Source organism: Oryza brachyantha, chromosome 1 (genome assembly GCF_000231095.2).
Source record: "Oryza brachyantha chromosome 1, ObraRS2, whole genome shotgun sequence".
Taxonomy (NCBI): Eukaryota; Viridiplantae; Streptophyta; class Magnoliopsida; order Poales; family Poaceae; genus Oryza; species Oryza brachyantha.
The window spans coordinates 329277-470049 of record NC_023163.2 but is presented as its reverse complement, the minus strand read 5'-3'; the positions used below and the strand labels follow the sequence as shown (position 1 = coordinate 470049).

Here is a 140773-nt window from a genome sequence, read left to right as displayed (position 1 = left end):
GTTGGCTAAAGAATGACGTAACAGAAATGGTCCATTCCTTCTACAATACTGCTTCCTTACCCGAAGGATGAATGCTACAAACATTGTCCTCATCCCCAAGAAAAATAATCCGACTCATCCCACTGATTTCCGTCCGATCAGCCTCTGCAATGTTTCTTTCAAAATCCTGGCCAAATCCCTAGCCAATCAGATAAAAGATCATCTTCCCAGTATCATCAATCCAAATCAACAAGCTTTTATCAAAGGCAGGAAACCCTCTACAAATCTGATCTTGGCCCAAGAAATCATCCATTCTTTCACTCTCAAATCTTTCACCACAGATGCTTTTCTTCTCAAACTCGATCTTCCCAAAGCCTTCGACAGATTAGAATGGAACTTTATTTCTCTGGCCCTTCACAGTAAAGGTTTTGATAACCATTTCATCCAGTTGGTTCGAGCTTGTATCCAATCAGCTTCCTTCTCGGTGACAATCAATGGCACTACTGGTCACTTCATGGCGCAACGAGGTATTCGACAAGGATGCCCACTCTCCCCTTACTTGTTTGTTTTGGCTCTAAATGTTTTAGCAGATAACTTGCAAGAACAGGCCAATCTCGGCAACATCAAAGGTGTCACCTTAGGTACTAATGGCCCTCCAATTCACTCCCTTTTTTATGATGATGATCTGATTATTACAGGTCAGGCTAACTCGCAGGAGGCTTCTGTTATCCACTCCACTCTTCAGAATTTTTTCAACCTTTCAGGACAAACACCAAACCGGGGAAAGTCTTCCATTGTGTTTGCTTCTTGCACCTCTCCCGCCAGCATTGCGCTGGTTAAACAACTTTTCCCAGTTTCTGACTTCTCTTCGAGCACCACTTATCTTGGACATCCTCTGCTAATATCTACCTCCTCTAAGAATTCAGCTTACTTCTTCCTCCTTGACAAATTCAAAAGTAAGCTTTCCTCTCTCCGAGCAAACAAAATCTCCCATGCTGGCAGACTTGCCCTCATGAAATCTATTTTTGCTTCCATTCCAATCTACCACGTGTCCCATATTCTCTTGTCAAAAAAACTTATTCGGAAACTAAGGCCTTGTTTAGTTTCTAAATTTTTTTTTCAAAAATATCATATCGATTTTTTGGATATCTAAATAAAGCATTAAACATAGATAAATCAAAAAACTAATTGCACAGTTATAGAAGAAATGTTGAGACGAATCTTTTGAGGCTAATTAGTCCATGATTAGCTATAAGTGCTACAGTAACCAACATGTGCTAATGATGGATTAATTAAGCTCAAAAGATTCGTCTCGCGGTTTCCAGACTAGCCGTAAAATTCGTTTTTTCATTTGTGTCCGAAAACCCTTCCGACATTCGGTTAAACATTTGACGTGACACTTCTCCTAAAAATTTTCTTAATCTAAACACCCCCTAACTGCCATCATTCGCAAATTCTGGTGGAAGGGTGCTCTGAACGAAAATGACTCGGATGGCATCTGTTTTCGTTCCAGGCAAGGTATTTGCAGGCCTATTAATGAAGGTGGTCTTGGCATCCGCGACCTCCAGGCGGTCAACAAAAGCTTGCTCATCCAAACTGCCTGGAATTTTCTCTCCAGCCCTAATACCATCCTTGCCAAATCTCTTAGAGCCAAGTACCACCCCCACTCTTCTTTTTGGAACTATCCGACCTATTACCCTAAATCAGCCTTCTGGTCCTCTATCTTGAAAATAAAACCTTTCCTGCTTTCTTCATGCTGCTGGCAACTGGCCAAAGGAGATATCTCTATTTGGAATCAGCCCTGGGTTTCATTGTGGCAGAATATTCATAATCACCTCCAATCTGCTGCTTTAAACATGCACCTACCTTCCAAGGTAGCAGAATTATGGACTACCAACAAAAAGTGGAACATTGCCTATATCTCTGAAATTTTTGACAGTCAAGCGGTCCAACACATCCTCCAGACTCAAATTGTTCCTCACAATCTCCCAGACAAACTTTGCTGGAAGCACACTGCATCGGGCGATTGCTCCACCAAGAGCGCTTACAAAGAGGTCATGCTTCATTTTCATCCGAACATTACCTAGGTATCTTCCCATCTCCTCACACTCCTGAAAGTAGTCTGGAAAGATAAAACCATCCCTCCCAAGGTAAAGACTTTCTTCTGGCGCCTCATGTCTAAATCCTTAGCCACTCGTTTCGCGACTCACTCCCGGATTACCAATTTCCCTCCTCAGTGTTGCAGGTGTGGTCAGATAGAGAATGAAATGCACATCTTCTTTCTATGTCCTTTTGCTCGTTTGGTTTGGTTGCTCTCTCCCTTCCACTTAAATATCACATGCCTCCTACAAGGTAATGAATTAACTGATGCAATTTACCTCCTGAATGCCAAACTCAAAAACAATCATTGCATGCAACAAATTGTTATTCTCCTATGGCACATCTGGAAAGCTCGCAATAACAATTGTTTCAACTCGAAGGATGGAGACCCTCTTCAAACCTGCATCCAGGCCCAAGCGATGGCAAGCAACTATGAAAAAATCATCTCTCCAGAAGATGATGATCAACAGGTTATTCCGATGCATCTGTCTATGACTGCCTCCCCTCTCCCTCTGCCTGCAGGAGTCTCTTATTTCGTGGATACCTCCTGGAAAGACCATGTCACAGGACTAGGAGTCTTCATTTATAATAGTCTCAATCATCAGGCTCTCTTTGTGCAAGCTTCTTCCAGAAGATACTCCTCACCCTTGCAGGCGGAGCTTGGAGCGATCATTCTAGCTTACAAATTATGCTCTCTTCAGAACATCTGCAGCCCTTTATTTCTCACAGATAACAGAAGCATTGCTCGTGCCATTGAAGGAAATGACTACACACAACACCCCGTACACTGGTCCCTCCTTCCGCTCTGGTATCAACTCAGAATGATGATAACAGAATCGCAAATCCAAGTTCGATGGATCCAAAGACACTACAATGTAGTAGCAAATGACTTGGCAAACAAAGGCTGTTCTTCATCAAACTTACAAGACCACTCTTTTATTTGTCAAAACGAACATCATGTATCTGCCTTCCCTACTTGCCCACTCCTGGGCTTGTTTCCTTACTCCTTGCTGGATGTGAACCTTTCTCATGTGCTATGTATTTAACTTCAATAAAGCATGAGATGACTTCAAAAAAAACATCTACTCAGTAAATTGGTTAAAAGATAAGTAAGAGATAGCTGAATTGCCTGCAGATTTTTACAAAGGGTAGTAAATTCAGCTGCATTCAGTTTGTGATGCTAGGGTAGAACAGATTCAGTTTGTTGTTTGGTCCAAACTCGTAGGATTGCTTCTATATCTACACTAATAGCACGTACAAATATGTTTATTAGCTGACTCTCTCAATCGGTAAGCAAATTTGGTGACGTAAAGGAAAGAGATGAAAGGAGAGAGAGAAACTGTTGTCATGCACTCTTAGCATTTATTAAAGGAAACTTTCTTGTATGAGAGTAGATAAAAAGGAAACTAGCGTAATAAAAAATATTTTATTGCATTAATGAATAAACCAACCTGACTCTACCGTTGTACGTATCATTATAAACTATATTCCTGTTAACGTAGATCAGTCGATAATAGGCTCTACCTTTGAACATGCCTGCCTCACCTGTTGCTGTCTTTATCAACATTTTCCTTGCTTTGCAAAGTGGTCATCAGCTGTATTCTAGGAAAGGAGTTGATGCAGCGTTCTGCACCTCGTGAAGTCACTCTGTCCTAACCGTTCGATTTTTTGTTTTCAGAAGCAACTTGTCTGAATTCAGTATGTATAAAATTTCAGAAAAAAAGCAGGTTGTCTGAATTCAGTAGTATATGTTTAACCTCCCTATAACCAATGGGCATTACCCCTGTCAAAATTGGCAAAGTGATAAACCAGGTTACTAGATTAATCCAACCACATACAGATATAATGCAGTACTAGTCGTTCGTTTGCAGAAATAGTACTGCTACTCAACAACTAGCTTTACATGGAAATTATAACCATAATATTTTCACTTTTTCTTATAATTATAAGAAAAATTTATATTTTCAATCTTAAATTTAGAGTTAATTTTAAATTTTTTTTCATTATAGTTTATTTTTCAGCCATTGCTTTTAAATCAATAAGAACATGTGTATAAAAGTTTTATTTATAAATTATTTTTATTTATAAATACACCATTTGAATTTATTTTTTAAAAAAAAACAGAAGACGGCAGCCATAAACTTCATTTGTCAGAGGATGACAAACAACAAAAAAAAAAGGCAGGTAAAATAAATACTGCATAGTCAATGCATACTACTATACGTATCGTACAATACCATTCTTGGTAGAGATTTACTTCAGTCCGGTAGGATCGAAACATAGTTAAACAGACCTATCAGAGGGAGCTGAATGGTACGTAGAACCAAAACTCAAAAATCTTTTAGCGGAAATAAAAAATTACCTCTGATCACGTTACTCTTGATATTACCTCTGGTTACGTCACTCCTATGCCGCCGATCTAGTTACGCCGCTTCTGAGATTATCTCTGGTTACGTCGCTCTTATGCCGTCGATCAGATCGTTGAGATCCAGAATAATATCGTAGATAAAAACAGAATATGTAGATTAAATGATCTGAACTTTATTTCATCAACTGGTATTTATAAAACGCATCAATAACGTTCCTCTCAAAATTATCGAAATAGAATCAACAAATATTCTCACCAAGGACATACCGCTCTGTACCTATTTATAGTAAAATAATTATCTCTCAATCTATCTCAAACACTAATTAATCAAATATCTATTGGATTCCGCGCACGTAGGCCGAAACCCAATCCGTTGCACTGCCGTTGCGCCGTACGGCAACCAAATCCATCAATACCCGTATGGCATGCTGCACACGTACTCAAGCAGTACTTACAAATCCATGCGTATGCTTCCTTCGCCGCAACCACGTACGAACGTACACCACACGTGGACAGTAGTCCGAACGTACACGAGTCCAAGTCCAACCGATCAAACCCCCACAGCCACGTGACACGTGCAGCCTCCAAACCGAAGCAACGTACTCCTTGCTACAGTGCACGGCTGCATATTTATTTTCCTTTTTATCCTCTAATTTTAATCCGATTTACTCCACGATTTTTCTGGCGCTTACATACGCAACATGTGAAGGTCGTTACGATACCATCTCCTGTTCTTCTACTATGTGTCACATTGTATTCAACATCGTCATCCGGTATACTCGATCCCAGGACCTCAGCTTCTCCCTGAGCCTAGTCACGATCACACTGCCATTGACCAATATTGATTTCTAAGGATCACAACTCTAGTCCAACCATGTCACATGGCATTCCGATCATCCAAACTTCGGTTCCTCCCTGAATCTAGTCATGGTCCTCGCCATTGACCACAGTTAACCTTAAGTCACCTGCACACATAGAGACAAACCAACCATTTTCGAGCACAAATATCACAACGTGACTCACATAAGTTACACACTTCGACACTAACATAACAACCATTTTCAAACCAAAGTCTATCAAACTACAAGCTAATTGTTCATCATAAAATATAGATCATGACTATGATCTTACAAGTCCAACAAAAAGTAATAAGAAGTACCTCGAGGTACCGGTACCTAACGGTATCAAACCGTTTTTGATCGTTGGATCTAACAGTACACATCCTACTCAGATCCTACTCTGCTAGATCACAGGATGAGAAACGATTTGGTAACTCCAGATACTTTTTATTAGACCAGAACAAATCTCTTCTTGGTATTCAGGTAGGCCTAGTTCTTGGTGAATCAAGGGCAAGAAATGAAATCAAATCATAGCAGCTGGGAGAAGATGATTATGTCGACAGTATGGTAAGTATAAGTACTACAGTAGGCTGGATCAATAAATGCCGCATCTGATATAGTGGCATGTAGAGATTCAGGCAGTGGTTGCAACATCCATTCATGAAGGATCCGATCGCACTTGCACGTCGCCCCTGTTGCATCGAATGGCATCTCGTTTCACGCTTCCCTTTCCTTGATCTCTGAATCAGACTTGTGTTAGGGGGGGGGGGGGGGGGGGGGGGAATGCATGAATAATCATGGCTTGGTCACTCATCAAATCATGGAGCGAAAACACACACATTTAGGGCCGAGGGCCATGCCTGAAATATGGATGCTGGCTGGTTTGTTGGGCAAAAGGCAACAAGCGTTAGGTACGTGAGAGGAGGAGAAAGAAACAAAAGTTCAGAGTTCAGACATGGTGTTCATGAGGTGGACATGTGCTCAGATATAACGACTAAGATCATCTCAACAGATAGTCTAAATTAGACTCTAAATAACTATTTGATCACTTTTTATTTTATTTGCTTACTCGAATTTGTTTTTTACTCTAACAGTTTCTCCATCCATCCTCTCTACTGACAGTTGAGCCCTAAATATCATCTTCTTCTCTTTCTTTTTCTTTTTCTTTCTCTCTGTCTCTTTCTCTTTGCTTTTCTTCCTTCGAGTGGCAGGCGGCGGCTGAGGCAGGCGTCGCTGGCAGCACGGCGCTGGAGCGGCTTGGGATGGCGACGACGACCGCCACGGCTGCTCGGGAGCGGCGGTTTAGCGCGACGACCTTCGGCAGCAACCTCGACGACCTCCCGTAGCACTTATGACTAATGATGGACTAATTAGGCTCAAAAGATTTGTCTCCCGATTTCTCTAACTATACAATTAGTTTTTTATTTTATTTATATTTAATGATCTATTTAGGTGTCTAAAGATTCGATATGATGTTTTGGGAAAAAATTAGAAACTAAACGAGCCCTAAGAGCCTGTAATTTCACGAGAAGCAACGCTGAGACCGCGTTCGGCACCAGGAGGAAAAAGGGTTAGTTGTCCTGCGAGAAAAACTTAATAATAAATTAGTATATATTTAATTAATTTTTTGAAAAAAATACATGATTAATTAATTATTAACTATAAAAATAAAATAGATTAATATGATTTTTTAAACCAACTTTACTATAGAAAATTTTTAAAAAATTATACCGTGCAGCAATTCAGAAAGCGTGCGTACGAAAAACAAATGGGATATAGATAACTTATACATGGCTACCGATCGGGGCCTGAGTCTATATATCTTTTTTTGGCAGCGAGCTGCAGCTAGCTAGCATAGCTAACCTGATTTGGGGGATTAGCGGCTGACTAATTAATTAAAATTTATGGATGAGTGGAGAATTATAAATCAGAATGGAAGACAATTTATAGTTTTATACTACTAGCATGGTTCAGACAAGAAGGTTATTAGAGTGCCATGCAGTGGTACTGGACTGTCGACAGAGGCAGAAACAACAGCAGTAATGGTACAGAGAGAGCTATAGGATGTTGATTGCTTGTCATTTTATGAAAAAAAAACAAATAATATATGTATAAGCTAAAAGTAATTTGTCTATAAAACTTATATATATACATATGTATATATAATCTTAGCGATCTAAAAGCTAGGACTGAAAAATAAACTACGATAAAAAAACCTTAAAATCAACTTCAAATTTAATGTTGAAAATTAAAATTTTGGTTTATAAACATAAGCATAAGTGAAAAGATGAGGTGATAGCAAGTGGCGAGTGGGGCCAGTTGTCAGTGAGTGTATCATTGAATTTTTTGAATTTTGAATTTTATTTATTAAATAATTTACAAATTTAATTTTGTAATTAAAAAAATCACAAAACTAACACTCCTGTCGTCCTTAGGAGGGCGAAAAGGTGACGTGGCAAAAGACCACTCAATCGTGAGGAACAGCCGAAAACAACTGACACGACGATTTTTGCATTTAGGCCCTTGCTCGTGCCGCCCGAGAATTTTGCGATTGAACCGATAATTTTTCGATTGAATTGTGATTTAATACATATATGTATAATGTATGTAATTGTTAATCATAAGTACTACCTTGGTTCAATGGTCATTATTCTATTCTTCTATCTAGGAGGCCGAAGGTCAAATCCCCATAGGAAGAAAAATATGCCCTTGAGTGGATTAGACCTTCGGTCTTCTATGTCTTCTATCAGTTACCGCTGAGCCAAGTAGTACTATTGGTTAAACAGTTTCATACATTATACATATATACATTAAAGCATGGTTATATCGTAAAATTTTCAGACGGCAAATTTTGTATTTAGGCCCTTACCGCCCTTATAGAGAATGGTAAAGGCCTAAATACAAAATTGGCCATGTCGTTATTTCCTGACGTTCTTCGCGATCGAGCCCTACTAGAGAACGGCAGGAGGTTAGTTTTGTTATTTTTAAAATACAAAATTAAATTTATAAATTATTTAATAAATAAAATTCAAAATTCAAAAAATTCGTGCACCATTTGCGTCGAAATGGCGCCTAACCCTGCCTAAATTCACTAGTGGAAACTGGGCTATGTATCATACTACAAACAACCTGACGACCAAGATGCAGCATCTAGTTTTAGCGAGATGAATTGGGCTTTTCTGTCACTGCCAATTATCTAGGTCGGCCATTAGATAGGAGCAGAGAGATTCCCAATTATCAAGTTCAGAGCTGCACACTAAATATGGCATCCCGTAGAATCATATACGATATGATAATGAATAAATCCACGATGATCATACATGCAGGTTAACGTTCAGTTTAATTGCTCGGCCGAAAGTGATTAGACATGATAAATACCAGAAATTGATCGATCACTCAGTCATCCGTGTACTTTTGCTCTCTACCAAAAACAGAAAAAACATATCCGACAAACTCAAACATTAAGACTTAAAACAAATCTCAGTGTCTTTTTAGTATGCCCTACTTACCTCTAGATGAAATAGTAGGGCCTAATTATCCTTGGATCTGTTAGATAGCACGAGAGGCAAAATACATAGGTTGCGCCGGACCCAGGGCTTGGTGTCCATGTAGTAGTATTAGTTACTCGAACTTCAAGAACAGTCACCAAGAAAATGCATGCCAAGTCACAGATATGATATAAATCCACGATGATCAGACACACGGATGGTTACCAGTCAGTTTAACTGCTACGTTGATAGTGATTAAAATATGGTCTGATAGTGCCTACAAGAGGTCTGATGGTTAACGTAAAACACTTTTAACCTTACATCTCACAGGGATGGATGTAAGCAAAACAAAGCGACATGTTAGGCGCACCGCGCACATGATAAATAGCAAAAATATATTACGTAGCATTCATTAGTACTCCATCTGCTTGCGCTTCCCCTTGGCTCTCGCTCCTACCTTGCCCGTTTCGTCTTCAGCTCTCTACCAAAACAAAAATAAAGATGACTGTCAAACATTATGATTTAAATCTGATCCCAGCGTTGTCTATATATGCCCCAAAGCTTGAATTATACTACTTTTTTTGAACACTTAACATGAGGGAAACTGTGCAGTCAGCAGTACTTCAAGGCATGTTGCTAATGAGGTTAGTAGCCATGCATGGCATCAATGTAGTTACAGGTGAAGGCACAAAGGTTGTTACTGTTTCAAGCATCAGTTGAGAGCACTGTTAGCTTTCATCTTGCACTTCAGCATGCTGCATCTTTTAGAATCAACTTAGGCTTGTATCAATAATGCATTCCGTAATTGATTTCAAAACCTCTATATTCATTAGTTAGCAAGTTCACTCAGTGTTGTATTGGATAAATGAAAAAGACTCTGAAAAGAATCACTCAAGCTTAGGCTCTGCATAAATTTGTGCATTTGCATAGCGTGCATACTACCAAATAACCAAACAAACATAGCTCATACCAATTCTCAATTTTAAAATTACTACTGTCAAAGTTCAACGTGAGCAGCGTAATTTTCATTTGTTAAGACAAGAGAAGGAGCTTATATTGCATAAGTGAAACCAACTATAGAGAAATTATCTCCCAAAGAAAACATAACACCAACCATAAATATGAACTATACACTCGGAAATTAATTTCCAAACCCCTACATTCATTCATCCCTTAATTAAGCAATTCACTCAGGTTTGTATTCGAGAAGTGAAACTTAGCATACACTCAAAATAATTCTCTAGCAAATAAAGCATTCCACAAACATGGATATCTTAAGCTTGTCCCAGATAGGAATAGGTTGAAAGCATAATAGCACGTGGCTAAAAGTAAGAAAAAGGTCAATTAAAATAAGTATTGCGCCAAAAGTAAGCCACAAATGCAAATGCTAGAATTGATAAGAGTATTGTACTTGTTTGCCTATATAGCAATAAAAAGCTACTAAAGCTAAGCTGCTTTTTTTTTCAAATTCAGTTCAAATTTGTGCCTATGCTTAGTGCATACTCTACCAAATCATCGAACAAACTTAGGCTGATACATTACCAATTCTTAATTTGAAAATTAGTACAAGCAAAGTTTAACCTGAGCCTTGTAATTAATGCTCATTGGTTAGACAAGAGAAGGAAGCCTTTTATATTGGACAAATAAGTGAAAGCATCTATGAAAACATTTTCTCCACCAATGAAAACATAACATGAGCGATGAGGCTGGCACACATACGACACACATAGCTCTGTTAAATACATCAATATAAATGTCTGACAAAGTTAAGAAGCCGATTTTTTTAGTTGTACGGGAGGAAACTAACTTGATGTGACAAATTAACAAGTGTCCAGGTGTGAATTAAGCCTGAAACGAAGGGTACCACAGTGAAACAGTTGAGGTGAAGCTAGAAGTAGTAGCAAGTACCTTGTGGTCCGATAAGTATGCAGTGAAGTCAGTAGCAAAGAAATTGGGTGTTGTCCAGCTTAAACTGGCAGGTTCAGATAACTTTGTGGAGGACAGGACCTTATTTTGATTGATGTCGAAGCGGATCATATAATTGGCTTTGGGCACCAGATGCCCCCTACGAACAACGTTCCCGAAATCATCAATTTGTGCAGGCACACGCTCGATATCATTCAGAACGGCATACATGACCCCATCTTCGGTGATGCTGAGGACAGGGGAGACCGGAATGACATGTGGCAACCCCATTTGGTTGAAGCTCTCACTTGCCCAGATGTCTGCAATAGATAATGCCCTTGTATCCTCCTCCCACTCCTTGAAATCTGGGGACAGTGCCCATGTCTTGAGCATCGCCTCAGCTGGGGTACGAAAATCTCTACCACAGCCGAACAAGGCGACGAACTTGATGACACCAGAGACGCAGACGATGGAACGGTGGACCGATGGCATCTTCTGATGCCGGAGCTTGTGATGGACATCGCTGCAGCACCCAGCAGGCAACGGGATGAAGCCTAACTTGGGCCCTTCCGGTGCCAGGAGGTCGTCGCAGAACAAGATGCCCTGTAGGAGATCAACCCAGCAGATGCGGCCGCTGTCCAAGGAGAAGGTTCTGTCGATCTGGAACATTTGGTTCGGACCACACAGATGTGCGGGGAGAGGGAGCTGAGGAATCGACGACCTGATCCACTCACCGCCGCCGGCAGCCGATGACCACGTGAAGATGGTGGCCTCGGGGAGTCCACGCCCCACGAGCTCCGGCCCAGGGGAAGTGACGATATCGGCGAGGATGTAATCATCATCACCGGCGGCGGAGCGCGGGTCGGTGACAAGGACAGCGCTGTTGCCGAGGTACACCAGCGTGGGGTCGCTGCGTGAATCGGGCAGCTGGGGGATGACGGTGAGGGCGTCGCCATTGTTGGGCTTGGAGGCGTCGTAGAGGAGGTAGCAGCCGTGCAGATTGCAGCAGCCCGGCCGGTAGAAGTCGGCGTAGATGACGACGATGCCCTTGTGGGTGCCGGAGACGTCGCCCCGGTCGACGGATCCCATCTGCAGCGCGTGCGCGGGCGTCGGCGACCTCATCTGCAGGTAGCTCACCTCAGGAGGTTCGGCGAGGAACGTGATGGGTTCCATGGCCTCCATTGCCTCTCGGGGACTCAGTGCCCGCGCTTTGCTCCATCCAATGGGCATGCCGGCGGTATCTCTGCTCGTGCCATCGTCTAGCGTGTCTCCCACGAAGAACACTATGCGATTCATCAACACGCAGGGAGGTGTAGGGTTTGCCATGGCTGCTAGGGTTTGGTCGAGGAAGAAGGAGAAGATTTGGGGGATTCCTTGTTGTCTATAGATCTGGGGGGAGGATAGGCCGCGAGGGACACGGACGGAGATCTGAGTTGGTCGGATTCGCTGGACGGTGGATGTGCTGCTTGCAAACAAACCCACGAAAAAGGAAAAAAGGTCTTCCTGGACCAGGTGCAGCGTGAACCCTTATTATTCTTCTCGGTACATTAGGCATGGCATAGACCGGACCCCCGCTTCGACTGGCCGGCCCGCCTCCCTCGAACGCACCGGTGGTTCCGTTGACTTTTGTTCTTAAATTTTTGCTTCCGTTGAATTTCTGTTTTGTTATTTCGTTCAACTAACTTTGTCTATGCATTATAATTGTTTTAAACACTTTGGATAATAAATACTACCTTCATTTCATAATGTAAGATGTTTGACTTTTTTGTTAGAATGTTTAACCATTCGTATTATTTAAAAATTTAGTACAAATATAAAAAATGACAATTTGTGCTTAAAGTTCATTTGATAATAATGTAAGTCACAATCAAAATAGATGATATTTCTATAATTTTTTAAATAAGACAAATAATAAAATATTACAACCAAAAAAGTCAAATACCTTATATTATAAAAACGAAGGGAGTATTCACTACATTTTAGTTGATAATGTTAAACAGATAGATACTGGTAGATTGAACTACACGAGTCTACGCTAGTTTCCAGAACTACTTCACCATCTCTCCATATATGAAAGGACACATTATATCCTAGAAATTTAACAAAATACCACTCTTATAGAGTGGCTTTAACAAAATACCACTGTACGAGTAGCTTTAACAAAATACCACTATTTACCGAGCTCTTATAAAAATATTACTCTCCATCTCTGATCGATAACAAAATGTCACTCTTAGGTATTTCAAGGCTATTCTTCTTTTTCTGGTATCAAAAAATACACGAAAAGTCTAAATTACCCCTCTCCTTTTCTGAATAGATCGTGGTGGCTCTCTGAACACAGATCGAAGTCCTCCCCACACCGAGCCCCCAACGCCGAGCCATCGCCGCCGCCGCCTTCTCCCGCCGGTGACGCCGCTTTCCCCGGCCTCCACGCCCACCTGGCCTCTGCGCCCGACCAGCGCGCCCCGCCGACTCCACCAGACCGTCGCCACGCCCTCCTCCAGACGCCGCCCCCTCCTCCGGCGTGTGCGCCAGCCCCGGGCGCCGCCCCCCTCTCAGTCGCTGGCTCGTGCCCCTGCAGCAGCCGCCCCGTCCCCCCCCCCCCCCCTGCAGCAGCCGCCGCCCCGCCCCGGCCTCCCCCGGCGTCGGCAGCGAGCTGGGCGCCGCGGCCAGCTCGCCGTAGCCACTTTTAGTATTATTATGTGATGATGCATGGTTGAGATTGATTTTTGTTGGTTATTAGTGTTGGGAGATATGATTTATTATGTGATGATGAATGGTTGATTTTGATTTTTGATGGTTATTGTTGTTGGGAGATATATCGCGTGATGTATTTGTTAACTGAGATGAAGTTGATATGTATTATATGATGATGAATGCCTGCGATTTTGTTTAAATGTTTGCAAATCAGTTCAATGCATGCTGCTGCCTGAGATTTAATTTTTTGTTGGGTGCTGCTGTCCTGGACAGACCGGACAGAGGAGGGGCCTTGTTTTCCTGTGCGTTGGTTTTAAATTGAGCAGGGGCATTTCGGTCCTTTCGCAAATTATTTTGGATGAAAAAAATTAGAATACCCTTCATATACCTAAGAGTGACATTTTATTAACAATATGAGATGGAGAGTGGTATTTTTATAAAAGCTCGATAGATAGTGGCATTTTGTAAAAGTCACTCATGTGGAGTTGCATTTTGTTAAATTTCTCCATCATATCTACCTGCAAGAATAGATTGTCCATCAGGCTCCCACAAAGGTCACCATAGAATCCAAGTATCGAGTGACTTAGCAACACTCACATAGTTTATTATCCTAGGACCAGTATTTTTCTTCGGTTTTCATATCATCATCTTATCCGTCGATGCAGATAATATATCCATCGGCTGATGTGCTTTCTTACCGGTAAGTACTATAGCAGGTTACCATTCTACGTAAAAATACCAGTCCAACAAGAAGTTATTGTTAACAACTTCAAAGATAACATATAAACATTTCCAAGCAAAAACAAATGCAATTAATTCTAGTCCAAGGATACTACATTGAAAGTCACGAATTGAATAGTCGAACCATCTATGCTTCCGCCGTCTGGTAGTCCCTATAACATACGTCTATAATATTAACTGCGCTCAATAAGGACGTGTTTGGTTTGGTGGACCGCTCCAACATTGCATCGAGTCAGCAAATATCACTGTGTTTGGTTTGTTGCACTGGCACGTGAGCCAGGCTGAGCAGGTGCAAAAACGTCCTCTGGGCCAGGCCGAGCAGATATGCAAGACATGAGCATCGCTGCCTAGCCAAGCTGAATCGATGCAACGCGACTGCACCCACGTGCCCCCTCGCTACAGCCGCACGTGCAAAGGAGGAGAGAACATTTCCTCGCCCCATCTCCTCATTTCACTCCTAGGAGAAAACTCTAAGTTTTGGGGGACTCCTTCTGTGTGCCGTCGTGGGAGGTCGGAGCTCGTCGCCGGCGCCACATGCAAAAATTATCTACCTGGATGTTCTGGTTTGCCACATGCAAACCACAATATTATTGACTATTTGTGAAAACTGAACTTTACATGTTTACTATGTATTATGATGGTTCCTTCCGCTCAATCTCAGTTCCAAGATTTACATGACATTTTCCTTGGAGAATCTATTGCTAAGTTCTATATGAAATACATGTCTTTTATAAAATAAATTAATTTTATTATTACTCCCTTTGTCCCAAAACAAATCAATTTTTCAGTTTCTAGATACAATGTTTGAGTCTTCGTCTTATTCAAACAATTTATGATTAATATTTTTGTTTTTATTATATGATAAAATATGAACAATATTTTATATGTGACTATTTTTTTAATTTTTTTGAAAAAAATTCAAATAAGACGGATGATCACCTACTTGGCACGGAAACCGAAAAGTTGTTTTTTCATGGACGGAGGGAGTATTTACTAATGTAATTTTCTATCTCATGTTACAAAGTACTCAACCAGATTATTGTTGCAACCAAAAGCCATGGATGTTGCTAAAGCAATTATTCTAACAAAGCTCATGTTACTTGCTACCTGAAGATCTACCCCAGCCATGTTTGTTTTTGCTCCAGCCAAAATTAGGAGGCTTTACCGGTTTTTCACAGAGAGATTTACCGGATGTTATATATGTAGCATATAGCTTTTGAGTTTAGTTTCACAAAGTCTAAACTTGGGCTTGCATTGCCTAAGAAGTTGGACTGGCAATATTCTGATATTAGTATTTGAACGTGGCCTTGCATTACGTGACATCCTTTGTAAAGTACTGTTGGACGGTTTGATTTAAGGGCAAAAGTTGTTTCACCAATGATTTGGCAAGTTCAGTAGTGTTGAGGTAGTATTTGGATTGAGACTAATTTTTGGCATGCCTCTATCAAATCTGGCACAAGCCAATTCTACCAAGTGAAGATAGATAAAATAATTTGAGAAAATTCATTTCGGCCTTAAACCAGATACAATCTAACCTTACCAAAAATTAGCACGACAAAAGTGGCCATTGCCAAAAAATTGAAAAGGCCCTACTTTGGCATTGAACCAAACCAACCCGTTTAGAACATGAACATGCATATTTTTCTTGTCAATTACTTGTTATGTACCGAGTAATAATTTCTGACATCCTTTAAAAATGTGGATTTTTTTTTTGGTTTTGGTGTTGTTTTCTTGTCAAATGTATATACTCTTTCAGTACAAATTTCTTGAGAGAAAATATAGCCAGTCACTGCTATGTGCTCTATTTTCTTTCAAAAAACTATTGTGCCTTCCTTCTGTATCATTGACAATTTCTATTTTTTTATGCGCACGGGGCCTCAAACCTGCTACTCATATATTGTATTTAGTGTCTTAACTTGGCGTTGCAATATGTGTGAGCCATAGATTTTTGTCCAAATATTTTCCAGATTAGTGTTTTTGTGCGACATACATTGTTGTCTGAATATTTACCAGATTAGTGTTTTAACATTTCCTTATATTGTTGTCTGATCATTTGGTATATTAGTTTGTTGACTTGTCCTTTGTGATGTAACTGAATATATGGTCTGAACTTGGACACGCATCTAAATGGTATTTAATGTTTTGATTTCATTTTAGCTAATTCTTATGAATTATTACATCTCAAGTACTGAAAGTTAACAAATTCACCATGTAAAGACCAACATATGCAAGGTTTATGAGTCTAATTTTTGACCTTGGCTGCTTGGCCCTAGCCATGTGTGCAGAAAACATATTGTCGTTCAAAATCAGTAGTTGATCTTTACAAGTACATACTATAAAATATTAGATTAATGTCTGAACATGAACTTTGGAATGTACTCCAATCTAAGTCCATCCCCACTATTTACTTTCAACATGAATTTAAAGTAATAGCGTATTGCCCATGAGTTACGACCGGATGTTAATTAAAGGAAATCATCCTTAACCCGTTATTACTATATGATATTTTCATTGATGCATATATTGGTTATTGACTCATGTCTTCATTGATCTCACGATCCCTTTTTCTTTCTACTCAAAGTAACATTTAATAGGGATGATTGACACGTGGGCTCACAATCATTTTTCCTTTCAACAAATAAGCACTGTTATTTTTTCGTTTCTGTTTCTGCTTATATGCCAAGATTTAAAATTTTAACCTTAAAATTAGAGTTATTCTCCAGCCTGACTTTTAGACCACTAAGAACATGTATAAAAGTTTTATTTATAAATTATTATTGCGAACGTAACGAGAGAGAGAAGAGCGATGGCTCAGCACACACACAAACAGTGCGGGCCGAATTCAATTAAATAGCACCGGCTAGAATAACTGGGAAAGAAATACAAAGTGAGGAGGTGATTGAGGGACTTACTATACATGCCCTACTCACCAAGTATAGATGATACAATGCCAAGTATAGACATAAGTACTATCTTTGACACCCCCCACAGTCACAGCGGGAGGTTCGCGAACGCAGAGACTGGATCTAAAATCCTCGAAGAGTTGGATCGGGAGCCCTTTCATCATGATATCGGTGAATTGGTGGGATGACAGAACGTGAAGAACATGAATTTGTCCAAGCGCGACCTTTTCACGGACGAAGTGGATGTCGATCTCAATGTGCTTCGTGCGCTTGTGTTGTACCGGGTTGGCAGACAAGTATGCGGTGCTGACGTTGTTGTAGAAAACCACCGTGGCAAAGGAGAGGGGTGTGTAGCTCCCCAAGAAGTTGGTGGAGCCAACATGTTTCGGCGACGGCATGAGCAACAACACGGTGTTGACGCTGAAAATTACAATCAACGTGTCACACACGAAGGCCTGGGAGTAAATCTATGACCACTCCAGTGCAGGACCTAATTCTTAGATTCGTTGGGCATGTCAGTCAGTTTGATCATGTAATTGACAAGATATAACATAATAAAACAGTTAAACCCAAACCGCTATCAGCTGAATAGCCGATTCCGCTTCAGCACCCTAGCCGATGCGCTAAAGAATCGACTTTACAGGAATTTCATGGAGATATGTGATAATACGCTTTATCGGCTGAATTAGAAGTAGGATACTTGCCAAATAGCCTAGCCGATTGATTAATCTTAAAAGATCGAACTTAATCAAGACAGTCTTAAGATTAATCAGCCGATCGGACCGATCTAGTGCTTATCGCACAGATAGCCAGCAGTCGATAGGGAACTAATCATGGAATTAAAGTTAAACTAGATTGTTATGCTAATTACTAACATAAAACAACAATAAATAACCAAATACATAACCACGCTAGACCTAGAAGATCAGACTCAACCAAGAGAGTTCAGATCTAAACATGAACATGCATAAGATCAAAATAACATTGCATAACATAAGTAATCAGATATCAAACTAGCGTAATTCAACAATCTATACATTAATCTCAGTCGATCGGATAAGTTTCTATAGACAAATCGAACCAAACATACATAGATCGGACCAAACCAAGACAATATGTAGTTAAGCACGATATTACTATATAAAACATGAAGATCAACGAATTTAATGCATAAACCGATGAGTTACTTGAGATAATGTCGGCTAGAACTCCGGCGATAAGCCCTCACAAGCATCCGATCTAATCTAGCAACATGAATTCAACTAACCAGATTGATCGGACCTACCCGAGACAGAACCTAGTCAATTAAATTCATGTCGATTGATTGAAACAAAGAACTCGTGAGGACGATCGAAGACCTGTTATTACTTCATCCCGAGGACGGAATAATGCAATAACAGGCTTCAGGTAAACCATCGACTAGTTAGGTAGGAGATCGAACTCAATCGAGACAGTCCTGTTCTAGCCGATCGACGGGTTTGACGAAGACGAACTACATTGCAAAGGTGACAAACCTTGCGCTGAGAGCTCGCTCTGTCGAAAAGGATAGCGATGCGCCAAAGTTGATTGAATGATTGTTGTTGATTACAGGGTACGGGACCATCTATTTATATCCCGAAATCTATCTAAGCTAATCGGATAAGGATCTGTATTAGTAACTACTTTTTATTACATTCGGACTCTAACTAGATATAAAATCCTAAACAGACTCTAAGATAAAAACAATCCTAATATACACGGACTGAGATAACAACCGAATCCCATCTTTTAAGCTTTGGACTCAATCGGACTCTAATTCTTGTCCGATTTGGATTCCATCGGCTAACTCCGAGTCATATTCAACCTTTTCTCTTCAGCCGATTGACCCTTTCTTATCCGATTCGGTCTCTTTTCGCACATTATCCTTCAACGACTATTTGCCAAAATCTGACGTTAACACACGGTACTTCGCCTCGGCGCTGGAGCGGGAGACGGTGGCCTAGCGCTTGGAGGACCAAGAAATCAAGTTGTCGCCGAAGAAGACACAGTAGCCAGAGGTGGATTGTCGGGAGTCGGGGCAGCCGGCCCAGTCGGTGTGAGTGTACGCTGTGAGCGAAGAGGAGGAAGAGGCCTGAATGAACAAGCCGTGGTGTAGCTAACTCTTGACGTAGCGGAGAGTGCGCTTGATCAGGGCCATGTGAACATCCCGAGGGGCGTGGATATGAAGGCACACCTGCTAAACAGCGTAGGCGAGGTCTGGCCGGGTAAGAGTAAGGTACTATAGTGCCCCAGCGAGGTTGCGATACTCTGTTGCCTCGGTGTCGCGAAGAGGAACACCGTCGGTGGAGGAGAGCTTAGACTTGGTGTCAACAGGGGTAGGCGTGGGATGGCACTCGGCCATGCCAGCCCATTGTAGGAGGTCAACGGCATACTGCCATTGAGAGATATGAAGGCCAGCCATGGTAAGCGTGACAAAGATGCCGAGGAAGTAGTGAAGGGTGCCAAGGTCCGTCATGGCGAACTCATCATGAAGGTGTGCCGAGAGTTGTTGGAGGAGGCCGTCAAGTTGATGTCGTCAAAGAAGAGAAGAAGGTAGGCGACATTATCCCCGTGATGATAGACGAACAATGAAGTGTCGGAGACAGATGCGGTGAAGCCGATGGAGCGGCAATAGGTGGCGAAGCGATGATACCACGCACGGGGTGCTTGCTTGAGGTCATAGAGAGACTTGTGTAGGTGGCAGAAAAAAAAAGGTGTTGAGAATCGACAAAGCAAGGCGGTTGCTGACAGTAGACCGTCTCATCAAGGTTGCCGTGGAGAAAGGCGTTCTTGACGTCAAGTTGGTGAATGGGCCAAGACTTGCCGGCGGTGATGCTGAGGACGAGACGGATGGTGGCTAGCTTGACGACGGGACTAAAAGTCTCGTCGTAGTCGATGTTGGGCTGTTGGGAATAGCCGCGAATGACCCAACGAGCTTTGTGACGAGCGAGGGAGCCATCCGCATGGAACCTGTGCTTGTAGACCCACTTGCCGAAGACAACGTTGGCTCCAGGGGGACGTGCCACGAGAGACCATGTTTTGTTGTGGACGAGAGCTTCATATTCGTCGTGCATGGCTTGGAGCCACTATGGGTCTTGAAGGGTCATGCGGTACGTTTTTGGAATTGGCAACGCGACTGGTGAAGATGAAGCAGAGAGGTTCAACCGGTTGATCGGCTTGACGATGCCAGCCTTGGCGTGTGTCGTCATCTGGTGTGGACCAGGCGCCGGTCGAGCAGTCGGGTGCAGTCCTGGCACCGGGCGAGTGCTAGGGGGTGACGATGTAGGGGACGAGCCACACCCTAGCACCGGCTTGGGCAACGTGGGTCGCGAGCAAGAAAACGAGAAGGGAGCTAGACCAAGGAGTCCATCGGGGTCGTGTGTGGCGTGAACGTCGGGCGCAGGGTAAGGGCGTCGAGGCTGCGCGTGGCATGCACGTTCGCGTTAGGGCCATGTGTGGCGTGCGCGTCCAGTTCGCCCGAGGCTAGGGTGACGGGGTCCCTGTGGTGATCGAGGGGGGCCACACGTGGCACTGGCGACGGGCGCGGCCGGGCCACGTGTGGCCTGCGCAGGAGGTGAAGCCAGGGCCAGCTCAAAGTCGTCACTCATGAAGTCTAGCGTAGAGGATGGTACTGCTGTTGTATCTGTAGAAAAGGGGTAGATGGTTTCGTCGAAAACAACATGCCAAGAAGTAATAACCCGGTTAGTAGTACGATCAAGACACCAATAGCCTTTTTGGGATGAGGGATAACCAAGGAAGACACAAGCCGCAGACTGAGGTGCAAGCTTATGTGGATCAGTGGCAGAGAGGTTAGGATAGCATAAACAAGCAAAAACACGGAGGTTGGACAGGTCGGCTGTGGAGCCAAATAGCTTTTCAAAAGGTGTGAGGAAGCCGATAGGTTGTGAGGGCCGGCGGTTGAGGAGGTATGTGGCGGTAGAGAGAGCCTTGGCCCAATAGGGAGGGGGCATGGAGGCTTGTAGAAGGAGGCAACGAATGACATCATTTGTGGTGTGAATGGAGCGTTCGGCTTTTCCATTTTGTTGGGAGGTGTAAGGACAAGACGAGCGGAGAAGGATACCATGTGTGTTAAAAAGATCGAGAACAACAAAGTTGATGAACTCGTGGCCGTTGTCGGTTTGGAAGCATTCGAGGGGAAGTTGGAATTGTGTATGGACGTATGGAATGAAGGTCTGAAAAATAGAGAAGACATCAGATTTATTTCGGAGAGGAAAAGTCCAAAACTAATGAGAGTAGTCGTCAACAATAATTAGGTAGTAACGAAAGCCAGAATTACTCAAAATAGGAGAAGTCCATAAATTAATCACAGTGTAACAACTGAAAAGGAATAGTGGAGACACTATGAGAACGAGTAAAAGGAAGCCTGACAAGTTTGCCTAAGCGACATGCATGACAACTAGAGCTAGAAGCATCACTAGGAATAATGGAATGTCTTGGAGATGGAGGATGGCGTCCCGATCGGGGTGACCCAAACGACGATGCCACACGGTGGAAGGTGATGTGACCGACAAAAAAGCGTGTGGGCGGGTGGAGAAGTCGATGGCGGGGATGGTGTAGAGGTCTTCAGAGCTATTGTAGCGTAGAATCATAGTCCCCGAACGTAGATACTTGATGGAGAAACCAGAAGAGTCAAACGTAATGGAACAAAAATTGTCACATGTAAATTGACGAACAGAAATAAGATTTTATATAAGAGAAGGAACAAGGAGGACATTATTAATGGCATAGGAGGCGGAGGGGGTTTAGAGAGAAGTATTGCCAATGCGTGAAACCGGGATCGATGAACCGTTACCGGCGGTTACCGAGACCGGCAAAGCGAGAGGCTAAGATGTGAGGAGTATACCATCGGAGGAGGCCATGTGAGAGGTGGCGCCGGTATCCATGACCCAACCGCCGGTGGACTGTCCTTGCATGTGTAGATTGTTCAACGTGGCGACGAGGCTGGCATGGTCCCAAGCTGGCTGGGTGGGCGCCTCTGAACCAGCAAACAGAAGGTGGTGTAGCCATCTGGGCGTGGAGGGCGTGCTGGGCCGGGAGATCAGGCCGAGGCCCAAGAAGGCCTGGACCACCAGCGGGTCGCCAGGAGGCGGACCATGGTTGCGGCCCAGCCCACGGAGCCATCATCACCCATGGGTCGGGAGGAGGTGTCGTAGAAGTCTGCTTCTGGGCCCCCGAGTTGTTGCCGCCGCCGCTATTCTTCCCCTTGCCTTTGCCTTTTCCCTTGCCCTTGTTGCTGGTGGAGGTGCCCTGGCCGGCCGAGGAAGAGATGAAGAGGGTAGTGTTGGTGTCAAAGGCGACGTTGGTGGCCGGGCGACGCATCTCTGTTGAGCTAATTATCAAGTCCCATCGCAACTGCTCTATCTATTTTAGCTCGTGGCTCCCGTACATGGAGTTCATGGCGATTGTATCGCTCTGATGCATGCATGCAAGTTCATGCGGGAGCACGTCGTATTTGCTGGTTTCTGTTAGGGAGCGTATTAGGGAGTGCGTGCGCACGTCAAGTTTCCGGCCATGGGATGGCACGGTCTTCTCGGGGGGCATGACGAAGTGCCGGGTTAATAGGATCGCATGGAAACAGTTTGATCGTGGGATGGCACGATTCTGTAGTGGGCTATAGAAGTGTGCTGTGTTTTCCTTTAAAGGGTTTAAGCAATCAACCAAGAAAAGCTGTCAAGTTTCAGCAGCACAAAACTTGCTCTCGCGCATAGGAATTTCGTCGGAGTTTGCTAACAATCTCTGCCAGGAGGAGCGCCGAGCGAGCGTTGGCGAAGGAAGGGAATGACACTTGGAGAGGCAGCAAATCAGCTTGAGTGGCGAAGCGTGGGCTGAGGCCGCGTATGAGGTTGAGGACGAGAGTACGGTCGGTGATCGGCTCCCCAAGGTCGCGGAGTGAGTCGGCAAGGCCCTTGAGACGTCGGCAGTAGTCGGTGACAGTCATGTCGCCTTGCTGGAGACTCCGGAACTCCGTTTCTTGGTAGATGATGCGTGTCTTGCGGTTGTCGCGGAAGACTCCCTCGGCAGCCACCGAGAGTTCGCGAGCGGAGTGCGACGGCTCCATGACGATATCCAGGACGTCGGTGGAGATGGAGCAGTACAGCGCGGTGAGGACGGCGAAGTCTTCTTGTGCCCAGGTGCCGACGGCGTCGACCGGGGGTGAGGGCTCGAGGATGTGGCCGAGGAGGCCGAACTTGCCGATGAAAGCGACCAAGAATGTTCTCCACCTGGTGTAGTTGGAGCTTTTCATGTCGAGGACGACCGGCACGTGCGTCTTAACGCTTGGGACGCTGAGGGCGCTGGCCGTCGTGGGAGAGAGAACTGGGGGCACAACTGCGTCGTGCACAGGAGGCGGTGAAGGCATGCCGGCGACGAGCACCATGGCGCCTGGTGGGGGTGCGACCACCACGGTGGAGGAAGGAGATGACGAAGTGCCGGTGCCGTCGGATGGAAGTGCCGTCGAAGACGATGTCGTGATGAGGGCAGCATGTGCTTGGACGAGGGCGACGAGAAGAGCGTCGTTAGCGTCGCCCTCGCCGGCAGCTGCCACGGCGTGGGCAGCAGCCAGCGCCGTGACGAGATTGACAGTAGCATCTTGGACAGAGAGGGGAGTAGCAGAAGAAGCGTCGTCGCCATTGGTGGTGGGCTGAGGAGTAGTCATGGATGCAGCGGAAGAAAGAGAAAAAAAAAAGGCAGAATCAGACCTGCTCTGATACCATGCGAACGTAACGAGAGAAAAGAGAGGTGGCTCAGCACACACACAAACAGTGTGAGCCAAATTCAATTAAATAGCACCGGCTAGAATAACCGGGAAAGAAATACAAACGGCTTTCGCGGGGGACAATTGACTTTAAATTCTCCTCTCTTTTTTCATGGGCACGTTTCCCAAACTATTAAACGGTGTATTTTTTGTTAAAAAAGTTTATAGTAAAATTATTTTAAAAATTCATATTAATCTATTTTTCAAATTTACAATAGCTAATACTTAATTAATCATATACTAATGGTTGTTCTTATTTTGTGTGCGCTGATTAGCGTACCTTGAACTTTCACTTGCGAACGAGCCCAAAGTGAGGAAGTGATTGAGGGACTTACTATACATGCCCTACTCACCAAGTATAGATGATACAATGCCAAGTATAGATGATACGTACTATCTTGACAATTATGTCATTTGGCAAATAATCACCCCTAAGAATAGTTACACTAGCAAACTATAAGCCACCTATAAATATATTTTAAAGAGATAAGAAAAGAGAGAGGAAAGAATTAAGCTATAAATTTGTAGTCAGCTACAGCACGGACTCCAATACATAATGTGTGAATGATATATGAGATATTATAGTATATGTTTTGTAGGTAGCTATTGTATAAATTGATTATTAGATTAGTTATAGATGAATTGGAGCTACTAGTTAGCTATGCTATTGAACTTGCTCTAAGAAGTTGGTGATGGAGTGAGTGACAAATTCATCACCCACCATCACCACGAATTTTAAAATAGTATATATACACCGGAAAATATGTTTGCACATGCATTGTTACTAATATAACAATATAACAAAAGAACGGAGCCTCGTTGCTTACGGGATGTGCAACGTGCACCGGATCACGGAGCATGTATTCATTTTTCCTAGATGGACGATGAATGATAGAAATATTATCTATTATAATAGCTATTTAATGGTAAAATCAATAAAAATAAATACTATAATATTAAAATTCTATTTCTAAAAGATAAAATAATATATATATATATATAAACACATTTGTCAGTTCAGAGAAAACGTCCTTATAAATACCGATGAAAAATGTACACGGGCGAAGGAACACAGCCCAATACGTGCGAACGCGATCGCTCTTCACGTCGGCCGAGGCAGCAAGCGCGGGCTCCGTGGGCGACTCCGGCAGCCGCGCCGCGCGTATCCAGGAGTTACGTACGCAAATCACCGTGACACGTACGACCCTACAGCAGCAGCAGGAACAGCTAGCGAGGGCAGCACTCATGGTCAGCGGCGGATCTGACCAGTGAAATTAGGGGGTCTAAATAAGCCATACAGAGTTTTAGCCTCACTCTTCTATTGACCTTTACCATGAAATTTTATAAGGGTTTTCGTAGGGGCTCTAATAGCTTTAACGGGGTAGCGGGGGCTCGATCCTTCGCCGCCCCCATATTAAATCCGCCCCTACTCATGGTCATCTATTGTAGCTAGGGATGACAATCGTGCTAAAAGTAAACAGTTTTTTTTAAAGGACAAAGCAAACAGTTTTATCGTATCCATTGATTCCATTCCAACGTTAGAACATCTCAACAGCTTATGTAAATTTGATCATTCATATCTTCATTTGGATGATCATCTAAAATATTTTCATCTTTCATATCCATTTGTACTTTAGCAGATCATCTATATATGACATCCTTCATACCTATTTGGAGGATTGGAGAGAAAACATCTAAATATAGAGTTTCTCTCTCCTAATATGGATGACATCCAAAAATAGATGATGAAATAGATGTTTTGCTGGAGTTCAGCTTTTACTCTTCATCCTCTATTTCTAGAATAGAGGATGGGATGGACGTGCTGTTGGGGATGCTCTTACAACCATTTCTACGATGTTTCTAGAGATTAAGGCCTCTTTGATTCAAAGGAAATTTATAGAAATTTTAGAGTATTTTATTCCTATAAGAACTTTTCTTACAAAGCCCCTTGAATCAAAGGAATGAACCTTATGAAATCCTATGAAATTCCTATGGAATGTCTCTTCCCATACAAGTTTTGGAGGAAATTTAACAAGAGGTAGAACCTCATGAAAAAATCCTATCAGTAATTATCTCTTCTCAAATTCCTATGTTTTTTCTGTGGTCCAATCAAACGGTCATTCCTACATTTTTCATGTGTTTTACAATCCCTTGTTTTACATTTACACTCCTGTCAGAATCCTATGTTTTTCATATTCCTCCGTTTTCATTCCTAAGGGCCCTAAACTTAACAAGAAAATATTACGATGTTCATGAAAAAAACGAGAAATTGATGCGTATGAACGAAGGTGAGGGTAAAATAAAAATAATTTTGAATGGTTGATAGATCATAGAAGGTATAAGTACTAGTAGACTGGGGCGAAGCTGCATGTATGAAAGAGGTTCTTGAAAAACTTTAGCTAGAGTTTATCAATTTTCACCATATATTCATTCATCCTATCTAAATTTAGGCACTCGTAGCATTGAAAAAGAAATCAATGGTGTCCCCTCTATTTTGTTCTAGCTCCACTCCTGCTAGTAGAGTAATGTGAATAGTTCCACATGAATACTTATATTTTGGTACAATATTTACCTTCCATAAATGATTACATTTTAGGCTTCAAAATGTTGCTACCTAGAATAAAATTTAATATATTTTAAGACTATGAATCTGGATATACTCCAGTGTAGATTCGTAGCTCTATATAAGTCAAATATTATAAAGGTAGCAATATTTTAGGACATAGGATTAGACATTACATTAGCTAGTACAATATGTGTCCAAACGGGCCACAAAGGCTAGCATAGTCCGAGGCAGGGGTGGAAAAAAAACTCAGGGTTGTGAGCTCGGCTCAGGCTTGGCTTGAGCTCGTGAAGCTCGACTTGGCTCAAAAACTAAAGAAGCCAGCCCAAGCCACCTCCATAGCTCCTTTGCAAATCAAGCCGAGCCCGAGCTGGCTCGCAAGCCGCTCGGTAGGATTATCGAGCTGTGAAAAAACCGACCTAACCCATTAACAAGTTGTTTGGCTCATGAGATATAGAGAAACACTAATATATTATGCGCTCACACAACAGAAACTCCCCTCACCTTCCTGGCTTCTCATGTGGCCACTCCGTTGTCACACCGAGACCGAGATGACGAGCAAACTAGGCAGTGAGAGGATTTGCTAGCCATCGCGGCACTACCTCCCACCCCTGTGCGGCTGCGCCTGCTCCGGCCTTCCTCCCCAGTGCCACTCGATCTTGATGTCCCCACGCCGCCGACATCTCTAACCAAGCTGGCTCGAGCTGGCTCAAGTTTTGAAACAAGCCAAGCTGAGCTACCTTTTGCTCGTTTTGTTTACCAAGCCAAGCCAAACCAAGCATGTCCTTGACCTAGCTTTCACGAGCCGAGCCAAGCTCGACTCAGCTTGGCTCGTTTCCACCCCAGTCCAAGGCACGACCGTCACAGGACGCTAGGGCATGGCACGGTTACACATGACATCTGTAGTGGGCCATGCCATGTCGGCACACGTGCCAAAGCCACGACTAGGGTTGTCAACGAGCTGAGCTCGACACAAGCTTGAGCCGAGCTCGAATCGAGCTTAGCAAACCTTCGAGCTCTTAGGCAGGCTCGGCTCGAGCTCGGTTTGAGTATATGATATAGTTATTTTGATGATTTTTTGATAAAAGCAATAATTTAAAGTCAATCATATTAGATAAATTGTAAATAAGATTTAAAATTAATATAATACCAATACAAGTTAATTTATTATTTAAGTATATAATAAATTATTCTTAATCTACTATTTCATCAAGTAAGAAATAAAAATAACATATATAGGTAAGCTCGTGAGAAATCGAGCTCGGCTCGAGAAAGCTGCTTCAGACCAGGCTCAGGCTTGGCTTGTTAGGAGCTTGAGCCGAACTGAATCTGAAACGAGCCGAGCTCTAGCAGCTCACGAACTTTGAGCTTTTTTTACAGCCCTAGCCACGACCCACTAAGGAGACAGGTCGGCTCTGGCACTGACAAAGGCTCGTGGACTATTAAGCCCACCAGTATAAATATCCAATATAATTCAAAATATGTGTAAAAAACAAAAATAATGTAAACAAGGTAAAACAGAATAGAGCAAACTGGTTGAAAAAGGTATAACAGAAAAATATGTGAAAAATATTAATAAAGTATGGAGAAATAGAAAAAAATATGAGAAAACAGGTGGAATGAGGCACGACCTAGACTAAATGAGACGTGTTGTGCTTGGGCGATATACAGTGCGATCGTCCCAGTCTACCAAGACCTCATTTTTATTTTTATTTATTTGTTATAAAATTATTTTGTTTTTAAGTAATTATTGTATTAATGTTTGCTAAAGTGAAAAATAAATGCATTGGAATTTGATAAAGTTAAGGAATGAATTCATTAGGTTTTGAAAAAAAAAAGCGACGTTTATTCTAGTCTTTATGTCATTGCATTGATTCGTATGAAGTATGCTAAAGTAAAGTCCTTTTGAAAAGGAAGGATACCACTTTCTTCATTCCAAAACATAGGAACATAGTACTCTGTGCGTATATACACACACAGTATTGTATACAATACACACTTGTACTATCAATGCAGATATGTCTCGTGTTTAAATACAGACTAGATTTCTATATTTTGGATGGAGGGAGTAGCATAGTTTGTCTTTAGTTTTCCTTTCATCAGTGGATGCCACGTTTTGAGTCCCCGTTTAGTTCGTGAAAAAAATAGGTGTCACGTCGGATGCCGTATGTCGGAAGCGGTTTCCGAATATAAATGAAAAATAAAATTTCACAACTTGCCTGAAAACCGCGAAATGAATCTTTTGAGCTTAATTAATCTTTCATTAGCATATGTGGATTACTGTAACACTTATGACTAATTATGGATTAATTATGATCAAAAGATTCGTCTCACAATCACTCTCTAACTGTATAATTAGTTTTTTTATTTATATTTAATACTCCATTTAGATGTCTAAAGATTTAATGCGATGTGTTTGAAAAAAAATTAAAAATTAAACGGTCCCTGAGTTGAACTTTTGGTATAAACATAAAACAATATCCTAATATGTCAGACTATTATGCATATCCAAAAGTTACTGTTTGCAATGTAATTAATATGATGGTAGTCCATTTGCAACGGCACAACCGCACAAGCAGCCGCCGCCGCTCCGGATACTGGCGGCCACTCTTTTCAACTTTAAGACAAAATTTAAATTCTCAACTTAAATTTAAAGTAGATTTTAAAGTTTTTATTATAGTTTATTTTTTAATATTGCTCTTTGGATCGCTAAGAACACGTATATAAAAATTTTATTCATAATTTTTTTTATTTACAAATATATAGTTGGAATTTTTCCGTAAAAAGCCAAAACAATCTTAGTTGGTTTGATTTGAAAAGATTCTAATAGGTCCTAGCTGCAGTTCTTTCTAAAGTCTTTGGTTTCTAAACAATATAGATTACCATCTATCTACGGTAATATAAAAACAACATTCTAGGAATTTTCGTATTAATCAAAGAAAAAGAGAATAAAAATACCGTTAGGTTATAGTGGATTTATATTTTAATGATTGAGTTTATTAGATACTACAAAGAAAGGAAAATAATACTCCCTCCGCCTCACGATAAGTACATTTTTGCACTTTATATTCAACGGTTGCTTGTCTCTCTTGTTTTAAAAAAATATTATTAGTATTTTTATTGTTGCTAGTTTATAAAATATGAATAGTACTGTATGCGTGACTATTTTTCTAAAAAAATTATAAAATTTTCAAATAATACGAATGGTCAAACGTTAAACACAAAAAATCGATAAATATAGTTATATGAGAACGGAATTAGTACAACACATTGTTAACGCCAGATTTTGGCAAATAGACGTTGAAGAGTAAACGTGCGAAAAGAAACTGAATCGAATAAGAAGGGGTCAATCGGCTGAAGAGAAAGGGTTCGGTACGACTCGGGTTCAACCGATAGAGTTCGGATCGGACTGGAATTGGAGTCCGATTGGGCCCAGGAGCTTAAAGTTAGATTCGGTATTAATCACGGTCCGTGTAGATTAAGTTTGTTTTTATTTTAGAGTTTGTTTAGGATTTTATATCTAGTTAGAATCCGAATATAATAAGTTAGCTAATAATACGGATCCTTATCCGTTTAGATTAGATAGATTTCGGGATATAAATAGATGATCCCGTACCCTGTAAACAACAACAATCGTTCAATTAACTTTGACGCATCGCCAACCTTTTCGACAGAACGAACTCTCGGCACAAGGTTTGTCACCCTTGCAATGTAGTTCATCTTCGTCAAACCCGTCGATCGGCTAGAACATGACTGTCTCGATTGAGTTCGATCTCCTGCTTAGCTAGTCGACGGTCTACCTGAAGCCTGTTTTTGCATTATTCCATCCTCGGGATGAAGTAATAACAGGTCTTCGATCAAGGCCTCACGAGTTCTTCGTTTTGATCTATTAACATGAGTTTAGGCGACTGGGTTCTGTCTCGGTTAGATCCGATCAATCTGGTTGGTCAAATTCATGTTGTTAGATTAGATCGGATGCTCGTGAGGGCTTATAGCAAGAGCTCTAGCCGGCATTACTCCGGTAACTCGTCGGTTTATGCATTAGTTTTGTCGATCTTCATGCTTTCTATAGTTATATCGTGCTTAACTACATACGGTCTTGGTTTGGTCCGATCTATGTACGTTTGGTCCGATATGTCTATAGAAACTTGTCCGATCGGCTAAGATTAACGTGTAGACTGTTGGGTTATGCTGGTTTGATATCTGATTATTCATGTTCTACAATATTATGTTGATCTCATGCATGTTTACGTTTAGATCTGAACTATTATGGTTAAGTCCGATCTTCTAGGTCTAGCATGGTTATGTATTTGGTTAATTATTATTGTTTTATGTTAGTAATTAGCATAGCAATCTAGTTTAACTTCAATTCCATGTTTAAGTTCCGGCTGCTGACTGTCTGTGCGATAAGCATCAGATCGATCCGATCAGCCGATTGATCTTAAGACTGTCTCGGTTAAATCTAATCTTTTGAGATTAATCAATCGGTTGGGCTATTTGGTAATTATCCTACTTCTAGTTCGGCCGATAGGGCATATTATCACATATCTCCATGAAATTCTTGCAAAGCCGATCCCTTAGCGCATCAGCTAGGGTCCTAAGGGATATCGACTATTCGGCCGATAGCGATTTGGGTTTAACTGTTTCTATCATATTATATATTGTCAGTTACAGGATCAAACTGATTGGCACGTCCAGCGAATCTAAGAATTATGTCATATACTACAGTGGTCATAAATTTACTCCCAGGTATTCGTGTGTGACACGTTGATTATAATTTTCAGCGTCAACAAACACAAATCCATCCGGTTCAAACCGACAGATTAAGAAATAAGTCCTCAATAAGGGCCTTTACAGTGCACACATGTGTCATGCTGCTCGAGCATTCCAGCTAAGATTGCATTCTAAGAGCAAGGTCAATAGTATCTTCAGCTGTTGGCTATAAAAATAGCCACGTCAGTATCTTGTAGCCAGCCAGAAACGCTAATATATACAGTATGCGCATACTGTTTTGTTTATATATGATTTTCACTGATGGTTATATATTTTTTATGTTCAGTCTGTACCTCTCACTTGAACCACAATCACATCAACCAGTAGCAGCAGCAGCCTGCTGCTTTTTATACGATAAAACAGTCGTCCGCTCCCACTCTCTCTCCCTTCCAGCTCATCCACAGATCCAATACGAGATCACTCGCATATTATACTTGCTCTAAGTGGACGAAAAAGAGAGATGCAATGAGAGCACTCGCATCCAGCAGAGGACACACGTGGTTTGTTAGGAAAAAAAAAGGAAACTTGCAGGCGTTGTTAGAAAAAAGAGGCAACTTGCAGAGACTCCTCCACCCACCGCCGCCTCGAGCTCGCCACCCTGGCTCCGCCCTTTGCGCCGAGCTCCGGCGCCGCCCGTCGTCGTGAGTTCCATCCACCGTCGCCCCGGCTAGATCCGGCGCTGCCCACCGCCGCCCGCGCGGCCCGTGCTGGATCCGCCGCCGCCCCGGCCAGATCCGTGTCGTCCCCTCGAGCCGTCGTCGCCCGGCCGCCGGACCGCCGCCGGCTCGCTCCGCCTGCTTGAGCCGCCCGGCGTCGCTTCGTCAGACCGCGCCGTCGCCCGGCGTCGCTCTGCCGGACCGTCACCCTCGAGCCGCCTAGAGCTGTCGCCGGGCCCCGAGCCGCCGCACCCCGCCGTCGGCCCCCGAGCCGCTGCCCACCCGCTCCGCTCCTTGATCCGCTGCCGCCGCAGCGCCTCCTCCGCTCGCCGCGATTCGCCGTCGCTCGGCCTCGACGGAGAGGGAATGGGTCGGCGGCGTTGTTTGTAGGAGAGAGAAAAGGCAAATATGGAGAGAGAAAAAGAAAGCCACTAGCCACATGCAAACGAGGCCAGTTGCATTGCATCGAGGGAAAGTGTCTCTATTATTTTTTCCTAAGTGGCATGTTACAGCTACACATGTGGACAGATTGCACTGAGAGAGCCAGCCCTAAAGTGGCCTATTCGGATCTTCGTGCTCCTCTCCTTCCCTTTCTAGTTGCCAACCCGGTTACTTCCAGCTTCCCCGCTTTGACTGCCTTCCCGGCCGCCCCTTACTGTCTGCCTCCCCTCCTCTTCCACCCTCGTGGTTAAGGCCGATAGAGAATGAGAGCGAGAGAGGTAGGAGTAGGAAAGGACAACGTCAGTGACGCTTCTTTCGCTCCCTTTTCCACGCCTCCACCACTGCAACATCCTCTGCGTCATCGGCAACGGGGACGGTGGCAATAGGGAAGCATGCAACCTCGTGGAGGTGGAGTAATGCCGCATGAGCTCTAGCAGTGGCACCGCTGCCTGCGAGCGGAGACTAGGCGGTTGATGCGACTGGCGAGCATGGATGCACGGAAGTAGAAGAAACTAGGGCGACCCCGCGACAAGTTCAAGTCTACCTGCAGCCTGATAAGGTGAACTCAGTTCATCCCACCTCCCTGAATTTTAGATTGTTGCACCTTTATTTGGGTTAGAGCAAGTCTAATAGTAAAACCTAGTATTGACTATAAACATACATCATACGATCTCAAGCTGATTATTAGCTGGCTATTAACACAGTAAACAAGAGATATATTTGATGGATCGATGGACAGTTCTCCGGTGACTCTAGGCTGTGCAAGACGAAGAAGGTAATGATCCGAAAAACCTCTTCTTTTATGCTGCATCCGTGGTGTTTTTCCATTCTGTTGTTTATGCACTATTTATTACTTTCACCATCAAAAAATTAGCCATTTCTAAAGCTGGGTGTGTGTATATATATATATATATATATATATATATATATATATATATATATATATATATATATATAGAGACAGCAAGACTAATATACCCACGAGGGATCTACTTTTTTAAAGCATTTTTTCTAACAATGTGGTACAAACGTTTTAAAAAATAATATATGAGGTGAGAGATAAAATTGTTTAAAGTTTAAAATCTCAAGAAATATCTATAGGATTTGTATTAGTACGCACTAATGCTATGGCAATAATGTCAAGTTACTATAAAATACGTGTATTGTTACTGCATAATTACAGTAATAGCGATATAAGTTTAGTAACATGTGTGTTACATAATTGCAATAACGCCGTGATATAAGTACAGTAACATTTAGATCGATGTAACACGAGGTGTGGCTGCATACTAGAGCTAAAATATTGTATTTTTAATCTTTATAGAGCAATATCTCATGTGTCTTATATTATTTTTTAAATTGTTTTCACTACAGTGGTTAAAAAAATGTGATTTTAAAAACTAGATCCGTCACGACGTTGTTACTATATTTTATAAGGTATGTTATTGTATTTTTGTCTTTATGTTACTGCACTTTTCAGGTAGACGGGACTGGACAAAGATAGGAGCGTGAAGGAAGGTCAGAGGACGGGTTTGACCAGCGGGAAAGGGCTTTGAGCTCTTGGAAGGATGTGGGTTTGGGCCTTATGAGGGAAGGGGACATGGAATATCTTATTTTAAAAGGGGTGCACATATAAGATAATTATATAAGATAATTTCATTCTTACCCTTGTTTCAAATTTTAATATTGATTTTACCTATGTTTTTTAGGGTTTTCGTATTTGCCACTATTTTTTTTAACCGAATGAACTAGATGCCCTCTTTTGATGGAAGTTAGGAGAAATTCTAAAGGATAATTTTGCCCCTGTTACAACAGAGAGAGGGGAACAACTGGAGTGGCATTTTGCAAAATCTCAGGGCTGGGATGCGGTTGCGGCGTCGGCGGCGGACGGGAGGCCGTCGCGGTGTCGACAGCAGGTGCTCACGTCGGCGCCGGCGGCCAGGAGGGGCTCGTGCATCGACAGCGGGTGGGAGGCGGTCACGGCTACGGCAGCAGGCGGTCGCGGCGTCGACGGCGGCAGGGAGGGGCTTGCGCGTCGGCGGTCGCGGCTATGGCAACCAGCACTCGCGGCGTCGGCGTCGGCGTCGGCGTCGGCGTCGGCTGGGAGGCGCTTGCGACGCTGGCGGCGACTGGGCAGGGGGGCATCGGCTGGGATGGCGGCAACTGGGCAGGGGAGGCGGCGGCTGGGTCGCCTTTGGCACCGGCACCAGCGCTGCCACCTTCCCTGCTCCCTTCCCATCCCCTCACCTGCTCACTGCTATTTTTCTGTACGACACCCCCTATTTTTTATGCGGGCCATAACAACTTCTGGTATATGCAAAAATCGAGAGTTATTTTTTCATAGGGCTGCTTAAGTAGTCTGTATGGAAAAATTAATTTTCCTGTACGGGCCACTTAAGAGGGCCGCATGCAAAAATAAGCTCATTTTTTGCATGTGTTTCACTTAAGCGACCGCATGAAAAAATCGATTTTTTCATATGGCCCACTTAAGATGTCGTATGCGAAAATAAATTTTGAAACTACTGTATCTTACGCATATGAACTTCAAATTAGATGATTTTCTTACTAAATGTTTCTTAAATCATGCTCTATCATGTTATTGTGTTTTTGTTAATATTATTTTGGCTATTTTTTCATGTGACTTTGTTTTATCAATTAAAAATTTAAATTTCAAAATTTTAAACAATATTTTCAAATACTAAATGATTTCAACTGAAAAAGTCATCAATAACAGAGTTTTATAACTCATCATGATCTATAACTTCTATTTTGGTCATTTCTTCATCGGACAAAGTGATTTATAAGATTGTTCACAAAATATACATCTTGTAAATCACTTTGTCCGATGAAGAAATGACCAAAATAGAAGTTATAGATCATGATGAGTTATAAAAATCTGTTATTGATGACTTTTTCAGTTAAAATCATTTAGTATTTGAAAATATTGTTTGAAGTTGTTATAATTTGAAATTCATATTTAAACTGTTCAAACAAAGTCATACACAAAAATGACCAATACAAAAGTTGTAGATCTTGATAAGTTATACAACTTTGTTTTTGACAATTTTTTCATTTCAAATCATTTACTACCCAAAAAATTATTTGAATTTCTTATATTTTAAATTTTAAATTTTATATAGTTCAATCAAACTCGGATGGGAAAATTTAAATTTTATTTTAAGTTATTTATTATTTATAATATTTAATCTATCCCTTTATACAAGTAAACCATCCATCATTTTATTCGAGTCATGTTAATCTATTTTATATTTTTTAATAATTAATAATTAGTTAATTATGTACTAATATATTGAATTATGTGCTTAATACATAATGCACCACTCCGGCTGTCTCCTCCCCTCCACGTTGGCAAGCCACGTCAGCGAGCAGACCGAGTCAAATGGAGTTTGGGCCGGCAATGTATGGCTAAGCAAGATTAGAGATCCGTAAATGTAATTTGAGAGTTTAGCGACCTAGATGACACACCGTTATAAATTTAAGGACCGCCGGTCCACTTTACTTTAAAAAAAATAATTATGATGCGACCGGCGAATAAAATTCTCCTACGGCAATGGGCAGTTGTGTTTTCGGAGGCCTCGCTTCTGGTTGCCCCGGTTGCGTCCTGTGTACGTGTGGTGCGTGTAACTAGAAACAGCTTGTCATACCGCTGCACTACATAGATATCGATCTCGTGTAGCAGCGGCTTGCCGTCCATATCACACGCACCATCACTCGAGTCTTGTGGCGATCTACTGCTATCAGTTCGGCGTTGAGATAAAATGGCAGAGTTTCCGAATACGGTTTTGGTTCTGCAGAGGCAAAGGGGGCATCCGCAGAGTTTCCGAATGCGTTCCTGGTTCCGCAGAGTTGCCTCTGCCTCTGCTAGGCTGCTACAGCAACTGTGCGGCGCACACACGTACCACCACCACACCAGCAACCTTGCCGAGGCCATGAAAGACTGCTTCCTCTCTTCCATAAAACTAGCATGGTTGGCTCGCTTAGTTTCTGCTGTTAGCATTGATATAAATTTTTTTCACTACCACCTAGGCTTTGGGACGTCCTCTCATTATTACTTTTATTTATTTTTAGTTCCGAAATTGTATTTCTAATCAGATTTTTTTAACCAAAATTTTAGAGATTTCCATATTGTATTTATAGATGGACTCTTACCTCGATATAAATTATTATAAAAGTTTTAATCCAAACTTTTTGGATTGGATTTTCTAAACTGTATTTATACATCGACTCTTTTTTATTATTTTTCTTTTTATTTAATTCCAAAATTTTAATTTCAATAAGATTTTTTTGTTTTTTGATTAATGTGGTATTTTTTAGCCCGTGAGAGTGAACGTGAAATGTCTTTGGTTCTCATTCATACGTACGTATGTACACGTACATATGTATGTGATTTTATTTTTATCTCTTATAGAAACAATGAGATGACAATTATAAATCTAGATTGATCTTTTCTCTTTTAATATTGCTATTGATCAGGATTCTATAAGATAACCCGATGTGTCTGGTTGATCTTTTTTTCTTTTGTCCAATTGATCTTTTTCCTCTATTTTTCTTCGATTAATTTTAGAATTTCTAACTGTGAGAGACAACGTGGAGACTATCAGGATTCTATAAGAGAACCTTATGTGTCTAGTTGATCTTTTTTTTGTTTTGTCCGATTGATCTTTTTTCTCTTATTTTTCTTCGATTAATCTCAGAATTTCTAGCTCGTGAGAGACCACGTGGAGACTCTTTTTCCTATTACTTTATATATAAAAAATGAACTATGATGAAAAAAATCAAGGATAATTATAAGTGAAAATTGGGGGCTATGTCATTTAATAAGTGCATTTAGATCATTTTTCTCTTCTTGTAATTTATTATAAGTGATTGTTTTTTGGGGGATAAATGTAGAAGAGCATATGATTCAAATTAGGTAGGAAGTAGGGCCATCTATTATTTTTTTTTGGCCTAATCCAAAGTTTTGTAACGAAATATAATACAATTGGCTTACAACGGTATAATGATTTACCGTATATTTCTAAAGAAATTGAGTCGGTAAAAATTGGATAGGTTTCTATTAGCAGTATACTATGGTAGAAAATTGAGACGTCTCTTATTCCGATTGATATTTTCTCTTGAGATGAGATGAGACGTGATGGGACGTGTTGCTCTTTTATATTTATCTTTTATTCCAATTGATACTACCTCCGTCCTAAAATAAATTAATTTTTCAGTTTTTAGATATAATGCTTTGATTCTTCGTCTTATTTGAATTTTTTTGAGATTAATATTTTTATTGTTACTAGATGATAAAATATGAATAGTACTTTACGCGTGGATAGTTTTTTTAAGTTTTTTTATAAATTTCCAAAATAAGACGAATGGTTAAAGCGTTGGACACAGAAATCGAAAAATAAAGCTATTAGGATACGGAGGTAGAATGTTATTAGCTCTTGTCCGATTGATATTTTATTCTTTTCTAAACTACATGAGATCTTTTCCATTTCCATGTCCCGCTGATACATGAAAACATTTTTGGTGGTTTCTCCGTGCCTACTGGTCGTGCCATGATGAAGATAATCGTGATCTCTTTAAAATACTGCATCTATCCTAAAATTAAGTACTTCTATGCACTTGAGGTTTTTACTCTATCTGGCATGATTTAGGATGTGTGTGACAACACCATATTCCCAACCTATATATCTTTTTTTACTGTGTACATACTTAATACATTGCTAAACAGTATATTTATTGAAAAATATATGAAAGTTTCTTTTAAAAATAGATCAATTCATCTATTATATCTTTATAGCTAATAATTAATTAGTTAGTTGATATGTCTTTACGTGGCAGTTGCTTAAATAAATAACAAACGCGCAGTCTTTCAAAGGTTACGTCCAACATTGGTTAATTGAATGGTAACGAAATAAATTAGGCATATAGGATTAAATATTTTTAGTTTAAGGTATTTCACATTAATACAAAGTACTTACTATACTACTAAAGTAATATGTCCGTGCTAACGCAATGGTGCTAAAATATTTTTTTAACTAATCACTATATTTATGTTAGTCAAATTAATTTTTCTAAAACCTTTCCAAATTATTATAGTAAGTGTGCGCATGGAACGTGCGTGGCAGGAAAAAATGGACACATTGCAAATCCGAAATCAAAACTAATTTCATAATATTGCAAGACCAAGTTATTAAACGTTAAGGTCAAGTTCATAAATTGCATATCCAATAATGTCCTATTCGTAAATCAAAGGATTGATTAGAAGAATACAATGTTTATATTTAGACACAGATTGGCTTTCAATGTTCGAACATTGCAATAACAACTGTAATCAAATATTGTCTTTACTGTTTGATCTGAGCACCAAATAAAATTTAATAAAGCTAAATTCAATAAAAACAATGTTCCCTACGCACTAAAGTTGTATCACTTTATATTTGCAATTTATTCTTCGTTTCCACATTCCAACCAGAGTACAACATAAAATAAAGCCATGCCACAGCAAAGTTGTTGAACACTCTAACCGTCTAACGTTCCTTTCTTTCCGGATAAAAGAGTAGACCATGAGGATAATGGAGTCAAAATCCTTCATGTATGTCGCGCTGAAAGCTACCCTTTTCACGGTCCACCAGTCTCCAAGTTCCTTTGTCATATATCTGGGCAGCTGAAATTGTACTCCCACCCAGCTCCTCAGCAGGCCTTGAACTGAATTTGTGTAGCTGCAATTACTAATCTACAAACAAATGCCAGCAATCATCGTTTGCTTCCAACCATTGGTGGAAGTGTTGGTGAGGCCACCCTCACCTCTGTAAATTGCCTGCAGTAGGATACCGACGCCTAAGTGCTAACCACAACTTAATTTTCACTACATTGCTTTGGAAACCAGTTGCTATATAAGTCGTTTAAAAAATTTGCAAAATACAGCATGCCATGTACTTTCCAGTAAATCTAAGGCATGGAAATTTCATGCAGCCACAACTATCTGTTTTTATTCAAATAAACAGGTTTTATCTATCTTCGGCAAACAATGAAGGTCCTTGTTTGATTCCATATCCTTGTCATCAGAGAAGGCAAAAGAAAAAAACTTAATGAAAACAATGCATAATGATTGATGCAAAAGTGCTATATCCAACTCAATCACATGGTCTTCAGGTTCCTCTTCTGCACGGATGATGATTGCAGATGCACACGTTCTTTTTCAGGTTCCTTTTGTGCAAAACTGCAAGCAACACACTCAGAAATCAAACGAAACGGCACAAGCTTTCACCGATTCTGGCAGCCACGCCTCGCATAATGCCCATAGCAGACAGAGTAACAAGAAAAAAGTATGAGAAACAACAGGAAGGAAGGGGACCTATAAGCAGAGGCTCATACAGAGGAGTGTCTTCATATTTTCGTTGACCACAACATCAATTTAGAAAAGACCATGTTACTAAAATATACACAAATCAAGTGCAGCACTAAAAAGATTGGTAATCTTGAAATCTGACCACCCATTTATAAGACCGCTATCCTTAGACATTTTCTCCTTTAACCATATCAAATCTTTGAAGTTGATTGTGTCCAAATAAAAAGAAACAACAGAACCATCCAAGTATCCTTGAGATCTTGATTACACACTAAATTATAGTAGTTCTTGGTTTCCTTTCATAGAATTTACTTCTTAGCTATTGACCTTGCTACGTGCATGCAAAGTCATCTGGAAAAAATACATAAGTTTGCTAGATATAATCATTTCAGAAGAAAATTGTGTGATCACTTCATATATATAGTTTACTATGGTAGCTAACCGACATAAAAAAATGAGAACATGCAAAAGCAAAGAAAAACCATACAACCCAGTCATGCTTTGAGCACTGAAACCATTTAAAACCCACAGATCACCTAGTCTATTATGGGCCAAGCTTTGTATATAGAATAATTAATCACATTATCAGAATCATAGTTTGAGGGATAAAACATACATTACATCATTAGTAATTAAAATTTATCAGCACATTGCAAAACTCAAAATGCCAGAGAAAACATATCTTTACTTGAAATTATTGGAGGATAAATACGGAGCACCACAATCCAGGTATGACTTCCTGGACACTTATTCATCTCATGAACTTTTTCATGCATTCACAGCCATGGTTTCACTGTCTTGAGCCCCAAAGTTGATCATTTATCTATACAAGGGGATATTCCACTTAATACCATGCAATGGTCAAAAAATGATCGCCTGAAACTAAAATTTATTTGTTTTCATAGATGAGCTCCCAGGTTTTCTCTAAGAGATGTTACCAAAAGGGACTGAAAAATGATAGCTTGGGAATAGAACTTAGGTTCTTGAGTATTCTACAATGAATTTTTTGTTCAGAAAATGACTATTAGCAGCCTTGAAAGAAGAGAAAATGGAAATTCATCTCTGCTGGGGTTGCAGAATATACTGCAGGCAGAGAGGCAAAGAAAATGGGGAAACCATTGGCAATACAAATCATTGTAGTATGGGCATGACCATATCTAAAATATAATATTTTATAGGACACCGTCAGCATGCATCTAAGTATATTGTGCATTGAGTAGTGCAGAATGAAGAGAGATAAATCAAGCAAAAAAACATATTCACAAATACACATGATGGATTATAATGAATCAACGCACATTCCTACGCTTAGATATCTTCCACTCCTCTTCTGTAAAGTGTTCCTAGTTCTCATTGTAAACAAGTAAACATGGATTTGGAATCTCTAATTCATCCTAAGGGAAATATCGGAAGCCATGCATGCTACTGTCATGGCTTAGGGAGCAAGTGAAATCATAGGCACGGTACCTGCTTTGGAGACCGGATGGTTCAGCCAACGGCGGTTGCAGCGTTGTCCACCTAGAGAAGTTATCGTGGCCGATGCTATGACCTGCAGCGTCATTAAACGCTGCATTGATGGAAGTCGGACACTGCATCAGTGGAGGTCGTATGTACCAGAGGCAATAACAACGATGGATGGAGGTCGCTCATACTGGCAGTGATGGGAATAGCTAAAATCTGCCATCAAAATCATAATATTTTCAACTTAAAATTTGCAGCTTATATGAGTCATATTCTTGTATGAGAAGAAAATCCTGAAACTTGAGCTAAACGGTGAAAGATGCATACCTATAGATTGAGCCAATATGGTTATCAAAGACCAGCTGATATGTAGAATACAATATCTTAGAGCAACTCCAACAACTCTCCATCCTAACTCGTCATGAACTGCCTCTAACAGCTTGGTATCTAGGTTGTCAAATTTTAACAACGTTATTGTTTTTGTGCCATCCCCCCCCCCCCCCCCCCCCCCCCCGGCGGAGCCGTCCGGCGCCTCCCCCGACGCCGAACTGGTTTCGCGGTTTAGTCCGAGAATCAATCCATCGAGTATTACGTGCTATATAAATCGTGACAGAAGCAACCCTAGCTGCGGTCTCGTGCAGCTCGTGATGGATTCGACGACCAAGCCGCACGGCGACGCTCATCTTCTTCGCCCTCCTGTTCGTTGCCGGCGCTTCCGTTAAGCTGCATCGCTCTAGGCGCCGTACGTCGGCCGCCGACGACGAGATCGGATGTCTTCTCGCGCGTCAAGGCACGGATGGTGGAGCCTAGCGTGACCATGAGCAGCCGCACGGCGGACGCCGTGGCGCCGCCAAAGTCCAGCGGAGGCCCTCTCCCGGCCGGCATTGTGCAGGGCACGTCCAACCTCGAGATGGAGCCGATGGTCGGCGACGTCCCCGAGAAGCGCGGCGGCGGGGCGAGGGCGAGCAAGAAGAGCCTCCTGGCTGTCCCCGTCGGGATCAAGAACAAGGCCGCCATCGACAAGCTGGTGTCCAAGTTCCCCGCCGAGGAGTTCGCCGTGATGTTGTTCCACTACGACGGCGCCGTGGAGCAGTGGAGCGACGTGGAGTGGCACGGCCGCGCGGTGCACCTGGCGGCGCCCGGCCAGACCAAGTGGTGGTTCGCCAAGCGGTTCCTGCACCCGAACGTGGTGGCCAAGTACGACTACACTTCCTTTGGGACGAGGACGTCTAGGTGGACGCCTTCGACCCGCTCCGCTACCTCGCCATCGCGGGTGGGGCCTCGACTACAAGCTCGGCTATTGCGCCGGCGCGGGTGGGAGGCGCAGACGCGCGCGCGGGGGCACGAGGGCGCGGGGGCGCGGACGGCGGGCGGCGCTGGATGGGGAGGGCGGCACGGCGCGGCGCTGGAGGGGGAGGGTGGCACGGCGCAACTGCAATCTCGTCAACTACCAACCATTTTGATAATTAAATCTGTTTTTGGCAAGTGAAATTTGGGTAACTGTTGAAGATAAAACAATTTTTTATTTGCCATATTGTTTACCAAGTCGCTAAAACAGCAAAGATGGCAAACTATTTTTAGGAGTTGCTCTTAATCAGTGCTTTATCTCTTCACTCCCATCTGCAGAAGGAAAAAAAACATGTCGATGCCAAGCCTAGACATAGAAGTTCTACTTGAGGAAACATTACTGCGGGTAGATATCAAGCCTAACCTAGAAGTATTTGATTGAGTAGGGACAACAATCAATATACTCAATCATGCCCACAAGTCAGAAAACAGTAAGCACTCTAAATTCTTGCTTACTGTTTGATGTTCTTGTATTTTTGTGGGTGTTGCGGTGGAGTGGAGCAGCGGCGCGGTGGAGGTGCTAAGAAGAAAATGTAGATATTACTTGAATATTATTACAAAACCATGCAAAAGTCTGAGAGGCAATGGAATGATCGAACCTAAGATAAAAAAGAAAAATTATTATAGCATAACAGAATCCACCCAATGTATGTCCCTTGCATTAATGAGGCAATGTTCTGAGGGGACTTTCTTCTAAATAGCAGCGTGCTGTTGCGGCCGTCGTGCGAGGAAGACCGGATCGAGGCGACGCACCTGTCGTACCGGCGGTGACACCCAACGGCGGTGGGACAGGAGGACGGCAGCAAAGGGAGGGTGTAAAGGAGGCGGTGGCATCCGATTAGGGCACTGAGGGCTAGCCCAGGACGATCCGATAAATGGGGCACGGGTGCACGGAGGCGGCGGCGGCGGCGAGACGGGAGGGCGACGAGGAAGCGGAGAAGAGGGTGGGGCCGTGTGTGGTAGGTCGACGCGGCGAGGCCGAGTCACCGACCCGGGGAACGGGGGATGGAGGCGGCGGGATGGTAGGGCGGTGGCAAGCGGGACAGGAGTACCACGGATGAGGGATGTTGGCGAAGTGGCGGCGGCTGGGGTTTGGGAGGCGGGCGGGTGGAGGGAGCTGGTATGGAGGAGGCGGGCGGAGGGAGTACATAGGCGGGAGGGGAGGGAGGGAGGCACCGCTGATCTAAGGCCATCCGATTTGACATGGATAGATTGAGCGTTACACGGCAAAGATGAGTAAATCATGTTTATGTATTAGGGCAAGTACAACAGTGTAGATAGATGTTATCTATTTAACACACACAGACAGTTAAATAGACAGCTTGAACAATGACTTGTCTATTTGTTTGTCTCTAAAACATTTAATTTATCATTTGACATATAAATCAAGGTAATCAACAGTACTCGGACCCGCACTCTCTTGTTGGGCCTTGTCCCAAGTTACACAAGCTTCACATACGACAATGAGTGCCCAAACCTTGCTGCATTTTCTTCATCTTTGGGAGTACACTAGGGGCGGGAGCGAGCTTCGCGCGCCGCACTTGCACGACAGGAAGTTTTTTTCATTAGCTTTTTTACCGTCCTTTATGATGAGAGGTACCTAATCCTATCCGTTTATTGAGCCACATCCAAGGGTTAAGAAGGTTCGGTACCGGCAGGTCCAGGTTTCCCATGCGCACGGTAACTCGTCTTCGTCCGCATGCGGTACTTGAGTATAAGGGCAAAAATGTATTTTCGCATTCACTTCCTTTTTCCAGTGGATAGCATCGTCTGACCTCCAGCATTCAGATTCCATTTGATCGCAGGCAGCCTTGTGAATCTTGACGTCGTCGGCAGCGGCGGGCGGCGCCTCGTCGGCGGTGGCGGGCGGTGGCTCGTCCTGTGCGACGGCTGCGCCTCAACCTTGTGAATCCCGACCTCGTCGGCACGGCGAGCGGCGCCTCATCAGCAGCGGCGGGCAGCGCCTCGTCGGCCTCCTTCCTATGCGACGGCTGCTCCTCAACCTTGTGAATCCCGACCTCGTCGGCAGCGGCGAGCGGCGCCTCGTCGGCCTCCTTCCTGTGCGACGGTTGCGCCTCTATCCTGCAGGCGCATCGACGCAAGGGCCGACGGAATACGGATCCAACCCAAGGAGTTTCCCTACCCACACTCAAGGAGTTGTTGCAGCAGGTATCGTCATGCATGGTGGCTATCGTTTGCTGGAAAAACACCGGCTCGGCATTCTGCACGGCGCCCAGATCCGAGGAGGAAGATTGAGCAGCTTTGCTGCAGGTCGAGCGCAGATCAGAAGATTGGTGTTGGTGCCGATTCATGCTAGGGAGGTAGTTGTTTTGTTCTGCTAGCTTATATTTCTTGAATTTGTGGCAAAATAGATCGATGTGTATCTGAATATATGCTCAGTGTGCATTACATTAGTCATCCCCAAAATAAAAGTTTTACAGCAACAATAACTAGATACATTTGTACATAGACATGAAACGAGGTCTCAGTGCTTCTTCGTTGGGTCAGAAATTGCATCTTTTGCTGCTTCGGTGTGTAGATGAGCTATATCTTCTTGCACTTCGATGATAATATTCAGAGAACTATTGATAAGGTCAGAAGCCACCTTTTGTCGGTATAGAGTGGTTGTGTCCTGCAGTGGATTGTGAATCAATTGCAGTCAGTATATATATAGGACTTATGTACGTAGCTGAATGCGATTGAATAATACCATTGTGTAGAACTCGCTGGACAAGTCTTTTCCATTCCAATTCTCCATGAATCTCAAAGCATGCAACCCACACGACCAACTGTGGTTTAGAAATATTTATTAACTGCATAGTCAGAGAAGGAATGAAAGGGTTCAAGTAATATTTGTAATTATTACCCGTCATCTTGTTGGGGGACTTGCATAGGGCACAATGGCCATGTGGTCACTCTCTTGTTGCTCCATTGTGTTTGTAAACCCTTTTCTTGTTTTGCATACTGAATGTACTTGTCAATTCCTTTGATCCGGAACATAGTAAAACAAATATGTTAAGTTGAAGTAAAATAGTGTGCACTAAAATTAGAAGAGCTGAAACTTACTATATTTGTGAGGTCTTTGTCTGCAGCATAGCTATCTCTGAACATAACTATTGAGTCTAGTATCTGAATGTTTTCATTCTTAGCATTGATGACAACAACAAACCAATGGTTTTTGTTTCTACATATTGGGATGAAAACCTGCAGTAGATATTGTTAGTTAGATTCTTTGCAAATATCGGGAGAAAACCTGCAGTAGAGAAGATGTCAAAGTGAACAATTGTTAATTTACCATATCGTGCTTTAAGTATTTTTCGGCAACAGCGGCTCTTGAATCACGATACCTCTTGCCACTTGTTCCTTTAGATTGACCATCCATGTTCCATATCTGTCCTTGTGTTGAACTTTCAAGGTAGGCTGTACCGTGTTGTCTTGGTTTGTCCCGATGAATGTCTTTTATCACCTCTATATATGCATCTATTACCTGTGATGCAGTCAATGTGAAAATCAAGTACTATTAAATCTTAGATTTTTTACTGAATAGGTAAGATATGCTTACAGTGGTGTTTAACCACCTATCATTTGAGCCAACAAGTAGCATAAGATCGTCAGCAGTTAGGTTGATGTCTTCTATACTTGCAAGTTTTTTTGTACGGTCTGACTCCAGAATGTACTTGACAGTTATTTGGTCTTTTAATGAAAGATCTTTGATTTTTGGTCCCTTGCTTGATGCCTGAGCTCGTCCAGTATAATTTTTTTTGGTTTGTTGATAATACCAAAATTCATTTTGTGATGCATGTGTTGGCTTGGAAATCTTTCCAGACCTGCTTCTAAGCCTTTCACCAGTGCTCTTGATGTTATCCAGTGCATTGTGCTACAAGAATGAAGGAGTTGTATAGTGATAAAGTGATAATCTGAACCAGTATGTGCAATGCATTGGTAAGATTGGGTTTTACCTTATAAATCACTTTCGTGCTGTCATTGTCGCTACTGATAATCATGGGTGTCTCGAATGCCCCTCCAAAACCAGCGTGTTCACTTTCAATGGAAAACTGTAATGTATGGACAGAAGGTTAGTTTCTCTTGTTTCATAGGCTGACAAATAATAGGGTCAGAAATAGGTTGGCACCATAGTATTGTTTTCTTTCTCAGCCTGCAGCATACTGCATCTTAGATTATCTTCATTGAAAATATTGTCATCACTGCAATCAACTCCATCAGCTGGGATTGATCTTGTAGCCATGTTCATCGAGTACTTAAGCTCCTGCATGTTTCAAATTTTATCAAGTTGTCATGAAAGAACTGTACTGAAATTGAACAACTACGAATGTTAGAATTTATGACCTGAATATCTTTTCTACTTTTTGCCAGCGTACTTTCAATTGACAGTAGTTTGATGGTCAATTTGTTGTCAACAAATTGGATGATTCTCTGTAACTGCAGGATCTGATCCATAAGGAGATCGAAGTGGGCTGAAATCTGGAAAAAGGATAAAAGGTTTAGCTACCTGCAAAGGTAATGCTCTATTCATTAAAATTCTTACTGAATAAATTTGCAGTAGGTAGCCTTAAAGAATTACCTGTGTGGGAAGTTCATTTAATGATGGGTTCAGACCACATTCTGCTTGCTCAAATGTGTACCTCCGCGGTTGAGTTTCAAATCTTTCGTTCTGAAATGTAGAGTTTGGACAATCAGAACAAGGTTGCTGCATACTGTGGTAGTACTTTTCATACGGTTCTTTTTGGGAGTGGAATTCTTCTGAGCTGTCTTCAGGAATTCGGATTTCAAACACAACCTGATTCAGTGGTGGAAAAGAACTTAATCATACTGTATGCATAATGTGTAATAGAGAAAAAAAAGAGTAATCAAAGCGGAGATGGTCAGTACATCTTACTTTTCCATGTCCTGGTCCATACTTGATATCATATTTGTTTCTTGAGGAGACATTTTTTTCATTCCAATATGACATCAGAGGTGGTAACCGATTACTGTAACTTAGCTTATAGCTTCCTTCCTCAACATGGACATGTTCCCAGAACCAAAACTGCAATAAAAAAGATTTCTTTTCAAATTAGTATTATTAAAATAATCGTAAAATAATGCTGACTCTTAAATTTGACACATACTTGTAGGAATGGCAGGTTACCCTCCAGATTTGCCTTTCCTTCCTTGTAAGATTTAAGAGACTTTAGCAAAAAGTCCCTTGTTAAGCTTGACCAATTTGTGCTTTTAATCTTATCAACATCCTTCACAAGGGATAAATAATCAGAGCTAACATATGGCTTTGTGGTGGGACATAAAATGTATCCAATGGTGAACAACACCATTCTTCTTATGAAGTGCTCCCCTGCTTCAGGGTCTTGTAAAATTGCCTCCTGCAAGCAGCCCAGAGATATGTTACTGCTCCTTGAGGCCTTGTACATGGCATAATATTTGTAATCATCTTCATCCAGTGCAGGTTTTGTGCTAATCTCCACACCCTCCGAAGGTAAACCCATGATACTGTTCACATCTGAAATTGTTATGGGTATTTGTTTGCCTTGGATCACTATTGATTGGCTAGTTATGTCGAAATTTTCAGCCAACCAAATACAAAGTTTGCGTTGAAGCGTTATTTCTGGCATTGCTAATAAACCACTAAATCCGATCCTTTCAAGTGCTTCTTTCTGTGCCTCGTTGAGATTTTTGATGAGCGATACAAATTTCTTGATGGAACAGACAATTGTCATCTCTCTTGACTGGCTCATTTAGCAGATGCAACAAGGTAGAAGACATGTGAGGTTGTTGAATTAAATGTTTGGATTGAAAGGTGACATCCCTAGCAGGACGGACCTTTAGCGTTGCAAGTCTTAAAAAAATTATTAGACATAGTAGTTGAAAGACCTTAAAGACTTTATTGTAAGTACAGAAGAAATGAAGGCTAAGAATTAAGTGTGTAAGCACGAAATTTTTTGTATGAAATATTGTATGAGAATGTTGCTACTGTAAGGTGTACATACCTTAGCTTGGCTGGGAGCTTGTCGGGCGGTTCCACCTGAATCCTCCATTGTTGCACGATGGTTCTCCGGTCGTACTGTCATTGCATTTGAGAGTTCTAACATAGCTCGGTTTGGGATGATGGGAATGCCTGGTGAGTGTGTCTGTCGATAGAGTTTTATCCATCCTAGCTTGTGTGGAGGTGTGGTTCAAGCCACATTCAATCAGACGCATCGGTTACTGAGTACGGCATCACTTCGTCGGCCTATACGTATTTCCGTTAACACAGTGGTTCTCTACAATCCTATCCATTCAGTACCGTCAGTGACATGTGGGCCTAGTCTCCCTTGACATTGAATGATTCGACAACACTCCAGGCAATAGAGTAAAGAATAGTAGTATCTTGACCCACTTGAGAAAATCCTGGGCGAGTATGGTAGAGGATCACATTTGCCTGCTGTAAGTAACATCTATCACTTTACCTGACATAAATGGAAGTTCCAATGCATATGTACGTATTGTAATCACTGCTACAGTCAGAGTAGTCTGGGGCAACAACACGTTTTCCAAAGGGACAACTAGTCTACACTGGGACAGGCAGTGTACACAAAACTTGTTCGTGCTTTGATAGTGCACTGACATTAGTTCTTGGGCATATGCATGTGAGACAACCTCATATGTGAATTGAACTTCCACAGTGGACGTTATTTATGTGCGTACATAAAGATTTATCTAGTTGATATTAAACTTAGTCATCTTTTTAATTGTAATAAATTTAGTTTATGATAACGATCAATTTATTTATTAAAGAATAACATTGGTCTAATATGATATGGTTCGTATATCACATATTAACATTAGAATATTACTATGCGTAGACTACTAAGTGTAGAACACGTGATCATCAATCACCCATTATGGTTGATGGTTCATATGGTAACCAATTGATCGGATCTAAAAGCATAGTAATATATTGATCGACTTCATGAGAATAATAACAATAATCAATATACTTAAAGATAAATTAGAAGCTTACTAAACATAAATTAATACAATCAAATCACACTGGTAATCATCAGCTGTGACTCATTACGAACAACTATAGATTCGCCTAACAATCAATCAACTTAATGGAGTACAACCTTGATAGATCAGGTTGAACCGAGATAGTGTAAGGTTATGCTTGACTACGATTGATGGAAAGACTAAGCTAAACTACACTCAGCTAATGAGCCGGGTGGCTTAAAAGGCGTAGAAGTCAATGGTTATGATGGAAGCGAAGGTTTACCCAGATTCGGGGGCTACACGGATGATTTGCTCGGCTATGTACGACTCCGGGGCTGCTGTGGATAGGGGTGGACAGAAAGCTCATGACTCGTTAGCTCGCTCGACTCATGACAAACTCGGTTCGGCTCAACTCGGCTCGTTTCATTTTCTAACGAGCCGAGCTAGCATTTTAGCTTGTTAGAGATAACGAGCCAGCTCGAGCTAGCTCGTGAGCTGCTCGCGAGCCTAATGAGCTAGACCAAAGACACGCGATTCGCCGGCGTTCATTGATTCCACCCCTATGCATGTGTTCAGTACGTCATATGTTCACCATGTGATATGTTGGTTCAAACTTTAATATTTAGGTACAAATTCATATGATTTTCATGTTTGAACTGAAAATTTACTTGTATAATCTATTGAAAAATTGTTTAGATTCACTTTTCATGTATGGCTCACGAGCCTAACGAGCCAGCTGGAGCTTTGTAACGAGTCGAGCCAAGCTGGGTATTTAGCTCGTTACGATAACGAGCCAAGCCGAGCTAGCTCGTTATCTTTACGAGCTAGACCGAGCCGAGCTGGCTCGTTATCCACCCCTAGCTGTGGAATACCTCTACTAGAGGTATCCTTAGACTATATATATACGTATGGTAGGGGGTTATCGAATAGAAAAGCAATCGTATCTATATGGGAACGATCGGAGTTTGGTAACTGCCGGATTCGAGTTGTAACCGAATTAAGATAGATCTTAGTCTTACCAGATTAGGACTCTACCTGTAAGCCCTATCCCCCACTATATAAGGGGGAAAGGGGCACCCCTCATAGGAGGTACACACGGCATATTCAGATCGCCTATTTTCTAGTTGATTTGTCCACAATCAAATACAATTGTCAAGCAGTAGTAGGGTATTATCTCGTATACAGAGAACCTGAACCTGGGTAAATCGCCTTCTTGTTCATCATAACCATCGAGTTCCTAGCTTGATAGCCACCACATAGTTTTATTGCCGATCCAAATCATCGACAATAATGTTTTTTTAGAATCAGACAAGGAAAGAAAAGATCAATTAAAAATAAAGAAAATAATAAAAATGAGTCCACGTGTAAATATATCTCGGATTAAAATCAATATGTATCAACGAAGTGTATGTTTTTGTATTAGAACTATTGCTATACTTATCTATAGATTTGTTCAAAATTACAAAGTTTGATTACTTAATAAGTCAAAACGACTTATTAATTAAAAAGTTCAATATTTTTAATCACACTAAATTAAATATACCGGAGACATTAAATATTCCAAAATAACCTCTAATGTTAATAAATTAAATGCCGGGTATTTCTTTGGAACATCTAATTGGTTTTATATAATTTTGTACGAGTTTCATTATCCATGAAACATGATTTTATCTCATTACAATGGATTAGCTTTTGGTTGTTTGATTTATTCACCGCATGGGACCGTGGCACGTGACTTTAGGACGTGTTTGGTAGCCTACATCAAGTCAGATTTGCACCCACACATGCAATCGACGAGTGTTTGGTTGCCTGCATGCCTTTCGGGGCCTGGTTCCACCCATGCAAAATCGTCTCCCTAGCCAGGCTGAGGAGAAACGGTCAGGTTGAGCTTCCCTCCCCGTCCGGGCTGGGCGCGTGCAGCGCGCGGATGCAAGATGGGAGAGGGGGTCGCGCGTCCCCTCAGCTCCCTCACCCTTATTTGCTCTCGCTAGCAGAGCGTTCGTCGTCGCCTCTCCGTCTCCGCACGGCCGTCGTCGCCTCCGTCGGCTTCAGATCACCGGCCTCCTTCACCCATCGCCGGTAGCCCCCTGACCCAACGCCTCCCGCACTCCGTCGCCGGCAGCTCGTCGATCCAACTCTTCCATCGCCAGATCTAGCGGGAGGAAGGAGAAGCCGAGCAACCGAGAGAGGAGCAAGGAGCGACGGAGGAGAGGGAGAAGCCGAGCGGCGAGGGGAGAAGCGGGCGGCGCCGGAGGAGGAGAGGCGAGATGCACGCCAGAGGAGAGGGAGATGCGGGAGGCGGCGGAGGGCTGTGGCGGCACCGTCACCGCCTCCTCTCATCGCCTCTCGAGCTCACCGTCGCCTCCTTCACGTCGCCATCCACGCTAGATCCAGGCGCGCCGCCGCCGGTCGTCGCCAGGCGTGCTGCCTCCGCCTCCAACTCGGTCAGCACCACCTCCAACGCCGGTCGTCGCCAGGCAGCACGCCACGCCTCCTTCGGCTGCCATCCACACCAGCCGACGCTGGTGCTCGCTAGGGACGTCGCCGCGTCGAGACATTCTTTTGTGCAGATGAGTTCTTTTGCAGGAACGAGTTCAAAGTTACTGTTTCTTGTACCATGAATACAGGAATCTCATGTATCATCAATGCAGAATTCAGGTATATCGAGCGATAGACTGGATTTAATCCTGATAGATGTTCAGTGTATATCAAGGGATCAACTGAAATTTTATTATTGTTCTAGATACTTCCTGTTCAATGTATATCAATTGATCGACTGAATGTTTTAATCTTTCGTCCTGGAAGCTTGCTGAAGGTTAAAATTCGTTCTGGGTATTTGCCGAATTCAAGTGTTACCTGAATCTTGTTGGTAATGTAGAGTTCATTAGGTATTCTTGCGCAATTTTAACTATGATCCGCAGAAATTTTACTTGATGTAGATACAATTTGCACTGCACTGGATAAATTATGTTATGGTCCTGTGTGCATTCTTTCTACGTCACAGTTTCATCATAGGCTTGTCAAACGTTGATGCAAAATATGATTTACAGTTCAGTGTTAAAACAGATTCCAAAGGAAATAAAATCAACATTGCCTAAATGTTGATTTTAAAATCAACATACGTATTTCCTTCAAATGTTAAGTGTTTAAGTGTATAAAGCCTACTGATAAATCTCCTGTAATAGGAAAATACACTGCAAAAGTTTGAGCAAATGCACCATTCCAGGGTAAAAGTCTCCTGTGATAGAAAAATGTAGTGGCAAAATATTGGTCAAAAACACAAAATATTGGTCAAGTAGAGGATAGAAAGAGCCAATATAGGTTGTTCAAATTTTAAATTATATAAAGACTTTCTTCAAATTAAAATTGATTTGACAATTCATTCAAATTAAAGCAGCAGGAGACCAACGATGGTACAAATTGGTTATTTGGAGCCCTTGTTGTGATTCTGGTTTTGTTACTGTAATTATTTGATATTGTGAGCCACAAATGTCTTGTCTAAATTAGTGCTATGTACCACTGCTCAACTGATATCTTGATTATCTATGTCGATATTATATCTGACTCTGAATGTGTGGCTGTCTATATGTGGGAACATACATCATGGAATGCAAATCTGTCACCGTGCTGAAGCTAATTTCAAAAATACTATTTGTAGGTCATGAGTTTGGCAGGTACACTAAAAAAATGCATTCATCTCTGTACGCATGTTATATAATAGAAGATCACCACATGGAGTTGTAATAGCACAGAACTTTGCATCCAAAGTTTCAGTTACCTCATGAAAGTTGTTCACGAAATCGGACATTTATGATTTCAGCCAGCGCAGTACACACGACATAGCATAGTTCACTAAGCCTTTATTACATGCATGATTTTATCTAAAAATAACACCATGCCAATGCATGAATGTTCTCCTTCTCAGAAATCAGAATGCAAGAATATTCAGCTAGCAATCATACAACTGAAAAACACACTAGAAATGGAAGAACCATGATGCCATCACATAACGACATTTATAAACATAAGGGTGACTCAATTAGATACAAAAGTAAGCAGTCCACATTTTTTGTGCTGTAGTCCTATAAATCCTATCACATAGTGACAACTCAGGCAAAATATTAAAGACAGAAAATGTGCAAGCTACATAGTGATAAAAGACTAGTTGTTGCCACACTTGCAGACCCCACTCAAACGTCTTCTTCCACTTTCCTGCATTGCAAAGAGTTAAAAATTTGTACGAGACTATAAATCAGATTTGATGTAAGTAAAACACAAACTATAGAAGAGAGAAGAGTAGTGTTTGGACTACCTCAAATACAGAGGGCATGACCGAATCGTATGTCCAGGAGCATGACAATAGCCACAATGAATAACACGTTTCTCCATGAAACCCCTGATTCTTTTAGTTGGAGCTCCTTTTGCAATAATTTGATCAGGATCATGAACTGTTGCAGATCTCTCAATGTCAGTACGTTTGCTCTGTGCAAGCACATGACTATACTGCAGCTCTTCATTCCCAACTGACCCACAAGTTTCATCTAGCTCTAAATTTACAAGCATACTCAACACCTTGTCAGTATTTTCTTCAGTCATTGAGCATCTGAATAGAACTTCATTCCCAACGCTACGCAACTTGCGATAGCGTTCCATTTGATCAGACCAATGATATGTCTCACCATACCTATCTGAATAAAAAGCATTTTTTGCCTTCATTGTCCACCTACGCATTATACAACACAAAGGAATTGCATCAGCCTTCAAAAAAATGCAAAACAGCAAATATATGATCACAAGGTATGCATTCACACTCCAATTTTTGACAAGGACAAGTTATGCTTTGCAGGGATGAATCTACATACGTACAACTCAATATTTTCATCTTCTCACTATTTTCCTTCCTTGAAATTACATACCTCACAAGACTGTCCTCTTCTATACTATCTATTACCTCCCAATCCATGGATTTGCAAATTTCCAACTTCACCTTCTTAAAAGCTGCGGGGGTAAACACATGCGAGGCATCCTTCTCAAATTCGCTAGCATCGCTAGCTGTGAACGGAACTGATTGAGAAGATTTTGCATCTAACTTACCCTCTCTATGTCTCATACGTGACAAGCAGTGCTCATAGTGCTCAACCAAAAGAACTAAAGTCAGCTTTCGATCTAGATACCTATGAAGTTTTGAGTTTAGGCTCTCGCTTCGCTGATTGCTTTTCATACCAAGGAAAAACCTAACTTTGTATATGTAGCAGCACATTTCTTTCTTAGGTTGTACATCCTCATAAGCCACTTGTTATCTTCAGAAACTTTATGGTTAAACTTGAATTCATCCCACTTTCTCCTCCACTCATATGGATCAATGGGTGCATGAACAAGAACTCTGAAATCTGCTATCATATCTTGATGTAGATGTCGTCCCATATTCTGCTCAATATGCCAAGTACATAACCGGTGGTCTGAATTGGGCATCACAGATGTGATTGCTCTACGCATTGCATTGTCCCCATCTGTTATCAAGGATTTTGGATGTTTCTGACCCATGCAATTCAAAAATTGCCTAAGAATCCATTCATATGTTGATGTCTTCCCGTCTGCAACTATGGCACATGCAAAAATCACAGTGGAACCATGATGGTTGACACCAACAAAGGGGATGAAAGGTAGGTTATATTTGTTCACACGGTATGTGCTATCGAAAACAACAACATCACCAAAAGCCTCATAATCAATGCGAGATTGTGGGTCTGACCAAAATAACCTTGTCAAAGAACTAACATCATTCATCTCGTACTCAAAAAAAACTCCATATCATCCTTTTGTTGTGCCTACATGTACTTGATAACATGGTTGGCGTCACCCCCAAAGTATTTGTTTCTTCCTTAGTTTGACAAAGTGGTTATATAGATCCCTAGAAACAAACCCAGCCGCTTCATAACCACCATGGCGTTTTTCCATAACATCCATCACTTGATGCTGACGCAAACCAGCCTCTTTCAATTCCGTTACCTGAGCTTTCTGTTCATCAGACAGTCCACGATGTGACCTTAAGAAAGCAGTTTCATCAGGTTTACACAATGGATGGCTATGCTTGTGAACAAATTTCAAAACATACCAGTCACCCCTAACCTTGTCAAGTTTTATCACAAATTGAGCTTCACAACCACATCGAGTAAGTGCCCGGGGTTGTCTAGTTCTATTTTTCATACCCATATACATATCTTTCCTACATCCTTCTCTAGAGCATGTGTACTGTCTATGGAATATCCCATTTGTAATTGGATCACGTCTCACGTAATCCTTCCTTATGCTGAATCCTTTCTCTCTAGCATAATTATTGTAAAATACATAACCTTCCTCCTCACTCTTAAATCTCATACTAATCATCGTTTCATACTCCTTTTGTTCCTCCAAGTTGGTACTGTTACTACCCATTTTACAAGCCATGAGAAAAGTCTGTACAAACCAACGTATGCATCAGGAAAATATGGACATTACCATCCTTCTAGGGAGCAGTTCAAAAAATGTCAAAAAAATTTTAAATGGTACTCTCCTAACTAATCTGCAACTACCAATGTACCATCCCACGCTATAATGTATAATTAAAAGCAACAAAATAAATTACTGCTATTTTGTTCAGTCCATAAAAAAACTGAAGGAGTTAGAAAGTTTCTACTGGATTTACCTGGCCACTTCTTCTAAGCAACTAAGCCCTTCCTTGATTCAACTTCAACTTGATGTGCTCAACAGAAAACCATGTAAGCTGTCTTGCCTTGCAGTGGAATAAACCATTTCTCTGGGATTCAATATATCTCCATCGATTAGCCAGATCGATTACTACGGCGCACCTGCCACGGCATCCAACAGAAGAAGAGTGGCAAGGAACGACGCACCTGCCGCCGCGTCCAACAGAAGAAGGGCGGCAAGGAACAGCGCGGCACGGCGTCGAATGGGAGGAAGCATGCACACCGTAGCAGACTAGAGCAAGAAAGGGGAGAGGCAGCTATGGCACAGGCAGATCTGAGCTGCTTTCTTGGTGGCAAGATGAGGAGAGAGGAAGAGACACCGATTTGCTTTGCTGCGCTGGTCGTTTCACTGTTATCTTTTCGTTTGGTCCATCCTGACCCTGCTAAATGAACGGCTAGATTTGATCTGGTACCTCCCAGTACTAGTACTGGCAGGTACTATTTCAAGGACCATAAAAAAGCTCTTTTTTCATTGTTTATATGTATAGGAATATAGAGGGTGTAGTGTATTTCAAAAATCTTTCCATTTCGTGGGATTGTGACAATGGACTTTGTTTGCCGGAATAACTTGTGCTATTTATTATGTAGTATATTGTATTGTTTGATGTAGCTGTAGCACCAAAAAATTGCTTTGCGTATAATGGTGCCTGATATGAAGGAGACGTGTTTAAGTAATATGCCGTCATAATTATATTGGGTTCCATAGAAATGGCAGCTGTTCGAATAACATTAGACAACATAGGAGGCAGCAAGGAAGGTAAATATGTCATTACTTATTTACAATGATATTCATGACTGGGGCGATGAACAAAAGGACTTGCTTGTTGGCCTCCTCTTGGCTTGCAGCTAACTTGTTGCCTCTAGACTTCTAGCTGGGGCGGTTTGTTTTGTACACATAGACAAAAGACATGCTGATGGACTGCATATATCCATCTCACTCACTGCATGAATGAATTATGAGTTTAGAAATGTGGTGAAGTTTACTAAAGAATTGATGTGTATGTCTGGAGAGGTGAGGTGAGCTATTCAGAAATAACCTGTCAGTGGGTTTCTTCTGGGTACTATCCTTGAACAACTTTTTGGCAACTGAGTTTCTGTAGGTCTATCTCTGTTCATTATAAGGACATGTCAAAACAACGTGTGCGAAAAATCTATAACTTTTAACTAAAAGTTTTAGACACCTTTTTTTGGGTGTGCTCTTTGTTGCCAGCAAAGGATCTGCCTGTGGAGACTTATCTGGAGATTCAACACTGACCTTTGTCTTGTAGAAGATGATCTTTTTTTTAGAAATTGATGGATTAGGTTATGAAAAGAAAGAACAGAAATACCTTATCTGAAGTATCATGGGGAACAATTGCAGCTAAAGATGCACTTTGTGATATCTTCTCTTGATGATGTGTGACGGTTTTTGCCTTGCACAGTTAGGCAATAGGTCAGAATGTATGTTCAGATATTTAGGAAATTTAGGTTACAACAGAGTAAGTGCAAGAGTATAGGTATTGAAAAGGATACCTTACTGTCAATAGAGGTCTTTCCAGTTTGAGATGATATAGAGTAGCCTGAGACAATAATGCTTTTTTTGGTAAATCCTAAGGAGCTTGATTTGCTAGTTGGCGTCTCATCTGTTGTAGCAGTAGGAGTGTATTTTGTTGGTGTTGAAGTGCCCTGTGTTGATATGATGGCTAATTGTGATTCGGTGCTTGTTTCACTTGGTGTTGGTGCTATCTAGAGAGAACTGCTTGAGCTTGCGGATATAATTGCTGATGTTGTTTGTGAACTGCCTGGCGACGCAAGCAACAGTGGTTGATCTGCTGGAGCAGACGATATAACGCTATTAACCTGGAGAGTTTCTTTGCTTCTGTTAATATCCTTTGTGAAGCTGACATTCCATTGAAAATAATTGTCAACAAGTGCTAAGATTTCTCTTGGAATGAATTCACTGTCTGGTGGATTTTCTTCGATCAGAGATTACACCGGTCTTTGTATGATGCGTTGTGCAGTTTTTACAAAAAGAATAAATGTTGCATCAGCAGTAGTATCTCCAGCAATTAGCACTAATTTGTACCTGCATTTAAATCTAAATAAACATAGAAGTTCATGGGTGATAGACTGTTAGAAATGTAGAATTAACTAAACAGTGCTATTGACCTTTGATCTGGTATCCCTATAGAGGAACAACTGGTGCACTTGTAGGTTGAGCCATATGGTTTTGAGGTTTTGTAGCACAGGTGACATGAATTGTACCACCAGGGGTTTTCACTGCATATTCTTTTAACAACCACATTTACTATGAAGCGTCCTTCCTGCAAAGGGTAAGAGTGAAAATATCCTCTTGGTAGTAGCAGTGTAAAATGCAGGAAAATGCTGCTAATAATTAATTAAGACGCAACAGAAACCTTATGCTTATGAGGAATAAGGCCAAGAATGTCTTTAATTGTCTTTTGTTGTGGGTTGCTTTGGTTGAATCCAGTAGGAGCGTTGTTCCACCTGATTGGCTAAAAATTGGTGCTATAGCTATGGAAACATATTTTATGTAGAATTAATGGATGGCATGGTTACAATTGCAAACTGTGCAATGTAAATAGATTGCAGGAATACTTGGAAGATAATAAAATCACCTCTCTGTCAGTTCTAGTACTTCAGGTATTTCAAGGTTAATGTACCATTTGCATGGGGAGCTCCCAGTCAGTGTAAGCCCTGTTGAAGGACAAAGGAATTTTGAAATTTTGTTATTTTATACACAACATAGAAAGCGAAATTGTATATACAAATGTACCTAGGCCTTTGTAGTTCTTCACAAGTGTGCCGACAAACACAGCCACTTGAGGCTGTGTTTGGCTAGCATTCTAGATATTCTCAGCATCGAAAGCAGTTGCTCGTTCTCCCCAAAGTGTCAAAGGTAGTGTAGAATTGCTAGTGATGTGGGTTAATAGAAAAATTGGTGTGTAATTATATTTGGAACAAAGCATCAAATATTTGAACCATGTGTAAAAGTTAGTCAGAATGATCGTTGAAACATATATTTGGAAAGTAGAATGGTAAGGATTGAGTTTCATGGAACTAACCTTGCATCACATATTTGTAGTGTTCTCTTTAAACGGTCAGTGTTCCTTGACTGAGGACGCACAGTAGATGTTGTGCCAATTTCAGTTATGACACTCATGATATATGTTTGTATGCGTAAATTTAATAAACGATGTAAAGAAGCGAAAGATGTGTATATGCAGTAAGATGGCATAGATAGGTTATTACCAACATAACAGATGTTTTTGTCCACAAGAGAGGGAATATCTCCAAAAGGTGTCAATGAAAATGTTATACCAGGGAAATCAACAGGTACATCGATACATTCTTCTAAAGTTGTCCATTTAGTGAATAGGATCATTAGGCTATGCGTAACTGGCCTATATGTCCTATTTGCATATCTGAAAGTTTCCTTCTTGAAGAAGAGGCTTCAGCTTGTCTATTACATGGACATTTGAGCATGTATGTGTTCCCCTGTATATTTAAAATATAGAGAATATTGTCGATAGAATGATTAATACAATAAAGGAAATTTTGGTGAAAAATCGCAGCAGGTAAATTGTTACCATTTCATCCAGTAACTCAAGATCAGTGTGCACAATTTTTGCGTCATCATTGAGATCATGAAAGTCCTATAGCCTAGAAACTCTAGCCTTAATTCGTATGTTTGAATCACCATATGACAGCTGTGAGATGAGAACGTGCGCCATTTGGAATCTGCAATTGCCAGGAAAAAAATTAATACATATTAATCTATGTTATTATTGCTAACGAAAATAGCGATGACAGAGACTGTACATATAATATTAAGACAGGAATATTGCAGTAGGTATATAGCACATGATAACTGCTGAGGACATATATTTCTTCCAAAATGTTTGTACAAAATTTCTCCCTATTCAGGCCAAAATTTTGTTGTAAAAAGTAAACAAATGTAAATAGCATGAGGTAATAAATTACCTTGGATAAAAAAACGACGGGGAACTGGAACAGCAGTAAGAGAAATCACACTGGTTAGCACGAAGAACACTAACTGGAATCCAAAATCTCCTAAAGCAGTAATAGTAAGAGCGAGCACCGACAGAACTAATCAGAGCTGGATAACAAACGGAAAACGATCAGTATAGAATAATCTCTAGCTGAATGCAATTAAAAGAATATGATCTAGACAGAAAACGTCAAGAAGAAAAGAAAAAGAATACCTGCTAAATTACATCAGCAGCTGGTGCACCTGTTACGTAAGACAATCAAGAACCTTTGAAACTGCGATCTAACCCATGCAAATCTTCCCCACTGCGAAAAAAATGGGAATCAAACGATCAATAATGAAGACTCATATATCAGGCACATCCAAAAAGAAGACATTCTGAAACGTAATCGAATTTGCAGACCAATAAGAAAAAATCGATTTAAACTCATTTCTTACCCAGCCATTGCTGATGGATTATTTAGTCCGATAAAAATATGTCAAACGGTGCTGTGAAATCGGTGAAGAACACACAGGAGAAAGCAATGAGAAAAGACGAGAAGCGAGAGAAGGGAAGCAAGAAAGATTGGTGGCGATACATATAAGAACAAAACAAATATACTATTTTAGCTTTAAAAAATGAACACAAGTTCATATGTACCGTGAAAGAAAGCACCCACCAATAACAAATAGACAACTCCCAATAGCATCACAGGTGGTCCCAGTAGCAGTGTACCAATTGGTTTGGCTGTAGTAGAATTATCAGCCAAGTGAAATGCAACAGTGAATGATCCAGCAGAACAAACCAATCCATGGACAAATGGTGGTGGTCCAACCAGTAAACAGAAGAACTGGTACCCCACAATGCAGAGACCGAAGGCGTATAGACCATGTGCAAGCAACGGTGATTTGGCCTAGACAAAAAACGAACCAATAGCATCAAACTATGCTTCCTGTCAATGGAGTTGCAGGTAGCCAGCAGGCTGCACAGACCGTGAGCAAATCTCATAGGCCAGAAGGGAGAAAAAGCAAAAGAAGGGCCACATGACATGCACAGGAGACCGCAGACCAGTTCCAACGGTGCACCTAAACAGTATAAGAGTGCCCAGACAAAGGACAGGTCTCTCGCATGGACATGCCGTATGGTTGGTTGTAAGAAAGAAAATGTGAATGGCCCACATAGCAGTGGCAGTAAGACCATATAGCAAGCTCATAGATGAAACATAGGAAGAGCATTCCAAGCAGTGGCGTGGACAGACGAGCGGTCGGGAAAACCGGCCGCTTCCAGCGTCGATGACGTGTCGCCTCCCGCGTGCGGCCACGCCAGCGCGAAATCGCTGCGACGGAGGCGATTTCCAGGAGGTTTGAAGTATTCTAATTCTAATAATACACCAGAATAAATCAAACTGAGGCAGCTAAGTAAGCCTTGGGATGACGATATCAATACCGTTTAGGATGTATATTTTTATATAAAAACGAATTACATGGAAGTCATTAAAAACAAATTAATCCATTCTTCAAATTTGCAAAAGCTAATACTTAATTAATCAACCATGTGCTAATATTTTTTTAAGTGCGCCGATTAGACTCGTCGTACCAAGCAACCGTGAACGAGCCCATAGCAACCGCGGTCGCCGATTCATATAAATGATCGTCTATAATACAAATACATCTTTTTAAGTCTACAATATATTGTTACTGTAGATAATTCTATTACTATATCCGAGATGGTTTCATATTATTCATCATATCTGATATTCCGCTATATATAATTGTAAATGATTATCAAACTGTCACTAAATTTGAAACAACTTTAGGTCCACTTTGATTCAAAGAAAATTTATAGGAATTTTAGAGGATTTTATTCATATAGGTATTGTTGCTACAAAGCCCTTTGAATCAAAGGAATGAACCATATGAATCCTATGAAATTCCTATGGAATGCCACTTTTCATATAAGTTTTGAAGAAATTTTAACATGAGGTAGAACCTCATGGAAAAAATCCTATGAGTCTTTATCTCTTCTCAAATTTCTTTGTTTTTCCTGTGGTCCAATCATGATAACTACCTCTTCGTAACTTTTGATGGTTCAATCCATGCAGGCGGTTCATTGTGTGCCATCATTAATTGATATGTGACGTGCAATGGAAATTATAATTCGAAATGTATTTTCTCGTATGGTTGCAAATATATTATTTGTATGATCGTATTGAAACAATATTCATATAATCACGCTAGAGTTGTTAATCCACGTAAATACGTAGTACTCCAAACATGATAACTACTTCCTTCGTAACTTTTGACGATTCGTGTTCAGCATTTGAATATTCATCCTATTTGAAAATTTTTCAAAAAACTAAAAAAATTACTTATACTTAAACTACTATTTATGATTTATCATCTAATAAAAATAAAAATATTAATCATATTTTTTTTTAATATAACGAATAGTCAAAAAGTAAAAGGTAAAAGATTGGTCAGGTGGCAGACAGAAAAGCAGCAGAGGGAAGGGCGATGCAGCACAGCAAATACTACTAGTGTCTAGTGCTAATGCATGCAACTCCCCTCCGTTCTTCTTGCTCCCTCGGTTTGGGTTTGTCACTCCACGTTGAGCAGCGGCGACCTGACCATCCCGCCGGCGCCAGCTGCAGCGGCTAAGGCTTCGGCCCCCGCATGCATGGAGTGGATGGAGTTCTCTCGCGACTCTACGCGGTGCAGGAGGAAGAAGGTGAAAATTTTTATCCCAGAATCAAAAAGATCAAATCTGTGTCTTATTTTAAGAAGAAACTACGCCAAAAGACAACTGCCGCATCGCCGACTGGGCCGAAACAACGATGGTCACAGTGGAGGCCAAACCATTTTATGGGGCCTCCTCCGACACATAGGCCAAATACAGCCAAACACTTCATCGGTTCGTCCTTACTCCGTCGCCGGTCGTCGCACTTCACTCCATCGCGTCCCCTTCTCCTCTTTCCCCCACCGGCGACGGTTTCCTCCCTCCTTCCGCCGATGACCTCTCTCCCGGCGGCGCAGCAGAGGAAGATGGCAGATCGAGCGACGGCGATGGAGCTCGGGCGGCGGCGCAAATCTGGCGGTGCGGCGGACTTCGGGCGACTGCGGCGTGTAGATCGGGCGGCGGAGAGGCAGATCGGCCGACGGAGGGCCAGTTCGGGCGGACGCAGCGGAGCTCCGGCGCCGGCGGTCGGGGGGCGCGGCGCGGAGCTCTGGAGGCGGAGATCTTGGGGCGCACGGTGCTGGTCCGGTGGGCGGCGACGAGGTAAGTCCAGCCGCCGCGCTCCCTTCTTTCTCCAGTCATGGTCGACAGTGGGTCCCGCGCTAGGGCACGAGGCTGAGCTCTGACCTCCACAGCGCATACCCCCGCTGTGCCCTTGCGCCATCCTCTGCGAGGCTCCGCGCGCCCTGGCGAAGACGCGAGCAGCCTCCTCTCTCCTCCACGGCGACCGGCGGCGGCGGAGCGTGGCGGGGTGAAACCACTCGCCACGTCCGCCGCACCGTGAATGCACTTCGCATCTGAGAATGGGCTCTCGTGTTCCTGAGTGCACAACATCCGTTCCATATTATAATTTGTTGAGTTTGTCTAGATTCATCCATATATCAATGTTTATGTTTTGTATATGTGTCTAGATTCATTAGCGTGAATCAATATAGAACAAAGGAAATACTACTATTTTGATGCATTGTTACGCTTTGCCTTACTGGTAAGCTATGATCAATCTTGCATTCGATCTTTCTTGCTATCTGCCGCTGTTTACGATACTGATTCTTTTCTTTGCGTTGTCTTGACTGCAGTGGAACATACGGGAGGTGAATGAGGTCCATGTGAAGCAGAATGGCCATGGACCTTCTTCTTACTTTCCCATTTCCATGGGTGGGTTGGGTCCAGATTCAGACTGGCAGGGGCCTGGAAGGTTGAAAAGGTTGGCTACATAATGCCAAGATCCACGAGTGCTTGGTTGTGTAGTTCACCTATTATTGAATATACGCCTTCTATTTGGTCCACCAAAAGTTTAAATTAGTTGATAGTAACATCATGTTAGGCCGTGTGATTTTGGCTATGGTAGCATTGGCCAGTCTGTGGAGTGTTTTCGTTTGGTCAGTTTTGTGCTGCATATATCCAATTTGCATCTAAATTCAAGGACATATTTTCTGTAAAATGCATTTGCACTGTCTTCTATCTATCTTTTAACATGTTTTGCACCATATTCTACCTGAGACCAGTTTATTTGTTTCTCCAGGATCTTCAAGTTAAGTCCTCACCACCTCCACAACCACTGCCGCAACCAGCTGCCCCAAACAATGATCCTGCCATAATACAGGTACCACAATGAAACAAAAACATCAAATATACCTTAGAGCTGCACAACTCATGTAATTCTGTTCTGCAGTCACGCTACTCTCAGCCAGCGTCGGCTTCTTCAAGTTTGCCTTCTGCTGGAAGTGCATTATTACCAGACCTTAGCTCCGGGGCAGTTCAATATGGGCTTCAAAGGCCAAGTTTTCAGAGTAGTATTCCTCTATATCAACCTGGAAGTGCTCCATGGGGATCTTCTGCTCCATCTTCTGCTGGAAATGCGTCAACTTCTTATTGCTTCCCCATTTCCTCGGTAACATCCTGTCAGGCATAAATTTGTCAATTTTTTTTGGTTGACGGGTTAGTTACAAAGGAGTATAACATAATTCATTTCTTTCTGCAGCTACCTATAAACCCATCAAAAGAGTTGGTTCCGTGTGGGGAGGGATTCTGCAACTGTGACAAGGTTTGACCCATGTCTTCTGCGATTTAGTTGTGCTCTATCCATTTTGTATATGCTCTTTAACTTGTTATCGCTTAATATTTTGTTATTTTTCACTTTATTGTCACTATTGTTCTCATTCAAATGCATCGATTGTTTAGCTTTTCCCTTCTGATTTCCCTTAAATATTCTGCATCTTATTGACCAGCTTTTCTCTGCAGGAGTTGCAATCAGTGTTTCTCAAGGCATGTGGTGTTAGTATATCTGTGCAAGTTGATGTATTTAACACCAAGGTTCATTCTATAGTCAATTCTGCTTGTCAAAGTATAGGAGTCAATGCTCAGGACACCTACGCTCTACTGTGTGGAAAAATTTTGGACTATGATAAATCACTGTCAGAGTACCCTGTACGTAGAAACTCAACCATTGAAATCCGTTACCGAGGAAGAGGCGGACAGTGAGTAATATCTACTTTAAACTGATGTTAACTTTCTTTATTTATACCTGTCTTTAACACTGTAACATTGTGTTTTTCGCTTCAGACCCATGACTTTTGATGAGAAGTTTGATTGTAATGACATGGCTAAATGGTTCTCTCAAGTTGTTATTGGTCCTAATCTTCAAGGCCAATACCGACCACCAAAGTACCCACCCACCAGTTAAACGACGTCGACGGGTGAATTTCTTCTCAGACTACACTTCATACAACATCAAAGCTGTTTTAAATCATGTTACTGAGGTTCACCAGAACCAGCATAGCTACAATGGCGCTTTTACTAGTGCCAACATTATATTTCACCATGGTGCTGTTAGTATAGTTGGCATTCCTACAGTGGGATTTACTAAAGATACATGTGCGGGAGATTTTTATAAACTTTACTCCATACTCAAAGCAAAGTTCGCAGCACATGATCCTCTCTACTTTGATCATTTACTTGACTACTTGGAGACTTGTCCCGATAAAGCTAATTCCAATGATGAAGCTCTTGTAGCATTCATCATTAATCATCCTTGTCTCCAGTCTTACTTAAGTAGGATGGGACAAATAGAGCATCTTGATAATATGTGGCATAGACACCCTGGACATTCTAAAAAGAATGAATCTGCTATGGGATTTTATTCTTGGTATCCCCTAGTAGACTCAGCTCCAGTACTCCATGACGTTTTTGTTCATGGTCCTAATGGAGATGCATACTTCTTAAATGGAAATTGGTATGATCTAAATACCTTGTATACTGAAGATGCAAAAGGGTGTCTTCATTTTGCAAACAACTTCTTGAAACATGCACCAAACTCCGTAAGTACAATACTACTCCATTTCTCTTTTACAGTTCAAAATTTCAACATCTGTCTAATGTTTTCCTGTCCTACATAGTTCATGTTACATCAAGTTGAGGCAGCGTTGTCATTCAACTTGAAAAACTTTCTGCCCATGATATTATTAAATCTGGCACGCCTTGCTCAGAAACAGCCCCTTGGAAGACAGTATATTATTGATGTGTAAGTTGTGTAACCTTTAGCCTGCTTTCATCAAATTCAATATGATATATTTTAAAGCTAACTCTAATTATTTTTTAGGCTTTCGAATAAATTGGCAGATAGGTCCACAGGAAACTAGATTGGAGGGATTTTGGGACAGGAAACTAGATTTGGAGAGTCATGTAAGATGACTTGATCAGAAATTTACTATCAAACTATCATTGTATTCTTCAGACCATCACTGCATTATTCTCTTGATTTGTAGGAAGAAGTCAGGAGGTGTTTCAGTTGGAAAGCGGTGAAGGAATGTCAGTTTGTATCTGCGGCGGGTTGTTGCTCTGCGGCTCTGTGTCTGAGTAACTGAGTTGAACTGCTAAGTCTTTAGAGAGGATCAACTTTCAGTTGTTATTACTGTATTATGGATGCCCAGTGGTACTATAGCAGTTGCATGCAGTTTGACTGAAATATCTGATGGAATTAGACACTGTGTTTGGGCTGCAATGAACTAATGGCACCTGGTTTGCTGCGGCGAAACAATTGTAAATAAATCATAAATCTAGCCAGTGCAGTATTAATGAGTTATTTATGGATTGTACTTTTCTAGGAGTAATTGTGTTTTGAATAAAACTCTACGAACACATCTGTGCTGCTTCATTAAGCTATTATAAATACTTAAAACTAAACGGGCATTCACTTTTCTGAAAGAGAGATTAGACCGCAACTTGGTAGAGTCAAAGTTGGAAATGTTGGCTGCCTGTAGTAAAACACTGGGAACGGGAGCAGTCCAAAAGAAGCTTTGCTAATGGTTTAGTACTGCAGCTTTACTGATCATCTACTACTAGTCTTTGGTCCCTGTCAACTAGTCCCCCTCTGATCCCAGACATAAAGTTTTGTGTACGACAAGTAAGAAAATACTGGTGCTCAAAAGGCTTAGTTAGTATCCCTCACTTATAAGCACGAAAGATCCCATATCTATCGATATCTAGCGAGTGATAAACTTGGCTTTTTTTCGAGAAAGAGAGGAGTCTTAAATTTGGAGCTGATTTTCAGGTTTTTCACCGAAATTTATTTTTTAGTGTTTAACTTTTAAATCGTATATAAAAAATTTATTTATAAATTATTATTTATTTTGAAATATGCCATTTGATTTTTTTCAAAAAAACCAAGGATCACCCATAGCTGGTGATCTGCCCTTTTCTTTCATAAGAATTGAATTTACAACAATCTGATGATCCAGTGGCCGCTATCCCTCTCTGCAAGCTAGGGATCCTTACTGGTAGTGACAAATGGGCAAATTAAGCCCACGATGTGCCGTGGATATACGGATCCACAGAAATACGTCTCCTGGGCCAGAATACGCACCGCCGCCCTAGCGGTGGATGGTTCTCTTCCCGACCGACTGCGCTAGGTTAAAACGCTAAGATCACAGACAGGTGGGCCCGCGCGCACGAATCTCGACGTAAATGGCGTGGTAATCCCGACCGCTCGCTGGAATCCCCAAATCCAATGGGTGCGGGGTGGGTTTGTGTTTTGGGTGTTGTTACCCACAAAACAAGCTAACCTCTTCGCCCCCTCGGTCCGGTGCGGTCACCGCCGCTAACCATTCCGCACCCTAGAGTGGCAGATCTGGACCGCCCACGTGTCCCTTATCTGGGGCGTGCGGCCCAGATCCGCGTCGCGGGCCGCGTGGCGGCACCGCCCGGTGTGTGTGGGGGGCAGCGACGCGAGGGCGAGGCGATGCCTTCTCTTCGATTTTGTTAAAGCCGTTCCCTTGTCACGCCTCGCCTCTCTTCTCTTCTCCTCTCTTCGTCTCCGCCTCGCCCTTCGCCTCCTTCCCCTCCATCCCCACCCTAGGAGACGATTAGCTCCCTCCCCGCGCTCGCCTCTTCCACCCGCTGCCTCGCGCCGCGCCGTCTTCGGGGTCTCCTTCACCGGGCGGCGGCAGATCCGGCGACGGGCAGATCCGGCGGCGGCGGCGGCGGCTGTTTACGAGGGATCGGCGGCGGCGCCGACCGGGAGGCTGGTCGGCAGGAGCTCCTGTCGGGGCTTCGTTTGGTTGGCGCACGGGGGGACGGGGAGGTGGGAGAGGGGAGTCAGTGTATGGGGGGATGAAGCGCGCCAGGGACGACGCGCTCATGGGCTCGCAACTCAAGCGCCCCAACGTCGGTCGATCCGATCCGTGAGTAGCTTCCTCCTCGCCGGGCCTCCTTGCTCCTTAGGTTCCTCGGCGCCGTCGCCTTCGAGGCGTTCGTGTCTGTGGCTTTGTTTTTTTTTTGTGTATTTTTTTTCAAAAAAATTGTTCAGTTCGGTTTCCTGAGTCCGCGAGAGAGTGAAAATATTTCCACCTGCGGGAGGAATTCGAGTTTCCTTGGGTGCATACGTCTTCTTCACCGTCAAAATTTGTGCCCGCTCGTTCTAATTTCATTTCTAAGTCTACGTCGCAAAAAACGGTGTTTTTTTCAGGGTGCGATTTTTTCCTTACTGTTTCGTGTTTTGATCTAACTGTTTGCCCTCTTCTCGTGGTGCAGGACCCCGCAGCCGCAGCACATGCCTCTTGGGGGGTCGGCCTCGGCTGCAGCGCCGCCACCTCAGGCGGCCGCTGCTCCGCCTGCTCAGCCGCCCACTGCTGCTGCAGCGGCTGGCCAGAAGCTCACAACGAACGATGCGCTCGTCTACCTCAAGGCCGTCAAGGATAAGTTCCAGGACAAGAGGGAGAAATACGAGGAGTTCCTCGAGGTCATGCGCGATTTCAAGAGTGAGAGGTTTGTCTACGCTGCTAGTCTCCCAATCGGGATCCCTTCCGATTGACATATTTTCACTTGACCGGAATATTAGACTTCTCTACCTTATGATTGTCTTGTGGTGCAATTTGGGTGCAGAATTGATACCAATGGAGTCATTATCCGTGTGAAGACACTGTTCAACGGGTACCCTGAGCTGATCCTTGGGTTCAATACCTTCTTGCCCAAGGGTTATGCAATCAAACTGCAGGAGGAGAAGAAGCCTGTTGATTTCGTGGAAGCCATTAATTTCGTAAACAAGATAAAGGTATAAATACATATACATATGTTATCTGAAGTGTTTCCCATCATGTAACCGCCGTGCTGTGTAGCGATTTATGGCATTTATTTCTTCTTTTCTACAGAATCGGTTCCAGCATGATGAACATGTCTATAAGGCATTCTTAGACATCCTCAACATGTACCGCAAGGACAATAAATCCATCCAAGATGTTTACCATGAGGTTCCTATCCCCTCTACGTTTTTTTTTTTTGGAATTTCATGGTATATGATGCCTCCGTTATGAGTAGTGAGTTAGCTTGCCTTTTGCCAGGTTGCTGTATTGTTTGCAGACCACAAAGATTTACTCGAAGAGTTCCAGCACTTTTTGCCTGATACCTCCGTGCCTCCACAAGCAGTGGTCTCTTCAAGGGTTCCTTTACTTAGGCGCGATGGGCCCTCTTCGATGGCACCTGGTAGTAGGAACCTTCACAACGAAAAGGTATAAACAATCTACAATTTTATAACCTTCATTTACTTTTATGTGGTGAGTTGTATAGTGAAGCACTGTAATTAACCATAGTTCCCTAGTTGGTAGAAAATATTATATTGCATTATAGGGAACAAGCCACGTTTGCTGGGCTTTTGAGGAAGCCATTAGCAAATTATGCTGCAAGAATCAAGTGCTGCAAATGCTAGGAGAAACAGAAGGAAACATGAACGCTCCTTGCTTCCAAACATGTAATAGGGAAATAATGGAGTACCTGGCTAGGGATTCTCATTAACAGGATGTGCCAAATAGGTTAAAAGATGCCATATATTAATTTTGACATGTTACTAATGAATAATCTTCCTTCAATAACTAAACATTTAACTTCAAAGCATTTGAATGTTTTACTCTGGAGTTAGAATGAGGCCAACATAAAACTGTTACATTTTATTTAGGCAAGTACCCTTCTTTGCTAAGAGGCATCGGTTAATATAACGTAAAGTTAACTGATTGGTTATCTCACCTTTTTTATTCAGAGGGAAAGGCCTCATCCATCACATCCTGAACGTGACTTAAGTGTTGATCGTCCTGATCTGGACCATGATCGCCAGCGAAGACGCCTTGAGAAGGAAAAAGAACGTAAGGCAGACAGGGATAGGCGCGATTATGAAAGAGACGATAAGGATGGTGAACATGACAGCAAAGATCTTGATATAGGACGTAAGCGCAAGCCTTTTCCAAGGAAGATGGAGGACCCTACTAATGCTGATGCACACCATGGAGTGTCTCTGGAAAATCATGGAATACTTGGTGCATCTGCTTCATCATATGATAATAAAGATGCACTTAAGAGTAAGTCTCTTAGAATACTAAATTGATGTTTTTTCTGGTCGTTGCAGTATATTTCCTTATCTAATTTACTATTTTTATTCTGTCTTTCGAATGCAACTTAGGTACTGCATTATGTAAGAACATATGTCTGTTTCTTAACTCAATTGCAGCATATATCTGGAGAGTTGTGCTGACTTTCCATGTCTCAGTTACTTAAATCTACATGTTTTTTTTCGCACCATCAGGTGTATACACTCAGGAGTTCCATTTCTGCGAAAAAGTGAAGGAGAAGCTGGAGCATGATGCTTACCAGGAGTTTTTGAAATGCCTTCACATATACAGCCAGGAAATTATTACTAGGAGTGAATTGAAGAACTTGGTGGGTTTCTTATAGATTAATGCTATTTCGGCATTTAAATGACCTATGCCTTTCTTATCTATGTGGGTTTTACTTGATGTGTGATCATGAACATCGTCACTGCTGTACAGGTGAATGATATTCTTCAGCAGCATCCAGATCTTATGGATGGGTTTAATGAATTCTTAGAGCACTGTGAGAATATAGGTAGGTCACATTTTTAATATTTATCCATGATCATCTTACAAGATTTCTTCTAGATTTCATGGTTTCGTCTCTGAGACATTCTTTCCCTCTCCCTGCAGATGGTTTTCTGGCTGGTGTCTTCAATAAAAGTATGTAATGATTGCTTTCAATTTTCTATCTCATTCTTTCTCCTTTTAGAATCTCATGTCAATACTAATATATTGATGAAGGGCAAACTGGACGAATTGTTAAAACTGAGGATAAAGAAAGAGACAAAGAGCGAGAGAGGGAGGATAGGGACAGAGAGCGGGACAAGGAAAGAGAAAAGGAACAACGGGAAAGAATTGAGAAGGGATCATCATATAAGGAAGTTGCTAGTCAGAAACCTGTGTTCTCTAGCAAAGAAAAGTATAACATATACAAACCTGTATCAGAGCTTGATCTTTCAAACTGTCAGCGGTGCACTCCAAGCTACCGACTTCTACCTAAACATGTAAGCTAATTTAGCTCTTGTTCTTGGTTGTTGCTGTTATTGTGTTTTGTTTTAACATATGGTTTAATCTTGTTTCCAGTACCCAATGCCTCCCGCAGGAAATAAGACTGATCTTGGAGCTTCAGTGCTTAACGATCACTGGGTATCAGTGACATCAGGAAGTGAAGATTATTCTTTTAAGCACATGAGAAAGAATCAATACGAAGAGAGTTTATTTAGATGTGAAGATGACAGGTGCTGATTTATGTTTTGTAGTAAAAATAGCATGAACTTGCTTGTACATATTTATTGCACATATAATATAGCCCCTCTGATGGGAGTATGCATTTACTTTATCGCTTCAATAAGCACTTTAAAACCTACTATCAATGTTTGATGCTATGCTGTGGCTAATTTTGATATCCTCACCTGAGTACTGCAGTAGTGGAATTATACTTGTATTTAGTTACTGCACAATCCAAGGATTCAGGATGACAACTGGGATCCTTGAGTCTTTAGGAGAGTTGTGGTTATAATTTTTTTTGCTATCCTGCTTGTATGCATTTATAAGTTAGTCAATATGTTTTTTTTTTTTGCATTGTCTTGAGTCAGGTACAGCATACACAGTAGTAACTAATGGTGTTGTTGATTTGGTTGTCCAGTCAATTTGTATTGTACAATACGATGCCTTTTGGGTTTCTTGACTTGTGGTTGTGGTCCATCTAGATGGAATATGGGTGAGAAGACACTTCTCCATTACCTGATAGGAAATGAAAGTTAACTAAACGAAACTTTATGAGTAGACTGTAATTTTCCTGATTGGTCAAAACATGTGTGGCCCCTATAAGATGTATTTCATGCACCACTTATGTTCTTGGACATACTTTTCTAATGTGCAATTCTTGCATGTTCCCTTCACATTTGCTTAAGGAAAGTTCAGTGAGATGATCTTTGCTGAATGCTTGTTAGGAATTATTAAGCAAATTTGGTTGGAAAAAATAATTAAACATGAACTAGTCACATAAGAACTTTGCTGTTTTGTCAGTCATTGATTTCTGGAAATATTTTGGTAGTTCACTCACTTGATGCTTACATGTAACCAGAAACCAAGATTTCCTGCACTGTGCTCAAGTTTAATTGGGACCTTCACTATAGCTGTGCTCGACCAATGCATGCATGCCAGCTTGATAGATGTTTTTCCATTTCTGTAAGCTTGGAAACTTGCATTGAGCATCTTGAGTTGCAGGCACGATGCATGTGGAAGAGAAATTTACATCTCTTTAGATATATTTCTTAAACGATGCCAGGCTCTTTAGAATATAGTAACAATGTTATGGTGTAACCAGCATGCCTATTACTACCTCCATCCCAAAATGTAAGCATTTCTAGGTTGTTTAGCAGGAATTAAGGTTGAGAAGAAAAGACTATGATACCTCTTAATAAATGAGGAATGGATGTGGGTGGGAGGGTAAGTGGGGGTAAAATGGGAATAATTTTGAATGAGAAGTGATAGATGAGACAAGTAGTGCTGTGAATAGTGCTAGAAATGCTTATATTTTGGTACAAATTCATATTCCAGAAATGCTTACATTTTGGAACAAAGAGAATAATTAACTATCCTATGCAATTACTGTTTATGTTGGGTCATCTCGTGATGCTGATTACAAAGTGGTCTCTTTTTTTCTTTCCAGATTTGAGTTGGACATGCTATTGGAATCAGTTAATGCAGCAACCAAGCGTGTTGAAGAGTTGATAGAAAAGATGCAAGACAACTCCCTAAAACCAGATAGCCCAATTCGCATTGACGAGCATTTAACTCGTACGCATATTCCTTGTTTAATTTGCATTATATTTGGTAATGCGTGAAACGGATATTGCCTGACTGTCCTTATGGTTATTATTTATAACTATCTTGCAGCGTTGAATCTGAGGTGCATTGAACGGTTATATGGTGACCATGGTCTGGATGTGATGGATGTCCTTCGAAAGAATGCGAGTGTTGCCCTACCCGTCATATTAACTAGGCTTAAACAGAAGCAGGAAGAATGGTCAAGGTGCCGATCAGATTTCAACAAGGTTTGGGCGGAGATCTATGCCAAAAATTATCACAAGTCCCTTGACCACCGCAGTTTCTATTTCAAACAGCAAGATACAAAGAACCTGAGCACAAAATGTACGTGCAGTTTTTGTTGCTTGTAATTTTTTGTCCTGTTAGTTCCCCAGCCTTTCCTGGTTGTAGACTCTTTCTGATCATGTTCTTCCTTCTATAGCTCTATTGATTGAGATCAAAGAAATTAATGAGAAGAAAAGAAAGGAAGATGATGTGCTCCTTGCTATTGCTGCTGGAAATAGACGTCCAATAGTTCCCAATATGTCGTTCGACTACGTAGATTCAAACATACATGAAGATATGTATAAGATCATCAAGTACTCCTGTGGTGAAGTCTGCGGTTCCTCAGACCAACTGGACAAAGTGATGAGAATGTGGACAACTTTTCTGGAGCCAATTTTGGGTGTACAGCCTCGAACACATGGTGCCGAGGATGCAGATGCAGTCAAATCCAAGAGTCGAACCACAAAGTCTGGTCTTGCAATTGTTGGTGAAATCAATGCTACTGCATCAGGGGCTGTTGCCAAGCAAGGCCATGATGAAAGCGTTCCACAGGAACAAACACCATCAACTCCAGCTAGATTGGTGAATGGTGTAGCAACAGATACTCAAAATGGTTTCCATGATGCTGATCGAACTGCTCGTAGGGCTGAGGAACCATCAAATACTGCCATAAATGGAAGAGCACAAGGTGCTTCCCCTGGAACTAATGAAATACCTGCTGTTAATGCCCAAAACATGTCTACTGAGAGATCTGCAGAGAACATTCCTGTTGCTAGGACTGAACAGCATGGCAATACTAAGGCAAATCTGGAGCCGACATCGGGTATGCTTTTCTATTCCTTGCAGCCTCTTCTGGTTTGTTTTTGCCAATTCTTATGGTTTGTCTTGCATGCTAGGTGTGAATGCTTCAAGAAGTTCTCATGCTGGGAACGATGCAGCTGCTGAAGCTCGGGCAGGAAATGAAACATTACCATCTGTAGAGGTATAATTTGACTTTCCATATCCCTTGCCATTTATGGTCATTCCCGCTTAGAAGATAATTTTTTTTTTCATTTTATTAGTGGAGGTTTTTGGTGTGGGTTGGTTGCTTTATTCTCTTTTTGTTTGTTGCAACACTGATGTTGTCATATGGAATTGTTTAGCTTGTGTTGAATCCTGTTCTTGTAAAATGAAACTGTCATTCATTTTATCTGCAAAGATGGATGCAACAGAATTACGGAGATCATAATTCTCTTTTCCTCTTTTTTGCAGGGCGGAGAAACCGGGAGGTCAGGATCAACTTTAAATGGCGGAGGAACAAGTGAGGGTAACAAAGGGCGCCTATTTAATGAAGCTTCTGCATCCCACAATACCCAAAAAGTTGAAAGAGAAGAGGGTGAATTATCTCCTAATGGAGATTTTGAAGAGGACAATTTTGTGCCTTTTGAAGATGGGGCTGTAGATGGAGTACCTAAAACAAAGGAAGGTTCCACAAGCAGGCCATTCCAGGGTAGGCCTGGAGAAGCTCAACCATCTTGTGTTGAAGCAGCTGGTGAGAATGATGCTGATGCTGATGACGAGGGTGAGGAAAGCGCACAAAGGTCTACTGAGGACAGTGAAAATGCCTCCGAGGCTGGTGAAGATGCATCAGGAAGTGAATCCGGTGATGGTGAGGAGTGTTCTCGTGAAGATCACGATGAGGAAGAGGAAGATATGGATCATGATGATCATGATGCCAAGGCTGAAAGTGAGGGCGAGGCAGAAGGAACAACTGAGACACATGAGGTGGAAGGAGTATCACTGCCACTATCGGAACGCTTTCTATACTCCGTAAAACCACTTGCCAAGCATGTGCCCACTGCTTTACATGACCGAGATGAAAAGCCCTCGCGTATATTTTATGGGAATGATTCATTTTATGTACTGTTTAGGCTGCATCAGGTGAGCTTCCAGAAATCTTGATCTTTGTGTCTTTGCGTGTGCCCTTGTTTGCTAACGTAGTTTTAATTGCAGATCTTGTATGAAAGATTACTTTCAGCTAAGACAAACTCATCTAGTGCTGAAAAGAAATGGAGAACTTCTAAGGATACAAACCCACCTGACCTATATGCAAAGTAATGCTGCTTTCCTGTATTGCTCAATTACTTGTACCACATCTTACCCATAAATATGATGAGTAATCAATCTGTCGATTTTGATGAAGGTTTATAACTGCACTTTACAACTTGCTTGATGGTTCTTCGGACAATACCAAGTTTGAGGATGATTGCCGTTCTATTATTGGGACTCAGTCCTATGTTCTGTTTACTTTGGATAAACTGATATATAAAGTTGTGAAGCAGGTATGTCGCTGTCTGTTGTCCTATAATGCCATTTTGGGTTGAATGCAAGATTCATTGTTTGAACTATCTGGTTCCAGCTTCAAGCTATTGCCACAGATGAAATGGACAACAAGCTTCTCCAGCTTTATTTATATGAAAAGTCAAGATCCCCTGGGAGGTTCTTTGATCTGGTCTATCATGAAAATGCCCGCGTTCTCCTCCATGAAGAGAGCATATACCGGTTTGAATGTGTAAGTTTCATTCTGCTCTGAGGATATACTTGAGTTCCTTCATGTGCTTGTGCTTTCCCTCTTGTATGTTTATAAAACAATGCTAGTGTTTCTTATGTGTTCAAAAGAATAGGTTCTCACTTGTACTATGGACGGTGTTGATACTTGGTAGTGAATTCTTGTGCTATAAAAATATAGATGACTAAATGTTTTTTTGTTTTGCAAATTGCAGTGCTCAAATCCTACAAAGTTGTCTATTCAGCTGATGGAATATGGTCATGAAAAGCCTGAAGTAACTGCGGTATCAATTGATCCCAATTTCTCATCATATCTTTTTAATGAGTATCTGTCAAGTATGTCAGGCAGCAAATTGTCTGAGGGTGTCTTCCTTGAAAGGTATTTTCTCCCCATAATACGGAAAAGAATCCTAATTTCCTGTCTCCGGTATTCATGATCTCAAATTGTTCTCCCAGAAATAAACGGAAGCATTCAAATAACGACGAGCCTTCAGATTCATTGAAGGCCATGGATGGTGTCAAAGTCGCTAATGGCCTTGAATGCAAGATATCCTGCAAGACTTCTAAGGTTGGTATCTTTTTGTGGCAGGTATTTTCAAGTGCATCCAGTTTTACAGGAACATCAATCGTATATGATGATATGCAGGTCTCATATGTCCTTGACACTGAAGATTTTTTGTTTCGATTAAGAAAGAGGAGGAGACTTTCACCTGTTGGAAATGTACCTGAGAAGTTGCAGGTTTCAAAAACATATGCTGCAAAAGTGCAGCGCTTCCATAGATTTCTGTCCAAACCTTAGCGTGATCGGCAAAAGAAAAATGGTAATTACGCTAGGTAGGTTCCAACCCATGCGTTATTTGATCTTCGTATACGACCTTTTTAGCTTAAAGTGTCGAATTGTGTTGTACTGTTGTTGTTGGTATGACCGGACACTGAATACCATTTTTGCTGCATTTCAGTCCTAGTATCTAAATCAGGAGATGCTGCTGCTGCTGGGGATCGCGACTGTTTTGCTTCAACAACAGTGAGTGGAGGATTGATTGACCCTCGATCGATCACTGCCCTTTGGAATAACTGCTTGCTGGGAGGAGGATGATATTACTAGATATTGTTATAGGGTAAATACAGGAAGGAAAGTAATGAAAAGCGAAGCATGTGTGAGAACCGCAGTCAGCTCCGGTGTGCCGAAAGATGTGTACATATGTATTAGCAGAATTAATGTTGTTTGTTCAGTCAGGCTCAGGTTTACCCATATTAATTGTTTACTGGTCTCTCTCTTTCGGTCGTAGGAGGATGATACTCTATTAACTAAATCACCAAATCATTTGTTGCTGCTGGTATAGGTCTCTGTTTTTTGACCCACCATGTTTTTGATTGAAGATATGTAGCCTTCTTTAAATCTAACGTTGTCATGAACAGTTATGTAATCGGTCGATGCTTAATTTCGGTATTTAGACAGACAGACTTGTAATACATACAGTAATAATTTTGTTTTTTTAATAGCTGATCCGGTAAATGCATGTCTACTGCTTCCTCGGTCCCAAAAAATCTCTACTTTTCATCTATTACACACCTACCAATATAAAAGCTAAAAGAAAAAATACCATTCACTTTATCAAATCAAATACAACTACTCTACTTTATTTATTTTCTATGTATTTATTCATTACATTTTTAAACTTCAATGCAATGATTAGTCTAAAATGAACTTATCTGGGACAAACTAAGTTTATCTTTTCGCTTATTCCATAGGTAACAAAAAATAATTTGTAAATAGATTTTTATATACGTGTCCTTAGCGAGTTAAAAGCTGAGACTGAAAACAAACTGTGATAAAAAATCTCAAAATTAGCTCTAGATTTAATGGTAAAATTTAAATTTTGGCTTATAAGCATAAAATAAGATAAGAGCGTAGAATGGTTAAAAATAATGTTATTTTGAGATGGAGATATTAATGTCCTCGACTTGAGGCTAAGCAAACAAGGATACTATAAGACCTACTAGTTTGTGATAATTGTAGGACTACTCAGCGACTATAAACATCTATCATGTAATAATATATGTTACTATAGATGAAAATGTACAAGGTGTACGTGTACAGTATATGCCATCTATCTTGCGTCACATGGTGCAGTCCAGCCAATTCAGGTCACACGTGTATTTATTTTAATAAATTGTAATATTTGAAAGAAAAATAAGAGATGAAATCTTATAGATTCTGTACCGTCCGATCCATACCACGACTCGTGCTTGAGCACCTTCTCCAAACTCTGGCGGCTCAAGCACATTCTAGGGTGGTCATCCTTTTGCTGGTTGAGAAAAAAAGAAACAATATACTTATAAACAAAAAGTAATTTATAAATAAAACTTTTATTTGTGTGTTTTTATCAATATAAAAGCGAAAGTAAAAAATAAACAACTCAAAATCAACTTTAGATTTAATATTAAAATTTCAAATTTTGATTATGGCAGGGCAAAGTAGAATAGGGAAATTAATAGGTGGATTCAACAGTAAGGATAGGATGTAACGAAGAGATGAAGAGATGGATAACATTGATAGATCTGGTGGCTATGAGATAGAAAAAATACTGATACATCTAGTGACTATGAGGTACAGAAGACGGTAGCGCGGGGCATAAAAGGTGACAAAGAACAACATACTAGCTAGTGTAGGTAATGAGCAAGAATAAAGAGAACAAGAGGTAGAGAATCTGATAAGTACCGCTACTGGAGATAGGAGACATGACGATGACACATGTGCATGGAAGATGACGAAGCCCACTGCATAAGCGTTGATGGTGGACGAGGAAGCCACCTAGGGAAAGAGGAGAGGGCGGCGATGAAGGAGTTGTCGGCAAGCCTCGCCAACATCAAGAACAACACTTGTGAGGCGGATGTGCGGCGGCGCGTTGTGTGTGGGAGTGGGACGAGAGAGCGGTGGCAGTGACGGCGATAACTAGGCCTAGCCATCTAGGGTTGGCTGAATATATAAGAGAACAGTGGATGCAATCTGATCCTATGGATCTTGATCCGATGGTCTAAAATTGTACGATCGTAGATGTGGAGTCCATTTTGTATGCATGTTATATATAGCAATTTGTTTTTTAGAATGTTTATCCATGATTTAATTTAGGAATGCAGTGCGGTCATATATATAAACAAAAGGCAGACGAGAATGTGTAGTAAATCGATCGGTGAACTCTTGCATTAATTCCATCATGACAGCATGGATCGAAAGTAACAAGAACAGTCATCAAAACTAACGACAAAGCAACACTAGTGAGTAACTAGATGATTTTCCGGTGAATACGAGATGCTCAGCTGTGATGATCGATGGGCGACCCAAAACGAAAAGAGAAGAAGAGAAGGGGTGAATTCAACCAATCAAGAAGCTAAGGGTATAAGGGACCCTTCCTTCCGTCCTAGCCTTATACGTTTAATTGATGGTATTTGTTGAGTCGATCAGTTCGTCTACATCGTCGAGTACCTATAAAGTCAAACAAGAATGGAAAAAATTAAGTATGAAGAATTAATTAGTATGTGAAATTGAAGGCTTAAAGCAGCTCAACAAAACAATTTAAATCAAAATATAAGAATGACGTACCGCCATATCAGAATATAAAGCGAGTAATTAAGCAAGTAGAGTACTCTGACAGATCATACTATTAGATAGGTAGTTGTAGTCAATAGGTAGCTATGGATCAACGCCATCGCGGTGGCGGTGGCAGAAGGAGAAGATCAAGTAGAGTAGATGTCGACTTGTGCGCCTTGAGCTCACCCACCGTCGCTCACATCAAGCGACTTGTAGGTCACCCAGACCTCGCCGTCGACGATCACGCCCACCCTCTCCACCTCCTGGGACTAAGCAGTGGTACCACTCGATATCTCTAGACCGATACGTCTAAGGTTCTAGACACGATGTTACTTGAGCAGGCTTTGGACGAAACCCAAGTCTTTCGTCCAAGGGTTTCTCCTTCGTCCTATCAATTCCTGCTCTCCCTGCTTCATGCTTTTCATCGTCCTGCTCCCTCACTATTCTTTAGATTTACGTTATTAACTTTTTTTGCATATTTATATTACATATATTTATAAGTTAAATAAAAACATATTTAGTAAGAAATTTAATTACAACAAAATAATTAAAACTATTTTTAAATAAGATAAATAATGATATAACGTACTTCCTCCGTCTTCGTTTACTTGTCACTGTTGACCATTACTATTTCAACTTTGACTATTGATAAAAATTAAACGATCAATTGATTGCTAGTGAAAATTGTACTGTTGTATATTTATACGTCATACATCATAAATATAACATATTTTTTGATACACACAATTTTTTTCAAAAAAGACGAATGGTCAAAACTCTTAAATGAATAGTAACTAGTGTCAGTTATTTGAAACCGGAGGCAGTATATGTAAAATAAAAAGGAGAAGGAAAGAGAGATACGGACTTTCTATCACGTGTTAGATACCCCAGCTTTCTTTTTCACCCGCATCTTTTGATTTGGAGTTGCTTATTATAACATAAAATTTAAATTTTTAATATTAAGCTTGGACTTGATTTTAAGTTTTTTCTAAAGTTTATTTTCTAGCTTTTGATTTTAGATCATTATGAACACGTATATAAAATTATTTTTCCTATGCGTCGTAATGAACATTTTTTCAAAACTAAACAAGTGCTAGCTAATTACTCTTAAATAGCAATAATCCAACAAATCTAACAAGAACCCTCTAAAATTAAGTGCACCTTCACTACCATATTCTCAATTTGCGTGGACGATGATCTCATTTCAAAGAAGAGATACACATCAACTTTCTTCTTAATAAAAATCTTAATAAAAAAGTCAAACGGTATATTTATATAAAAAAATAATTTATAAATAAAATTTTTATACACTATTTTTAGTGATCTAAAAGTATGAGAAGTAAACTTTGGTTAAAAAAGCCTCAAAATCAAATTTAAGAATAAAAATTTAAATTTTAGTTTATAAACGTAAGAAAACGAAAAAGATGGTAACGTACGTTCTAAAGCAGAAAAAGAACCGTGCCATGTCAGATAACTCGCGGTTTGTGATATGCTTAACAGCAGGTTTCTTCTCGTATAGCATCTTTTCTTTACAAGATCAAACAGCTGAGAGCAAATGGGACCAGATAATGTTGTTACCACAATACAATATATATAATTATATATCCATTCACTACAGGTAACTAGGATCATACGGATAATAACATATATATATGGAGTAGATGGTTGGAGCCAAAAAATCACAAGGTACTGGCATACGTATCATGTATGTCATCTGCTACTGCTAGCTAGCCATCCTGTGAGCGCGACAGCAGCACTACAAAGACCACTTTTGGCCTATCACCTGTACAACTAATCTGCACATTTCTCGTGCAGAAAACCAGCAAAAACAAAACAGTAATTAGTGCTGGATGCTCCTTCCTCTCGTATGTCAAACTATATTCTCTCCTTTGTCGTAGTATACTAGCTATCTAACAGTGGTGGTGATAGTATTTGGCAACATAGCTGACGACTAGTGAAATCTAATGCGCTTCCTGGGCGTGTCATGAACTTGTGTCTTTTCACCATACATCCTCAGTTGTAGGTTCTCAAAGGCTTCTGACACCGCTTCAACCTGCACCCAATATTTCATTTAACATTAATCACTCAGCTGCTAGCTAGCAATCCATGGTAAAAGCAGCTCTGCCTGCATGTTTTGTCACTCACCAACTCGGGCTTCTTCGCATACACCCTGACAATCCTGTCCTGATTGTAGGCAGGTAGCAAGTGGCTGACCCGCTCATCTGTGATGGGGAACTTCTCATCGCATCCAAAATCCTGTTGTAACAAGATTTTCTGCTTTAGGCTCACACGAAAATTATGACATTCCAATTACCAATGCAAGTATAATTACCTTGAAGAACTTGATGCTGGGGGATAGTAGATTTGCAGACCAACAAAACTAACTGGTCAGAATTCTGATATGTCGTCCAAAGTAAATACGAGTCTCTAAAAGTGGGTTCATAAATAAAAAACCTTTCAAGTGGATTATCTTTTCCACGGGTCAAATCAATCTTAACATTGCTAACAGCAACATCTTCTTCCTTCAGCAGCACCTTGGAAGATTTCTGAAGATAGGTAACATCATAAACACGCATCTCTTCAGGAAAAGGTCAGATCGTAGATCCCAACTTAAAAAATTATCAAAGTAGGCACGAACCTGTGAACAAACTATGTCTTGTGCAGTTATATTCTTGAAGTGCTCCAGCTTGTCCTTTGGAACAGAATATTGATTGCAGAACTGCAAGTCGAAAGAAAATTAAGTTGTTTATACTACCACAAGAAGAATATTTAGCTGAACAAGTACAATAGATATCAGACACAAATTTCAGCCACAGTAACTCTGATAAGCATGTAAATTGACAAGATAAAATAACATAGCAAATTCTTGACTGAGAACGGTACTACCTTATAGAGCTCTCTTCGGCGAATACGTTGAATGATCCCTTTTGCTTTGTCCAGTTCATTGTTGGGAGCAGTTTCAATGCTTTTAATGATTGTGTCATCTAACTGAAATTTTCAGAGAGGTTGAAGTAAGAGGGGTACTAAAAAGACAACTACATACATAATAAAAATTGCAATAATACCAAACCTTCCAAAAGTCTGTTGGATCTTGTGCATGCAAAGCTATTCCCAAGTATTCATTAGCCTCAACAAGCGCATCCACAAGCATCAGTTCAACAGCCTAAGGTACATAATCATATATGAGAAGGCAATGCACAGGAGAGTGCGGTTGTTTGGTGCGCAGAAGTTGCCAGCATAACTGCCATTATGCAGCTTAAGGACGTAACATCCAGGACCAGAAATGAGGTCTCTGTAGCAGAATCATTATTAAGGACAAATAGAAAACAACATGAAATGTACATCGCTTCACTTTATCTAGATAACAGACTTCTGACAGTCAACTGCTACTGTTTACAGGAGTCCCAGCAAGAGTAGTCCACATTGATTTAGAAGCGGTACAATTCTGTCAAAGCTTTACTTATTTATTTTTCTTCTTTGTTTTATGATGTAAGCATCATACTTTCTTGATGTAAATAAGACAGTGCTTGCTGGAATTAAAAAGGGAATCGTATAATTATCCTTACCTTGACTTTTGCATGTGTATAGACAGTGCGGTGAAGATCAGCACGTGTGGTAAACAACTTGTGGATGCTCAAATCTATAGTTCAAAATGAAACGTTAACAAATCAAGTCTCATGTAAAAAAAGGACAAGTAGCAGAAAACAGATGAAGACATTAATGTAACAATACACCTACAATCTTTGGCAGGGTAGCATATTTCATCCCCCATCACTCGCATGCCTTGCAAAAGCCTGCAGTGTAAGGAGGTAAGAAACACAAAAGTATGATAGTAACTTTCCAGAGGGTCTCTCCTATTTATTGTTTCCTCAGTCATGTCTTATTTTCCTATCAAGTCCCTCTAATACATCAGACAACACTAGGGTAATTCTCGTATTTCTACTCTAAAATTTAACACATTGGTTTGGTCAAAAATAATTTAACACATTGATAACAACAGGTACCTCCAGTACTGGAAATTACAACCCAGACCACATGCTCTGCAATCACGGCCAATGTAGTCAAACCTGCATGGTTACTCTAGCTTATGGCATATAATAATGATTGAGAAACAAATGTAGCCACAGAAAATATCAGAAGAGGAAAATTTGAAGGGACGCACTTGTCAACATCGATACCATTCCGACCATTTGCAACAATGTCATAAAGAAAATGCTTCTCATTTGCGCTCTGTGTAAAAGCAAGTTTCATTGCATCCAATATTAATCAATCTATTTTCAAATGACAGATAATTAAGGCAGGAATGCAGACTAAGGTACATACTTTTGTTGTGCCAAACATAGAACTGGCAACGATCATTTCCTGCAAAAGGAAAAAAGAGTCAAGATGTAGGGTTTGTATTTTGGCAACTTCTAACAGAATGGATGTTAAAGTGAACACTGAACATTGACGAGTCAAAAAAGTGGAAAGGTCAAACTCCTGGGTTTTCAATCATTAAATACAAGGAAGTTCTGTGATCCCTTCTTTTTAATGACATGGAGATGGCTTAATTTGATAGCAATCAGTAAGTGCAACAGAACTGAATGGAAAATGTGGGTTACCTTAACAATTTTGAGATGATCAGCTTCAATATCTATGTTGTGTTTGTCAACAATGCTGTCCAGCAACAGTGCAGACATATGTTCATGGGACCTGACCAGACAAATTGGAACAGTTTAATTGGGAAACCAACTGCAGTCTCAGATGTTTAAACAGTCTAACGTGCACATGGAAATGAAGATAAGTGAGGAAATGATCACCCTATGTCAACACATCCACATAGATACACACTAAACGTGCCTGTCTAAGTGTCTATAGTTTGGACACGAAGAAAATAGAAGGTGCAATGCTAGTATAATAATCATAGGCCAACAGTATTGTAATCCAACCATAACATAAATATGAATATTCTTTGAACTTTGAATCTTCTCATGCTAGGGACATGAAACTATATATAAAACAAAATAACATGTGTGAAAATAAAATCACCAGGTTGATCCAGGAACAACACGAGGAAGAAACTCATGTTCAAACAAATGACTGAAGGGGCCATGTCCAATGTCATGCAAGAGGCCTGAACATAATAACACAAGGATCATCAATATGGAAAACTTGGTGGAGTTATGGTTGAGTAAACAGACCTGCAAGTTTTACAGTTTGCACATCAACACAATCAACGCCAAGCTCTTCTCCCTGTCAAAAGAAAACTAAACTTGAGTTTCATCCAAAAATAATTAAACTGCTACTTGGCATCAACAGTAAGAACCTGGTACATTTGAAGATTGTTCATAGCCTCCCCAGCTAGCCAATAAACTCCTAATGAATGCTCAAAACGTGTGTGGACGGCTCCTGGGTAGACTAGATATGTAAGGCCTGAGAGGTACACAGAGCATGTTACAGAAACATCAGTAATGAACTATACTGTAAATTCCAAATAAGTAGATTCATAACATAATGACTCACTCACAGTTATGTCGTTTTGACAACTAAACATTCAAGTATCCATAATAGAAAGTGCTGTTGCAGAAACAACAGCACAGTAAACAAATTTTAGTTGCAACACATTTCAATCATTGGATAATTCAATGAGTAAAACATAAGGCCATATAAGGCTACCATTAATTTTGCATGAGTCCGATTGGACAAATAAAACTATCCTCGATGGTAAAAAGGATGTGTGGGAAGAGGTACTGCACAAACTGAATTGCAGCACAATCAGCATAACTCATGCCAGCCAAGAATCAAATATGCAATGGTAGGAAAAAGGAATAACACAAGGAGAAAACAGAAATCAAAAGGAAAAATCAACTTTCATTCTGATAATGTGGGAGATCTGGACTGAAAGTAACAGGCAAGTTTTCAGGAAGGAAGAACTGAGATCAGAAAGACTAATCAGCAACATAATGGACGAAATCAAACTGTGGAGCATGTGTGGAGCATAAGACCTAGTGAGATTATTGCCATGAGGGCAAACTAGCTTTGTTTCTGTTTTCGTTTCTATCTTTCTGTGCTGTAACTTGCACTTGTACATACTCTGTTTCCTCCCTCCCTTAATATAAACACCTGCTTTTGCTAGTTTCGGTTCAAAAAAAGGATGTGTGGTTAACAGTAAATTTGAAAAAAAAAAAAACTCCAGCACAAAAAAAAAAAAAAACTCCGGCAGATAGAGTAAAGGGGACAAAACATTGTCTGTACAAGACCCCATTGTGTAACCTTTAGTTCTTCTAATTCCCAAGAGTAACATATTACAATTATAAGATTTGGAATATATTTTGATTTTTGTTTAATCTAGATTGAACACAGAAAGTTGAAAATAGTTTCTGAAATGATGACAAAGTGACTCACCAAGCTGTTTTAGATCCCGCAACCTGAATGACACAATGCAATCAAATGTAATCATAATCAAGCCATGAAGAAGTTGAACAAACAAATGATCAATGATAATTTGGGATAATCAAAGTTACCTCTGGAATTCCTCAGTATCCACAAACTCACGAGCCAACTGCACGAGAGAAAGGATTGTTGTTACAAGGAAGGAATAGCTGAAGCAACAGAAGATGGTTAAAACTTCAATGGATCAATGGCCAAGTTAAAAGATAAGTCTTTATGTCAGTGCATCCAAAAGGAACGAACAAAACTGAGAACTAACTAACTGTTCCCAACAGACTAAGCATTCACAGGTCAGTGATTCAGCATACCATTACTCCAAACCTTGAATGTACAAATGGCTAAACTTAATTATAGGATAAACAACCTGAACAAGAGACAACAGAATTGGAGAGCACAGCAAATGAGTAAACATTTGCGCTCGCAGCAGATGCAGACAAAATAGGCCAAAAGCAGGAAATCAACAATTGACAGAAAGTACAATACATTGAGGCCCAACAGAATCATCAAAAGGTCCATCATTGCTCATGCCATCACATTCTATTACACTAGTATGCAGACAGCAACTGTTGAAATTCAGGACCCAGTAATACAACGTGCAAATCATTATATGGAGGAAATTAAATAGGGATTAAATTAAAAAGGGAGAGAGAGAGATAGAGGATCATCCAGCTCAGCAAAACAGGCGTTATTCGCATCGGTTGTTGTTCTGCCACAATAACAGTAGCAGTAACGTGCCCAAATATAGATAACTGAAAACGCTACTACGCAATTTTTTTTTCAGTTAGCCTCTTCAGTGCTAAGAACGATCCTTAAACAATTAAGACCCCGTTAATTGAATGCAGTCATATCTAAAAAGAGACCAAGCGTCAACGTGATAAACAACAAGCGGTTGAAAGTAAACTAGTGTAGTAAATTAATGCCCCCATGACACCACATGTCGCTATGAAGGTGGACGTAAAAATACTCTTAGTGAGCAAAGTCTAAGAAGGAAGGAACATAAACAGCAATTGGTCCTCCATTAATCAAGAAAAAAAGTATTAAAAAAGTGTACACGCGTCTCTCCAAGTAAAAACTAAGGTTGACGCGCGACCAACAACCACCACACCGCATGAAGCGAAGCGAAGCAAGGAGGGAAGGAGGGAATAAACCTGAAGGGAAGCAAAGGAAAGCGCAGGCACATGCAAAGGCGAGTAGAAGCACATGAAGTAGGCGGAAATACACGTGGTTCGTGGTTGGGGATGTGGAATCGACGGAGACCAGGAGGAGAATCGAAATCGCGGCATCCATCGAAGCATGGCCGAGAAAATCATCAACCAACCAAACAAGCAGGAAGGGAAACGTCGTGGTCGTCGTCATCAGCCAAGCAGGCGTAACCGATCGAAAAGGGAAACAGTAACAACAATCCGAAGCGAGGCGAACGAGCATTCCATCCAGCGAGGGAGAGGGAGAGGGAGAGGGAGAGGGGATACGAACCGGGTCGAGGGAGATGTTGCCGTGGAGGTTGTCGAAGACCTGCTTGGTGGAGCAGCGGTCGAAGCAGCCGTAGGGGTGCTTGGTCGGGGGGAGCGGCGTGACGAGCGCCATGGCCGGGTCCTCCTCCGGGGCAGCGCCGCAGTACTCGCCCATCTCCTCCTCTTCCCAGAATCGCGCGCGCCAGAGAGAGATGGAGAGAGAGATTACGGTGGGGGCGGCGGGTACTAGTACTAGTACTAGTAGCAGTGGGGTTGCAAGGGGATTGGAATGGGAAGACGAGGCGAGGCGAGGCGAGTTCCAGGAGAACAAGGGATTATTCCTCCTGGATTTACAAGAGGAGAGTAATTGCTCTAGGTCCAGCACATTTTAATTGCGACTCGGATGTTGTTTTGCGATTAACTAGTAGTAAGTTCGGCGAGCTACGCTTGATTATAGTAACGCCGTACTAGTAGTAGAATAGAAAACAAACACCATCGCTACCACTGCTGCCTCACCCTCAGAATATAAGCATTTCAAAATTAACTATAAATTGAAGAAAAAAAACTTATCACGTCTTTTAATAATAAGAATGAATAAGCATAGAAGGACATATGGGAGATAAAGTAGAAAATGTCTTAAAGTTGAATAGATAGGACTAGAAATACTTATATGACAACGTTCAAATGTTATATTTGCTTACATTTTGGGAAGGAGTGAGAACTTTGTACTTGCTCCTTGCTCCTTTAGTAGTGGAGTGGAGTAATCCTAAAATATAATTATTTATAGGATTCAAATTTTGTACGTAATAAAATTATTTCTATACTATTTTTTTTGTGATTTTAATCATCTCACTCATCGGATACTTATAAAGAAGAGAATATGATCAATTTAAAATTCAAAAAATAACTAACTAAGAAAAAAGTCTTTTAATACATCGTTAATCTATGCTATCTGACCTATAAACAAGATCGGCTGTGGTTTGACTGGTTTCATTCCATTCCACTTGACGGTTGCTTTTCCTCTGTCTGTCTTGCTTGGCTTCACCGTCTCTGTTACATCTGTCAGCCGGTCCCACATGGAGGTGAGAGAGAGGCCCACGTGTAATGTACTATCCTACTGTCCACACAGCCAAGTAGGCCACAGGTGTATTTTTCCCTATGGGCCATAATTGGGCCCCGATGCTTTCATTCGGCCCACCATGGTCATGACCCTCACTCCAATTCTGGCTGCGATGAGAAAGAGATAACAGTAATCTCGGCGATGATCTTTTGTGCTCGCCGGAGAATAAACAGCGCAAAGCCGTCCTTCGCTGAATTTTCTCTGTGCAGTGCGGTTGTTACTGAATTCTGTATCAGTCAGATTAGTCGAATTCTATATCAGTCACATTAGTCGAATTCATCTTATTGAAAAGGTACTTGCATCTCATCTATACAAGGTACTCTTTTTGTTCATATGAACTGTTACTTACATGATGTGGCTTCCGTAGTGCCTGTTTTTCTTAAACAAAAAAATGAAACACCCATGTTCACCATATGCTAGTAATTTGCCCTGTTCTAATGCCAGTGATTGTTCAGAAAGTGTATATGTGCAAGTCACTCCTTTTCCTTAGTAACCTCCAAAATTAATTAGCAGCGTAAAAATGATTCTAAATACAAGCAACCAAAATTAGTCTGCCAGATCAGTCGCCACAAATGGTTTTTCAGTACTCAAGATTTTATTTGGTATCTCCTCAAGCTGGGAATTTTGCTTGCATGAAGAAGAGTTTTCTGATTTCTGATAAGTACTCTGTAATATAGTTTTGCTTACATTTGTGAGTCTGTGTGGAAGTGGCCGGATTTCAAGTTTCAGACCAACCATTTCTGAATAGCTGTACTGCAAATGCAGCAGCAATCCTCCTGTCCTGTCCTCTCCAAATTACTAGTAGTAAATGGTAACCTCTGTTTCATATTGTAAGTCGTTATAGCCTTATCTATATTCATTTATTGATAAATGTATATACTTTATATATGTGTCTAGATTTATTAGGATCTAGATGAATCTAGACAATGCTAGAAAAACTTACATTACGAAATGGAGGAAGTAGATAGCTATTCTTCCCATTATACTAGCAGGTATACAAGAGTACCAGACATACACAATTTTGCACAGAACCACATCAAGCAACAGTCTATTCAACAGATAAAACATAATTTTCAAACTTGAGTATGCTAGGCATTCATAAGCGTGTAAGTTTCTGTGACAGCCAGGCAAGGTTAAACTAGCCAAGCAGATGGTTATCCCCATCGTACAGTTTTGCACATGAACAGATGAACTATCAAGACAAAAAACAAGTGAAAATGAATAATAATGAATGGTACATGTACTCAAACTTGAGTATGCAGGTGTTTGTGGCTGATTGACTACTGTCAATTTATGTCACAGGCAGGAGGAGGAGGTCACCTGGAGCAGCCTATTTATCAATCATCTCTATCCTGGAAGTGATGGAACTTCCTTTCCTTCATCTACAGATTCTACAGATCACCTTCTCTCAATGCCCACTAAAACAAGCAAAATAATTAAGTTGTACAACTCAAATTAGCTACAACTACCAGTAGGATTTAAGGGTTCTTGGCCTTAATCCTAAGCTTCCTGGCAATGCCAGCCGCTCTCGGGTGACCGGCCTTCCTGCTGCTGCTGCTGCTGCCGTCACCGCTCTGCTCCATCTCCACCCAGTTGATCACCCGCAGTATCAGAGACTGCGGGCAGCAGCAGCTGCTCTGCTTCCGCCCATCCGCCGTCGCCGACGCCTTGCTCTTCTTCTTCAGGCCAGTCTCCAGCGCGGCCTCCACGAAGTCCATGAACCAGCTCCCGGCCTCGCTCTGCATCTGCTTCGCGAGCCTCAACGACGACCCCAAAGCACCCGTGGCTGCACTGCCACCGGAAGATCGCTTCTCGTCGCCGCCGCCGCCGCCGTCTTCTCCGATCTTGTCCAGGACAAGGCACTTCCTGCTGGCGTTGGAGCTCCGGTTCTTGGTGCCGCCGCCGTCGTCCAACGTGCCGGGCGCGAACGACACCGACTTGGACACGCCCAGGGCGCCTCTCCTCTTGGACAACGATGACCTGTTCTGGGCAATCTCCTGCAGCACCGGCGGCTCATCGGCTGCCACCGCTCCGGCCATCGAGGTGGCCGCGTGGATCGCCTCGATGTCTGTCACGGCCTGCACGGCCTCCTGGTGGAAGCTGAGGAAGCTTTCGAAGCAGGTGGCCGGCGCGTCCGGCCTCGCCGTCTTGCTCAATTCAGCGAACATCCTGTGCCAACCAACCAACCAACCAACAGAGGATCGATCACTCACTGACAAGTGGAGTAGCAAACAACAAGGAAAAGCAAAGCAAAGGAGCTTACTTGTAGATCCTAACTACGTTCTCCGTAGCGGAGGCGTTGCGCAGCGCTTCGAGTGCCGCCTTCTGAGCTTGCTCCCTCTGCTCCATGGCTTCCTGTACCAAGGAATGGATGAGATCAAGAACCCAATCAGAGGACCAGGGGAATTGAATTCAGCATTCAGGGCTTGCCTTGCCCAGAAGATTGAGCTTCCCCGGCACTGGCACGCGAGTGCTCGTCGACGGCCTCTTCTTGGACGACGTCGCCGAGCTGCAGAGCTCATCATCCGAAGAGGGTGAGGAGGGTTCTTCCTCCTTGGGCGGTCTTCGGCTCATCACCCGTGGAGCTGTGTAGCAGCTCGCTGAGCTCTTCTCCTGCACGGCAGCGACCCGACTTCTTATGAGAATCGCTGAAGGAATTGCTCGATTTATGAAAGAAATTGAATCGTGGTCTTGTGTGTACGGTTGGGAATGGGCTCTTGGGGATCTTGGGGTGGTCGTGCGGCCTATCGGCGACGAAGCTCTTGCTCCTGGTCATCCTGGGCAAGACGCTGCTGCTCTTCCTGACGGAGGCGGTGGCGGTGCTCCTGGCCGGCGAGGGTGCGGCCTTGACGGGCGTCCTGTTGTCGTCGAAGTTGAGCGTGGTGGGCCTGATGAGCTTGGGGGAGGCGAGGATGGCGGCGTGGTTCTCGGGGCCCCAGGAGCCCCTCCGGGGCGCGGCCGGCTTGGCCTTGGAGGCCGGGTCGGGCGTGCCGACGACGAGCGGGTGGCGGCCGGGGAGTGGCCTGGCGCCGACGAGGACGGGGACGGGGGAGCCCGGGTCGAGGCGGTCGAGGTGGAGGAACTGGCCGAGCTGGAGCTTGTTGCTGAGGACGAGGTCGGCCTGGGCGAGCGGGAGGGTGGCGTAGATGGAGTGGGAGGAGTCGGAGAGCTTGACGTAGAAGTTGCCGTGGCGCGGGAGGAGGTCCTTGTCGTCGAGGTCGGCGGGGACGATGTCGGTGACCTGGAGCAGGGCGGTGCGGTGCTCCCCGACGGGCTTGGCGGCGCCGGTCTTCATGCCGTCGAGCAGCTTGAGGAGGACACCGGCGGAGAGCGTGGTCATGGCGGCGGCGGCGGCGGCGGAGAGATCTCAGCTGAGCCTGAGCTGCGGACGAATCAATCAATCGATGCTGAGAGAGAGAGAGAGATTGAGGCGACGGCCTCTTGTGCCTCTGCGTTTCGGAACGTTACGCTCCCCCAACGGTCGACTCGCCCCGCCGCGCCGCTCCTCTTTTTTTTTTTTTGTTCTTGGGCCGCAACGAGGATTTGGGCCACATCATCATGTAGATTAAGACGAGAAGAGATCTATTGGGCCAGGAAGCTACAGAAGATCGAGTGTGGGCCGCAATTAAAGGAGAGCGGCCCACCTGACCCGACCCACACTGGAATACGTTTTCTGAATTTGCAGTGGTAAAGATGAAGCCGCTGTCGCCAAATGGTGGCAGGTCATTGTCAGCTTCATTTCCATTCAATCTGCCACACACGTTTAAATACATACTTAAAACCACATTTGACGCGCATGCATCAATCATTGCATCTTTTCTACTAGTAGTCATTTTGTCCCCAAACATCACTCTCAAGTATAACCAAGTTGGATAAGTAACCAAAAGTTTATGGCCAAGCACAATAGTAGTCACTATTCGACTACGTTTCTTTGACAGTAACACTGAAACTGAAATTCTGCTTCCACCCAATAGTCGTGCCATACCGGAAGCAAAACTGGACCTCAGTTTATTAAATTTGAGCCTATAACATATGGCTTTGATTCTTTCTGCATATCTCTGAAAGCCATCATTCCTTCTATCTATTATCTTATTAGGATTATCGTTATCCCATTATATCTCTTGAAAGATAATTTTGGCGGTGTTATATTATAAGAACAAGAGAGTGCCTCGTTTGTAAGGATTGTTCCATTTTATACCAGGGGAATCGATGAGAAAGCAATTTCCTTTTATCTTCATACCTTTTTTTCTCTTTTAGAATTAGGCCTACATTGAGAGAAGTCTTGAGCATTACAACACTGATGCATGTTCGTAGGGTAGAGAGCATGCAAACAAAATACATGGGATCGGATTGATTTCAGGCAGCTGATCTATCGAAAGAACACAACACAAAACACACACACATACTGGTAAGGATGGAGACATAGAGAGGGCAGGCAGGTAGCTAACTAGCTGTACATGCAGCACCCAGGCACCCAGAAGGAGGGATAGTGCAAAAAACGAAACCTAATTAGCAGCTTGCTCCTGCTCATGCCATCCGGCCATTAGCTCAGCTAGTAAAAACTCTTCATAATTCACTAAGTAATTAACCTACCTAAAGGTGTACTCTTTATGATATCTCAGAGATAGATATTTTATTGATCAATACGCAGCAGAGATTTGCAATGAAGATGATGATGGATTAGACGAGGAGGAGGAGGGTGCGCAGCCTGTGGGAGACCCTGGAGGCGTCGAGGCCGACCCTGGAGCAGAGCGCCTGGGAGTGGAGCGTGTAGAAGATCTTGTCGCCGACCACGGAGAAGCTGGCGTTCACCACCTCAGCGCCTTCCTCCTCCAGCACGGCGATCACCTCGTGCAGCCGCACCGGCGCTGCCGCCCTGTCGCCGGCCTCGCTCACCACCACCACGTCCAGCGTCCCCTCCTGGCACCGCACCTCCACCACCGGCATGCTGCTCAGCGGCGCCGCCTGCTGCTTCCTCTTCTTGAGCTCGTCGATCCTCCCCTTGAGCTGCTTGATGTACGCCGCCGCCTGCTCCAGGTGCTCCAGCTGCGTCACCGTCTCCTGCACCCATCACCTACCACCGTTAATTACTACTGCTATTATCTCATTTTACTTACTACTAGAAAGAAAAATTCCATCATTTTTAGGAGTACAAGGTGCGATTTCACCGTCAATTGTTGTATTCAGCAGTTAAGTTGGCACTTTGGCATGATCATTAGAGATTTAGAGCGGTGAGCATTGCATTAAAAGGGCATCTGATCTGAAGACTGATTGTGACATCCTAATTAATCGCCCGCCTGGTTTTAGTGGTAGTTGGGTGGGTGGATGAATGAATGAATTATTGCTGCAGTGTAATAGTAGTATAGTTGAGATTTTCTCCAGCAAATGAAAGCGATGTGCTACGTCGTCGGTTAGTGCTCTCTAACATACTACCGGAGTAAGGTTACAGACAAACAACTGAAGCATTACTCCTACAGACAAAGAAAGAAAAAGGAAATAAAACACAATCATCTTTTCACTTGTGCTGCTATTTATAAATTAAAATTAAAATTTTTAACCTTAAATTTAGAGCTAATTTAGAAGTTTTATTTCTAAAGTTTATTTTTAGTTTTTCTTTTCCGATGAAACACCCAACTCTCCCCCTAAAGAAATAAAAGGAAAAGGAGAAAAAGAAATGATTGATACGTTGCTGTCATGTGGGGCCGGGCCAACGAGAGTCCCAAGTCCACTCCTCACCTGGAGTGTTATTGTATTGTAGCACGTGGGTTTTGGTGGTCCTTTTTGATGAGAAACGTGACTGAAACTGCAGCCATGGGCCATTTTCATCATACTATCTCAAGACGAGACCTCAGGAGTAGTGGTCAGTGGAGTCAGTCACACACATACACACGCTAATAGCTCTGTCCCCGAAATAAAATTATTTTTTAGTTTTTTATACAATAATCTTTTGTCTTATTTAAATATTTTTTGCAATTTATTCTTATGCATGACTTTTTTTTTTAAGTTTTTATACAAATTTTTTAAATAAAACGAATAGTCTAACGTGGGGAAAAAAACAAAAATATAGTTATACAAAGATGAAAAGGAAAGGCAGGCAAGCGGCAAAGATAACATGGGTGTCAGTCAGGCTCCACTCATGTCAACTCGAATCATGTCACAGCACAAGTGACCCTCAAGATTTAAAAAGTTTTTTTTATCTTTTTACTTTTTATTTTACTGCAGTGCATTTTAGTACTACTATATCTCATAATAATTTTATTTTTCGTTTTTTCTATCTAATGTTTTATCATTCATCTTATTTAAAAATTTATAAAAAACTAAAAAAAATAGTCACGCATAAAGTATTATTTATATTTTATTATCTAGTAAATATAAAATATTAATCATAAAAATTTTTTAAATAAGACGAATGGTCAAATGTTAAACATGAAAAAATAAAAAATAAATTTATTATGGGACTGGAGGCAGCAGTAGTTAATTGCGGCCATCTGTAAAGTGACGCTTGTGTTTAAGATGCCTGTAGATGCTGTGTGGAGTTACACTGCTGTAATAAGTACTAGTAGAGTACATAACCTGAAGTTCAGCATGAACTAATCTGTTGTTTTAATTAGATAATAAAAGGTGTTGTTACGAACAAGGAAGAATCTTTTGAGCGGAATAGATAGCATGGACAGTGCGGAAATTAATCAGGGCGGAACAGTGAGAAGAACTGATCATAGTCCAAATCGTTGAGGAGATATATGCATCTGAAAAGAAAGAAAGAAAGAGATATATATATAGAGAGAGAGAGATGGGTACCTTGCAGGTGGAGGAAGGAGGGGAGGTGGAGTGGTGGTGGTGGTGAGGCTGAGGAGGAGGAGGAGGAGGGATGAGGGAGGAGAGCTTGAGGCAGAGGCCCTTCATGTGGAGCCGCCGGTTCTTCTCCACGTCCTTCCGCTCCATCTTGCTGCTGCTATACCAGTTGCCTCCTCCTCCTCCGCTGCTGCTCGTGTCTCCTCCTCCTCCTGCTGCGCTTCTCGTGCTCTGCTGCTGCTTCCTGCTCTTCATATCACCGCGACTAGAAGCAGGGATGGATGGATGGATGAGAATCGAAGCTCTAGCTCTAGCGAGCACTAGCCACTAGGCAATATGCTCCAGGCCAGGAAGAGTTGCAGAGCAGCTGGGGGCGATGGCTCAGGTGAAGGCCACCCCACCCCACCCAGGCTCTCATTTATAGTGGGCACTCTCTTCTTCCTCTTCCTCTTCCTCCATTGAAGACGAGAAAACGAAGGTGGGTCAACTCGTGCTTGATGAGATCCGATAATCCAAGGGACCGAAGGGGTGGAATGGATGGCCCACAGGGTTTTCGTGTGGGTCCCACCACTCCTCTCACTCGTCTTCTTCTGCTACTACAACAGTATACGTCACGTGTGCGCGTTTCCAATTTTCCTTTTCTATTCTTTCTTTTTTAAAAATTTTTTATTCTATATCTTACTGTATTACTCTTATTTATTATGCACCCGCTCCTCCTAGGCCACATCAGAGCAGATACAGTAGCTGGCTATAAATCAACTATAAGCATATTTTAAAGAGAGAAGAGAGGTTGACTACTAGTTTGTAGCCAGCTGCACACCGTCTCTAAGACAAAATATTTGTATAACATGTGGGACCCTATATTGATGTTTTGTAGGTAACTATTGTATGAGTTGACTATTAGATTGATTATAGATGAATTGAATCCAGTAGTGGCTATACTATTGAAGTTGCTCTTATGTTCTTCCTAATTAGCTATAGGATAAGCACCTAATTAATTAATTATTAAAAATATAAAAAAATAAATATATTTAATTTCTAAAATGACTTTAATATTACATGTTTCAAAATATAGTAATTAGAAATCAAGAATTAGCTAAACCCTGATAGCTCTTTGCAACAGGCCAAGTCACGCCAATTAATTATACATATTTCGGAGAAACACAATAGATGATTTCCATCTTACGTTTTTTTCTTTTTGCTAAAAGACAGAAAATGGACATATTTTATAACTATTTAGTGGGATAATAATATAATTAATTAAAACTACTTTAAAAATATGAGATAATTATAAGTTTTCGCAACAGCAAAGGTGTCTCCTCACGCGAGCAGTGCTGGTGACATTAGGCCATGTTTGATTCATTCTGAAATTATTATAATTTGACTTAATACTTAGATATTTTATAATTTTAAGTACAAAATCATTTTTATTTGCATGTGTACACTACAATAATTATTATTGCTTCTTGAATTTATATTTAGGAAGGACCACGTATAATATTAGGATATTACAGGTGTGTGAATAATCTAGATAGCTACTTGATCAACATGCTAGTAAAAAATAACGAGAGAAATTGCTGCATGACCAGTTGGTGTTTTATATATTGTTACAGTCACATCACATCTTCCAACTGCGCGTGCATTTTCTGTTCCATATTATGAGAAAAAAAATACTATTATGACAGCCACGCCACTGGATTCGTATTTTATCATTCTCAGCAGTCGTTGTTGCAACAAATTAACTACCAGTTGAAACTACTATATATATATATATATATATATATATATATATATATATATATATATATATATATATATATATATATATATATATATATATATATATATATATATATATATATATATATATGCTACTATCAGGATTTTTTTTTCTTGGAACAGATGCAATGAACACACGTGATAGATGATTTGCACACGTCGTCGATCTGTCCAGCTATAATTTGTAGTATAGTATTCCAAAAGAACAGAATGCTTAAAATCTATATATATATCAATCAAGGCACCAAGCAAAGCAATATTGTCTTATGTATGTCGTAATGTCAAACCATCAAATTAAGTACTACATTATCAATATCAGGGTGTTGACCTAATTAGGTTAATTAGTTTCGTTATGTTCTCACTGGCCTCTAAGTTAATTAAGCTGTCGTCGCGATCATGCAAAGATACATTACTCCTATACGTATGTAAGCATGAGGATGCATGTGACTAAGCACTTGGCGATTGACATATAATGTTGGCTTCATCATGTTTTGCAAATACTCTATTTTGTTGGGTTGAGATGTAACGTTGTCACTAATTTTAATTTCTGCTACCTCCAGATGTGTGTAGCCAGAAACAATGTCCTTTTCAACGGAGACAATAGTGTACTCGCTATATGTATTTACGAAGTCCCTATGTATCTAACGAAATTCTTGGAAGATACTGCTTCCCCTGTCACAAAATATAGCATCTTCTTATGTTCAATTTTTCTCCAAGTCACAATCATCATCCATTTAATTCCTCTGTTTACTTTCTTGTCTCAACCCATTGTAATCATCCATTGTTTGATTCTGTCCAGATTCTTATCACACATGAAAAATTCTAAAAATCCTTATTTAAAGGTTGACTTTTTAGATAATTGAATATTTAATAACTCATTAAATTACATCAAGACGATACAATTGGCCTCAGAGCACTAGGATGCACACAATCAACTCACATGCATCTAAAGATAAAACACAACGAAATCCAGGCAGAATTTATGGCCAGCAATTCTAGAACAAATCATCACAGTGACTCTAGGAAAAAAAAAAACTCTTTGACCACCCTATCCAATTACCACCTCGCCATAACCATCAGATCATACAAACCAGGTTTTCGTAGGATAACAAACGAACCAATGCATAAGTAAAAAAAATAACATGCAAAGTAGAGGATATTACTTTTTTAAAAAAACACATTATTACAGAATAACCAAAGCAGATATGCTCCCTTTGGTTTAATCATCATCTTATTTAAAATATTTATGTAATGTTTATTTATTTTCTTTTGATTGTTTTATCATCAAAGAAATGTTAAGCATAAACTATAATATTACATATTGATAAATAAATAAATAAGATAATTTGTTAAATAAATGTTTAAAAGTCAATAGCGTAAAATATCGGAAATCAAAGGAGTGTTATGGGTCAAATGGCGTGTTGTTCCTTCAACAAACCTGCCCACGCATATACGTGTGTGCCGTCCAAACATATGCTTAGTTTTTTATGTATTGCTAACCATTCACGTGTACAATTATTTTTTTTGTGTGTGTGTTATATCAGGATCGGTGGCACACAGTGGCGTAGATCCTTGCACAGTGTATTTTCATTGAGAAAATAATATTTATTTGTTGTGTCACTTAATATACTGTGATACATGTGCAAACAAAATTAAGGTTAATTCTTTCCGTGTGTGTGTGTGGGATTGAAAATTGTGATGAGCGTTTCAACACTGGAATATCGATTGTGTGTTTTTGCCTAGTCAACTAGCTTAGTTAATTAACTAAGGCTAATCTATCGACTTGCAAACGAAGACTCCGATTCGGCTGAAATGGGAAGAAATTAAAACGCTCCCTTTTTTTAACAATTATGTTTTTCAAACTACTAAACCGTATGCGTACTTCTTACATAATTTATATCTTAAAAATTACTTTAAAAATCGCATTAACCTGTTATTTAAATTAAAATAAAGAATACACAATATTATATGGTAGTATATCTCTCTTCGTTTCCTACCTTTGAAACTCTCTCTAAGATGTGAAAAGGATACGGCATGTGTGAAGTTTCACTGGCCAAGGTCGTTTTTTTAAGGGGGGCGAAATTGAAGGCCAAGATCAAATTGACTATAATATACACAAAACGTGGATAGATTGGTACTTAAAATGTTTTTATTTCTTTGGAAGGATTCTTTGGCATGCTGAAAATGTGGCAATAAAAGTTAATTAATCAATCAAGATTCGATCTTCAAGGTGAATGAAGATCGAGACGACGATCGATATATATCAACCGCGTCTCATCACTCGACTGTACGCGTCTCGATCAGATCAGACCGTACGTTCACATGCAAAATATATACTCCTACGTACTATGGTATACTGTATGGTAGTAGTATAGTATAATGTCTTCTCCTGAAAATTGCTTATATATTCTTATAATATATGTTCCTGTAACTCCACGTTGCAACTCAGCAAATGTGTATATATAAAATTGAACTCATCCAAGTAGGCAACGCAGTTGATCGATCGGTTGATGCCACGTGCAATATTACCTACGACCATTTTACATTTTAAATATTAAGCTTCCAGAAACCTCATGATAGTTTGCATTAATTCGAAGTTGCGTGGCACCCTCGGTATACGTGCTGTAGCGCGACGCGTTGAATTATTTACACAAGTAAGAGTTGAACGAAGGTGGTGTTTAGGTTGAGAAAATTTTTGGTTGAAATGTCACGTTAAATATTTGATTGGATGTCGAAAGGGGTTTTCGGACGCGAATGAAAAAATAAATTTCACGGCTAGCCTAGAAACCGCGAGATGAATCTTTTGAGCCTAATTAATCTATCATTAGAACATGTTGGTTACTGTAGCACTTATGGCTAATCATAGACTAATTAGACTCAAAAGATTCGTTTCAAGATTTCTTACATAACTGTGCAACTAGTTTTTCGGTTCATCTATATTTAATGCTTTATTTAGGTGTCAAAAATTCGATGGGATGTTTTTGGAAACTAAACAACACAAAAGTCACATTCACCATGAACGGTCTGTAAAATTAAATAAAAATAAGTTATCAAATAAGATTAAAATTGATGTAGCAAGCGAGTAAACGATGAAAGATATAGAAAATCAGGTTAAATATATGAGACATGTTTTTTCTACGTACATATAAGATATAATGAGAGATAATTAATATTAAGTTTAGATATGAATCAATAATGTTCGCAGGGTAAGATTGGTGTCTAATATTAATCTATGACATGTAACGTGTAAAAATGATGAGAAGTTTTTTTTTTATATTTGAATTGCTATGTTAAGAGAATGTTCGACGGCTCATCCAAATTTGGTTCTCCATGTCTACATTTAAAATGACTATCCAAAAATATTACTTATTTATTAGTACTCCAGCGGATCATCCATATTACGTCATTCATATCGAATCTAACTATATATTTTATTGATATGTCAATTACATATTTTTTCTTAAACATATACTATTTAAGAAATAGTCTCTGTTCCTTGGAGTAAGAATTTGGAATGCCCCCCTCTTTATATGGACGATAACTTAAAAATAAAAGGATATATCAGGTAAAATATTGGACCATATTTTTACCATTCATCTTCTATTTTACATATTAAGTATAAGATGGATGAGTTATTAGGCATACTCTAACAAATTCAACACTGCAGAATATTATGTTTAAAATGACAGTTGCAATTAACGACTAATGACAGTTGAGAGTACGCGTGCTTTAATTAAAGGCGTTAATCGATTGAAACATGCATGTCCCCGGCTAGCTATATGAACTTAGTTAATCTGCAAATGTATTTCCTCCTAAAAGTTATGCAAGTGGACAACAGGTCAGCCTATATATTTTATTATTTGCTACTTACTCCTTGGCTAAATAAGTAACTATTTATTTACAAAATAGTACCAAGTAAAATGACAACCCCCCTACTTTTATTAACCTTGTTGAGTTCTTGGCGATGAAAAGAAGTGTTAACTTAACGTTACTCATAACATGTGCAATAATTATGCATGTTTTTATTCATCCTGTTTTTTTTTTCTTTCAAATCCTAAAGAAGTTACTTATATTAAGATAAAGGTTTTGACTAAGTGATCACCTTTTTTGTTGTTGAAAGGAGTATTAATTAATCAATGTATGGAAACCACCACCATATCTGCAGCAGCAATATAATACGATATCATGTTGTACTACTTTAGAATACCATGCATGTGATGATTATAATATAGTATGAGTTTTTTCTTTTGAGGAGTTAACGTTGCTGGCCTGTCAAATAATATCAATTAAGAAGATGATCAACGCGCTGCTCGGCACTAATTTATTCTTTTCTGAGGGAAACTTGCACTACTTACTCATTCTAAGTATTTAAGGGATTTTTACATATTTATAAAAGTTAAGAATATGATAAATAAATACTATATTCCTTATTAAATAAGTATTGTTTAGGACTAGTTGATAATTGAAGGGTACGATAGGAAAAAAGTTAGATGAAAAGCCATGGATGAAACAATTGATACTAGAGGATACCGGGCAAGATAAAACCTTAAATTTTTTATTAGGGCAGTAGTGTATGGAGTGTTAGGTAAAGATGCAAAGTAGACATTGATGTGATGTTATCATTAATTAGCAGCAGAGTCTAATCAATTAACAATTTCTCGATCGGCAGAAGAAAAGGGGGATTCCTCTCGCGACTATTCGACCAATTATTAATTTAAGCAGCTGGCAAAAAACGCCACATCTGATACAAGTGCTTAATTAATTAACCAAAGCATATTCGTCACGTTTACATGAACACCACGCATGCAGTAGCATTCCATCAACATTATTTATTTATATAGGTTCTCTTCTAATCTGATACTTTCTGTCGCCATTATTTTTCACTTTTCTGTGTATTGACTCGTGAGTAGCTCTATACTCACAAGGTGATTGGGCCTGGAGGCCCATTAGGAAATTCTGGTTAATTGACTGGGCGGGCTTAGCTTAGTTGGGCCAGGCCCATCATAAAATTCTTCAAGACCGGACCACCTGCTACATTACTCATAAACATATGAGTACATTTAGGGATGTATATTGTGGTAAGTAATTACAAAGAATTTTGAAAAAATCAGGTAAAAAAATAATGTAACAATATGGAGTACATATATATTCAATTCTCCATACACATGGCTGCATTATATACATTCGCATATTTATACACTATATGTTTATAGAATAATACTCCCTCCGTTTCGCAATGTAAGTCTTCCTATTATTGCCTAGATTCATCTAGATGCTAATGAATCTAGGCACATATATAAAATATATACATTCATCAATGAATGAATATAGATAAGGCTAGAATGACTTAAAGTATGAATGGAGGTGGTAGAAGACACCGTTGCCATCTAGTGTCATGCCAATAATGCCCTTAGTCTCTCAGAAATCCTCGAAGCCTCTATTCCGATTCTTGAGCTAAAGGCCTGCATGCAGTTAAGACGAAGTATAATTTAACATATACAGACATAACATTAATTGCACTGCTTAATATATATATATATATATATATATATATATATATAGCCACATAGTAACATATGATAGTCTGAAAAAAAATCAGATATATGGAAACCATCTAGATTGTTCTAGCTCTTATTATATATATCGGTAGGTGGATAATTAATAATGTATGTTGGGGAACTAAATATAATATATATAAGCAAACCACCTTAATGAACATTATTTTCCCCTTAATTATTTTGCCTAAGTCTATGGTGGTATTTAAAAGCCGAACAACATATTTATAAACGAAAAATAGTTTGTAAATACACATTTTATATATGTACTTTAGTCATCTGAGAGTAAAGATTGAAAAATAAACTTCGGTGGAAAAAAAATCATAAAATCAACTTTAAATTTAAGGTTAAAATTTAAATTTTAGCTTATAAACATAAGCAGAAGTGAAAAAAAAAGATGATGTTTATCGCATCATAAATTATACAAGCAGAAACTAATATAAGTGAAGACATGTAAATGTGCATCTAATGAGTAGATATGTATATACGATCATACCCGGCAGTAGACGGTGTAGTAGATTTTGTTGCCGGCGAAGGAGAAGTTGGCGTTGAGGATCTCGGCGCCTTCTTCCTCGAGGACGGCGATCACCTCGTGGAACTTCACCGGCCTCTCCGCGCGCGCTGCATATCAGCACCACGTCCAAGCTCGACGACCCGTCCTGCACGTGGTGCCGCACCTCCAGCACCGGCGCTGTCGTCTCCTCGCCGTCGGCTCCGGCGCTGTAGTAGTCATCGTGATCTGACCCGACGGCACCGGCGCCGCTCGTCGACGGCGAGACGGCGCCATGGCCGCCAGCTCCAGATGTCGCCATGCTCCTCGATCTGTGCTGCAGCTCGTCCACCCTTTCCTTGAGCTTCTTGATGTACGCCGCCGCTTCATCCAGGCTGCTCATCTGGGTCGTCCTCGTCCCATCCTGCTGCATGCATGTGTAAATCCTTCCAAAAGTTCATGTTTAAATCTGCCTAAATTAAACTGCACCGTGCACATATAGCTTAATTTACCGGTGTTCTTTATGATATTGTCCTTTAATTTAGGTTTATATATTAGGATATATTTGTACCTAATATAAATCTTATGGGCTTTTGAAGGAGAAATACAAAGGTTCACCTCACTCCTTGCCAAAACAAGAACAAAACAAAATATTTGTGGATCATTATTAACACAAATACAGACCATACCCAAAAAAACTAGCTACCTGATTTCAACAACTTAACAAAAATGTTTTACACGTCTACATCCAAAAGCAACCGCAAGTCAGAAAGCAACGTATTCCAAGAAAAAACATGGCCACAGATTAATGGAGCTAAATAGTTAAGCTGGAAAGTACCAGCAGGGGATTTTTTTTTTCTTCCTTCTCCGTTTTTTCACTTTAAAATCTGAGCGACCAATATAGCTATCTCGGGCTAAATCTCATCCGGAAAAAATTCAAACTATAAACAAATTTTTAGTTAGTTTGTTTGCAAGCAATTATCTTAAAATCCATCCAATTAAAACTGAATTTTGGGAATTAGACTAGAAGATATATTTCCAACATGTTCCCAAATGCATTCCTAATATTTAGTCATGCCTAAAATTACTTTAATTGTATCATGAATTTGGGACAAAAAATATGGGTCCCTAATACAAACTATTCATTTTTAGGTTTCTGTTAAAGTAGCGTGTAATTTTTATGCCCAATACTTTTTAAATAATCCAATGCAAGTTTTTGGATAAGAAAATATTAGCGTTCTCTTATGGATGCTGTACGTATCGATGGAGCATAGAAGCTGAATAATAATAGTGCTGTTGCCTAGACAGGATGACCAAGTGGGCCAGTCCATGTGTCCAAAATCTATGGGCCTAAAGACGGCCCAAGTTTGCATTCCAGCCCCGCCCAATTGGCCCGCAAGAAATAGAAGGCCCACGTGGCACGGCCCAGCAGCAGAGCAGCGCAGCGCGTACGCAGGCACGTGCCGCGCGGCGCGAACGCTCGCTCGCTTCCATTCCCTTTCCCACCTCCTCCTTCCCCAAACCCATCCATCCTTCTCTCCGCCTCGCCCCACTCAAACCCTAGCTCTCCCTCTCCCTTTCCCTCTCTTCCTCCGCCCGCGACTGGCACCGGCCACCCGCTTGACGGGCCTACCGGTAGAGTTCACAAGCGAGCCGCAGCCCGGCTGACGGCGCCGGCGGCCAGCAGCAGGGGGCGGTTAGATCCGGCTCAACTCGACGCCGGTTTCCCCCTCCCAAAACTGAGGTATTCTCCCAATCTCAGCCTATGCGCCTGTGCCGATTTGATGATATCTTGTGTCCATTTGTAGTTTGTGTATGAATGTGGTAGACTCGATTATGCTGTACACGGGCACCGCAACAAGGCCTTTGATTTATACATGTTGTTATCAATTATGGCTATGGTTATCGAGTCTACGGGGAAAAAAAAAGGGTTCCAGTGGATTATGACGAAAGGAATAGGTTGGGATTTTACTACCATTTGGAGAAATAATACAGCCGTGTATTAACATGCTTAGGCTTGGAAGAGCACGTTTCTTTCGTTTTTCTACACTCTAGGAATGGTGTCTTGCTTGTGGATACTATTATACACATATGTGTGTTGAGGAGCAAGTGGCTATGTTCTTATATACAATTGGGCGCAGCGTTAGAAATAGGCTAGTTGGTGCTCGTTTTTATAGGTCTGGTGAAATTGTTATCCACTATTTCCACCTAGTCCTGATGTTGGTGAGCTCAGAAAGGAAATAATAAGGCCACCCTCAATGGCAACCCTCTCCAAAATATTAGGGAACCCAAGCTGGGATCCTTATTTTAAGGTATGAGTCACCTATAACAAAACATACTTCAAATAATACCTCAACATGCTAAACACACAAGCTTGTGTAATTACAGGCAAATGGCCACACGGCCCACATCTTTTCATCATGTGGGGTCGTATAAGTTAGACCCAGATCAAATTGATGTAGTATATACACATTCACCTTAGGAATTAATGAACAGAGTGCTATCCTTTTGGACTTGTCATTATCACAAATGAGAACAGTTGGTCATACTACACTATGTCGGTAGTTGGTAAGTTACCCACCGACTAGCGACTAGGTCGACTAGTCACCAACTAGTTGGTGGATCCAATATGTCAAACAATCAAAATTTGCACACAAGTTAACAAATAGTAGTTACCTGTTTTTGACTTATTTTATACCATATTTTCAGGCTATAGAGTGAATGAGTACTGATTATTGATTATTGATAGAAGTATAAAAGTACAAAGCAACTCATTTTGGTGACGCGAAGAGTCCGAAGGGATGGCTCTATTCCCTGAGGTGGAGGTGTATATGCTACATCAATTTGATTTGAATCTAACTCATATATGGATTCCACATGACAAAAAGATGTGGGTTGCGTGGCCATTCCCATGTAATTATACATCCCTGTATTGCTTAGCACTATGACTATTATTTGAACTGTGTTTTGAACCATGAATAATAAGTATGTCCATCCACAAGACGGTTTATGAGATAAGCTACTTTTTTTTCCTTGTGCCACTAATAATCCTTTTTGTATTTTATTTGCTACAGGTGCATGCACATTCATCTGGACTGTATATATCTTACTTAGTTGTAACCCCTGCCTGAAAGCATTTATCCAAGACTTCTCCTTAGCTTATTAAGGCTGATCTATCGGTTCCTATAGAGGAGGTCCATCTGCGGCTGTCATTCGTATGGATAAGACAACTACTTCTGAACTTGTCCTGGACAACGACAATGCCGGGAGTAATGCTGCTTCTGCACAGGAGCCTCTTACTACCAATGGTAAGACTGATGGGGGCAGAAATAGATACAAACAGACCGCCAAAAGGGGAAGGAAAGGCTCCCAAATATCACCAAGTAAAACATATCCCCTGAGATCATCACATAGTAGTGTAAGGTTGCTTCGCTCTGCCTCAAAAAAGAAGAATGAGACACCTACGGTGACCACAAATGATAATACTGCTGTTCAACGAGTTGCCAAGAAAAGGAAAAGAAGCAAACCCTTGCGACCTGCACCTAGCAGGGGGCTTCGCTCTGCCTCAGAAAAGAAGAATAAGGCACATAATGAGCTTGTAAATGATAGTGCTGGTGTTCAACCAGCAGAAAAGAAAAGAAAGGTAGGTAGACCCCCCAAAGGAGGAACTCCCAAGAATGACTACCTCAGTATCCGAAAGCGAGTTAGATACATTTTGAATAGAATGAACTATGAACAAAGCTTAATTCAAGCCTATGCCAGTGAAGGTTGGAAAGGTCAAAGGTTTGTCATCTCTAAACTATGTTTTTTTCATCCACATACTCCTGCTGTTTTCTTTTTGTGCATGGCTCTTGCTTGTTGGCTCTGAGTCTTCTTCTGTAGCAATTGTTCCTTGTCTATGAATATTTCTGCAATTCTATTGAACTGGCTTACCACAAGCATCCTCTTAGTCTCTTACACTGGTTTTTAATCCTATAAATATTTAGCTTGGAAAAGATAAGACCTGAGAAGGAGCTCGAACGAGCCAAGGCGGAAATTCTGCGATGCAAGTTAAGAATACGGGAAGCTTTTCAGAGTTTGGATTCCCTCCTATCTGAGGGAAAGCTGGAAGAATCTCTGTTCGATTCTGCTGGGGAAATATCTAGTGAAGATGTAGGCCACCCCATTTTGTTCTTGAAATCTCCTCACTTTCATGTACTTGTGTTATTTGCATTAATACTGATTCGTCTGGTTGCAGATTTTCTGTGCTATATGTTCTTCAAAGGATGTTACATTAAAAAATGACATCATTCTTTGTGATGGAATCTGCGACAGAGGGTTCCACCAATATTGTTTAAATCCTCCTTTGCTTGCTGAACATAGTAAGATTTGTTAATTTTCCTTTATATATTTCAGAAGCATTATTGTCATGTTATTTATCTGATCAAATGTGTCTTTTAGTTCCACCGGGGGATGAAGGATGGCTTTGCCCTGCATGTGATTGCAAACTTGACTGTATAGATGTATTAAATGAACTCCAAGGGGTTAAACTCTCTATTCATGACTCGTGGGAGGTAAAACCTATGAACTATCCTGTACTCAGTATTCTTATGTTGTCTTGACATAAATGAGAGCATGGAACTTCATTTATTTCTTTGCAGAAAGTTTTTCCCGAGGCAGCATCCTTTGTGAATGGTTCTAAGCAAATTGATGCGTCCGATCTTCCATCAGATGATTCAGCAGACAATGATTATGACCCTGCTTTGCCTCAAGGGCACAAGGTGGATGAAGATCAATCTTCTGGAGAAGATGGGGATGAAGGATCAGAGTCTGATGACTCATCTTCTGATGAGGATTCTGACTCTTCGGAGAACGAAAAGTCTAAAACTTCAAAGAATGAGAGGACAGTTGATGATCTTGGTTTGCCTTCTGAGGATTCAGAGGATGGTGACTTTGATCCAGCAGGTCCAGATTCCGACAAAGAACAAAATGATGATGAATCAAACTCAGATCAGTCAGATGAATCAGACTTCACATCTGACTCTGATGATTTTTGTGCTGAGATTGCTAAATCTTGTGTTCAGGATGAAACCTCAGGACCTTCATTATCACAAATCAGAACAGTTGATCATACCGTTGGAAGTGCTTTTGATAGTGAGCCTACTGCAGAAAATTCGAATCTTGCATTTATGGAGGCAGAGCTAGAGCAAGACATGGTTCTACCAGTTTCCAGTAAACGGCAAGTTGAACGTTTGGATTACAAACAACTATATGATGTATGTATCCTCATCTTGTTTCTTCTATACTGTGAATTGGTTTTCTTTTATCGATGATTAGTATTTTCAAATCTTTCTTTCTGCTGATTAACGAAGAACAATCTCCTAGTTTGCATAGGAAATAATGTAATTGAGCAAGAAAATATATACCAAGTAAACAATCATGGGGACACATATATGGCTCATAATACTACATTTACACTTGTTAAAAAACTACATGTGCACCACACATAGCTTAGGTGATAAGCCATGCAGCACCTTATAGTATGATTGCTTCCTTTTTGTGAGCCATGCATTGCACCACACATAGCTTAGGTGATAAGCCATGCAGCACCTTATAGTATGATTGCTTCCTTTTTGTGAGCCATGCATTGCAACCGAGTGGCTAGTATTTAAGTTATGTTAACCTGTGATGATATACTTCACTGCATGAATGGTATTAACCTGCTGTACCTTTGATGTATATCTAAACAAGGCATTTTGTGCATGTGTGAATGTTTATTCACCCATACCTGCATCTTCAGAATTAGATACAGCAGTTGATTCGGTCTCTTTTTAAAATATTAGTTTAATGCCTGTGCCTTGCTATTGATTTAGTACCCACTACCCAGCACACCAAGGTGCCTTTGCTGCGCTTTCCTTTGGTATTCACTGCAGTGACCAATTGAGCTCTGCCTTAGTCGCATGCTCATACTGTTAGAACTTCACTGCAGGCCAGTTGGCACCACTATCAACATTCTTGGCCTATATCATACATAACCGAGAATAGGGATAAGGCCTAAATTCACACTAGGCATCGATGAGCCAAATCCTAATTGCTTGTTTCTTCTGTTTGTTTTTTCTTTGTAGCCAGATCAGAAGCCATTGCTTCCAATGAAAAGAGTATTTGTTGATGCTTTTTTGTACTAACATCTGCCAATCTTTATTGGCTTTAAGCCTGTAGCTCTTTAACGAGATCTGTCATATTCAAACTGGCGCATTCTTGATCTTGAATAAGAAAACCATTGGAAGCCATTGAACACATGCCTGGACATTACTCACTTCATATTTTCATGTGGGAATCTACAGGAGGCTTATGGAAAAGCATCATCTGATTCAAGTGATGATGAAGAGTGGTCTGGAGATAGTGCACATCAAGAAGAAAATTTAGAGGACAGTGAAACAGATTTGCTTGCTGAATCACCTCAGCGTGGAAAAAATTTCACTAGAAGAGCAGCAGTTAGGCACCAGAATAATGAACATACTCCACAGAATGTAAGGTCTGGTGGTTCAGTAAGCGACCAGCAAACTGAAGTGCTTTGCTCCGATAGCAATGGTAGCGCAGCCAGAAAGAGACATTTTGGTCCTGCCATTAATCAGGTATAAACAATCAAATGGCTCCTTATGTTAGTTTTCCTGAACTTCCCCGCAGCCACCATGTGATTATGATTAAACCAACTACTCTCCAGTCAACAAATAAGTGATGCTCTGAGAAATGTTGTCAAACTTTATGATTCTAACTAGTAATATATGTATATTAGGTTGAACATGCATAATCTAGACTCTGGATTTGTCTCAAAACTACTGTTGTAATACTATACTTTTATCATACTTATTCTTATATTGCATTTGGTGGAAAAAGTATACTTCACCTCCAAAGTGTTGAGGTTGGTCTACTCAAACCCCCTAAAGTATGAAACTAGTTCAAATACCCCCCCCCCCCCTCTATCTCTGTGCGATGCAAGCAATAGCGCTACCACGTCAGCATCTGCATGGCAAAACCACCTACAAAACCGCTTCAGGGGGTTATTTGATCTAGTTTTTGTACTGCAGGAGGTGGAATATCCAATTTCATACATTAGGGGGTTAAGTAGACCAACCCTGATAGTTCAAGGGGTGAAGTAAACTTTTTCCTATTTGGTCTGAACTCTTCTAATATATCTTGATCTGATTTGCAGATATTTATTAGTTTTATTTGACATGAATGATCTGTTTTTAATCCATATAGCGATTTAATAGCCCATAGGATTGTCGATGTTGTAGATTTTTTTTTAACTTTTCTCCGATGACCTGGTAATATTTAGGCCTTGAGAAATGAGAATGAACATGGAAACTCCTTCTCAACTTGTTTCAATAATAAAATATATAATTGATCGGAGAATCCAAAGTTGAGTTTTGGACACCATCAGAGTATATTGATTGCATTACTAAAGTAATCAATTTTTCACGCAGAAACTGAAGGAATATTTCAAGGAAGATCCATATCCTAGTCGTACAACAAAAGAAAATCTGGCACAAGAGCTAGGCCTAACATTCAATCAGGTTCTAAACTGTGATCTTTGTTCTCCCTCTCATGAGCACTTTGTGGGGCTTTCGCTCTATTCCTCCTTAATAGAATTTCTGTTGACAGGTCACTAAATGGTTTTCTAGTACTCGTCATTACTCAAGAGTAGCAGCCACAAAAAAGGAGAACAATATTGAAAATCAAACATCTGAGAATAATAATAGCAACACTGTTGATAGCATAGAACTGAGAGGATCCAATGAAATGGTAATGGAAAAGGCGAGTGTAGATAGAAATGATATGGCCTCTGAGGATTGGATGGGGCAAAGTAATCTCAATGAAGGTTTTCCATTAGGAAAAGATAGCAGTTTTGGGCAAAATGTGGTTGCGACTCCTGTGGTACACCAAGATTGCCCTACCGTCTCAAAAGAAATTGGCTCGCCAAAATGTGGGAGTAGAGAAAACCAGGGCAATGATTCCTCAAGTAATGTTGGAACACCAAAAGTTAAATCTTCAGAGAAAACGATCTCTGGATTAGAAAATGCAGATGAGGCTAGGCGAAAGGCAGTACAGCGGGAGCTGAGAAAGATGAAAACGGGAAGGTGAAACTCTTTCTTGTTGAATTATTTGTGAACTCTCTAGTTCAGTTCAAGTTTTGTGTTCTGCATGGGTTGCTTTTAATCAGATGTGAGGTGTCCAGTCTGGACGGACGAGTGCTGACCAATTAGTTGAGGAGAAGCAAGATATGTTTATTCTTGTTTGGGGTCGTAAAATCCTTCTTGTTGCTGATATATTTGTTTCGTGTAGAGCGTCGGCTGTCCGGTCAGAGTTTCTGATTCTTAGAAGTGCATCCTGCAGTATTCCAGTTACAAGTTGACTGTAACATTGTTAACACATACCCGTAGTGGACAGTGAATGTGTTGTTTGTCGTGCCCTGTACCACCTTGAAGTAGAGTAGTTGTAACTGAAATCTATACCTCTGTTTTGTCACCTCATAGAACAAAACCAATTGTAGCAACTGTAGTAAGATTTCATTTCACAAGAATGTTGAGATGATGCTACTCATATCTAGCAACTGCAGTATGCTACTGTGTAGTTGTGTATACTAGTGTCTACTCTCTCACCTCTACGCATTTCGAATATAATATCCAAATGGCACGGTGCCATTCGCATTTCAAAATCAGAATCCAAATGGGGTAGCTACTCGCTTTCCAAACTCAGAATCCAAATTAGTTTGTAAGAATTGTTTTGTAGCGGCATGATTTTCGTTTGGTGTGATAGAGGAACAATAATAGGCTATTGCAACTGAACTAGTCCCAAGCCAAGTCTCCCAAAAGGAAAGCCGAACCAAAAATCCACATGACATTACGTCCTGACAATCGGCACGGCAAGCCGTCGCCTTAGAACAACTTGGTCACTTTTGATGTATGCAGGGTCAAGATTATATACATACGAAGTAGTATATTATCCTTTTTGGTTCGTTTAGCTATGTAATCACGTCTCTAACGCAGACGATCTGAAGCAGTGAAGTGCAGTATACTGAATACATACGAAAAACAGAACAAAACCCAATACAGATCCCAGCAGATGAAGATCCGGACCTACCCTACCTGTCCTGATCATATATATGCGTACATAAACATGTATATGTGGCTCTCGCCATCCTGACCAAACATCCATGATAACGTTCTCTCTAGCTGGTCCTGTCCGTCGTCTTGCCACTCTCTATTAACTCATTCCTGCAGTCTAGTAGCTCTCCACCATGGTCTTAAATGAAATTAATTACCATAGATGATAGCACAAATTAAAATAAGGATTGAAATGTCATACTAATCCTGTTGCACTCTACAAGTCCATGACAGCAGAGGGAAATGAAATTAAAACAGAGAAATTTATTGACTAATTAATTCACGAACAGATGCGGCTTACTGACGCCGATATTGTTTGCAGCCGTACGCGATACCGCATGCGTGTAGGTTCCACTTGTCACCTTTCAATTAGTAGGAGCAACTTCCATTGTGCCAAAAGGCTTTCACATTCAGCCAGTATTCTCCTTAATGTTACTACCATCAGAAGTATCTTAACTATGTCTGCTATCGCCAAATTAAAGCTACTCTACTTCGATTTATAATTACACAGCACATATATAATATACAAATGCACCATCTTCAAAAATTTCAAGCTCGTTGGAAGTAACAAATAACCCATGAACTGATGATGATGGCCTTGCCTATTATTAGTATGAATAGCTTCAATTCTACCCAGCGGCACGCTTGCATCCCTTACAATGACACTACTCAAGTTTCTAAAAGGAAGAAGGAAAAAACTCCCATCGTCTGGGGCCCTTGGGTTTGAATCGCCTATGGAACTTTACAGCAGAAAGAATATGAATCACCCAGCACTCCTACAGGAAATTCCACTCAATTATGAATACAAACAAGTATTCTCCATGTTATTGGAGCCAAACCTACTTGAAGAAAAGGCTCTTTTTCCTTCCTCTCCTCTTCTCAACCGCCTGCAAAATGCAGATGTTTCACATAAGTGTTGAAGGAGCACGACACGACATATTCTCATGAAGGGTGCACAATAAGGAAGCTAATCCTTGGCTCTGGCTATATCTGTTAGTCACCATTCAAATATGCTACCTTCAGGAAAAACACAAGAAAAGGATTTCGACAACACCAGCTCAATAAAAACATGATGACTCGAAGTGAGTACTGAATACTGATAGCGTACTTCTCTCTTTTTTAAAAAATGAGGTGCTAGTGTGGGTCCTTCAAACATGCTAATCGTCAATAATGCACAATTATGAACTTGAATAGAGTGGAGGGCCATCACCATATGATGGCTCAATTGATGATGTTGAATGAAGACAAGATAATGAAGTGGTGTCCTAATACTACCTCCAGTCATTTATATATGACGTTTCAGACATGCAAATTAGCTTTGTTTTGACTACAACTCTTTGTCCTAACAAAAAACATTAATGACGGGAGGGAGTATATGCCTTGTACAAGAGATAATGAGCTCATACCATAAATCTGAACAATCTTAAAACCAAAACAATAGTATCCCGTGACCTGCAAAATTGGAAAACATAAGATGAGCAATAATTTATGCATGTTCATTATGATTGGCATATATCTACAAAATTAAAAAGATAGCTCAAAAAGAAGCCAGCACGTTTGCTCTAGAGGCCTAGAAATTACCACCATGATTGTGAAAAAGAATAAAATCTATGCGTTAGAGAAATTGTAACAGTATTGATTGGTAGCAATGGTTGTATACAAATTACAATTGTATCTATGGAAACGGAAGATAAGATTTGTATATTAATTACAGTTCTACTTATATATATATATAGTATACAAAATATAACTTTGTACATTGAAATAGGAGCTAAAAGTTGCATAACAAATCTAATTCAACTAGCCCGTGCAAAATTGAGCGGGAAATCCTCCAGTTAATCTAAAATAAACACAGCAGTAATAAAGTCATAGGCTAAGGGCAGGGCGTTCAATTGATCTAAGGTATAAACTTCCAGAGATCATGCTTAGAAGGGATGTATATCATGCTGTAAAAGATACAAGAATGCACAAACTGGGACATGTGATGGTCAGTTTGGCTCACGCACGCCAGATCAGACAGCTACGGTAATTGGTAGACCAAATTAATGAAAACAAGGACTTTTTAAAAAGATTGATGAGCTGCCATTCTGGCACTGCTGGCTTTGTGGCATCCCTCTCAAGTCTTAAGAAGTACTAACTATTACACATATGCAGCATATTTTAACACTGATATTTAAGAAGTGGCGACCAACAGTTGATGTGTAGGGGAGACAGGAATACAGTTATTTCAAACAGTGGTTGGGTGGGTGGGGGCTAGGGGGGGGGGGAGCCCTGCTGCTAAAACAGGAGCACATCTGTGCATCAAATGATAACTTATTCATAGAAACTATACTTGAAATGTTGAATTTTTTTCATGAAATTATACTTGAAATGTGATAACGAGGGGAATACTAGCTCGATTTGTTACTCACATTGTATTTTCTGCTGGCTTTAAATTATATTCAGTACCATCAGCAGATGTAATCAGGAACTCTGTTGGACACCCGTAAGGAATATTAATCTGGAAAAGACAGTACAAAAGTTGGTGTCCATCATACCACATTTTTTTGATCTCTACAGCAATGATTAAAAACATAATTGCAGAACAAAACAATGAGAAGGTTAATTAGCAAACAGCAGGGAAGATTTATTATCAGAGATAATTTGTCGACAAACATAGTTTTGTGTGCAGTATCATACTTATGTGCTCAATTTATTTGAACTGTGCTGTTCACATTTTTCTGTGTAGCTCCACCAAGCTTGTGAAGAAGACAATTCATCAGGAAAAAAGATTGTCTGTTCCGACTTCCTGAAGACCGACTCTTTACATTTCTTTTTTCATGTATAGCTAAGAGATACTGGCATCAAACAACACAAAGTTTGTCTAGATAGTGTAATATAGCGGTCTGGCCATATCTCAGACTAATAAATCTGAGACTTTGAAACCATAAGGGACAAAAAACCACTCGTTTATTTCCATCATTTTCTTTTTTTTTTTGGGGTGGGGGGGGGGGGGGAATCAATATGCTACCCAGGTAATGAAGGAGCTGATAGTTTGATATCTAATTCCTAAAATTCAGAAATGAAGTGCTGCTAAGGAATAAGGACATACAGAAGTTGCTTGCTGAAATTTCTCTGTGAGAACCACGCCTCGTTGACCATTACATTTAATGCTGTAACCTTCCCTCTTTATTGCCAAAACAGCCGGTTCCCACATATCTAAAAACTTCACCTGCTATAAGAAGATTTAACATTTGAAATAATTGCATGAAATCAGAAGAAAGTAGTGAGAATGCTTTTGATGGATAATTCTAAGTAATATAGAACATACAGGTAGTTGGACTTCATAAGACATATGCCCAATTTCAAGAGTTCTCTTGATAAACTCCTTTGTTTCAGGATCTGCATTGAAGATGGTTAGCCAAAGTTGGTTGAGTGCAAATCATGTACTACTGCTACTTATTTTAAATAATTATCACAGTTGACGAACTTGTATTACTTAAACCAAAATATCATAAGTACAACTTTTTTGGTAATTAGTTATATAGACGATCCAGTACTCCCTTTAGTAGAGTGGAAATATGCCATATGCTCTATCATCAGAATGAATCACTCTTTTGAGAATTAAAGGTTCCATATACTCACCACAAGTAATTTTTCTTTGATCGTTAGCGTAAAACCTTACAATTTCCCCCTGCAATAGGAAACTCAAACAGAAGACCAAATTTTAACGCTGTAAATAATAATGGAAAATCAGTTCGATCATAAGAAATTTAACAGTGCAGCAGACTTGCTACGTAACTCATTTTACATGATATCCCAGCGATTCCAAACAAATAAACTCACTAAATACCAATGGTGGGGTTATGTATCATTCACTAGCACTCTGGATCTCCACAAACATAAAGGAAAAGGTCCAAATCAAAACCATGAACTTTCAGATTGTCTAATTCACCATGAAATATGAAATCTACTTTGCAACCCTAAACTCAAACAGTCTAAAGTACTCCTTAGCCCCCAAACCACCTGGTTTGTGCTGACACGTTGGTGATTTTTGTATACAAGAGAAGTTTTTGATGGAGGATAAAACTAGAAATACAGTAAGAGATTATCAGTGAAAACCAGGATTGTTTCAGGGATAAGGAACTGTTCAGATAATTCTGAGGGTTTAGGTTTGTAAGGTCAACAGTATCATAGTTCAGGGTGCTTAGGAGAACGTGAAATTTGAAAGTTTCAATAAACTATAAATAGAAAACCAAAATCAAAGTCAGTATTGACAGCAACCAGAAACATGTAGAGGTCATAGTGTCCTGGGGTAATCTGATCTGGGACCTAATTGGTAAATGAGCAAAAAGAGAAATACAGAACGGCCATCTGTTTTGTTTGGTGATTTCCATAAAAGAAGTAAAGTGTTGGGTTGAGTAGCATTCAAGAAATAGAATTATATAAATGCCTCATTAAGAGAGCACTCTTGAATGTAATGTTTTCTTATTGTATTTTAAGTTCAATCCTGTAAGGTAGATGCACCTTTTCTTGTCTCCCTGAATCCATGGAGTGAAGGATGCTAAACAGCTAGTGTAGACCTTATTGTCATTTTAGGGGGCATAGAAAAGATAGGCACACTAATAAAACATAATTAAATAGCTAGTGTTCTCCTTTGTGTCATTTTAGGAGGCACAAAAAAGATATATAGCCTCATAATTTCCAGAGGTGTTTGGGAATGCTACATCACACATAAAAATCAGCACATTACAAAATAATTACCTTCCTTTTTCTATCATCAAGGGGCTGTACTTCAATAGCTAGTAAAGTGTCCACGTCATCGGCAGTAACCAAATAGTTAGGTTGCCTTGCTCCTATGCCAACAGAAAACATTTATTTCACAACTTTCTTAAAAATCATGAAATCCTAATTCAAGGAACAAGCCCACAGAGCTAAGTTCACTTCCTGGATGATAGTGATCAAAAAATGTACCTTCTATGAAATTTACGGAGCCATCTTCTAAATGGCGCACCCACTGCACAAAGGAAAATACTGAATGATACAAGATAGAGAAGTTCTTTTATTCAGAATGTGGAATGACAAGAACTACAAAGAGCACCTCAAAATTACAACTTGTGGTTCCATTTGTGGAGAACCCACTTGCTTGGAGTTCTCGTCCAGGAAAAGCTTCACCTGTGATTCGAAGCCCCTCTATGCCTGGCAGTGGATCATCCTCTGCAGCTACGTATTCATAAAAGAGGAATATATCATCAGATTGCATACAGTGTTAAACAAATATAAACTCATTTTAATAGTAATTACCTTCAGAGAAAGAAGACCCAGGTTCTTCGAGAACAGTAGGAAGATAGGGATATGAAGGGTTTGTGTCCTCAATGCCAGATACCAAATTAGCTGAGTCTCCATGACCCCAATGAGCAGAAGGCTCTCGTGCATGTTGGGCTTCAACACCCTCAGAACCATCTGATACATCAGTTCTACCAAGGTGCTTGAATGCTGGGTTTTGACCCTGGGTCTCAAAGTCCAACTGGGCAGATTGTGGATCATGCTGAGATACTTGAGCAGAAACATCCCTCCTGAACTTGTTGCTGTTAAATATAAATTATAAAACATTTAGTGTACTTGTAATGCCTCAATACAATAATAAAATTAATGATTAGAAAAAACTGTATTGAATCTTCCTCAAAAACAGTTTAGGTATGTTTAAGTAATGTAGCAACAATATAAAAACAAATGAAATGTTCCTATAGCAACTTCCCACATTCCCGAATTTTTCATGATTGTAGCGTACGCAAGAAAATAGAGTGTTACATTTCAGAAACTAGTAAAAGCAGGTCAAGTAATGATTACAAGTAACTGCTAGCTTATTACATAGGTCAAGTCCAGGCAATCAGTAGTTGCCATCATAAGCATGAAATTATTTCATCATGCGCAACACTGGTAGAGAACATAAAGTCAGTAAGTCAGTCAGGAAAGTACAGTATTAAGCACTTAAAGAAGAGGCACTACCTGCTTGAAAGAGAGTTTCTTCCCATGTCATCACGATCTACATTTCTTGGAGGAACATCAGTTGGAATAACTTGACAGTTTTTGTTCCCTGCTACACCCCAATCACCTCTAACTTGAACAGGGGAAGACATTGGAGATTGTATGTGAGGGTACGGTGTCTGGGGCACAATATCGAGGTTGCTTTTGCTCTAAAAAGGTAAGTAGGTTAGAGAATGTTCTGCAATAGTTATGACAAGGACTTAAGGAGTATAGTGCCGTACTGAAGTCACCAATGCTTTTCCAAGAGGATCCGTAGCAGGAAGAGTGCCATTATTCACTAAATCAGTTTGCCATGGAGTAACCTGATAACGTGACTCCTTTAATTTCTCCTGCACCATTTAAATTTGCACAGAAGGAAACTTCAAAGCTCAGTCAGAAAATCTTCGGCAGCAAGGCTTGCAAGCACAAGGGGACCACTATTGGGTACACTTGCACTGCTCGCCCCCTGTGGCTCTGAAAATGAATTGCTTTTCTTTCTTAATGGGAAAAGGTAAATGCATATTTGCTTTAGTTTATTGAGACTCACCTCAGTAATAATAAGTTGCTCCTGCAAATGCTTAAACAAAACCTGCAGATAAATGGACATATTTGGTGAAAAGTCAACTCAGTAAGGTACAAGAACAGAAGCGACTTGATGTCTTGATCGTGCGTTATGAATTTTATTTTTTTTAAAAAAAATCTTAAGTTGCTTTTGCCAAAAACAAAAGTAAGGTTTTTTTGGATGGAATTAATATCATTCCCCCGACCCCCCCCCCCCCTCTTTGCTGCATTCAGTAATAAAATTCATACTGTAGTTGCTAATGTAAACGACATTGCCCTTGCTTAACAGCAGAAAAGTACCAAAAAAACAGAGCATACCTTCAAATTACTAACGATGGATTGAGCATCAAGAACAGAAGGCTGCAGGTTTTCATATTCAGACAGAAGAGGCAGCAACGAAGATATGAAAGTTGTCCTTTCTTGTTGCGCAGCCTACGTAGTAAAATAAGCAAAACTCAGTACAGTATGAAAGTGCAACTCAAATCTAACTCCAAGCCCTGATTTACCCTATAGTAACAGCTGCATATATCCAAAATGAATGTCACCAAGGCAATGAATGGTCCTACCGCTGAACCCATAGGGACAGAGGTATAAACAGAAATTTTCAAATATTACCTTGGTACTTAGTACAGACAACAGGAAAAACCCATTGTCAAGAACATCAAAAGGCTGTTCCTAAAAACCGTGCTTGTAAATATATGGATAAAAATCAATTATATCATTCTGCATTGCGTTCCTAAAACAAATTTGAGCTATAACACAATAAGCACAGAAATCAACATTCATTAATGCACTACAGTTGTTATGATGATTTTTGCGCATTTTTCACATTTTGCAGAAAATTATCGAAGTATGACTGGAAACAAAATGCATAACAGGCTTCAGACTAATATAACACAGACGAATTTAACAGATATTTCTGGTGACAGGAAACTACCTGCACTGCATATGTCAGACGGATGTTTTCCTCAATAATGTCTTGTCTATATGATAAAGATTTTGATGCTGCCTCAATCAAATCTTGTTGCTGCTGATCGAATGCCTGAAAAAAAGTACTATTAAAATAACTATGATACACCCACTACTCGCTCCAAGGGACTAATGGTTTATGATAAAAGAAATGCCCTACCATCCGCATTTGAGCAATGCGCCTTTCCAACATATATTTATCACTGAGGATTTGAGATTGCTGTCAGGGATACTATGTAGTCAGGTACAAGATAGGAAGAGGGAAGGCAACAGAAAAGAAGTACAGAAAAGATGTAACAAAAAGAAAGAAAAGAAGGTCACCTTCACTGAGTAGTCAGCAAGATGTTTTCTTAACTGTGTAATCTCTTCCTCATTTTCTTTGATCTTAGCAGTAAGGTCCTGCGTAGGAGAATTATCTTCATTAGGGACGATGGGATCATATAGACGCATATGGTGTTTTGAAGCAACTTATACTGACCTGCTTCCATGACAAGTTTGAGGCCGTCTCCGGAGCAGGCAATAACCCCTGTCCAGCTAGGTTCGATCTAGCATCATACTCTCCTTCCTTTCTATGCCTGCATGGAAAGGGCGGTTATTTTGTCAGGATATTACAGACGTATTATAAAGATAGCTTGGAAAAAGTCATCACGCTCATTTTGTTGGCATAAAATTATCAAATCTGTCTATCTATTATATATAATTGCATATATGGAAATAGTAGTTAAGATTTTTTTTATCAAATCCAATTCAACTAGCCCGCAATTTTGCGCGGGAAAATCCCCTATAGTCTTTCCCTCTGTGAGAGATATATTAGGGGATATTCATGGAGTGTAATGAGTTACCTTGTAGGAGAAATGGAACGAGAGGATGGAGTAGAGAAGTGTGAGATTGCGGCAGTGTCGAAAGCAGGCTGCTCCCCTGATGACCTTTTAGATGCTCCATTAGATTGGGCACCGTCGGGGTACTTTTGTCTGATGGATTGCTGCATTGAAGACTCTCCAGTTTCCAATGCTCCATTCTGGTGAAGCATAGAGGTGGTCCGGGAGTTTTCTGAAGAGGTAGGTGACCTTGATGCATCCACCTTGGTAGGAATGAATTCACGGCGGTCCTGGGCTACTCCAGCTGAAGAAGATTGGGATGCAGCATCTTCCCGCTGACCCGGGAACGATACGAAAGAGTGAGACAAATTTGTTGTGCATACAGGAAACTAAAGAGATGCTGGTAGTACAGTAGCAGATAGAACTCTTACGATCCTCTCCAGCTGCCGGGTTTTCTGCAACAGTTGCTCCTTGAGGCGATTGTTCTCTTCCAACTATAGCAAAACAGGGAAAGACAAAATCAGCTACTAGCACTGTACGACCTGGGAATTTAGCGCAGGAGGGAGAGGGAAACTCTAGCCTCTAGGGAGATTGAGATTGGTTGGTAGAGCAAAATTGGAAATTAAGTGGGAAAAAAAAGAGAGAAAGAGGATAGAGGTACCTGGTTGCGGATGGTGGCCTCGGCGCCCTCGACGGCGCGCATGACGTGGATGAGGTGCTCAGCGTTGGTGGAGGGGGGAGGGTGGTCGGAGACGGAGGCCGCGGCTAGGCGGGCCGCGAGGGCGTCGTCCATCACAACCTGCTCTCTGCTCTCTGCTCTCTCAAGGAGTAGGAGGAGGAAGGAGTAGGAGTGGAAGTGGAAGTGGTCAGAGTTCCGTGTGTGTCACGGGAAATTGAAGGCGGCGGGCCGAGGTGGAGGTGGAGGTGGTGGTGGGCGCGGCCTCCTCACGAGGAAGACGAAGACGATGACTCCGACTCCTCGCTTTCGATTTTTCGATTTGGATCTGGATTTTTTTTTATTTTTCATTTTGAGGAAATTTGGGTTTGATTTTTTTAGGAATTTTTTTGAGGCCATTTTTTTTTTTGGAAATTTGGATCTGGAGTTGGAGCTAGAGGCTCCCATCGTTTCGCTTTTTGGAGGAATAAGTGAAAATGCGTTTTTACAAACGAAAAATGATTTGCAAGTAAAACTTTTATATACGTGTTCATAGTGACTCAAAAGCGAAATGTGTTCATAATGAAACAAAATCAAGTTCAAAATAAAGTTCTAAAATTTAAATTTTAGCTTATAAACAATTGCATCTCTGAAACGATGGAGCCTAGAGAAGCTAACCTGTCATTAAGCTATAGAATCTAAAAAAGGATGCATGGTAAAACTATTTTACCATATAGGTAACACTACATTTATTAGAAAATTGTCGAATAAAATACCATAAAGCTGCATGTTTATGTAAGTAATGAAGTTATCACACATATGTAGATTTCGATTTAATTCAACCAGAAACATGCCATGGGTATAGTTCCAAGAAAGCACTAGGGCTAGTGATTGAAACTCTAAAAACAACTTTTAGAATTCTAGTTTTATTTATACAATTGATAGACACAAAGTAAACATCAAACACCAAGAGCGAAGTGGATCAAAAACTGTGGATTTATTAACTGAAAGCACAGCATATATCCCATAAAAAGAAGTTCTTTTTGTTTTTCTCAAAGAGAATAGTATATGTTTACTTTTATTCTGTTTTATTATTAAACTACTTTTCCATCTTTGGAGGTACATAAATATGTTATGTGGTCCCATATAACGAGGGTGATTGGTACGTCATATTTGCAAACAAAACATAATTTATGAATAAAACTTTAATATTTGTATTCTTAACGATGTAAAAGTCGATATGTAAAATAAACTTTGGTGAAACCTTAAAATCGATTTTACATTTAAAATTAAAAATTCAGATTTTATCTTATACATGAATACCAGCCTACGAGTCAACTCGTGTGCAACTACTTTCTACCATTTCCGTTTTCATAATGTAAGATGTTTAATTTTTTTGGTTACAACATTTGATCATTCGTCTTATTTAAAAATTTAGCACAAATATACAAAATGATAATTTATGCTTAAAGTTTTTTTTATAATAAAGTAAGTAACAAGCAAAATAAATGATATTTCTATATTTTTTTAATAAGATAAGTGATTGAATATTGAAAGCAAAAAAGTCAAACATCTTAAAGCGGAGGGAGTACTTTTTTTAGAGCATGCATATTGCACACAACAACAAACATACTACTTTGATCAATGTAAACGTGAGGCATGCATACTCCATTGTTATCACCTTTAATCTTTGGATGCATTATTATCACTTGAGTTGAGAGAGTTGCGGAAGGGAAAAGGTCAGAGTGAAACAGCGAGGGTCCTCCCCGGTTGGTAGGCCGAAATAATTTTTGAGCTATGTTATTCTATTTACTTTAGAAATATGATATGGCAGTAGTTCGGGATGCATATACACGAAAGTCGAGAAATAATCCGGTGAAAATAACAAAACCTAAATGTATGGACAATGTTGTCGGCTTCAAGCATATACCATCTGTAAACATAATGAACCTAATTTATGCATATTTTCTACACTGTAACAATAAGTAGCACAAATCCCGCAATAGAGAAAAGACTCGTCTGAACGTCGTACAAGGTCTGATGGTTCTTATAATCTTTTTTAGCATCATTAATGGTTACATGATTAGTGTCCATTAATGGTTAGCATGTTGATGAATATTTCCAAAATATGAAAAATAATAAATCACAAAGATACTTATGAACGAGAAACAAAAACCATGGTTATAGCTATTACACCAATACAAAATATGATAGTGCGAATGCGATAGGCGATTAGTCGTGACCTATCATATGTGTAATATGGAGTTTTACTTGAATATGTATTTATTTATTAAAAAATAGAAAAGAAAAGTACTTAAATACTGATGTTTCCCAAAAAAAGGTACACTAATACTAGGAGTGAGCCTGTTTGGATAATATAGAACTTTGTTTAGTCACTATCACATCCAATGTTTAGACACTAATTAAAAGTATTAAATATAGACTATTAATAAAATTCACCCTATACTCTGGACTATTTCACGAGACGAATCTATTGAGCCTAATTAGTCTATGATTAATGAACGTGATGCTACAGTAAACATTTGCTAATCGTGGCTTAATTAGGCTAAAAAATTGCCTAATAAAATAGTATTTATTTATACAGTTAGTTTTATTATCAGTTTATATTTAATACTCCTAATTAACATCTAAACATTCGATGGGAGGAAAAAAAAATCCCAGAATCCAACCACCATGTATTATGTTAGAACGTGAAATGCACTCGAAGCGAACAGTGACTTGCACGGTTGAATTTGCTCCACTCTAACTAGCCTAGCTTCTGTAATAAAGGAGAGGAAAAGGGAGAGGAGGTGGGGCCCAGTTGTCAGGCAGGCGGAGCAAATCGGGCCTTATCTCTGGAACGCGCGGCGGGGACGTCACCGATCGTCGACCGGCCATGTCCGCAACAACGGCCACCGCGTGCGCCTCGCCGCCGGCGGCGCGCCCGCCCCTCCGCTCGCCTCCCTCCGCCGCGCACCTTCCATCCTACTCCTACTCCTACTCCGCCTCCGCCCGCCGCTCCTCCTCCGCCGCCTGCCGCTGCACCGCCTCCGCCTCCGCCTCGCCCTCCACCTGGGACTGGACACGCTGGAGCCGCCACTTCGCCGAGGTCGACCAGGCCGAGAGCTACGCCTCCCTCCTCAAGGTACCCTTCCCATCCTAATCTCCACTTCCTCCCCCGTCCCCCACCCAATCCATTTCAATCAAATCCAATCTAATCTAATCTAATCTAATCTGTCTTCTGCTGCGACTCTGAGCAGTTCCAGCTCGAGGAGGCCGTCGACAACGAGGACTTCTCCGAGGCCGCCAATCTCAAGAAGGCCATCCTCGAGGCCACGGGCAACGACGCCGTCGCCCAGGTCATGTCCGAGCTCAAGGTACTACTGTCTATGCACTCACCACCGAATCATCGATCCCGGATTGAGGATTTCTTCTCGTCTCATATCTCACTGTTGTACATATATATGTCCATTCCCGTAGATTGCCATAGAGGAACAGCGGTATCAGGACGCCTCTAGGTTGACAAAGCTTGCCAGAACCAACTTGGTAATTCAATTGAGTTATCTCTAACAGATCACACACAAGTGTATTATTATGGATGCATTCTAACGACTTACTTTCCAGGTAGGTTGGTGGGTGGGATACGCTAAGGATACAGATGATTCGATTGGGAGAATCGTACGGATAACCCCCGGTGTTGGGAGATATGTGGCTAAGAGCTACAGCCCGAGGTAGATTTGTTTGTTTATGGCTATTTGCAAAATATGCTACAGCCAAGTGAGTTTTGTCTAGGTGTTCTATGATTAATGCTTATTGAATGCATCCTCCCTGTAGGCAATTGGTTACTGCATCTTCAGGGACTCCATTATTTGAAATCTTCCTCATCAGAGATGACGATGAAACATATACAATGAAGGTGCACTGATGAAACTGATATTAGGCTGCATACAACCTTTATGCAATTAAGAAAAGAAAACCTACGTTATGTCTTAGGTGTGATATTTGTATTTACGAAAATTTTAGACAGGTTGTGCACATGCGACCAACAAAAGGCACTTCAAGCACATCAGCAGCTGCAGAAAGTCCAGCTAAGGCAGAGAATGAAAGCTCACTGGAAAGTAGTGCTATATCTGAGGGCGTTACAGAGGAAGCAAATACAGATAATTCATTAAAGGGAGATAAAGACACTGAGGATAAAGAACAAGATGTTGGTAGCACTAAGGATAGTAGTGTTGAAGGGTTGAAAAGTGTTTTGAATTTCTTCAAGTCTCGAATTCCTGAATTCAAAGTTCAAGTAATAAATGTAGATGTGTCTGAGGAAGCTGAATTAGCTGCAGATTCATCAGAAGAATTAGTGCAAGATGATGTGAAGAGCACGTCAGAGAACTCATTGGAAGATTCTACCACTGAGGAGCTTCAGCAGGATGATGTTCCCGATGGAGATTCAGACTCAGCTGAAGATAGTAAAAGTCCAGAAATGAAGCTTTTCATTAGTGGAGTGGTTCACAACAAGGAGGATGCTGGAGCAAAATCATATGTTCGAGTTCCAGCTGAAATTTATAATTTGGAAAAGGATTCCTTCGAACTTTACATTCCTGGAAAAGGTTCTGATCGGGATCTGGCTGAAACAAAGGCTGCAAAGCAGAAAGTTGCTGATATGGCTGCCAAATTAGCATCGGAACTTATGCCTTCTGATGTTGCGAAGGCATTATGGGGAACGACCAAGAGTTCTTCGAAGGTGAGAATAACACTGGTTTAGCTATGTACTATATATATCTGGTGGAGTTTAGAGTATGTATTGCGATATGCTTTTTTATATTGAAGTTTTCATAATTACTCCCACCAGTCAGCAAAGAAAGTTGTTCTAGCCTTTCTGAGAAAGTGCACAAAAGAATGGCACAGAACATGTTTTTGCCTTGTTTGGACACTAATGTCCCCCTCTTAATTATAATTTTGTAAAGTATTTTTCGTGCATGGCTGGCCATGGTGCGGGGCAACATTTGGGCTGCAATTAGTGCAATTAATTGTAGGTGATTAAAGAGGGATGATGTTGTAACCAACAATACTTATTAATGACATCTTTCCGTGCAAAACCTCCTTCTTTCATAACCAGAGGGATTAGTTGAATAGTATCAAGAGATTTAAAAAGTATCTTAGTTTATAAGCATCAAGGATCCTACTGTTTGACCCATTCTATCTATGTAGTCTATTTTAACTTGATCCACTTGTGATGGTAACCATCAACTCTCCACTGTCCCTAGTTATCTAATCTGTGTTTTCTTTCATGCGATCAAGTTAACTGTGAAATGATGGATCCACTGCAGATAAATAAAGAAGTACAAGAGCTCTTAAAGCTTACCCTCAGCAAGGCTCGAGTCAAGCTGACCGAGAGTACAATTTTCAACAGGATCATTACTGACAGTAACGGCTCAGATCCATTTAGTGGTAATGCTTCTCACTTAAATGGATGACATGCTGTTTTCTCTGCTTTGACTGATGGATTCCTGGTGCACATGTAGGTCTCTATGTGGGAGCATTTAGTCCATATGGACCAGAAGTTGTGCAGCTCCGTCGAAAGTTTGGCCATTGGAACAGTACAGATGAAGTGGAGTTTTTTGAGTATGTTGAAGCACTAAAGTTGACTGGTGATCTGAGTGTCCCTGCTGGACAGGTTTGCAGGCTTATTTTTTTATGTTACCATAAACAAGCTGGTCATGTTTCTAATGAATTATGTTTAATGCAGATAACCTTTCGGGCTAAGATTGGGAAGGGCAAACGTCTTGAGAACCGTGGTGCATACCCAGAAGAATTTGGTGTGGTAATTTCTATTTAATACCAAAAATGATTTAATTATTGTTTTGATTTGGTTGTTACACTGTCTGGCATATAATCTGCTTTTCTTCCGTGTATATTAACAGCTTCTTCTGGGTAATATGTAACATACATTATTTTCCAATGAACTTTTCAATCGTGTAGATTGCTAGCTATAAAGGTCAAGGGAGAATTGCACAGCCTGGATTCAAAAATCCCCGGTGGGTGGATGGTGAGCTATTGGTTCTGAACGGCAAGGTAAAATTGTTCCTTTTTTGTAGGTGCAATGTTCTTAAAATAGATTTAAAATGCTGACTGTAACATTGCTTAATGTGGCTTCTTTGAGCACTGCTCGTTAATCTGAGTGAAAAACATGGCACAACTGAACATGCCGTTTATAGTTGTGAACGCTAAATACCTTCTTCATCATTGGAAGTTTTAGGATATGAAATTGTATCACCAATAGGCATATGCTTGTGAAGAATGTTCTGATTTCCAGTGCATCTTTGGTGCTACAAGCTTTCTTGAATTTTGTTTTGGATCTTGATCTGGAGATCTGGGAATAACCAAAGTTGGTATACGGTACTTGAGAAGTCTAACAGTATAGACCATTTTCTTTTGCAAATTATAAGCTGGACAAAATGTGTTTGCATATCAAAATCTCCAGAATTTGTCGATGCAATTTACATTAATCTACTCATCTACCCAACCCTGCTGATAACAATGATTTTGTTTAAGTTCCCTCTACAACATCACCCCTGATAATCTGTGTCTAATTCATTTGCAGAGCACGATCCCACACCTTGGAGGTGCGGAGCTTGGTTTCCTGTATAGCGTGCCTGAGCAGAGTTTCTTGGTTCTCTTTGACCGGCTTAAACTTCCAGAGTGATGAGATTATGCTGAATTGAGCTGTTCTCACATGCAAATTGCATGAGTACAGACAGAAGCTGACCCGATTTCAAGTGAAACGTATAGATGCCCCGTCATGTTCCGAGCTTCCTGGAACCCTGAACTGCCTGCTTCCTTTAGTCAGCTCCTATTTGAGAGGAGCTGACCTGTTTAACCTTTACCAGGGTTATAAGAGAGCTGGCCATTTTGGTCTGTTGGAATACTGGAGCTGTCATATGAGATCATGTTAGGATCTTAGATGACGTGGTATAGATATATTTTGTGACCCATTTTGTATTCGGTTTTGCCTAATAATGAAGGATGGGAAAGTTTTGTATTATCTGGATGTTACAGATAAATAAAGTCTTGTCTTTCGATCCAGTTACTACCTGATTTCCTACTGGCAACATTGTTTACTAAATTTTGATCTCGTACCAACCGAGTGGTGATCATTGAATGGCAGAAAAGAAAAAACACTATGAACTTGGTCCATTGAATGGCCAAAGAATGAAAGAAAAAAAATTCCGTTGCCGGGACTCGAACCCGGGTCTCTCGGGTGAGAGCCGAGTATCCTAACCAGCTAGACTACAACGGAGTCTTGTCACCGGAGTCATTGATAACTAACAAGACCGTGATACAAATCGACAGCAATCCAGTTACGTCAACCAAACGACAGATCACGGAACAAAGCAATGGTTGTCACAGTATTCATATCTCTTATCCTCTTTTTATCACCAATTCATCTCCTTACGGAGTTACAGTGTTTCTGGTTCTCAACATCTCAGACACACAGAAGATGATTTAGTATTTGCAATCGACACTACCAAATACAAAGAGAAATATTTTAAATAAATATAAAGAAAGATAAAAGATTCACAGTACTGCCAGCACAATACCTATCTTCAGCTGTGGTCCCAAAACACTCTGTTTAACTGATTAAATATTAAAAATCAACAATGTGAAAAATGAAAGCTCCTAAAGCACACAGCTATCAACTATATATGTCAGGATTCTTCTGTTAGAGCAATAATGTCAGGATCTCAATTCAGCGCCTTCTTGGATGAACAAGCTGCAAAATCATACTACAATTCGAACCAGATCATAATAATCCTTGCTGCTGATCAGGTCCATGCCAAAAAAAGAATGAGCCAAGTGGGACAAGTGCTACTCCATTTGGATATGATTTACCCTGCTAGACCAAACTGAATGTAGTATCATGTGGAAGATGTCATACTTGATGGGGTTTGGATGCCATAGAAAATGCTTCTGCACCTGTTTAACATTCAACTGCATATCCATATATCGATCCTCAGGAATTTCCAATAGGATCTGCTTCAGCTTTGGTACATCCTTCTCTGGTACAACCACAGAAAATGCGCTCCAATTGAGTGCATCGTCAAATGGAAGCACAAAATTGTCCGCAATTATCACTGGAACACACTCATAATAGATTGCCTCAACTATTCTTGGACTGTTTACCTCGTATCCCATGGGACAAACACAGTATTTACTTGACTTCATATGCTGAACATAATTCATCTTCCTAGTGATTCTGTGTGGCAGACGGTCATATATTTTCATGTCTGCATCTTTTCCTCCCCAGTATTGGAGGAGGACAGGTCGAACTCGTCCATGCATCTGTCCTGCGAAGAAGGCTAGGATAGATCTATCTGCAGCAGGTTTTCCACCAATGCCTCTTAATGGTCTTCTTGGTGATCTAAGAAATGTTTCTGGAAGGGATACATCTCTTCCATGGATGAAAACTCCTTCTGAGAGATCTGCATTACATAAAGCTTTAATGGTGTTTTTTCGCAATTCATCATGCAATTTGGTAGTGTATGGTCCCTGCAAGGAAGGACCAGAGTCAGAAACAGCATGTTAGCTTCTTTCCTCATTAAGTATCACCCTTCACTAAAATGTGTATTCACTGATATTCTTGTTTGATACGATCATTCAACAATGAGAAGCAGTCAAGGAAGTAAACGTACCCAGTCATGACAAGCAACAAAAAAATGGTCAGCTCCTTTTGTCCTATTCCAATAGGGGAACTTGGCGGAGATAAAATCTATATATTCTTTTATGAAGATAGACAATGGCTCAATTGTATTTGACCCAGGCACATAAAGATTGTGCTCTAGCTGACGAGAGCTATATGGGAGATAGAATAGATGAGCTCTGTTTGGATCTCTCACAACAAAATGTTGGTTCCCCTCCATCAGTTTCATAAACCACCCCTCAGATGCATAAATGCCTTTCAATTCTGGTGAATGGAAAATAGGTTTTGCTCCATCATGGTATATGAAAACTTTAAGAAGCCTCTCCATCAGTTCATAACTCCTGGAAGCATGAGAAAAGGCATTTAAATAATCATCTTCTCAAATGCACCAGCATTGAACAACAGAACAACCATAGTAGAAACTTGGGCTATCATTATAGGTTTCCTCTATTAGCCTTTTCACTCACACACTAACAAAAAGGAATGTACGTGAAAAAATGGGGTGCAAAGTCAATAACGAAAAATACCATAAATAATTGGGTGTGGGAAAAAGTAACGTGATGACCATGGAAATTTATCCGTTAGCAAATATATGCAAAATTAAAACATTGTTTCTCTTTTATGATAAAAAGATGGAACAACAAAGTTGTTTGCTTCCTAAAAACGTTATTTCACATATAGTTGGGCATGCAACTCAATAATCCATGGATAAGAACTATGCTACGCACCAATTGTTAGCTACTACCTCCGTTTCATATTGTAAGACTTTCTAGTCTTGTTTAGAGCCATCCATTGATGAGTGTATATAATTTGTATATATGACTAGATTCATTAGCATCTATAGCATCTGTATGAATCTAGGCAAGGCTAGAAAAGTCTTATATTGTCACGGAGGGAGTAACTGATATGAAGTTAAGCCACAGTCATACTTCCTAAAGACAGACACATTCTGGAACAGAGGCGCATGTAGATCAGGGTCATTGGACACCAATGGTGCATTAGCGATCCCTTTTTTTGCATATATAAGCTCCTCATCAGCTGCTGTTGACCAAAGAGGTACAGGCGCCTGCTATATTTACAGGCCAACAGAAAGATTGTTAACACTTTTACTCCAAATACTACTAGCTTGCATCAGATTGTAAGGTGTGTAAAGCATCAACCTCTGGCCTTGGGGGAAGCTTTGCAGGGTCATTCATGTCATGTCCTTTGTTGATTTCAAACCTCCTTATAGGAGAACTACTGGAAATGGACTTCACAAGTAAGCAGGTTAAAAACCAGAGGTTATATTTGCTAAAGAGTCTATCCAGTGCAGATATGTACCTCTTGGAAAAGGGGGCTGATTCTGCGTGTGTATTTTCCTAAAGTTCAGCAAACCTTGATTAGACGCCATTAGATGTATGGATATCCATATTGCATGATAACAGTTCAACATGAAGAAAAGGGGTTGTGCCAGGGAGTAGGATGTGGATACCTTCAAATCTGGAGGTTCAGTTTCCTCCATGGAACCATCATCTAAGTTTTCGGCTGGAGAAGGTGAAGGGACCAACAACATGGAGGTGGCTGCTGTAACCTTAGATGGCAAATTATTCTGCAAAACAAGCAAACCGTATGATGCACTCTGACCCGATTATCTTGGCATGCCACAATAACAGTAGTACAATAAAATTGGTTAAAATTACCCAACATAATCGCAAAATCACGCACATTTACTGTTTATTGGGGAAAAAAAACGGCGACAAATTGACAAGTAGAGCACGGCGCCCACTCATAATCAGCGTTAAGAAGGTGGAAAGCTCAAATCTTTAGGACAAGGAACTGAGCGCATATAGACCTCGAGGAGGAGGGAAGAAGGAAGCGGCGGTTGGGCCGGAGAGGGCGAGGAGGCGTCCACGAAGCGCCTGGAAGCGGCGTCCTCCACCAGCTCCTTCTCGAGGAGGGAGCCGGCGAGGTAGGGGCGTGTGGGGTCGTCGGTGGCCGGGGTGGCCAGCAAGAGCGCGGCTGCCGCGAGCACCGCGACGGCGGCGCAGGCGGCCACCGCGCGGCGCCGAGCGAGGAGCTTGTACGGGAGCGGCGAGGGGTGATGCGGCATTTCGGCCGCCGCGCCGGAGAGGATCGGAGACGGCGAAGTGGGAGTGTGGAGATGGAAGTGGATTGACGCATTTGCCCCCGGCCCCATTTTCCCTCCCTTGCTTGATTTGCTTTCCTTCTCTTCCTTCTGCCTCAAATTCATAAATTCTTCCAAATTACGCTGATTATTGTTTTTCACTACATTTGCACGACTAAACTCCTATTAACACAAGTATTTCCAGACTCCTATTTGTTTTGTTATTTATTGTAACTTGTGAAATTTAAATTTAATTGGTCTAGTCATATGTTATTAGCTTTTTTATATTTTTTAAAAAATGTCATAGTTATTTAGATTACCGCCAAGAAATAAGTGGATATTCCTCTAGGATATAAAAGAGTTTTCCTCGTATTGTTATTGATACATTGGCCGGTGAATCGGTGATACTCCCCCGATATACTACTTTCGTATTCATATTTTAATAGATAATGTCATTAACTTTTTATCATGTTTTTATTATTTATCTTATTTAAAAACTTACTACCTCTATAATAACTTTATTTTTCTTTTTCCGTGTCCAACTTTTCACCATTCGTTTTATTTGAAAAATTTGTACAAAAATTTAAAAAAATTAGTCACACACTATTCATACTTTATCATCCAGTAAAAATATTAATCGTAAAAAAATTCAAATAAGACGAATAGTCAAAACATTTATAAAAAAACTGAAAAATAATCTTATTTTGGGACGGATGTAGTATGTAATTATCAATGTTTCCATAATTAGATTTATTACCAAATATATTTTAATTGAAACTTAAAATTTTATATATCTTCACAATTTTGAATAAGACTGTCGAAACATGTATAAAAAACCAATGATGTCTTATATTAGAATATTAGTACTTACCACATACAGGTCGTATTCGGCTCCCAGACTACTAAACTCAAATTCACTTGTTTTTCACTTTGAAATTTTTTTAGAAATATTACTTTTAAAAAATCATATTAATCTATTTTTTATATTTTTATATTTAATTAATTATATATTAATCTATTAATATGTTTTCCACGCCAGATAATCCTGCCCCAGCCGAACGCGCCAACAGTGTATGGACTATGATGACGATAGTGTGACATTCACATTCTACTCTTCAAAAGGACATCCATAATGAACTCATATACTCCATCCATCTATAAATCATTTTTCTGTTTTTACATATAATATTTGATTCTTCATCTTGTTTAATTTTTCATGATTAATATTTTTATTGTTACTAGATGATAAAACATGAATCATTTTTCTGTTTTTACATATAATATTTGATTCTTCATCTTGTTTAATTTTTCATGATTAATATTTTTATTGTTACTAGATGATAAAACATGAGTAGGATTTTACACATGACTAATTTTTTTTAAGTCTTTTTAATTTTTTTAAATAAGAAGGATGATTAAACGCTACATACAGAAAAAAAATAAAGTCTTTTTAAGATGGAGATAGTAATCAGCCGTAATAAGCATTAAATAGTCTTTCAACTCGGTTGGGAATTTTTTTTTTTAAACATTTTTAAGAAATAATTTTATTACTAAACCTCTAAGAAAAATATTTTCAAAACTAAACTTTTCGACCAAGACAACGCTATCACGCCACCTGTTCAGACATGCCATGGCATGGTGTGACAGTCTTGCCATGCCATTATCGATGACATTACAAGACAATGCTGCTATGTTACCAACAATGGCGTGGCAAGTCGTTTGACCACGCTAATATTGGTGGCGTGGCCAAAAGGTTCATGGGTGGAAATATTTTCCCGAAGGTGTAATAAAATTATTTCTTAAAAATGTTTAAAAAATAAAAAAATTTCCCCGGTAGGACCATGCTCAATGTAGTTGGCCTAATTGGTATTAGCGTGGGCCAGCCTACATGTGGTGATACAACGTACCTCCTCCATCATGTTAGCATCCGACGAGGGGAATAAGGTGGGGTTACAAGTGAAAAGAACACTAGATATTTATTCTTTGTGTCATAAAACACTGTAAATATCGTTGTTTAATTCGTCTTTACCGTTCATACTGGTAAAAACACTAGTTAGAGCATTTACAATGTAATCAGATAGTTAGTAGCAACCATTAACTAATCTCTTGCAACTAGTCATCGGACAAACACATAACTTATCACTTATATTTATAAGTCAAAATTTAAATTTTTAACACTAAATTTAAAATTGATTTTGAGGTTTTTATCGTAGTTTATTTTTCAAAATTGACTTTTATATCGTTACAAATATGTAACAAAAATTTCATTTATAAATTATTTTCTGTTTATAAATACGTCGATGGTGATTTTCCTATATATATAAAAGTCCGGCTGGGCTAAATACCTGACAAAACTGTTGTTTTATTTCATTTTATTGTAAATTGCGGGTAGGTCCCTGTCAAATGAGGTTTAGTTTTACATGCATGCATGAAGATTATTCATGCAATACATTAGTTAGGTAGTCGTGGGCGTGGCGTCGAGGCACCAGCAGTAGTAGTCCGTCGTCGACAGCTGCAGGAGCTCCTCCGGCGACATGCGCTCCAGCTCCCGCTGCCTCCACGCCGGGAACGCCTCGACCGCCGTCGGCGGCGGGGCGTGCGGCCCCACGCCGGCGCCGGCGCCGGCGTCCCTGCTGTGCGGCCGCGCGCGCATCCGCCGGTACAGGCGCAGCGCGGCGACGCAGTCGTCGTAGGGGTGCTGGTGGCGTCCGCCGGCCTGGATGCTGTAGCCGAGGTAGGTGAGGGTGAGGTACTTGAGCGAGTTGCTCAGCCGGCTGTTGCTCGTCTTCATCAGCGGCGGGTACCTCGCCGTGTCCCGCTTCAGGTACGCCGGGTAGTCCATGCCCAGCGCCTCCAGGTCGTGGTCCAGCCCGTGCCCGACCAGGATCCTCGCCCTCCCGCGGCTGCTCCGCGCCTTCCACGCCGGCTCGCCGTTCAGCAGCAGCTCCTGCACCCGCCGCGCCGCCTGCTTCGGCGTCATGGCGTCGCGCAGGTGCTCCGGCCGGATGCCCGTCGTCTCGTACCGGTAGTGGGTCACCGGGATCTGCGGCTTCACGAAGCTCTCGAACACCACGCGCTCCTGCTCGTCCACCACGCACACGCGGGCGCACACGTCCAGGGACCCGTCGCTGCCGGCGCCGACCATCTTGCAGCCGAGGGCCAGGACGCCGCCGGCCGGCGGGGACCTGGGGCAGGTGTGGGAGCGGCGCGCGGTGTCGGTGGGGAGGACGTCGAGGCAGAGCTCGCAGCCGCGGGAGACAAAGGCGGCGGCGCACTCCGGCTTGGGGAGGGCGCCGGTGAGGTGGTCGCGGAGGGCGTCGAGGGAGCGGCAGTGCTTGCCGCAGACGGCGCAGCGAGGGTCGTGCGGCGAGTGCAGCGACGTCCTCATGTGCTCCACCAGGTGCTCCTTCTTCTTGAACTCCCTGAAGCACGCCGCGCACCTGTTCCTCCTGCACATTCATTCCATCCATCCATCCGTAAAACCTCAACTTTACCAATCAAAATGTGCACTTGATTACTCATCACCCTTGCATTCTAGAGGCACTCTCAATGCAACACACATCTGACAAATGCCAAACTGAACATCTAGAACATTTCAATCCGACACAACTTAATTACGAGCTCCTCCTACCTATGAGCATCTGAAGAGCTATCCATTTCCTGAGGAGCAGTGAAGACAAGAGATGACTACTTCAGTCAGTTGTCGCACTGATTGCTGGATGCTATCTGCACTTGGATCGGGTGCCTATTTATACGCAGATCCAACTGACGGAATTCGATTCTTGACAGTGTTGTCGATCGAATGCGATGTGCCTGCTATAAGCTAGAAAGCTTCACCGTTTATGCTGCTGCATGCTTTACTAGTCATCATCATCTTCTGGTTTTCAGGATATTATTCAGGAGATGCTCATGTACAAACAGCATTAGAACCATCAACTGTTCAGGAATGTTCTGAACGCAACACTACGCTGGCTGCATTTTTATTTTGTTGATGCCCACAAACTAGCTAGCTACTGTCTGTGAGCATGCAAGAAGATAAAAATATCTCGGAGATGAATATATATAACACAGCATTCATAATTTGCCTAAAAAATGCTAGCTAGCCAACTATGAACAGTCCAATTCTCAAGGATATACTACCAGTATTTAAGCACTAGCTAGGTAACTACAAAGTTCATTTCCAATGACCTCTTTCTTTTGTTGCTGCCTTGCAAGGATAAAAGAGGATGCTCTCTCCACCATATATAGTTCATCTGCAGTGTGCCAAAGCATTAGCCCTTTTACTGAAACTGCAATTGCTTTCTCTCAACAAAGCTCGCACTAATTGCATTATTGATCTTCACTCATCACTGAGCTTTTTCTTCTGTTCAAAACATGCTGTTCATAAATCAAAGTACTGATCAAGCGAGGAGTCATAGCACTGGAACATACATAATCTGCAAGAGTAAGAACCGATGCAAGCATAACTGAAAGTCTGCTTGCTGCCCAGAATTCAGATTTCCCTGAAGATAAAGTCTGCTTGATTCTCAGAGTTTAGATTTACCTGAAGATAAAGTATGCTTGTTTATCAGAATTCAGATTTCCCTGAAGAATACAATGCTATGCAATATACTGCCAGTATATTGTACCAAAAGTTCTCTACTAATATACAATATGAGGAGATTTGCACTACATGTTTCTTTGTACCACATGAAACTTTCAGGGAAAATCAGGGTGCTTACAAATGTAAACATCATTTATGTAGGGAAAAAAAAGAGAGAATACGGGTATAACTTTTTAGAGAACGGAATTAAAAATCCGGCCTCTATACCCAGCATGGATGTACACAGCCAAGAATACGGGTAGATACTCCAGTCAAAAGGAATGATTTGAAAAGGCAAGAAGACGCTGATGGAAAGATTGAAGGATTCAGATGCTGCGACAAATCATTGGGTGAATCTTTTTTCTTTTCATTTTTTGGCAAGGATTAAGCCGTGGCATCTACTTTTTGTTTATGAGACATAAGACAAACAAGACAGTAGTAATGTATCGGGAGGGTTGACTCCGATATATTTTACTGGTAATATAATTTAATCTATATCGTTGATCTATTTTTATCGGACGACTGTGATTAAATTATACTACCAACAATATTAGATGTAGTAGAAATTTGAAAGAGTAATATCATTATTTTTTATTGTGATCTTTATTAAAAAATAAAATTATAAAATACTGCTAATCAAGTAATTAACAAAGTATAAAAACACTTTTTTTTTACTAGTTGTATAATACTATCAGTAAAATGCACCGGACAGTTGCCCTGTTAAGGACATTGTGCCTTAATCCATCGATCCATGAAGATTTGAACCTTGCACGACTCGAAGCTGATCGAGCACACTGAAATTCAGTGTGATAGCTTTTCATTGTGAGAGGCCGGACTAGTGTTGTCAATTTGGGTCAGGTGAGGTGCAAATGGAACAGAAGAACGGGTTGATGTTTCTGAAAGGAGCAACATAGCATCTGCTCAGCGGCAGCAAACTGCAATTTATCTCCTTCTGACTACTGTGCCTCTGCTACCAAAACAGCAGATTTTCTCGGGGTATCACCGAGGTCCAAGGTAAAGCTTGAGAATTTTTTATTTCGAGTCATTGACTATTTAATATATATTTTGTTATTCGTCATATTAAAAAAATTATGTAAATATGCAAAACTATAAATGTAATAAATCAAATTAAAAAAATAATTAATAATTATGTTTTTTGAAATAGGTGGTCAAAACGTAGGTTTAAAAGATAATGATGTCGAATAAAAGAAAATAGAGAGTAATAAATATCATTCATAGCGACCACTATAGCCGTAGTGCCCCCCTAATGGTACTGCTACAAGGTAGCGTGCTGGAACATAGCAACCATTATTTGACTTATTAGGGGTGTTTTTTTTCTCCGTAGTCACATCAAATATTTGGACAATTATTATACAGGGTAAACATACTATTAATAAAACTTATTCATAATCTTGGACTAATTCGCGAGACGAAGCTAATGAGCCTAATTAATCCATGATTAATCTATGTGGTGCTACCGTAAACATTTATTAATTATGGATTAATTAGGCTCAAGAAATTCGTCTCACGGATTAGCTATCATTTATGAAACTAGTGTTTTTTATTAATCTATATTTAGTACTTTAAATTAGTGTCCAAATATCCGATGTGACCTGGGGCTAAAAAGTATAGCTCTATCTGAACAACCCTTTAGTCGGCCGCTATAATGACTGTAATTTGAGTTAGCGGTCGCTACAGTAGTGTGACCAATAAGGCTGGTGCTTCAGGTGACAATAACTACCAATGAGTTTATCAGTTAGTTTGTCTTCCATAATCATGTATTCTTATGAGCTGTGATATCTGATGAGTAAGATACCATACTTGCTTCTTAATTTAAGTTAAATTGAAATGAGACACCAATTCTTTACGTGTAACTGAATCTCTATTTATCTCTCAAGTTATATGTATTACTAATTTGTTTCCTAGTTGCATTGTTAATATGCTAGAAAGTTATCATTCGTGATATATATACTCAAATTCATGTGCGATTATTAAATGACGCTATTGTAACTTAGCGTCCATGATCCGTAATCCGGTAGACACCAGTAACTCTATCTTTTCGCTTATGCTTATGTTTATATGCTAAAATTTGAATTTTCAACCTTAAAATTTGAGTTGATTTTAAGGTTTTCCTAAGTTTATTTTCCAGCATTGACTTTTAGATTGTCAAAAATACGTATAAAAAGTTTTATTCAAAATTATTTTTATTTATAAATATATCGTTTGTCCTTTTCTAATCACCCCCAATCCGCTATAGATCCGCAATTCACTCTTTATTACCTTGGGTATCACTCACCTTGTTAGGTCATGTTTCTTTCAGTTCGGGATTATTATAATCTAGATTATTGGGGGTAAGCTGAAAGAAACAAACAACTTATTAAAGTAGCTTATTATAATCTGGAGCCCAGCTTATTATAATCTGATAAGCTTATTTAGGTGAACTTTTTTTAGCTTATTAGATAAAAAATTACGCACCATGCCACTCCACTCCCTCTTTAGACTTGCAAACCCAATAATCTAGATTCTAATAATCTAGAAAAGAAACAACTCATAGCTTATTCTATTATAGATTATAACAATCTAGCTTATAATAATCTGACTTAATAATCTAGATTATAATAAAAAAACGTAGCCTTAGTCTGACGAGATAAAGAGAGAGTTGTTGTTTTATTGTAGGATCATTGGACCGACAGGGTTGTTTGATTCTTGTCATGGAGTTGTTCGAATGATATATAGGGACTCTTTTAAGTTCCTCCTAAGCTTGTGTCAATGGTCCATTTGACTTCAATCTAGTGTACCGTGTAATCCATTACTTCACTAGTGGTAAGACCAATAATAAGGGAATTGTTAATTCATTTGCACGTGGTAACTCTGTTCACAAGGAGGATGGAATTGTTAACACAAAATGATGTTCTTATTGCGTTATAAAATTTAAAATATATTCTGTAAATCATATTTCATATCCTGAAGCAAAATTTTGACTCATATTTAAATCATATTTGGAGTAAAAATCAATACAACATTCACATTTTTAACTCAATTACAAAAACAACAAACATAGACACTAAAATCCAATGTTTATTTTTCCTTTTTAAAATAAAATCCATAGGAAATGTTTTTTGCGATGTCCAATTGTTTGAATTTATTTGTGTAGCTTCACATATTCCACATTTGAAATTATGTTAGGCGTGCATGTCTCCATACAAAGCACATACATGCATGATTAAATTTAGAATGGTCATGTTTTCCTTTTGTGCCGTCTTGCATTAATTGAACCAGCAAATTATATTTTCATTAGAAAAAATGGATGAAATAATCAACGGTTAGGGTTTTCTGTACCATCTTACCTATAGGGTAAGGAACACGGTAAATAATCCCTCTGCTCTATATTACAAGATTTTCTATATTTGTCTAGATTCATCCATGTATTAATGTATATGTGTTTAGATTTATTAGCATATAAATAAATCTAGATATAACCAGAAAGTCTTATAATTAGATCGGAGGGAATAACTCTATATATAGACCTGATTTTCTAGTGTTCAATGTTGATGTATGAACCTTCATAACTTAATACAAAAGATAGGCAAATCTTAAGCGTATTCCTGGAAAAAAATATTGCTAGTAATCCATGCAAAATGTACATATCTTTTTTAGAACT

At 40.6% G+C, this 140773-nt stretch overlaps 11 protein-coding genes, 3 long non-coding RNA genes, 1 other non-coding gene and 1 pseudogene across 23 annotated transcripts; 5 read left to right on the top strand and 11 right to left on the bottom strand.

Annotated features, from left to right (window-relative positions):
* Window positions 1–8995: 8995 nt before the first annotated feature.
* On the bottom strand, window positions 8996–12039 carry LOC102709962. The gene is made up of 2 exons (XM_006643594.2): window positions 10683–12039; window positions 8996–9255 (listed from the first exon to the last, which is right to left on the bottom strand). The coding sequence occupies exons 1-2, from the start codon at window positions 12003–12005 to the stop codon at window positions 9187–9189; spliced, it is 1392 nt and encodes a 463-aa protein (XP_006643657.2). The 5' UTR covers window positions 12006–12039; the 3' UTR covers window positions 8996–9186.
* Window positions 12040–32145: 20106 nt separating this feature from the next.
* LOC102709776 lies at window positions 32146–34776 on the top strand. The gene is made up of 3 exons (XR_422960.3): window positions 32146–32805; window positions 32951–33021; window positions 33727–34776. It is a non-coding gene; the product is annotated as an uncharacterized LOC102709776 (long non-coding RNA).
* A 9354-nt stretch (window positions 34777–44130) lies between these two features.
* LOC121055517 lies at window positions 44131–47462 on the top strand. The gene is made up of 3 exons (XR_005812579.1): window positions 44131–44738; window positions 46864–46935; window positions 47101–47462. It is a non-coding gene; the product is annotated as an uncharacterized LOC121055517 (long non-coding RNA).
* Window positions 44732–45391, bottom strand: LOC121055518. Its single transcript, XR_005812580.1, has 3 exons — window positions 45284–45391; window positions 45128–45206; window positions 44732–45049 (listed from the first exon to the last, which is right to left on the bottom strand). It is a non-coding gene; the product is annotated as an uncharacterized LOC121055518 (long non-coding RNA).
* Window positions 47463–58761: 11299 nt separating the features above from the next.
* Window positions 58762–60211, bottom strand: LOC102717853 (replication protein A 70 kDa DNA-binding subunit E-like). Its single transcript, XM_040524781.1, is given in 6 exon segments — window positions 58762–58844; window positions 58924–59060; window positions 59213–59315; window positions 59400–59583; window positions 59693–59888; window positions 60132–60211. Coding segments are annotated over 5 exon segments (696 nt in total). The 5' UTR covers window positions 59882–59888; window positions 60132–60211.
* Window positions 60212–68202: 7991 nt separating this feature from the next.
* LOC102717302 (paired amphipathic helix protein Sin3-like 4) lies at window positions 68203–77922 on the top strand. Its single transcript, XM_006645372.3, has 23 exons — window positions 68203–68550; window positions 68900–69133; window positions 69251–69419; window positions 69517–69615; window positions 69706–69873; window positions 70398–70713; window positions 70938–71071; window positions 71182–71257; window positions 71356–71385; window positions 71467–71729; window positions 71809–71963; window positions 73400–73527; window positions 73627–73881; window positions 73979–74644; window positions 74718–74803; window positions 75073–75741; window positions 75814–75914; window positions 76004–76142; window positions 76220–76372; window positions 76584–76747; window positions 76825–76936; window positions 77015–77202; window positions 77328–77922. The coding sequence occupies exons 1-22, from the start codon at window positions 68480–68482 to the stop codon at window positions 77165–77167; spliced, it is 4341 nt and encodes a 1446-aa protein (XP_006645435.1). The 5' UTR covers window positions 68203–68479; the 3' UTR covers window positions 77168–77202; window positions 77328–77922.
* Window positions 77923–81534: 3612 nt separating this feature from the next.
* Window positions 81535–88918, bottom strand: LOC102709495 (deoxynucleoside triphosphate triphosphohydrolase SAMHD1 homolog). Its single transcript, XM_040524749.1, has 20 exons — window positions 88798–88918; window positions 87863–88212; window positions 86464–86501; window positions 86345–86367; window positions 85266–85372; window positions 85141–85192; window positions 84989–85073; window positions 84562–84652; window positions 84284–84322; window positions 84123–84190; window positions 83965–84027; window positions 83699–83754; window positions 83527–83600; window positions 83031–83123; window positions 82847–82948; window positions 82599–82679; window positions 82415–82506; window positions 82293–82308; window positions 82106–82216; window positions 81535–82013 (listed from the first exon to the last, which is right to left on the bottom strand). The coding sequence occupies exons 1-20, from the start codon at window positions 88916–88918 to the stop codon at window positions 81912–81914; spliced, it is 1764 nt and encodes a 587-aa protein (XP_040380683.1). The 3' UTR covers window positions 81535–81911.
* Window positions 88919–90054: 1136 nt separating this feature from the next.
* Window positions 90055–92347, bottom strand: LOC102717025. The gene is made up of 4 exons (XM_040529006.1): window positions 91662–92347; window positions 91391–91573; window positions 91224–91315; window positions 90055–91129 (listed from the first exon to the last, which is right to left on the bottom strand). Exons 1-4 carry the CDS (start codon window positions 92298–92300, stop codon window positions 90439–90441), a joined length of 1605 nt encoding a protein of 534 aa, XP_040384940.1. The 5' UTR covers window positions 92301–92347; the 3' UTR covers window positions 90055–90438.
* A 763-nt stretch (window positions 92348–93110) lies between these two features.
* On the bottom strand, window positions 93111–96213 carry LOC102709209 (transcription factor bHLH168-like). The gene is made up of 2 exons (XM_015838276.2): window positions 95759–96213; window positions 93111–94021 (listed from the first exon to the last, which is right to left on the bottom strand). The coding sequence occupies exons 1-2, from the start codon at window positions 96005–96007 to the stop codon at window positions 93641–93643; spliced, it is 630 nt and encodes a 209-aa protein (XP_015693762.1). The 5' UTR covers window positions 96008–96213; the 3' UTR covers window positions 93111–93640.
* Window positions 96214–102924: 6711 nt separating this feature from the next.
* LOC102716743 lies at window positions 102925–104009 on the bottom strand (annotated as a pseudogene).
* A 1097-nt stretch (window positions 104010–105106) lies between these two features.
* LOC102708562 (homeobox protein HAZ1) lies at window positions 105107–112246 on the top strand. Of its 3 annotated transcripts, XM_040525647.1 has the most exons (11): window positions 105108–105320; window positions 106286–106489; window positions 106651–107359; window positions 107563–107728; window positions 107814–107937; window positions 108017–108129; window positions 108217–108831; window positions 109900–110190; window positions 111043–111132; window positions 111221–111696; window positions 111902–112246. In XM_040525647.1, the coding sequence occupies exons 3-11, from the start codon at window positions 106794–106796 to the stop codon at window positions 111969–111971; spliced, it is 2511 nt and encodes an 836-aa protein (XP_040381581.1). In that variant the 5' UTR covers window positions 105108–105320; window positions 106286–106489; window positions 106651–106793; the 3' UTR covers window positions 111972–112246. The 3 variants fall into 3 exon arrangements, with proteins under 3 accessions (XP_040381582.1, XP_040381581.1, XP_006643654.1); XM_040525648.1 differs by having other exon boundaries at window positions 105107–105320; window positions 111221–112246; XM_006643591.3 differs by lacking the exon at window positions 106286–106489.
* Window positions 112247–112949: 703 nt separating this feature from the next.
* Window positions 112950–122272, bottom strand: LOC102716464. Of its 4 annotated transcripts, none has more exons than XM_015843843.2 (21): window positions 121738–122272; window positions 121508–121570; window positions 121101–121411; window positions 120737–120833; window positions 120580–120657; window positions 120419–120478; window positions 120227–120331; window positions 119608–119721; window positions 119276–119317; window positions 118971–119078; window positions 118711–118898; window positions 118006–118289; window positions 117803–117924; window positions 117676–117718; window positions 117466–117557; window positions 116347–116395; window positions 116033–116103; window positions 115814–115933; window positions 115134–115222; window positions 114129–114174; window positions 112950–113609 (listed from the first exon to the last, which is right to left on the bottom strand). In XM_015843843.2, the coding sequence occupies exons 1-21, from the start codon at window positions 121867–121869 to the stop codon at window positions 113562–113564; spliced, it is 2262 nt and encodes a 753-aa protein (XP_015699329.1). In that variant the 5' UTR covers window positions 121870–122272; the 3' UTR covers window positions 112950–113561. The 4 variants fall into 4 exon arrangements, with proteins under 4 accessions (XP_015699329.1, XP_006645433.1, XP_015699330.1 ...); XM_006645370.3 differs by having other exon boundaries at window positions 112951–113609; window positions 115814–115936; window positions 118980–119078; XM_015843844.2 differs by having other exon boundaries at window positions 112951–113609; window positions 115814–115936; window positions 117803–117918; window positions 121738–122271.
* Window positions 122273–124531: 2259 nt separating this feature from the next.
* On the top strand, window positions 124532–128811 carry LOC102716179 (protein EXECUTER 2, chloroplastic). The gene is made up of 11 exons (XM_015832610.2): window positions 124532–124876; window positions 124992–125108; window positions 125212–125277; window positions 125356–125462; window positions 125566–125647; window positions 125759–126469; window positions 127056–127176; window positions 127251–127402; window positions 127475–127549; window positions 127708–127800; window positions 128330–128811. Exons 1-11 carry the CDS (start codon window positions 124628–124630, stop codon window positions 128429–128431), a joined length of 1875 nt encoding a protein of 624 aa, XP_015688096.1. The 5' UTR covers window positions 124532–124627; the 3' UTR covers window positions 128432–128811.
* A 141-nt stretch (window positions 128812–128952) lies between these two features.
* Window positions 128953–129025, bottom strand: TRNAE-CUC. The gene has a single exon. It is a non-coding gene; the product is annotated as a tRNA-Glu (tRNA).
* Window positions 129026–129135: 110 nt separating this feature from the next.
* On the bottom strand, window positions 129136–132591 carry LOC102715903 (probable glycosyltransferase At3g07620). Of its 4 annotated transcripts, none has more exons than XM_015837435.2 (7): window positions 132258–132591; window positions 131898–132014; window positions 131747–131784; window positions 131587–131665; window positions 131356–131495; window positions 130419–130767; window positions 129136–130275 (listed from the first exon to the last, which is right to left on the bottom strand). In XM_015837435.2, exons 1-7 carry the CDS (start codon window positions 132513–132515, stop codon window positions 129595–129597), a joined length of 1662 nt encoding a protein of 553 aa, XP_015692921.2. In that variant the 5' UTR covers window positions 132516–132591; the 3' UTR covers window positions 129136–129594. The 4 variants fall into 4 exon arrangements, with proteins under 4 accessions (XP_015692921.2, XP_015692925.2, XP_040376926.1 ...); XM_015837439.2 differs by having other exon boundaries at window positions 131587–131662; XM_040520992.1 differs by having other exon boundaries at window positions 131587–131784.
* A 2278-nt stretch (window positions 132592–134869) lies between these two features.
* LOC107304035 (RNA exonuclease 4-like) lies at window positions 134870–136238 on the bottom strand. The gene is made up of 2 exons (XM_015836098.2): window positions 136162–136238; window positions 134870–135979 (listed from the first exon to the last, which is right to left on the bottom strand). The coding sequence occupies exons 1-2, from the start codon at window positions 136185–136187 to the stop codon at window positions 134986–134988; spliced, it is 1020 nt and encodes a 339-aa protein (XP_015691584.2). The 5' UTR covers window positions 136188–136238; the 3' UTR covers window positions 134870–134985.
* Between the last annotated feature and the right edge of the window lie 4535 nt (window positions 136239–140773).

What these genes read in the sequence shown, in the direction of transcription:
- LOC102709962 (XM_006643594.2), bottom strand. Translation starts at nt 12,005, where the DNA reads ATGGCAAACCCTACACCTCCCTGCGTGTTGATGAATCGCATAGTGTTC. An exon ending in CATACTTATCGGACCACAAG is followed by an intron (nt 9,256 to 10,682) that starts GTACTTGCTACT and finishes TTGTTTTGGTAG; the next exon opens with AGAGCTGAAGACGAAACGGG.
- LOC102717302 (XM_006645372.3), top strand. Translation starts at nt 68,480, where the DNA reads ATGAAGCGCGCCAGGGACGACGCGCTCATGGGCTCGCAACTCAAGCGC. An exon ending in CATTGACGAGCATTTAACTC is followed by an intron (nt 73,528 to 73,626) that starts GTACGCATATTC and finishes ACTATCTTGCAG; the next exon opens with CGTTGAATCTGAGGTGCATT. An exon ending in TATCCTGCAAGACTTCTAAG is followed by an intron (nt 76,937 to 77,014) that starts GTTGGTATCTTT and finishes GATGATATGCAG; the next exon opens with GTCTCATATGTCCTTGACAC.
- LOC102709495 (XM_040524749.1), bottom strand. Translation starts at nt 88,918, where the DNA reads ATGTGGGACCGGCTGACAGATGTAACAGAGACGGTGAAGCCAAGCAAG. An exon ending in GCAAACTGTAAAACTTGCAG is followed by an intron (nt 85,074 to 85,140) that starts GTCTGTTTACTC and finishes TATTATGTTCAG; the next exon opens with GCCTCTTGCATGACATTGGA. An exon ending in AATGGTATCGATGTTGACAA is followed by an intron (nt 84,028 to 84,122) that starts GTGCGTCCCTTC and finishes GTAACCATGCAG; the next exon opens with GTTTGACTACATTGGCCGTG.
- LOC102717025 (XM_040529006.1), bottom strand. Translation starts at nt 92,300, where the DNA reads ATGACCACGCTCTCCGCCGGTGTCCTCCTCAAGCTGCTCGACGGCATG. An exon ending in CCAAGAGCCCATTCCCAACC is followed by an intron (nt 91,574 to 91,661) that starts GTACACACAAGA and finishes GCTGCCGTGCAG; the next exon opens with GAGAAGAGCTCAGCGAGCTG. An exon ending in AACGTAGTTAGGATCTACAA is followed by an intron (nt 91,130 to 91,223) that starts GTAAGCTCCTTT and finishes TGGTTGGCACAG; the next exon opens with GATGTTCGCTGAATTGAGCA.
- LOC102709209 (XM_015838276.2), bottom strand. Translation starts at nt 96,007, where the DNA reads ATGAAGAGCAGGAAGCAGCAGCAGAGCACGAGAAGCGCAGCAGGAGGA. An exon ending in CTCCTTCCTCCACCTGCAAG is followed by an intron (nt 94,022 to 95,758) that starts GTACCCATCTCT and finishes TGATGGGTGCAG; the next exon opens with GAGACGGTGACGCAGCTGGA.
- LOC102708562 (XM_006643591.3), top strand. Translation starts at nt 106,794, where the DNA reads ATGGATAAGACAACTACTTCTGAACTTGTCCTGGACAACGACAATGCC. An exon ending in CTATTCATGACTCGTGGGAG is followed by an intron (nt 108,130 to 108,216) that starts GTAAAACCTATG and finishes ATTTCTTTGCAG; the next exon opens with AAAGTTTTTCCCGAGGCAGC. An exon ending in ATTACAAACAACTATATGAT is followed by an intron (nt 108,832 to 109,899) that starts GTATGTATCCTC and finishes GGGAATCTACAG; the next exon opens with GAGGCTTATGGAAAAGCATC.
- LOC102716464 (XM_015843842.2), bottom strand. Translation starts at nt 121,869, where the DNA reads ATGGACGACGCCCTCGCGGCCCGCCTAGCCGCGGCCTCCGTCTCCGAC. An exon ending in AGGCCACCATCCGCAACCAG is followed by an intron (nt 121,571 to 121,737) that starts GTACCTCTATCC and finishes GTTTTGCTATAG; the next exon opens with TTGGAAGAGAACAATCGCCT. An exon ending in CAAACTTGTCATGGAAGCAG is followed by an intron (nt 120,658 to 120,736) that starts GTCAGTATAAGT and finishes TCTCCTACGCAG; the next exon opens with GACCTTACTGCTAAGATCAA.
- LOC102716179 (XM_015832610.2), top strand. Translation starts at nt 124,628, where the DNA reads ATGTCCGCAACAACGGCCACCGCGTGCGCCTCGCCGCCGGCGGCGCGC. An exon ending in ATGAAACATATACAATGAAG is followed by an intron (nt 125,648 to 125,758) that starts GTGCACTGATGA and finishes AATTTTAGACAG; the next exon opens with GTTGTGCACATGCGACCAAC. An exon ending in TATTGGTTCTGAACGGCAAG is followed by an intron (nt 127,801 to 128,329) that starts GTAAAATTGTTC and finishes ATTCATTTGCAG; the next exon opens with AGCACGATCCCACACCTTGG.
- LOC102715903 (XM_040520992.1), bottom strand. Translation starts at nt 132,515, where the DNA reads ATGCCGCATCACCCCTCGCCGCTCCCGTACAAGCTCCTCGCTCGGCGC. An exon ending in AGCTTCCCCCAAGGCCAGAG is followed by an intron (nt 131,496 to 131,586) that starts GTTGATGCTTTA and finishes CTGTAAATATAG; the next exon opens with CAGGCGCCTGTACCTCTTTG. An exon ending in TTGTTGCTTGTCATGACTGG is followed by an intron (nt 130,276 to 130,418) that starts GTACGTTTACTT and finishes CCTTCCTTGCAG; the next exon opens with GGACCATACACTACCAAATT.
- LOC107304035 (XM_015836098.2), bottom strand. Translation starts at nt 136,187, where the DNA reads ATGGATAGCTCTTCAGATGCTCATAG. An exon ending in AGCTCTTCAGATGCTCATAG is followed by an intron (nt 135,980 to 136,161) that starts GTAGGAGGAGCT and finishes ATGAATGTGCAG; the next exon opens with GAGGAACAGGTGCGCGGCGT.